This window comes from Carassius auratus, chromosome 29, assembly GCF_003368295.1.
Source record: "Carassius auratus strain Wakin chromosome 29, ASM336829v1, whole genome shotgun sequence".
In the NCBI taxonomy this organism is placed as follows: domain Eukaryota; kingdom Metazoa; phylum Chordata; class Actinopteri; order Cypriniformes; family Cyprinidae; genus Carassius; species Carassius auratus.
The window spans coordinates 7772000-7884283 of NC_039271.1; the positions used below are offsets into that span (position 1 = coordinate 7772000).

Genomic DNA, 112284 nt, shown 5'->3' on the forward strand with positions numbered 1-112284 from the left:
GACTAATAAATTCAGGTTTAGTGATTTGGATCAGCTGAACAACTTATACTATTCGAATTGTCTGTTTTTTATTTTCTTTATTAACTGTTTGCATTTTGAACATACTAGCACTAGCACATACATTTTTGGTTCACTCTAAGTTTCACTTTTATTTCTGTGCTGATAATTGCCTTTTTAACCATTCTTGTGTTATGTTGTGCAATTTCAGAAACACGGCATCTGGTTCATCGATGATGAACGGGGACATCAGTGACCCACGCGGGACCGACCCAGGGAATCTGGGCAGTTTAGAAGAGACCCTCCAGCAAATGAACACCCTGATCAAAGAGAACCGAGAACTGAAGGGTGAGATTTCATTTCACAGTCACAATCCACAAAAACTCACTCCATCATTCACAACAACCCAATGTCCTCATGTGTATCCCACAGAAGCCCTGAAACAAACCAACTTGTCAATGAAGGAGAGATTTGAGGGCCTGTCAGCATGGAAGGAGAAGCAGAAGGAGGAGAGAGACTTCCTGGAGCAACGATTAGACGAGGCCAAAACCAGACTGAACGCTATGGAGGTGGAGAACGAGGCGCTGAAGAAACGAGTGGAAGAGCGTGAAAAAAGTGGAGCTGAGGTGAGACGAGATAGAAAACGTGGAAATCGTGCCACACAGAAAAATATAATCAATTTAGAAAGACTAATGATATTTGCCATAGTGTTTACACACCGAACTGGAGGCGCTGAGGGGTCAGATTGCTCGTCTTCAGGCTGAGAAGAATGACCTGGTAGCGTTGAACTCTGAACTCCAGCTTAAAATAGGTCAAGGTTCACCTAGAGACTCCTTCATTGAGATTAGAATAGCTGTAAGTATGCACATGCACACACAATCACAATGAAGCAACACTATGTGGCTCAATTTGTCACTCTCTGTGCTTCCTTCCACAGGAAGATGAGTTAAAAGTGACCAGAGATTTGCCCAATATGCAAAAGGACCCATGTGCTTTCAGCATGTAAGCACTGCAGAATTATGCATACATTTGCAATGAATTGCAAATAAATTCTAAAATGCATATTTTCATTTTTTTTGTGTAGTTATAGTTTGTGAGCTAGAAATGGAGCTAGATCAGACAAAAACACTGTATTTGGGTGTCTTAAATTGGAAAACAGATTCAAATTGCTTCTTGAAGATGCACAACTTTCCATTATGGGTTAAAGATAGGATGTGGGCGATGGTCAATCTATAGTAATTGTATGAACACAATAGAATAGGTCCTTAATTTGATAACTAAGCAAATACGTGTACACAGGCCAAAAGCTGAGTCGGAGGAACAGACGGTGAGGCAGCTGCTTCAATCCCTCAGAGCAGAGACGGATGAGAAGGAGAAACTGCAGCTAGCGCTTCAGGAGGCACGTAGGAGGTAAGACACAATTTTGCATACCCTCTTAGAGACCCCACTTAAGGTGTTTGAGCTTCTTTTATTGTATGCGTATATTGTGTTATTTGCAGAATTGCCGAGTTGGAGAACAGACTGGAACACGCTGACAGCAGCGCACAGACATCTCTGCCCTGTACAACTGAAATCAATGTAGGATAATCAGACTTTTATAGCTATCCGTGTAGTGTTTTTGAACAGCCATGTGACTGTGGTCTTCGAGGACAGGCTTGTCTGAAAGAAAGCGAAACAACTTTGAATTTACATGGTCAATGAGGAAGCAACCTTCTTTTCAATGTTTGTTTTCACCAGTCGAGCGCTGAGGTAAAGAATCTGGAGGAGCAGTTGTTGAAGCTCTCTGATGAACTGAAACAGGCTCAGGTCAAACTGGACGAGGCTGAGGACATCAAAAGAAGCTTGCAGGACAGGTCAGAAACACCAGTCACCAAAAACCAAATCAAATAAGAATAAACAGTGTAAATAATAAAAACATATTTGTTATATGTATGATTATTATAGTCTTACATTATATTTCTTTCTCTGCAGGTGTAAAGATCTGGAGCAGGATCTAGGTACTGTGAAAACTCAGCTCGGAGAGAAACAGACGGTTCTGGCTGAGAACGACTCTTTAAGGGTTCAGATGGAAAGCCTTCAGGCTGCTGTTAAACTGGAACAGAAGAAAACTCAGGATGAGAAGTGGGTGCAACTTGTTACTTCCCCCATCTGATGCCTAAAAAACACACGTTTGAACAGTTACATGGGGGAAGTACAGACTCAATTCGGTTGCACATTGTGTTTATGATGTTTTGATAATAATCCTGTTATCTTTCTTTGCCAGGCACAACCTGAACCAGCTGAAAGATGCCTATACCAAGCTGTTTGAAGACTACAATGAGCTCCAAGAGGAAAAAAGGAAGAGAGAGGTTCAAATTCCTTCCAAATTTACTTCCAAAAACTTTTTTTTTGTATTCGGCCAGGCACTATTATATAGGTACATTCGTGAACTACAACTGTTGTCTTAATTTTTGAAGGAGTATTAAGCTTGCAGAAAAAAGTTTTTATATTTAAAAACAGTTTGATATGAGGCATTTAATTTACTATTAGGAGTATGTTGGTTGTTCATCCTCTGCATCCTTAGGTGTGTGTATCACGGGAAGAGTATGATGACCTCCAAACCAGGTTTGCTACGGCTGAAAAGGCGCTGGCAGACAAACAGCAGAAGATCGACGAGATGAAGATGGAAATCTTTCAGAAGGAAAGGAACTAGAAACAATCTCTGTTTTCGGGCTCAGGTACGAACGATTGTATAGTTGCATGACTGAATAGGCATCCTCCCACTTTTTAAAGGTCTTTGCGTTCTGTATCATTTATTATTATCTGGGTTTTTGTGTGTGTGTGTGTGTGTGTGTGTGTGTGTGTGTGTGTGCACATACAGGCAGAGATATATTCCTCGGATTTCTACGCAGAACGAGCAGCTCGGGAGAAGATTCACGAAGAGAAAGAGCGTTTGGCCACTCAGCTGGAGTATGTGAAGAAACAGAACACCCAACTTCAGGAGGAGATGGAGTCACTTGGCAAGTATGTCATTCACTTCAAACACTTACCTGCTCCCATCTGACCTCTGTGATATTGAAAATTGATTTTTTTTTAATGCTACAGGCATTCCATGAGTGAGATGCAAAGGAGACACGTGTCACGTGGAGCCAATCCACAAGGACCACCATCTCCACATCACCTGCAAGGAGGTATCGGTAGTACCTTACCTTAAAGAGTCCATGCTGTACACTTTCTGTGCAACTACACTTGTAACTGCATATCGGGATAACAATTAATATATACTTCTTTATTCCACAGGTGATTGGCAGCAACAGAATATTCCAGAACACGCTTGTCCTAAATGTGGGGAAGTCCTACCTGATCTGGACTCCTTGCAGATCCACATCATGGATTGCATCATCTGAGCCTGTTTTCCAGTAACCATACCCCCCCCCATATGTGAACTAGTAGTTCCATAGCTTTACCTTCAAGCAGCCTGAAACACAATGCCTCAATAACACAGGTCTATAAACCCTGTACATTGTCAGTGTGGTTGGATACAGTTTAATGGATGCTATTGGTCGAGGCTGAGAATAAGGATTTAATGTGTAGCTTTGGTTCCGTTTGGTAGTTTTTACTCTAAATACACCCTATATGACAGCAGCATTAATTTAAGCTGCTTTAAGACAATTTATCACAGTCAAATATTAAGAAAAAAAAATAGAATCAGTGTGGCATACATAATTATTCTGTTGTGGGTTAATTATATTATTGGTATCAAAAATATTTGTTTAAAATTCATGTTTCTGAAAGAATCATTTATTTTAAAGACTTAAAGAAATCTTAGTTATATTTTCATTATATTCTCAATGCCCCACATGACACAGATAGATAATGTTTTACTTGCTTTTCCTCTGATCTGTTAAAGACGCACTTTATTCTCTTCGATAAGCAAGCTTAGTAAGTTAGATTTTTTTGGCAGGTTTTTCTAAATAAATATGTATGTTAAACCTGCCTTAATCCAGTAAATACTTTTCTGAAGTTCATATTGTTTTGAAACAGGCTCTATTATTGTCCTCCCTATACTCACAATAAACACGATACATCACTTTGTCTTGTCACTAAATTTGTGCATTTATAGGCTAACTTGTATATCATTTGAAGCACATTGCATGTTTTATTAGCAGTGAAATAAGCATGTATTTGACCAAGATTCCAGAATTGTTATCAAACAGCATGTGTAGCGCTGTGAAAGGTTTATATTAAATTCAATTTCAATGTATGCATTTAGCAGACACTTTTATCCAAAGCGACTTACAGTGCATTCAGGCTATCAATTTGTACCTATCATGTGTTATAATGTGTTTTTCAACCAATGGGATGCTATGCTACATTTTATTATTTCCGACAACAAAGCACTTGAGACTGTATAAAAAACAGTTGAATACGACAAGCTTGATTCTGTGAACTGAAAGGATTTGACTCAAATAAATCATCCGTTCATTACATCGACAAGGTCTCATGAATGCAGCAAATTTCGGTCTTTCCCCACAAATAACAACCATATAACTGATAACTAGGATTTCATAAGACTTCACATAATAAACTTAAACTTTTTTTTTAGCTTTATAGTACCACCCTGTTAAAAAAAACTGCTTAAACAAGCATGAACTGTTTGGCTGGTTTTAGCATTTTTTTTTTCCAGTTGGTCTCCCAGACTGACTAGCTAAAGAAGTGGCCAAAACCCAGCTTAGGCTGATTTTAGTTATTCGTTTATTATCAGCAGGCCTTTTCCATTTTACCTTCATTTAAGAGAGTTCACCTTTTCAAAGACATCTGATTTCCCCCTCTACTCTTCTCAGTTCACACTGAATATGGGTAAATACTTGACTTTGGCAGTGGGAGCTCAAAAGAAGAGGACTGATGAGAAACCAGTGAGAATTAGTCTTCAACAGTGCTGTTTTGGCAGAGAGTGGCATTCTTGTGTCTGTAACTGTCTTTTCCCACCTTCCTGGTCCTTTTCTGACTCATTGAAGTCACACTTTCAAAAAACTTTTAAAACCAGGCTAAAACCAGGCAACCAGCTTAGGCTGGTTTTAGCAGGGTTTTTTGTTTTTGTTTGTTTGTTTGTTTTTTGTTGTTGTTTTTTGTATTGAAATTGATTTTTTTTTTTTTATCTGAAGCTGAGGTGTGATGTAGTGTTAAAGATGCTTACCTTGTTTGTATTTAGGTGTGTGTGCATGTTTTTTGATCCAACTCCCTTTATAATTCTTTGATAGGCACTCAACAGGTGGTAAAATCCCATGCAGTTAGCAGATTTGCTGAACTTTTTACACATACAACAAAATGTTGGCACATTTTCATTTGTCACGTCAGCAAGAACACTTCACAATCCCGAGCCACGTACAAAAGCAGGTTTTTCATAAGCCAAAAACTTTTTAATTCATCCAGTTTTTGATTCTGAAACAGATTAATGTCTTTAAGCAAACCCCAGTACTTCAGATTTGTTTTGATTTTTCTTACTGCATTCATTTATTTCTGCTTTATTTAGGATATTATTTACTGAGTTGGACCATCATAATATAATTAGTACTTTGTGCAGTCACCATACTAACTAGTGTCCTCAACTGAGCCTTATCCAGGAAGTACAGTCATGGCCAAAAGTTTTGGCAGTGACATAAATTTGGACCAACCGACTGACTTTTTTAGGCCTTAAAACATATTAAAATGCACATACTGTACTGTATGGAGTACACAGATTTACATAGATTTATTTCAGTTCTTCACTCTGAAAAGCCAATGCATCCACAACTTTTATTTGACATTTATTAGTATTATATTGTGATTACAAGCTTTTTGTTAGCATAGAACCATTTTGTATAAGATGATATCATATGCAAAAGTACATCAGCAGTGGATAGATTTTGTTAAACATATCATCAATCACCATTGAGCATCTTATAATGGAGGTATGTTTCAATGCAGTTTAACCCTTATGTGTTGTTGGGGACGTTTTCGTCCACTGGGGGGTAAAGTTGAGTCTTATTTTGGCCACAACTTTCTCTATGTTTGAGCTAATGGAATGATTTTTGGTGACAAATCTTATTTTGACCCATATTTTGGGAAAATGCTTTGAAATTTTTCAAAAACTCAACGGTACACTGTGGGCAAATTCACTAGCCTTTCGGTATGTTTGTGGATGAAAACATCCACTGAATTTAACTGCTGTAAAAATGTATCAGATAAATTTTTTTTTGCATAAATCTATTAATCAACCTCAGTCCTGATCAAAACTACCAAATGTTTAAAAAAAATCACAAAGGTCTCTCTCACACTCTCACACACTCTCTCTCTCTCTCTCTCTCTCTCTCTCACACACACACACACACATACTTACACACACAATATAATATGCTGTTATACTCCATATAGCTTCATATACATGTCAGAAACTAAGTTTTTTTTGCACAGGCCTATCTAAAGGGTTAATGGTCCCACCTAGTGATCAACTGTAAAAATAACAAATGTTACCTCTTCCCAACAGGGAAAACCACCAACAATCAAGAATCTCACACACACACAAACACTATAATTTGCTGTTATACTCCATATAACTCCATATACAAGACAGAAACTAAGCCTTTTTATGCACAGGCCTATCTAAAGGGTTAATGGTCCCACCTAGTGATCAACTGTAAAAATAACAAATTTTACCTCTTCCCAAAAGGGAAAACCACAAACAATCAAGAATGCATGATTATATGGTGTCATGGCTTTGCAATCAAAAATTTCATTATAATGGAAGTCAATGGGGCAAAAACAGCCACCAACAACAAATTAGGGAGAAATTTTTTAAATCTAATGCTGCACAAAAACTAAAAATGCATCAAAGCCAATGTTGCTACTAATCTTTGACATGACATGTTATAAAAAGTAAAAAAAAAAAAAAAATCCAGCCACAATTACTTTTATATTGAAAATAAGTCATTTTGTGTGTTTTTTTCTCCCCAAATCAGTGACATAATTTATGAACTTGGCAATTAAAGAGCTAAAATGTTGGATTTAAAAAAAAAAGCATTTGGTAGTTTTGATCAGGACTGAAGTTGATTAACAGATTCATGCAAAAAAAAAAATAAAAATAAAAAAAAATATATGAATCTGATACATTTTTACAGGAGTTTAATTGAGTTGATGTTTTCATCCCGAACATACCAAAAGGGTAGCGAATTTGAACAATCCACAAGGGTTAACAAAGTGCTGAGAGATTAATTGATGATAATAGCGAAATTACAGAGTTCCTTCATTAAAGTTAACACAAACTCTTTTCTCTGTCTGTCAGTCAGCCTTTCAGCCTTTAAACCCTTGTCACGTTGGGTTACAACAGTCAGCTCAGTAAAGCTCTGTCCAAGATTGTTCTGTGTTCCCATTATTATACTTAATTTATAAATTAATCTATGAATTAAAAAAAAAAAAAGTTTGATCTTCTTGCATCAAAATGGTCTCTGACAATCACTGACACCCTTCACAAGGAGTCACAAAAATGCTTTGCCAATAAGCTGGCTGTTCACAGAGTGCTGTATCCAAGCATATTAACAGAAAGTTGAGTGGAACTAAAAATTGTGGAAGAAAAAGATGCACAACCAACCAAGAGAACCGCAGCCTTAAGGCTGAACTGAACTGATATGATGTAATTTCGAACAACATCGGGCCAAAACGAAGTTCGTTTTGAGTTTGTTTTGGCAGTTTGAAACAGCTGACCAAAGCGAACTTTCTGGGGGAGTTAATTTTGTCTAATTTGTCTAAACAACTTTGAGTTACTATTGGTCCGTGAAGGTTACACTGGTTTCAGTGGGTGTGTTCTGAAACACCACCATTTTGTTAAATGAGAGCCAAACTCATAAAAATTTAAAGAACCAAAGACTTAAACTACTTCAGTCTGTGTGCATTATTTTTTTTTATAATATACAAGTTTCACAATTTGAGTTCAGACAGGACCACTTTGGCAAGTTACTTGAGTTTATTGAACACAATTTATCCTGGTATGGTTCCATATGGGGGTTCTTGCTCCAAATTAATTAAAAAATACAAGAGCTTAAACCTTAACCCCCCGAAACCATCAGCTTGGAAATAGATGACAATTAAGACATTTATACTATATGTCCCGTGTCTAATTGAAGAATGGTAGTGATTGGAGCTATTTGACAGCTGACCGCATCAACTGGTCACATCCCATGGCTCCGTGGCCTCGATTTGAATTACTAAATTACTGAAAATAAATTAACTTTTCCATGATATTCTAATTTACTGAGATGCACCTGTATATACAATATAAACCTATACGTGGACTGCGTTGGGCTTACTGAGGCTTGTCATGCATTCTATTTGTTTCAATTGTCCTCATTTGCAAGTTGCTTTGGATAAAAGCATCTAATAAATGAGAAAATGTTAAATGTATTTAATAATTAATGACCTACTTAAAATTTCCATCATACAAAAACAAGTGGTTAGTAGTATTTCAAAGGACATTTAAACCATCCGATTTTTCTTATATTGTGTTATATTGTTATTGTACATAATTATGCATGTGATCCCTAAAAAAATTGTGTTCTTTAGCCCCATAATGTGAAGTGACTGCATATTGGATAGCCTACAGTATTCTAATGTTGCAAATATAATTGTTTGCACTTTACTTTAACACTGGGCTGTGTTATAGGCTTAACCATAAGTATTTGACTGAAACTTGTCTATTAATGTTTATCTATATAGGTTGCTTGAACTTTAACTTTGAAATGTTTTAACTGTAGCCCCACTTTCTACTCCTCAAACCTCATAGTTTCTATGGCATAGTGCTGGGAAAACACGAAGGATCACTGTGCTTTGCAAAATAGCATTCACTTGTTGGTAGTGGTGTGTGCCACAGTTTGCTTTGCCGATTGCAAAACATGATTGGTAAACAGTTGGCCAGAATATACCCTGACCCCCATGTTAATGAATAATTCATGCTGCTGCTCGGTTCCTTTTTTCAGATAACAAGTAAAGGTGAAACAACCATATGATGCAATTTAAAATTTTCCTTTCTCATTGGAGTGCTACAAGCTCTTGGTGCATAAGGAAGATTGCAAAGACTAAAGTCCCAAATGCAGAGAGAGAAAAAAGGAATGGAATAATTAGCAAATCTCATAAACTTATATTTTATTCACAACAGAATATAGATAACATATCACATGTTAAAAAAGTGAGACATTTTGAAATATTGGCTCATTTTGGATTTCATGAGAGCTACACAATCCAAAAAAGTTGGGACAGGTAGCAATAAGAGGCTGGAAAAGTTAAATGTAAGGAACAGCTGGAGGACCAATTTGCAACTTATTAGGTCAATTGGCAACATGATTGGGTATAAAAAGAACCTCTCAGAGTGGCAGTGTCTCTCAGAAGTCAAGATGGGCAGAGGATCACCAATTCCCCCAATGCTGTGGCGAAAAATAGTGGAGCAATATCAGAAAGAAAAAAAATTGCAAAGAGTTTGAAGTTATTATCATCTACAGTCATCTACTTCCAGAAAACATTGTCGGTGAACACAATCCATTGTGCCATTCGCCATTGCAGGCTAAAACTCTATAGGTCAAAAAAGAAGCCATATGTGTTGAGATGTGTGAGATGTGTTGATGCCATAAAATTTAAAATCAACTTACTTCAGTTTAATCATTTGTTATGTCATCTATGTTGTATTTTGAATAAAATATTGAAATTTGAAACTTCCACATAATTGCATTCTGTTTTTATTCATAATTTGTACAGTGTCACAACTTTTTGGAATTGGGTTTGTATATGATATATTATTATGTAAAGCTTAATATAATATAATATAATATAATATAATATAATATAATATAATATAATATAATATAATATAATATAATATAATATTATAGCCTAGTTATTATCCAAGCTGTCTGTCTGGCAGTATTAGGTTAACATTTCAATAAACTATAGTGTACTACAATTACGAGCCATTCTATAAGATGACATTTCAGCACTTGACAAATGGACAGCTACTTTAAGTAGCACAGATCTTAAGTGCATTTTTGGGAAACGTGAAACAATAATGAACGATCATAAAATGACTCACGGAAAATGCTCTTAAGCGCTAAGGTCAATTATTATCGGGAAACCCGGCCCAGGTCTAGGCCTATGTTTGACTGAATGTTTCTCCCATGGCATACAGTGATGGGCAAAAGGTAACCCCAAACTCCCCCCATATGTAATGCATAAAAAGACAGTATAGTCATTATAAACAGTCTTTATAAAAAGCTAGTATAGTCATATAATCAGTAATTTTGTCCCCACTGGATGCAGCAAATGCCTCGTTTGTAATGGGTTTTAATGTTTTTTGTCTGGCCGTGCTGGGGATGGCATCACAGTATAAGGGGCATAACATATCCTTCACACGCTTGAGGTATTCGGCCAGTCTGGATAGCTGGCCAATCAGAGCACACCTCACTTTTTCAGAATGATGAGCTTTGTAAAAATGAATACATTTAAAAAAGGCAGGGCATAGAAGAAACATTTATGTTCATTATGTGGAAAATAATGCTTTTCGAATCTTAAACCACATAAACGTTTCATTACACCAAATGCTTTTTTTTTTTTTTTTTTTAGCAAAATCATATGAAATTATTCAGTGTTAATTACAGTCATGGCCAAAAATATTGACACCCTTGGTAAATATGATCAAAGGAGGCTGTGAAAATGTATCTGCATTGTTGATCCTTTTGATCTTTTATTTAAAAAAAATCACAAAAATCTAAGCTTCCATTGGATATTAAGAATTTAAAATGGGGGGAAATATCATTATGAAATGAATGTTTTTTTCTCAAATATACGTGGGACACAATTATTGGCACCCCTAAAAATTATTTTGCGTAAAATATTTCTGAATTATATTCCCATTCATATTCACAATTTTGAGCACTGCAGTGTGATTATGTACATGAAATTATCCAGCCATTGCTTCCTGTTTCACAGAAATATAAAGAGGAGGGAAAACAAAGCCCAAATTCCCTTAATCATCCATCACAATGAGAAAAACCAAAGAATATATTTATGATGTGCAGCAAAAGATAATTGAGCTTCACAAATTAGTGAAGTGGCTTTAAGAAAAGAGCTAGAGCAGTGAAAATTTCCATAATCAGAGCAATAATTAAGAATTTCCATTCAACAGAAAATGTTACGAAACTGCCTGGAAGAGGACGTGTGTCTATATCGTCCTAAAGCACGGTGAGAAGGAGAGTTTGAGTGGCTCTCAAGGATCACAGCTGGAGAATTTCAGAAAATAGTTGAGTCTCGGGTTCAGAAAACCTTTAAAAATAATTGTCAAACAGAACCTACATCACCACATGTTGTTTGGGAGGATTTCAAGAAAAAACCTCCTAGCTTGTCCAAAAACAATGTACATTCAGTTATCAGACATGACTGGAATTTAAATGGGACTGGCTTCTATGGTGAGTTGAAACTAAAAAAGAGCTTTTTAGCAGCAAACACTCACACTTTGGTGAACACAGAGATAAAAAGTAGGCTACCTCGTGTGTACAATTAAATATACTGCTGTATTTTTGATGTTGTGGGCCTATATTTCTGCTGGAGGTCCTGGACGTCTTGTTCAGACAAATAGCATCATGGGGAAAACAAATCTAAAAGTGACTGATTCTGTTAGAAATCTTATAATAGTCCAGGTGTAGAGCGTCCAACTGTACAATAATTCAGACACAAACCTCAAAAACAACACAGAAATGAGTCACCGAACACAAAACTAAGCTTCTGCTATGGCCATTCCAGTCCTCTGACCTGAACCCTACAGAAAATGAGAGGAGTGAACTGAAGACAAGAAGCACCAACATGGAGATGGGAATCTAAAGGGTCTGTCAGTTAAATATTATGAAACATGGTTGCCTATATACATTTGTCAAGTTGCCAATAGTGTCAAACTACATCCTAAACTCGTAAGAAATCATAGAATGCATTAAAAGCATTTCATTAATTTACTGTCCTGAGCAGCAACAACAGCCTCACTTTATTGGTTGCTGGTCTGTTGAAGAATCCAGTGACACCCATATAGAGAAGAAGGTCTTGCTCAATAACAAGACACGTAGTTCACACAAGTGTAAAAAAAAATAAATAATAATATTTGGACTGACTGCCTGTCAGTTAAATAATTAATTAATTATTCACTTAAGTATCAAAAGCTGTTAATCAGCTGTGTAAAAAAAAAAAAAAAAAAGTATGAATTGTGAGATCTAAACGTAATTGTGAGTTATAAAATCTGAATTGTGAGATAACACAAATGGAGAGAAAAGACAAAATGACCTTTTTAAATTTTTTTATTGTTTATTCAGAAACAAGCTTCCATATTTCTTTACTCTGAACAGCCTGATAAACTTTATTTCCTCAATGTAATGAAAAACAGAGGGAACTATGATTTAAGACACTTATTTGTATATTATGTTAGCAATAATTAAAGCATTTCCCTTAAGAAGAAAAGTATGTCAGCAGATTTCGATGAACAAATATCAATGCAAAACATATTTTATTAATATCAGGCTTGTTGCAGTGTAGGTTTATTTCATAGCAGCTTTACAAGATGCTGGTCTGGAATAGATTTATTTTGCTTCAAAGCTATAAAACAGGATTCCATTATCCAGATGACAATTACCGGTGAAAGTCCCCTTTTGCACCTGTCTTACACATGTGCCCAAGTGGTCATCATAAATCAAGTCTTTGTCCCACACCTCAAATTTCAGGTCCTGATTTGCCTTGCAATTTAGAAAGTTGAACTCGGCAGACCATGAAGGATTAGCAACATCCCTTTGAAATTCTGACATCCCTCCAAAATGAGAGCCACACCAGACCTTAACATATGGATCAGGATCGTTTCCAGCAGGATCACCATAGAGGCTGCTGGCATGTAAGCCAAACACCCGAACAGCAGCACTAGTGAAGTCCAGCTGAGACACCAGCATCAGCATGGCCAGAGACACCAGCCCAAGATGATTAAATAATGCCATGGCTGTCAGAAAGAATAAGTGTTCAGTTATGAAGACATAAAACACAAATATTGCAATGTAAAAATAATATATTGCCTCAAAAGTGTCAAGAAGCCGAGTTTTAAAGATGCTTTACCTCGCTTGTATTGGATTCCGTATGAGTGGTTCATGATTTTCACCCCCTTTATAAAGCCAGTACCATCTTCCAGTACGTGATCAGGTGATGATGAAATATCATGGGTATCAGTGTTAAGTTTGTGTTGGCCTGTTTACAAGCCAAGCTGCCAAGGGTGTATAAAATGTTATCTCCAGAAATCATAGAAGCAGTGCATTAAAATAATGTAATTATATCCTGAGAGACAACAAAAGCAGAAAACACTGGGACATATACAGTCCCAGTGTTTGAAAATATTGATTTAAAAACACATACTAAATTCTTAGAAATGTACTATTTATATGTTCATGCTGGATTCCAATTTTTTAAAAACTTTATACCATTTTCAAGAAAAGTGTAAGATACTGACCCTAAAGAATCATGTGGGGCAACCATCTAAAAAACATTATCCTCAAAAATTATTTATACAATTTAAGTTAAACCTTTTATAATGCATTTTCAAAAAAAGTTTAAATGGCAAATTTAGGATGACATATTGCATGTTGGTTGGACCACGTAAGCCTTTTGAATATTACTAAGCAGTGAAGAATTTTGTTAAAACAAGTAATCATATCGTAAAAATAGGAAATGTTTGGTTTTTTGTTATTGTGTAGAAGCATGAAAATTAAGAATTTAAAGGATATGGAACTGCAATGTTCTCAATTGACTGATTGCTTTTCTGACTCGGAATCCAAAATGTCACCAATATGAAGACACCAACACGTAATGCACGTACACATTTAGGAGGACAGGGCAGAGTTCGTGTGTACAGGTAGATGGATAAAGTGCAGGTCATTCACCTTCAAACAGAATCACCACCCACTCAATGATACTTTCAACCAAAACAACTCCTCATTCTCTTTCTACATTAAATGCAGTTTGGCTAGTATGAATTTAAATAATTACTGGACATACAGTATATGACATTTAATGGTGGATACAAATAAGAGTGCAGTAGTAAAGACATCATAGAGTAACTGATATAAAATGCCCTTAAAGGGATAGTTCACCCAAATAGCAAAATTATGTCATTAATAACTTACCCTCATGTTGTCCCAAACCCGTGAGACTTCCGTTTATCTTTGGAACACAGTTTAAGATATTTTAGATTAAGTCCGAGAGCTCTCAGTACCTCCATTGAAACTGTGTGTACGTCTACTGTCCATGTGCAGAAAGGTAAGAAAAACATCATCAAAGTAGTCCATTGTGACATCAGAGGGCCGGTTAGAATTTTTTGAAGCATCGAAAATACATTTTGGTCCAAAAATAGCAAAAACTATGACTTTATTCAGCATTGTCTTCTCTTCCCTGTCTGTTGTGAGAGAGTTCAAAACAAAGCAGTTTGTGATATCCAGTTCGCAAACGAATCATTCGCAAATGAATCATTCGATGCAATCTGATCTTTATGAACCAGTTCACTGAATCGTTTTAAACAGTTCGCGTCTCCAATACGCATTAATCCACAAATGACTTAAGCTGTTAACTTTATTGATGTGTCACTCCCTCTGAGTTCAATCAAACCAATATCCCGGAGTAATGCATGCACTCAAACAGTACACTGACTGTACTGTTGTGAAGAGAGAACTGAAGATGGACACCGAGTCGAGCCAGATAACGAACAATAGACTGACTCGTTCACGAGTCAAGAAAAGGTTGCATCGGTTTTCGGATCACCAGTAGTTCTTTCGGACAGTTAGATTCAATAAACCGGTTGAAGAAAACGGTTCACTGGTTCTTTTGCGCTCAACGTAATAGCGTCATTGGCGATGATTGCCCTTGATTCAAGGCTTCGGTTTACCCACGCTCATAACACTAGCACAGAATCAATTCAGAATCAATCACCAAAAGAATCAGTTCAGTTCAGACGCCCTGTGTGTCGGTCTGCTTCGTGCTGAATCACACATGCGCAGTATCATCAGCTCCTCGGTTCTCGAATCGGACACGTCTGACAGAAACGGTTCTTGACTCATGAACGAATCAGTCTGTTGTTCGTTATCTGGCTCGGCTCGGTGTTCATCTTCAGTTCTCTCTTCACAGCAGTTCAGTCATTGTACTGTTGGAGTACATGAATTACTCCGGGATATTGGTTAGTTTGAACTCAGAGGGAGTGTCAGACACATTAAAAAAGTTAACAGCTTAAGTCATTTGTGGATTAATGCGTATTGGAGATGAGAACAATTTCAAACGATTCAGTTCGATTTGGTGAACTGAATGATTCGTTCACGAACCGGATATCACAAACTGCTTTGTTTTGAACTCTCTCTCACAACAGACACGGAAGAGAAGACAATGCTGAATAAAGTCGTCATTTTTGCTATTTTTGGACCAAAATGTATTTTCGATGCCCTCTGATGTCACATGGACTACTTTGATGATGTTTTTCTTACCTTTCTGGACATGGACAGTATACTATACACACAGTTTCAATGGAGGGACTGAGAGCTCTCGGACTAAATCTAAAATATCTTAAACTGTGTTCCGAGGATAAACGGAGGTGTTACTGGTTTAGAACAACATGAGGGTAAGTTATTGACGACATAATTTTGCTATTTTGGTGAACTTTCCCTTTAAATATAATTAAATTTCATCGACTGATCCGAACTCGATGATAACTAATCCAGCATCCATTGTGAATTGAGAAGCAGAGGCAAGTTGAATTTATTTAAATTACTTTTATTAAGTTTACAAATAGGGTAACAAATGCTGTTTTATTGGAGCGCAAAGCGCAGTTTTATATGAAGCTTGAACATCCTATACTTAGTGCAAAACATACAGTTAAACATTGCCGATGATTCCCTACATGTTTTTGTTTGGTTTTCATTTTAAGTAACTCTTTTAACATTTTGTACAATGTTAAATATCATACGGAAAAAAAAAAACACTGAATGAAAGTCGCCAGAGGAAATCTAGAAACTTAAAAGACAGCAAACAAGCGGATCAGATCGCAGTCAAAACAAAATAACTTAATGACAGTTCAGTAGCATTAAGTAAACATTGCTCTGTTGTATTTCTTTCCACAGGACAGTGACTAGAAAGCAGGGTTTCATTCAATATGATACTTTTTGAGTGAGTGTGTGTGCATTTTATTCTCTGTAACTAGTCTCATGCAAAAAAAAAAAGAAATTTAATTTTTCATCAAACTGAATGTCTATCGATACTGATTGGCTCATTTGCACATCAGTTCGCTACAAACGCATGTTTTAAAAAAAGCAAAGTGAATGATAAAGATTTTTTTTTTTTTTTTTTTAGTTTCGAAGGTGCTGTATCATTTACATCAGAGGTCAGAGGTAAATCTCATTTTGTTGTATATCCTGCACTGCAGTTACATTAGCGCCCTCTACAGTCAAACAGGGGGACCTGTTCTTACAAGCGAGAGCAAATTTAAACTTGCATCATATCTGGAACAGGGACATGGCATTCAGAAGGTAGCATTACACAGATTTATTAGTCTGAACACTGAGCAGGTTGGACCTCTTTGTTAAAGACCTTCTGATGTGTTCACAGTTTGTACAAACCAAACGACGTAAAGTGGATAAAAACGAGCTGTCTACAAATAAAGCATTGTGTACAAAGCAAGAGATAAAGGTAAAATGATCACATTTTAAGAGTCCATGAGAATCTAAACTGTACAGTTGACCTAAAGTGAAGCTCCTGTACCAGACGTTTCAAGCAGACGGCACACTAAGCAGTATGTAACGAGTTGTAATCTATGTCCTTTCAGTAGTTAATTTGAGAGCATCTCCACTACGTTTTTGTACCCCAAATAAAATGCTCTAAGGATCTGTACATTTGTTTCTGGTGGATCAGCACTGTCATTAAAGTCAGTTTGACACTGCAGGTCTAGTATTTTTAATAAACCAAAGCATTTACAGTTTTACAGAGTTGAGATCCTCTAAAATGAAGCTACTGATCTGCCATAAAACCAAAGGCCAGTACAGTGACTTGAGAACTTACATGGGCAGTGGGAGCTCAAAAGAAGTGGATTGATGAGAAACCAGTGAGAGTTAGTCTACAACAGTGCTGTTTTGGCAGAGAGTGGCATTCTTGTGTCTGTAACTGTTTTTTCCCACCTTCCTGGTCCTTTTCTGACTCATTGAAGTCACACTTTCCATCACATCTGTTGCTAAAATGTGTCTCTCCACGCACACCGGAGAGGGTTTGACACTGGATGGTGTCAAAACCGAGTACGCAGTGCTGGAAAACCATCTAAGCTATTGGTGGTTTTTGAAATATTTACAACATACTATATCCCCTGCGTACTAACTTTCCATGTCCTGCGTTTCTATATCTGAGCCAATCCTTCACCTTCACAAGAACCATTCACACCTTTTGAGAATCCATCTGGAAAACAAAGACTGGTTGCCGATAGCATTTTAAATGACTCGTCTACTCTAGAAAGGGTGCACTGATGACAGACACACTTAGACTTGCACACTAACGTAGACTGATGAAGTATCTAAAATGGTTTAATCTAAAACAGCACTTCATTTTTGCAATATGCTAATGTTCACCCTCGGTGAAGTCCAAGTCCAGCACTCCAACCAAGTGCAACGCTTGAGAATCTCCGCTGCCTTACATATCAAACTCCAACCCCAAAAAACAAAAACACAAAAATAACGCAAGGCACTAGAATCTTCAGACAGCTCACTGGGTGCAGGGAAAGATTTGTTTCTTCAAGTACATTAATTGAATCCATTTTACATTCACATTTATCTAATGATATAAAGAAAGTACAAACGGGGAAAAAGGGTTAAAGTGTCTCCAATACGATGTGAATAATGAAATAGCTAGCCTTACATCTCATGAAACGCTAATATCCAAACCCCTCAAAAATGTCATGTTTTTTTTTTTGTTGTTGTTTTTTTGTCTACTTTTCTTATCTAATGTTGTCCAACAACATTTGTAATAATCACAGTGTTTCAACATCAATAACTGATGAGTAAATACAGGTCCATACAGAACATACTTTTTTGAATGTCTTGATCAAACTATCGTAAGAGGCCCCTAATGCTGCCATGATCAAAAAAAGCTGATAATTAACCATAGATTTAAAGCTTCGCGGGTCTCCAAGGACACAAATCCTGTGACCCCCACAGTTTCGTATCCAAACCCCAATCTAACTGATTTTTACACGGCACCTTGTGATGTGGCCTGATGACAAAAACCGGAAGAGGACGGTAAGAATGTGAACGAGCTTGATGGGATGCTTGTAGAAGCTTTGTAGTACAAACCTCAGGGGGCAGCTGAAAGGCCTCTGAACGTGACAAAAAAAAAAAAAGTTCCTACCATTCTGCTACACAGGGCCGACTTGAAGGGCATAGGGAAGAAAAACCAACTAACCAACCAACCAACCAAATGAATGAAATCAAAACCCTCATAACCCAATTTAAAAACAAAGGAAATCTTTACATGGATTCTGTCAGTATCTAATAAAGGCCACGTCCTGTGTTTTAAAATGGGCTTTTTTTCTACCATTGTAATTATTGCATTATTCCATGGCATTGCAGCAGAGGGTTTAGGGCAAGAGGGGAACAAGGACACTAGGTTTGACTCTTCGCTGCTCACCGTCACCCACCCGACCTCTGTTTGTTGACATGCTTGATGTATGAATTTATCAGGAGGACATACAGATGGACGCCAGTGGCATCGATTCCATTTTAAGCTCAGCAAATCTCGAACCCCTTGACAAATGTTCGGGTCTGGGTGGTGAAGGATGCCATCACTACACATCTTAATAAAAATGGTCACACCTTCTTTGGCCATGTAACATTGCACACATCTTCTCTTATCCTTTGCATCATCCCTGTGGCGTATCTGTGAGCATTCATGGCATCTTCTTCCTCATCCATCCCAAAGGAAACTCTTGTGACAGAATCTCTGCAATGCAATCAAACACTTGCCCAGTCCGTCCCCCTTCCTTCCCCCAATTTGAGAGTTTTTAGGCCTGGCATGGCTAGGCCCTGCCCTATGTGGTCTTCAGGTTGGGTCCACCCGGGTGGCTGACTGACTTTTGCAAAGTGCTGATGTGGAACGTCTGTAAAGGGGTGGGGACCTGGGGGTACTGTCCCAGGGGTTGCGAGGTGGCCAGCAGACCGGCCTGGGTGTGCGTGGCCAAACCAGCCCACTGGGCACTGTAAGGTGCAGAGGGGTAACCGTACTGCGGCGTGGGACACAAGGAGCCCTTCAGGGCCCCCAGAGAGGTAGCGGGAGTGTTGGGCATGGGCGGGTGGTTGCTCAGAGTTGAAGCGATGCTTGGGCACAGCTGGCCTGGAGCGGAGTACTTACGACCCATATTGGGAGGAGGAACCATCTGAGAAGAGTAAAAAAGGAAAAACGTTTATTTAGAGCAAGGATTCTCAAGGATCTCCTGCCTTGTAACCTTCTAGTAGACCTTGATTAGCTTGTTCAGATGTGTTTGATTAGGATCAAGAGCTAAACTCTGCAGGAAAGTGGACCTTGTTTAAAAGTTGTGATTTTCTCCAGAACAAAGTCTTACTTCGTAGCTGTGGCCCTGAGGAGCCACTTGTTGTTGGTGTTTGGAGCCTCTCTTGCTCTGCGACAGGGTCATAGCGTCCCTGGCCCAGTTGTCCACCAATTTGTGCAGCTCGTCTGTGAACATGCCCTTGCAGCTCTGGGACTGAGAGATGGGCGGCTGGTTTTGATTCTGACCATTTCCTGCCACCGTGTTGGTGCTGCTCGTCCCTGAGTGAAGAGAAAGAGAGGAAGAGAGAAAATGATCGTAAAAGGGAAGTCAATCCAAAACAAGTCACACTGAAACAGCGGATACAATCTGAAGCCACACAGACTATATTAATGTGTCTATATTTTCATACACAGTTTCTCACCTTAGATTACATACACCTTATATGATCTGCAAAATGTTTGATTTACATTTGTTTTCCTTTTTAGTTCTGCCAGGTTTGACTTGATTCTGATTTTTTTTATATTTAAAAAAGATTTTACATGACACGTGAGAATCAAAAGTATGATATTTAAATTCAAAATAAAAATTTAACCTGGAAATAAATAGTTAAATCATCAAAAGCTAAATAAATAGAGCTTCTGTCAGTAAAAGCAAGTTTTTTAAAATACTCAGAGCAATATATTGAGAACTAAACTGTTTGAAAATGAACAATTATTCCAATTTAGCTGTTATTTTCTGATTTGTGATTATATTAAAATATCTGTTATGCGGGATCTTCAGGACAATACTAAAAAAAAAAAAAATGCCTTTTTTATCTCCATTTGAATAAATGCAAAACATATCACAGATAACATAAAGGGTATGTAAACTTTAGAGCACAACTGTATAATATAATGATATGGGTATAACACAAAAAAAGTCATGGCAGTGAGGCGCTATCGAGCACCTGGGCATCTGCTCTGATGCTAAAGTGAGGCTTTTATCACTCTGGCTCCAGTCTGCAAAACAGGTCATGAAGACAGTATTAAAACACCATGTCTGGTGCTCTAGTGCTTCACATCTGCCTGGGCTTCATTATCATGCCTGGTTTTATTGCAACAAAAGAGGGAGCAAAAGGGTGGTGAATTGGAAATGGATTTACCATGAGCTCCAGTATTAGATTAAATAGAACTGCAATGTCTCAAAATTCATGGAGGCTAACAATATGAAACCTTTTTACTATTTAGAAGTGTAATTAGATAGTTGATTAGTACCTTTAGCTAAAAATCTTGATAGCACATTAATATCAGCAGGAAGTATGAGAAAATATTCTTTTTAACGGAGCAGTTAATGTGAAGCAAGACGAAAAATTAGCAAAATTAGTGGAAATGCCTCAGCTCCTCCATAAGACGCATCACTGTCATGACTAAGAGATAATTTTCTTTAAACATGCACCGACATAAGCTGATCGGTCATTTATTTATTAACATATATGTGTCGAGGAACAAAGAGCTGATGCACTTGAAAAATATACTGTAAATCAAAAATAAAGCTGATGGAGGAAAACAGTTACACAGTTAAAAACAAATGGCACAAATATCATCCGGCGACACAGATAAGACCTGTTAGGATAGTAAACAAAGCCCCTCCAGAAAGCAGCAACATAAAAACGACACACTGCGCCAAGACTGAAGCACCAAAAGGAAATCTGGCCAATGTAGTCCAGAGCAAGCCATGCTTTGAAAGAAAACTACTCCTTTTCCACCATGCTGGCCTGGTTTTATACGTTTCCATTGGTTTAACATGTAGTGGTTTACAGATAGATAAAATTGATCAAAAGTGACAATTTCAATTTTTATGTTACAAAAGACTTCTAATTTAAATTCTGTTCTATTTTTTTGTGCTTTATTTGAATAAAAATTAAGCCAACACCTTCTCAATTTTGAGGACTGTAATGTAAAAAGTCTTATTGTCAATATTATAATGTGTAAAAAAACATCAACTATATTTTGAATTAGACTAATTTAAGTATTTATGCATTACAGTAGAATTTGTACTGAACTAAATGTTAATTTAAATTTAATTCTAATTACATTTTATCATAAATCTAAAAGTAATGTGTCCAGAAACTATTATTTATTTAGTTTTTTAGAGAAATATATATATATATATATATATATGTTACATTAAACTGATCAAAATAGTTTAAGATTTTTACAAGTAAATGCTGTTCTTTTGAACTTTCTATTAATCAAATAATCTGAAACTATTTTCAGTGTTTCACAAAAATATTAAGCAGAACAACTATTTTCAATATTGTAAGAAGAAATTATTATTCTGCAGCAAATCAGCATATTAGACTTGGAGTAATGATGCTGACATTTCAGCTTTGATCACAGGAATAAAATAGATTCAAATAGAAAAAGTTGTAATAATGTTTCACAATAATACTGTACTTCTAATCAAATATATGCAGCCTGGATGAGCATAAGATACTTCTTTAAATCATTACATATTGTTTATGTTGCAATATTCATAAAATCTGAATATAGATTTGGCAAAAAATAAATAAAAATGTTTCACCAGCCAAGCACTAGCACCACCTGGTGGATAAAGGGTAAGGGAGAGGTGGAGATTCCACACAGCTTGACTTCAGCATTAACTTTCATTGACTTCCATTCACTGTCCTGTCTGTGAAAACCTACCGTTCTGTGTGCTAAATGTGAGCTGTATTCTCTCAGTATGGTGATTTGTGCATTGGATAGTGATTACGCCTTGTGCACAGCGAAGGGGAAATCAGCCAGGTCTCATTAGAGCCTTGTAATTGGTGAGAAACTCCATCCAAACAGGATGAGGTCGATGTGCAGTTAAGCAGGATGAGTCTTAAGGGGATAAAAGAAGAGTGCAGAAGGGAGTCTGGGGCTTCAAATTGGCTTGTGCATAATGGGATGAGTCCATTTAGAGTGCATTAGTCAGTGTCGCATCGTTGCATGGCGAGGCGTTTATCTAGAGTGATTTCTGGTTCGGATTCAAATTTAGGACAGTGTTTATGTGTGAGTTTAATTTGAGAGTGAAAACATACGTGACGTGCCACACTTATAAACACATGAATGGGTCATCACAGGAAAGAATGCTCAAGTCAGCCTGAGAGCTTAGCGAGAAAACCAGTTTCAACAGGCCACAGGACATGAAGCGAGAGGAGACGACAGGAAAGAGAGGGAAGGATGTTAAAAAAAGAGAGATAATTACTACAAAGTTGGTTGCAGGGGCACACTTTTTTCATCATCTTCCCTGAAGCATGGAGAGAACGGTGGGATTGGAGAGAATCAGTGTTACAGTAACTCCACGTCCAACACAGTGCATTATGGGAGTGTATCAGAAAATGCTTGTCGAAAACCTGAAGTCAAGCCCTGATGGCTGCTGATACTCAGTGAAGTCTGTGGCCAAAGCCAGGGATCATTTGTATGAACATTGTGAGGGCAGCTAAAAAAATGTGAGATGATGTGTGAAAGTACTGTATCTGCACTGAGGGACGTGAAATCTTGTTTTTATTATTATAAAACAAAGAAGGACTAAGGAAAAACACATCAGATTTAAGATCGATGCAGTGACTTGCCTAGTTCGGAGAAATATTAGTCACTGTGTCAGGTGTTTTCAGTTCACTCCTTTCAAGAGATTCATTTTATAAAAATGTGTAGAAATGACTACGTAAATAATATGAGGAAATCAGAACAATAAATTGCAGGTTCACACTGCATGTATAAGAGAAGGAACAGCCAATCAATACTGCAAAAACATTATATGATAATACTATATTTACAATAAAGTCATTTATTTTTGCATTATCATGAACGAACAAACTAAAAATCTTAAACTAAAACTATTAAAAATCGTCAATTTTTGATAATTGAAAAAAGTTACAAAATAATACATAAAACTTAAATATTAAATTGATATAACAATATTAAGCTTAAAAACAAACACTAAAAAAAGAGATCACAATATACATCACAATATAACTATAAATTAAATATTAAATAATTACAAATAATAAAAAAGACCACATACAATTATTAAAAATAATTAAAATGAAAACTAAGAAAATACACTATTAAACAATTTATTAATCTAGGCTCATGTTAATTAGTAATTAGTAATATATATAATACTCTGCTACTCTTCACTGTAAATTCTAATACTGATTCATACAACTTGAAATTATTATTTTAGCATATGCTGTAATTATATTTACCTATATTAATAATGTTTATTATTAATATACATGATACATTTTTATTAAGTAATGATTTACAAGCTTAAATTGCAGTGTTACCAGAATATGGACCACTAATAATTACAATAATTTAACAAACTAATTTATGGCATTCAGCCATAAAAAGATCTCATTGTGAAAGTGATGTACATTTTCCTGCTTTCCTAAATGCAAGCCATATTGCTTGGGACGCTGTAAAATGCAGCATGTTATTCATCTTTTTAATTACCGGTATTAGTAATAATCTTTAGCAATTTTGACATTCTGTTAATATTTTAAACCAAGCTGAAGCAAATATGAGGGAAAATATTAAAACTAATAAAATGAATTACAAATGACATGACAAGTGTCAATTGTGAACACAGCTGAATTAAAATAATTAATGGACCTCATAGGCTACACTAGTGCATTATGGGATAGGAACGATATCCATTAAGCAATGGGCACAAGTTGTTTTTAAAATTCATGACACAATGTCTGAGATGATCAGCCAATCAGAAGGCTTGGCAGATTCAAGAACTAATCACATGACATTATATGAAAGAGAAAAAAAAAAGCGTTACACACAAAGAGCCAAGCAGGGCGTACTCAGAAAACGCGTCCTCCTGCCACCTGGTTTGAAGGTCACTCTCTCCGACCCACAGCTGAACTTTACACAGCCTGTGGTACAAAAAGAGGGAAAGAGAAAGAGAGAGATGGAACAGAGGAAGAGAAAGTGAGAGAGAGAGAGATGGAGCAGATAGCAGAGAGAGAGAAAGGAAACATACAAATACACAGTGAGAATGGTAACAGAGGTCATTAAGCCATGAATTCCTGACAGATAGAGAGAGTGAAGGAGGTGAAGGAGGGGAGGAGTGGCCCTGGGTGGGTGAGCGTCGAGCTGTACAGAAAAGAAGAGGAGGAAAAGGGCCCTGGAAGCACAAGCATCAGCTCTGCAGCTTCATCCAAACCAAAGCGTGCAAAGCAAATATTCCTATGTTCAGAGTCGATTCACCTGCACTACCACAAACAGGGCCGATACGAACCACCTCAAAAACCATAAGAACATCAGAGCGGAAAATAACATTTGAATGACTGCTGGACTAAAGTTTCTTCCCACTATGTCATCCTGAAGTTGTCTCCCCAAATGTGCAAGACTCACAAGACATCAGCCACAGCTGGTTTATGTGACTAAAACATCCAAAAATTAGGAGAAAAAAAAACAAAACTATTTTTGGGATTAACAACCACTTGAATACTGTGTCTGTATAAACGTGCAACAGCAGTCAAGCCCGTATTCATTATCAGTATTTAGCCAGTGACCAAAGTCATATCCAAGATCATGGCGACGTCTATTAAACTGAAAAGTCCTATCAGTTTTTGACATTGCAAGAGTCCAATTGACAGATGACCTAGAGCTCAAATCTTCATTAACCGACAGCTGCTTTTATATTTATATTAAATGTGCGCAGAACACAGAACTTGACGGGAGCAGAGACAGGATCTAAAACCTGACACACAGCTCTTATTCTCCATCACTGTTAGTTACCCAAACCACACATGAAAACATGCAACACACGATAGATACACTGCGGTTGAGACTCCTGAAAATGCACAGGTGTGAACGTAACCGTATTAACGACTCAAATACAGGATTGACAACCGCACTCTGCTGCTGTGTGAACATGATTCAGTATGTTATTAAGGAGTGGGCAATATACAGATTGAAATTAGTCACAAATGCATAAATTTGCAAAGAAGGTGAAGCATCAACAGTTGTCCTTAATTTCAAAATAAGCAAATGCTTACCATTTTAAACTAAAGAGAAATAAATAAATAAAAAAACTTATAAATTATAATTTTGTCGATAAAGTTTGGATTTATTTTATACAAATTATTACATTCAAGTTAAAGCTGCTGTCGGTAACTTTTGACGCTCTAGCGGTTAATAAACAGAACTGCTTGCGTCTTGCAGAAGAACATTGTAGCCGGAACTACTTCTCTCGATTTATGTCCATGAAGAATCACAAAGGTACTGGGTTACTCCGCCGCGGTACCCCCGAAGCAATCTAAAATAGTCCGAATATAAACACTTATTATAGGTGCACCCTAGTGATTCTGGACAAGCTAAAAACACGGTTTGGAAAATGGATTCATGGTGTACTCACTTATTATATACATTTTTCTACATTTTGAACACAAACAAAGTTACGGACCACAGCTCTGATTGGTTGAGTTTTTACCGGGAGCGGTCCGTAACTGCAAATGGCAATAGGACCACTGGGAGGAGCCAGAGGAGCTTGATTTTTTTTCACAGATTATCTGTCTCATATTCTACTATCAGGACATAATGACAGGTTTAATAAATATGTAAAAAATATATATTTACAAAAGTTACCTACTGCAGCTTTAAGATCCAGTTTAAGATTTTATTTCAGTGGTTAAAATATGGTTAAAAGTTTTACTTTGCAATTAACATTAAATTATGGACACCGTGATCTTGTTATAGACCAAATTGTGAGAATGTTTTGTTTTCTGCTTATTGCCCACCCCTAATCTCCATTTATCGTTGTTACTTTGTGTTTCAAAAAACAAAACAAGACACAGGGTCAAGCTTCAGGCTGTGATGTGTTAGGTTTCTTTATTTTTACCTTGCGAGGTGACACACAAACTGGGCGCAGAGAGCGTGGCGTCACTGGTGTAAGCGGAGCAGAGGTTCTCACTAGAAGGGGAGGGTTTGAAGGACTGAAGCAGAGGGCTGCTCCCCCCATCTATCATCCCCCCAGGGGCCAGGAAGGCCTGCGGAGGCGGATACATGGAGGGAGCACTCTGCGTGGATAAAGTGCTGGTTGCTGTAAGACCACAGACAAAAACACATACATACAGAAGCGCTGATCAGAGCCGGGACACAGACAAAGATTTGAAGTTGCAGGGACTGAAGGCACAAAATCTTCTTAAAAGTGAAGTTAAGAAATTTCATAAATGCAGTTCTTGAAAAATTCTTGAAGGAATAGTACACTTCAAGAAACTTGGAGAAAACAAAATTATTTTACTGATTTTTTTTCCTTTTTTTTAAGTTTTATCCATTGAAGATTTTTAAGAAATATTCTGTAATCCCAAAAACTTTTCTTAACTTCACTCTTAAAATAGAAAATAAGAAGAAAACACCAGTTAAGAGGAATATCATTTTTAAGAACGTTTTTTAAAACCAACCCCTGATTTGCACAAAAAGACAAAGCAGAACAAGTGAATACCTGGCAGTACAGGACTCTTGCTGCCCTGTGAGCTACTGCGGCTAGATTTGCTGCTTTTACTCTTAGTGGGACGTCGTCTGCGGCCGGCTGGGTTTACAACAGGAGGGTTGACCATAGCGGGAGGTGCTTTGCCCAAACGAGTGAACAGTGCTTCAATCTCTGCCTTCTGCCTGGTGTACAGAGCCTGACTCTCCATCATGTGCCTAGGAGGACAGTAAGGAAGTTATGATTACTCCACATATCTTTAACATGTTACTCTGTCCCAACACCTGTTACAATATCTTAATCAAAAACAAACATACTTCTCCCTCAACCTGCTGACTTCTTTCTTAAAGTCTTCATCTTCCAACTCTGAGTCATTGTCGCTGCTGAAGTAGGAGCTGACCGAGTTGTTGAGGGTCCCGGGACTTGGACCGTTTCCAACAGCTGGATGGGCTGGAGGTGTTGGCTGGAGTTCTGGGGTTTGGAAGCTAGCCACAAGAGCCTCGTCCTGTGATCTGCTCACTGAGAAACGCCCCACCTTTGTGTCCGTCTTGGTGGTTACCTGGAAACGGCCAATGGTGGTGGGCTGGGGATGGGTTGTCGTCTGATTGGGGAGAGCAGGGAGGCCATCAACCTCATCTACTTTCATTTCTCTAAGTGGAGAGGAGGTTCGGTGTAGGGTGTTCTCAGGGCTAGAGAGACTAGAGGAGGATGATGAACAGGAGGAGGTGGTGGAGGAAGAAGATGTGGAGGATGAGTCATGGGAGGTGGTAGGAGCCTGCAAGGCGTTCTCATCAGGAGCCGCTGACACCTGAACAAAAGAGAGATCAAGATTGCCACCTGGAGTCATACTGAAACACTGAACATCCTATTCCTGTCTTTGCAATGCGAATGCAAGCTACCTGGAATCGTCCCAGGATGTATCCTCTGGCTGCAGGTGCAGCTGCGGACTCATCATCCACAGAAAACGAACCTGTGAGAGAATTATGATTAATAAGCAGAGCTGATAATGAGTTCATGTAATATGAGAACAGGCTCAAGTTTTTAGCAACCCATCGTTTAAAGTAAAATTGGCAGCACATACCTGGCTGTCCTCCAGATGGGATCCCAGTGAGAGACGACTACAGGGACGAAAAAGGATGAAAATAAGATTACAGACATATACCTGTAGATAATGTGCAAATAAAAAAAGGAAATAATTTAAATAAAAAATGTAAAATAATACAAAAATAATCATTTGTATATATATATATATATATATATATATATATATATATATATATATATATATATATATATATATATAAAATTTGTAATAAAAATATTATAAATATTATATATTATCGTAAATCGGACAATTATAATGCATACAGATTTTAAAAAGTGATGTATAGCTCGATAATTCAGAGAAGCTAGTTTGATTCGAGAACCATTTCTTTTATCTGCTCTTTGTTTATGGAAAGTTCCAGTAGATTGTGTTGAATCGTTAACTGCGATAAATCAAATCAGACAGTTCCAGCACTTCCACATGTGCTGGTGTTTTTTTTGCCCAGACTCCTGTCAGTGTGCGTGTACCTGGTTCATGACACTGCTGACTGGGACGGTCTCTGGACTCAGCGCCCGTCTCAGCTGGGCATCCAGATCCTCCAGGGGCTGCTGGGACTAAATAATCAATTTCGGCAATGAGTCGAGTTCACTTAGCCCCAAGAAACAAACACATGCAGAGTCGTACACTTATTACTCATGGCAAGTGCACACAAATACAGCAGGGGAACCATGTATCTAATTAATTTCTGCATGAGATGATCTCTTACAGTAAGTAAAGGGTCAGATGACCACTGCCTGGAAGAACTAAATGCTTTTAATTCAAGCCGAGGCTTCCTTTCATGTTCCACTACATATTTGTGAGATGGAGAGCAAATCCTTTTATTGGTCCATGCACTGCGGTTCTTGAAATGTTTGGTACAGGTTGGCTGAGTGATATCACAGTAAATTTTCTATTCACAAGAGATTGATGAAAAATATCACATTAAATCTATGGGATCAGAGAAAGTCTCTTGCATTTAGTACGAATCGCCTTAAGCAGAAGGAAGGATTTTCTCTTGAGTATGAATTCAAGCCGAGTTCAATTTGGAGAATACATCTAACATCTTAATTACATAATTACAATTATCACCATTACATAACATCTAAATGACTTTGATTAGCTGAGAATTGACCCACAACATGCTTAAAGATGATGACAAACCACTGATGTTTTAGGGGAGAAAAACTACACTCAAAAAGGGGAAGTCAAAGAGTCAGAATTGAAATCTCAAAAAAAAAGGCAAATATTATATATAATCTATCTAAACTAGTATGACTGAATTTATAAACCAGCTCTTTAAAATCTCACAAGGGAACAGAAAAGCTGTTTAATCATTCCTTGGTTTTAAAGCTGCAGTAGGCAACTTTTGTAAAAATGTAAAAACTATCATATTATTAACAAATGAGTTTTATTACAGTCCTGATACCAGAACATAAGACAAAACACTGAAAATGGTTCATGTGTGATGTTGTTTTCTGAAATCACATCTTTTCTGTTCTCCACTCACCAAAGGCAGAGAAAAAGAGAAAGAGCAGCGAGTCAGAGTTAATGAGTGTCACAGGTCATGCTCCTAACTGGCCTCAAAGGAAAGCTACGACATGCAGAGGTTTGATTCTTATGTGATTCCAAATCTTTACTCATGCTCTAATGTTTTACAAGAATGTAACTATATAAAAACAGAGAGAGAGAGAGAGAGAGAGAGAGAGAGAAAAGGGCACCTGAGTTAAACAAGGTCCTGGGAAGGGTGGTAGGTGCTCTGTGGGCGGTGTGCCAGCCTGATCTGGGCTGACAGGCAACACCTAGTGAATGAAGATGGAGGAGAAACTAAAGCATTGTAAAGAACGAGAGCTGACAGAGGCTACATGCAGCATAAGACTGAGAGTTATGGTCAAAGCTAAACTCAAAATGTGACAAGAACTTTATTATAATATTGTAGAAAAGTGTAAGTTTGGTATTCATGTACCATTACTAATATCATGCATTTCGTCATGAAACTTAAGAGCCAAGCAGAAATTAGCAAAAAAAAAAAGAAATTCACACAGGTTTTTATATTGTTAGAGGTTTGAGAGAGGGAGGTTAAAATGTGATGTTAAAGACGAGAAAAATGTTTGCTTAAACTGGCACAATGATGTCAAACTTATTTGCATCCTGACATTATTTTCATGACAATCATGCCTCAGATTTACACTATTGCATTGCAATATACACACATTACACTGTATACTTACTACCTTTTTTTTTTTTTTTTTTATAAAATAAAAATATTCTTTGATTTTGTGACATGACCTATACATGATCAACCAGTCACTCACCGGTAATCTTGATAACGGCGCTTTGGATGGAGTTGTCTGATTGTAGCCGACCGGGGTGGAGGCATTACCCATGGAGGTCATGGGAGAGCCTGTGGGCTGACCAGGGGAGTTCAGGGGTAAACTAGAGGGAGGGAGAGGGGTGCTGCTAGGGGTGGCACAGGCAGTTGGAGAGGAGGAGCCAGGGATGCTTGAAGCTGCCAAGGGGTCAGATGTGACATCAGACTGGGCAGAGGGTAGACCAGAGCCTAGGTCCATGAAAAGCGAGCGCAGTTTTTTATCCAGAGCCTGAATGTCATCAACGCCCTTTCCCTGTGGATCGCTGTCACAATCTACACAATGTGCGTGGCTCTGATTGGGCACGGTAGAGGTTTGAGGTTGGCTGTGCATAGGTGTGGGCTGCACGACTGGTGTATTGGTGGTAACCGGTTGGAGGGTGGGCACTTGTGACTGAGCAGGTGAGGTGGGAATAACCGCGGTGGTGGATGGTGTGAGCTGTGGCGTCTGGATGGGTGTGGTGGGGATGACTGGTGGTGTGAGCTGAGCTGAAGCAGAGGGGATGGGCGGCTGTTCACTACTGCCACCAGAAACAGATCCCATAGGAGTCGCGGTGTGAGCTGGCAGGGCAGCAGTACAGGCAGGTACAGGAATGGGGACTGAGGTTTGGGGGAAGGATGTGGCGGCAGGCACAGCTGGCATTGGCAGAGAGGAAGTGGTGGAAATAACACTGAAGACAGTAGGTACAGCCTGATTTTGAGTTGGAGGGAGTTGCGAATGGGCTGGGGGGGAGGGCATGGCAGAGGCAGGAAGGGTAGGAGGAGGTGACGAAGACCCTGAAGGGTTTATGGAGACAGAGGTCACTTCAGAAGACACTGGGGGAGGGACCACCGGGGCGGCGCTAGAGGGCAAGGGTGCTGCGGCGGGAAGCAGAGGGGGCATGGAGACATGGAGCATAGGTGGCGCAGTGCTGGGGCCTGGGTCAAACCGGCCTTGATGCAATTCAGAGAACGCCTGCTGTAGACTGACTGCAGACGCCGACATAGAAAGCCCCAAGGCAGGCAGTGGAACTGACACAGCTGATAAAGAAGCAAAATTCCAGACAGAAATGATTATGCGGTTGCAAAAGTCCTCTCTGCATTTCTGCAAGCCCTTCTCAAGCTTACTTCCAAATTTAGGTGTTCAATAGTGTCTGCTAAATGCAAAAATGTATTGTCTAACCTATCTAAAACATTATTTCACATAGTACACTCACAGGGTGAAGGCTCTTTATTTGTGGGTTGGGGTGAGATAAAGAACTGTTCCCTCAGTCTGGATTCAGGCACTGGACTCACGATAAACCTGCGGCCTGCCGAGTGGACCACCAGGGTAGCTGAACTAGGAGGCACACCTGGGAGGAGGAGAAAAGACTTCAATCCTAATGCATCATTTAAAGGGAATGCTAATTTGTTTTACATGCTGAGATTGTAAGCTCTACCTTGCTCAAGAGGCGCAGATGTGGTGGGCACATGCTGCTCGTGATCACTGGCTGACTGGATTCATTGGTGAGACATTGTTAACTGTGTTGTTCCCAAGAATCAATTCAATATAAAACTGAGAACATAGAAGGTACATACCTGGGTGCGCTCTCTCTCCACACCTTTCTCATCTGCTGTTTCTATGACCTCTCGAATCTGCTCGATGAAGGACTCGCGCTCGCTCTCTAGAATGAATTCACTTTGTACCTAAGACATGACATGAAGGAAACGATACCTCGTCTTAATGAGTTTTGGCACTTCAAAGTGTATTCGGGACACAGAATGTTATTTTATGCAACATCAGCTTTTTGTCACATAGACAAAGATCAAAAGAAATCACAGGTTAATTGAGCTTATCTGATAAGCATTAAAAAACACGGGTGGTGTTTCAAGTTACCATTATCTGTGCAATTTCCTCTGGGTTATCGCCATCGAGATCAAACTTGAAAGTAACCATTTTTCTGTTGTGTGTTTCTAATTGACACTCCGCAACTCTATCGCCCATGCTGGAGATCTGAAACAACAGAGATGTTTTGTTGCATGTCTTGTTTTTCCACCACCATCAAAAATGACAAAAAAAAAAAAAAACAATAGAGGAAAAGGCCAATGAGTTGGACGTACATTAAGCACATTGAGCTTGGCCTTAGAGGTTTTTTCATTGCGTGAACGGCTGCGCACTGATCTGCGCTGGTGCCGTTTGGCAGAACGACCCTCATGCCTGCCACCCGTTGCACCCTCATTACCATCGCTGAGCCCAGATGCCACATCAGAATGACAGCTAATGGAAAAAAAAAAAAGACATGAAAACACATTACGGCTTTAGCACAGCATTCTGCATCCACGGTGTCTGTTATTTTTCACCTACTAATAAACTGCCATGCATTGTGGATCTGCTAAAATGGTGATTCTTACCTCTCCACAGCAGGAGTTTGGAGTTGTGACAGCTCTGTCATCAAATTCTGAGAGACGCTATGAGATGTCTAGAAAACCAAACGACAAAAACAAAAGAATTAATAATAGAAAGAGATGCTAACGATCAGATCAAAGACGACAAAATAACAAAATGCACATCTAAATAAAAGTACAACTGCTTCAGGCAAAGCCTGAGTGTAAAAAAATTTAAATACAATTCTAATTTCACAGCAAAGAACAGAAAATACACTGTGTAAGGACAGCTAAGCAGTTATGCTTCCCAAACAAACAGAGATAAAAATGACCATGACATGAGTTTTGCCCTATAAAGCAAACAAAAACTGCACCGCACTGATGTCTTTGGGGCCCGTTCGGTCCGTTCCAGGTACCTGCGCTGGGCTGTCTGCTGGCAAACATGGCTGTTCGGTTGGGGAGGGGACTGTGACCACATGGATGGTTGGCACAGGTGTCACTAGAGGCGGTACCAATTGTGGTAGATGAGGCGGCAGCGCTGACGGGGATGTGGCTGGCACAGGCACGGCTGCCGGGTACATCAGCGTTTCAGGCACAGGTTGCTGCAGAAACGGGGCAACTGCTATAGTTGGCACGCAGAGTAACTATGGGGAAGTACGAGAGTGGTAGCTGGATCAGATCAGTGGTTGGAAAGATGAAGGGAAGGAGGGAAATACGTCTGCAAGCACCGACTGAGGGAGATGGAGATGGCAAGGCCAGTTTATGTGCAAAAGGACTGATGTCTTCAAAAACCGAAGGAAAACAATCACATGACGGAGATAGCATGCCGCGGGGAGAAAGGAGGATCACAACAACCACAAGCAAAACACGCATGGAAAATAACCTCCAATTTAAGTGCCAAACGCTTAGATTAATTTAGGAGGGGCATCTTTCCAAGTGCCTATAAATGTTGTCACTGTCAACAACACACAAAATAAAATCCAAATCCAACACCGCATCAAACACATATCCTACACTTAATTTATTTATCTCTGACAGATCCCACATGTGATAAATCACATTTTTGTGCCAGTGTACCTGCACTTTCAGCTAAAGGGGGAACAACTGCTCTGCACTAAACATTGGGAACCGAACAGAGAGACTGATCTCATTACCACACAACTGTCAACCATGCAACATACAGGCAGAAACATGCCAGAATACATCAATCAAGCACAGTCGAGGCAAACGAACTACATTTTTCAGTTGTAACACAATGTGTATAATAAATTCTGAAAATATCTTTAACATTAATACTTAAATTATTATTTTATTGTATACATATATTATATATTATATACATATACATGCATATATATCCATATACACACACACACACACATATATGTATACACACACACACACACACACTTTTGGCTTGCAGCTTGATTTGCTTGTCACATTTATTTGTACCTGTGTGGGCTGGGAGCCGGGCTGGACCTGTGTCTGGGAGCTGCTCTGAACCATAGTGCTGGGTGGCTGTTGGGGAACTTGTTGGTGGGATAACGAGACACCTGGTTGGAATGTCTGCCCCAGGGAAACCTGTTGTGGAACAGCAGCCTAAAAAGAGAATACGCATTTTCACACAAAATGTTAACTCACCTCTTAAGATATGCTCATAGTCTCTATGTAAACTGAGAACATTTTGGGATCCCATGCAGTCTGTACCCAACCAAATCATATTATTAGGCCAATGTGCCGTTAATAATTTTGGCTCATCCACAAAACATTTACATGTTCATTTACAGTAATGTCCTTAACATGCAAGTTTATGGGACAAGACATTGTAAAAGAGCATAATACCATAATACAAAGTTAAAACTAGAAAATAATTCTTACTAGTGGTGGGCGGTGTGACCAAAAATTTATATCACAGTATTTTTCAAAATTATACCAGTTTACACCACAAAAAAATAAGCACTTAAAAAATACAAGCTTCACATTTCTGCTTTGAAACCTCCAGAAAGTCTTGACCCATGTAACATCACTGTAATTGCATTGCTGAAATTTAGATTTCTGCTTTTACAAACTCAAGAACAAATATGGTGTGTGGCAATCACCACTAGCGCGTCACAGATCATAGTTCTCAACCTGGAACAATCCTTTAGTAACACTTTTAAATAACTTACCTTCAACGAACAACTCAACTATATCAACCTAACTAGATATAGACATATTAATCTTGATCTGGGACTTTAAGACATTGACAAGCTTCCTTTCCAAGCCTCATTTAAACAAAACAGCATTTTACATCACATAGCTCATTATGCAATAATGAAATAACAAAACGTAAGATGGCAAGGCAAAAGAGCTTCAAAGTAAAGTGCATGGAAATGTGGAATAGAGGGAGAGAGAAAAAGAGAAAGATAGAATGAGAGGATTGTTTTTTCTTTCTCTACCTGCGAAGGGAGTGCTTGGACGTAGTAACCTCCATACTATAAGAAACAAATACAAAACAGTGTAAGATAAAGCCACTTCTGATGTCCACAGCTTTCACACGCAGGAGAGAATCCAGAGATTTAAACAAACAAAAACACAACTCAAAAAGGCCTTGGAGTGGAAGTGAGTGGTTTATTTGCCTTGGCCTATACTGGATATGCATTCATGCTAATGAATGGGGGAAAAGATGATTCTGATTGGTCATACCCATTGATCTTACCTGTTGAGAAGCAGAGGTGGCTGATGGGGTGCTGCCGGAAACCAGAGACATGGCACTTGTAGATTGAGGGATCGGGACCTGCACCTGTTATAAATATGAAGAGGAATATGGGGGCAGGAGAGAACGTGAGCGAGAAACAGAGAGAGAGAGAGAGAAAGAGAGAGAGAAAGAGATATGGCAGTGATGGAGAGATGAAAAGAAAAAAAGACAAGTCAAAACATGATGGTGGCTACAGCGAAAACAACAATGACTTTCAAATACTGACCATTCATACACAAAGTGTGAACACTCCTGAGTGAGCAATGCACTCAGATCACCATTCACTTTTTGTGTATGCCTCTGACATCTCAAGATTAAACAACAAACATCAGGTGTTAGCCAGGGAGTGAGTAGGCTTCATGCATATGAATCTACATGATACTGTAGCATGGGTGAATGTTATATATATAAAAAATATAAATTAAAAAAAGCTCAGGGAAGCATGTGGAGTTGTCTCCTAAAATAAACCCACCCACTCACATTTCTCAATTTGACCACTCTCCCCCAACATGGAGGGTTTCGACAGAAGCAACCCTTAGAAAGCTACAATTATACTTGTCCTTCAATTTCTCTCTCTTTCTCTACAGACAAGTATAGTTGCTCCAAACGCAGATCACCTTACCTTATCATTAAACTGAAGAATTTATTCAATATTAGTGAGAGGTTTAAGGAGCAGCAGGAAATAAAGAAGACTTGGCAGATAAGAGGAGGAAAAAAACAGCAATATTAAAAGATAAAGAGGCAGAAAAGGTGTATGAAACAGGGGCGGAGAATGAGACTGCAGGATGACACTGATAATGCCAACCTTCTAAGGGTTAAATGGTGACCTTTCAGCGTATGAAGGTAACATCCTAAAAGTAGTCAACAAATCTTGAGTTCTTGTGCTGGTAGTTCTTTACTGAGGCTTTTTCTCGACTGGTGTCCTCGACGAAGACAAAATTGAGAGAAATGAAAGAACCGTTTTAACCATTTCCAGCCAACTATGATGTAGCAGCAGATCTAAAAAGCAGCTGTTAAGGTAGAATACGACAAAGAACATTTTTTTTTTTTTGTAAGGAACCTTGGGACACAAGCAAACCTGTCTAAACCCCCTCTTTGTGCTGTATGTGTCTGTATTTGGTCATACAAATCCTGCATTCAAGCCTCTTTTTACATATCTTCAAAACAAATCCTTTTATTTCCACTATTGGATGGTGTTCTTTATCGTTAGAATAACTTGAAAGAGGATTTGTATATCATCTACAGATATGCAGTGTTACAAAATATCTGTGCAAACACACAAGTATCATATAAAACAATTTTATATGAACATACACACAAAATAATACTTACAAAGTGCATCTGAAATGAAAATAAAACAAATCACACCGTCCAATGGAAGATACTGAAATGTCTTTCCACAAAGGGGATTTAAAAAGCAGATTTATGCATTTTTAGCTTAATGCCCTAAATTATGGCTGGAGAGGGTTAAAACCACAACCACGGGACAAAAAAATTCAGGTAACAGAGAGAGACTGGGAGTGCTGGGGAAAGGTGGACGAGAACAAGTATTTCTAGGTACCAAGGTAGTGCCCTGATGAGACAAGGCAGACTCGTGGTATTTGAGGTCCGGTGGATGGGATGGTTGACGGGCCCAGGTGCTGTGCAGAGCACTGATGTGTGAGGATGGAATGGTAGATGATTCAGAAGGTGGAATGAACAGAAACGTCGTCTGACTGGGTGGGTGTCCTTCACTGACGTTGCTCCCTCCATCTGTTTTGTAGTACAACGTTTGTGGGATGGATTGAGCTGCGGAACAGTCTTGAGGTTGGAACAATGAATGAGGCGGAGGCGAGTGGAACTCCCCAGCATCGGAGGAGGTCATGGAATCACTTGAAGGTTCGGGACTTAGTTCTTTAGGTCCATGGAGAAGCAGGCTGCCCGGGGGAAGAGGCAGCTCCGGGCTCACGTAGCTATACAGTTCTTCGGTAACGGGCTGCAGTCGACCACACAAACCCTGGCTGCCAGACGCTTCCTCCAGGTTAAGGTCCATGGAGCCCCGGCGGGCTCTGTACAGTCTAGACGCCAGCATGGCTGGGTCCGCTTGGAGGTTGTGCATGTGGAAATCAAAGGTGGTGCTCGGTTCAGATGTGTGAGCCAACACGGGTGGTGCGGAATGGGGAAACGAGTGGGGCTGATGGCCTGGATCTGCAGCTGCGGTTTGCTGCGGTGCAGAGGCAGAGCTAGACACATTCATGGAAGGCAGCAGTGGGATCGGGCTGTGGGTTAAGTGCATATGGCTCTGGATATGAGGGTGTAGGTAAGCTGGCCCAGGCTGTGATTGAGTCTCATAGGCCAAGCTCGCTGCACCAGCCACCTTCATTTGCTGATGGAAGCTGATGTGGCTTAGCTGATGTGTAGTCATAGGGTAGCCACTGTAAGCCATGGCTTCCAGTTGGTCCATTAATGCAGCCTGGTTGAGGCTGAGTCTGCGCACAGTTTCCTCTTGCTCTGCCCTCATGTCTTTATATCCGTATGGCGGTTCTGCTGGGGGCTGTAGGTGCAGTGGCTCGGCCAATCTTTGAGTTGCCATCCTGGGCATCATGAACAGGGAGGGTTCGCAGCCAGGGCCCAGAGCTTCCATGCCAGAAAGCGGGTGCAGGCTGCTGCCACAGCTATGATGGTAGGTGGGCTGGAAGTGACGCGTGTGGGCCTCCAGGATGGAGGTGCTCTTGCGGCGCTGCACGTTGAAAGCTTTAGGCGAGCAAGATGGCGGTGGGGAGAATGAGACAGGCCGTTCCAGGATGGTGGGGAAAAAGAGAGGGGGCTCGACCAGACCTGAGCCTCCTCCACCGTATGGCTGACTCACTGATTGCGGCTGCAGTGACAATAACATACAGCATCTTTGTGAGGAAGTAGAAAAAGCAACATCACAAAATTCACAAAGCAAGAAAAGAGAGAGGAAAAATAAAAAGACAAGTGAAAACAGCAGATAATATTCATCCTACCAGGCAAAGATGTCTTGATGACAAAACAATAAAGTTAAGAGAATGTTTAATTGCTAAATGAGATGTAGAAACATGACAGCGACAGATTTACAATTAAATACAGATGCTTCACAGGATGTGGGGACTAGGAACCATTTTAAATGATTGCAGTTCCTGCCAATCTGCATTTAATGTGAGCACAGGGTTCCAGCAGAGTGGGCCGGGGTAACATGGGTGTCTGAAAAGGATTTTAATGTCATCATATTCTCAAAACTTACTTGTGGTCAACCCTTAATATTCTCAAGATTAATAACCCACCAGAGCAATGATATAATCAGTTTTTTTGGCTCAAGTGAAGAGGGGGGAAAAAAGCAACTCTGAACTTCTGACATACAAGAAAAAAAAACATAAGCTATTTATACTTGATACATTACATAAGAGCTAATTTGTGAAACTGCATCATTCATAACACACCATTTTCGCTAGTTTAATGCTAACATTCCTAAGGGACTAACATCAGCTTGAGCCTTATCACACTGAAAACGAGCTGCAGTTTGTATTTTTAATTCCAATAATGGTTTTAAAGTTAACACTAAACAATTAGAGATTGTTAGGCTTAAAATCTACGTTTTTAGATCCTGAACAGCTTACTTTGACTTAATATTGTAGAGCCGGGGTCCTGAACTCTGGACCTTGAGATCCACTTTCCTCCAGAGATCAGATCCAACCTGGATTAAACAACACCTACCTGAAACTTTGTAGTAATCCTGAAGACCTCGATTGACTTGTTCAGGTAGGTTTGATTAGGGTTGGAGCTAAACTCTGCAGCAAAGTTTTTTTTTGTTTTAGGGATGTAAATATCTTTCCTGAAAACTATTTTATTGTATTAACTTGTAATATATTTGCCCTCTACAAGCTAGTTTTGTCTTCTTATTTTCATAAGTGTTTTTCAAAGATACCCATGTTGTACCCAAGTCCAACACAGAGGGAGAATCCTGGTTCACTGGGAGACCAAAACATACAGGACTGGCAAAGATTGCTGGGAGACTGGCACGACGACGGGGCGGTGCTGAGTGAAGGGGCAGGACACTTTCCAGTGCTTTGGAAAGTCGACCCGCAAACGTCTCCTCATCTGGCCTCCCCAACAGGGGTGAGAGTGGGGCTGATGCGACTGGAAGAGGAGTTGAAGGTGGGTCGGGAGGGCATGACAGAGCAGAGGTGGAAAAAAAGCAGGGCACGCAAACAGACATGCTACGACCACGACGACGGGGAAGAGGTGGAGGAGGCTGGAGGTGAAGGAGGGGCAACTGACTATTAACCACAATGGAACACAAATGGAACACAAAAAGCCAAATAACCAAACGAAAACAACATGGGAACATTTGATACAAGATTAAATATCAACATTGTATTCGAAGAAGCTACACAGAAAGAAAAAAGACATCAATATACAATAAACCTTGACCTACAAAGGTTACATATTGATTATATCTAACATCTGCTGTCTAGTCAGACCAAAGGAATGAGCCTGGTTCAACGGATGATTCATGATGTTTCAAAAACTAAAATAGTTTTACAATGACTTATCGTGTTATCAGTAACAGATATGTTTATGACTGCATGTGGCAATATCAATACCGGATGAATCATGAATTGCGAGCTAATTTTGAGATTCAAGTAACACTTGTCTGATCTGAGATCAGGTTGCATGTTGTTACACAGAAACTTGGCGCGTTAATGACAGGAAATTATATGCGGCTAAGAAAAATCACTAAAGAAATGGCATTATGTCACGGTTTAAGTTGTATTCAGGCTCCAAGAAATGTACAGCACAGACTGTCTACCACGTAGACAACGGATACAAACTGGGGTTAGCAAGTCCATGAAAACATCACAGAAAGTCAGCCCTCTGAGATGTTTTATGATTAAGAACAGCATAAACAGAAAAACACACAGAATATGTACAGCACATTGGGTATAAAAACAGAAGAACAAAAATAAATGTACAATAACAAATCACAATGTACAAATGTCATCAGTGCTGTGCAGACTTCAGATATCACTTCGAGTTGGAACTAAGCAACCATTTCAAGTCAGGTGAGAAGGAAATGATTAATAAACCATTATTATAAAAGTAAATCATTAGAAGTCACCCCTACAGACAATTAGAGTAATAAAAAAGAGTCTTTGACATCAAGGTGTTTGCTTATGACTAAAGTGTTTCAGGCTCTATGGAAAATAATGCAAACTAATTCAAAACTAATGAGTGAGAAGAGATGAGATGAGAAAATCCCTGAGAAAGAACCAGAAAGTGTTGTGACTCTGATGTGCTGAAATGGTCATGGTTTAAGTGCCCAGGATGGAAAAACAACCAACCAGGAAGTGATGAATGCTGCCAGTCTGCACAGCATGATGCACTGCTACACGGCACAGCCTTTTTGGGAGGAACCAAAAATACTTGCATGAAACAAAAAGAAGGTAAAGGAACCCAAAGAATGTATTAAAATGCAAAAAGGATGAAGAGGGAGTGGCAGCTCAAGTACAAGTGGGAAGTGGTAATATACTTGGCAGTCAGAAAATAAAAAGAGAGATAGAGAGAGAGAGAGAGAGAGAGAGAACTGAGAGCTAGGGTTGGGTATCGTTTGAATTTTATCGATTCCAATTTCAATAAGATAAAAAAATCCGAAAAAATATAACACAGGAATCAGTAAGCGGAGTGTACGTGTCTTACGTGTCCATATTTGGAACCAGTTCTAAAATGGAACAGGTTCTCGATACCCAACCCTACTGAGAACAGGCAATATGAAAAGAATCAAATCCATTTAGAGTGTAGATGTTATGGCTTTGCTTTCCTTCCTCATGCATCATTCATTTAGCGTATTATAATAACAAACCATCATCAAACTCCAAAGATAAATACATGCAACCACAAAGAGATCCTATTCAAAAGTCAAACAACTGAACATTGACTCATGATTCAGTAGTTACTCATTTCTGGCTATACAAATTCTATGTAAAGATCACATCTGAATTCCTTCATTGGGTTCTTACCTTTGCACAACATGAAATATTATGGGAACAGATGGAGACATTTGAACTAAATAGATTCTAACTGTAGATGAATTAATGATTTGCTGAATTAACCTTTCAATAATAATGGACACTACAATATGGAAACTACAATACAATATGGAAACATGTTATCGTGAGCTTATGGTACTCAGTTTCTTGTTTTCAGAAGTTTGGTGTGGTGCACTGATCATCATTTTGGCTAGAAAATGCTGTAACATAATACGTGTGGAATTTGTCAATATTAAGGATGCAACTATGTGACCTGCAATTAGGTGCCCAAGCCCAAGTTCTTCTTCTGTGACTTACCATGGGCTGCTGGGGGTATGCAGTGTGCTGTTGGGGAGCTTGAGAGCTGGGAGGGTAGGCAGCCTGTCCAGGCAACTGTTGGGGTTGCGATGATGCAGGAGAACTATATGACATGCTGAGTTGAGGTTCTGTGAACACGGATGAACCCTGACCACTGTCAAGCACCCCGTCAGCCACTGGGAGAAGATACGACATTCATAATTAAATAGGAAGTGACAGGTAGGTTGATAGTGTGTTTGTTTGTGTTTAATGCCAAGATAGCTTCTGTGGCTATTTTCATGGCAAGAAAATTGATGGCTAAATTATATCTTACAATTTATTTGAACTAATACTCTAAACTGTATTTGGCTATTTTTATCTTGTCAAAAGAAATAACTAATTAAAAATGTTTTCAGGTAGGTTGATGGACTGATGGGTTGCGTCCAACACTTACAGGTCATTCCACCATGCATGTACTGAAGCTGCGGGTCTGCATCAGTCTCCTCACACTCAGGTTTGACGAGGCCAGGGGTCGGAGGCTGGGAACCGCACTGACTCTGTGCAGAACCTTGAGAGCCGGGCACGTTCTTCAAAGACTCGCTGGACAACTGCATTTGCTCCTCCTCCTGCTTGCGTTTCTCTTGCTCGGCTCGCACCTGCTGTCTTTGCTCTCGTTTGCGACAGATCAGGGACACGCGGTCCCTGATGGCCTTGGCCATGGTTTTGTGGTCACCCTCGCATACATAGCCCGACTCAACCTGTATTTAAAAAAAGCATATGTTACTATCTACATGTGCTATATCAGATTTGTAGAATCGTTGATAAACCCACCATTTCCTGAGCCACATCTTCTGGCACATCTCGTTGGAGGTCAAAGGAAAACTCGATGGCTTCATTGTCTTTGTATTTGCCTTTCAGTTTCTTGACGTCTTCAATGCGTAACCAGAGTTTGATGCCAATCATCTCCCCATCGTCCTCCTCAGCCAGCTCCACCCGCACCCCGGTCTCCTCTTGGAAAAAGGCATGGTTCAGAAGGTCCTTGATGGTGTATCTGTTAAGGAAGAGGTAAAATGACAATCAAACAAGGATAGCTGATCAATCATATAAATACATTTAAACTCGCTCTCCATTCACAACCCAAAAACTCAAGTGGGCTCTTGATTAGCTGTATATGGTAGACATGAGCTTCATGACTTCCCATCATTTATTGGAAAATTACTTCAGCTGGTGATCAAGGGCATAAAAAATATGATGCATGCAAATAATTGTTCTTTTTTTTGGCTTGGACATTTAGGTAGACAGACTTGAACAGGAGGCAGTCTGTTCAGGGCTTATGATTCTCTTCGCTGGCTTGACGTAATCACAGATCCATTACACTAAGTGGCTTGCTGCTGGAATTATTCCAAAACAGTGTGTGGCACTTATCTACTGCTACTATTCACATTCTACTTGGAGGACCATACGCCTTGAGAGTGTGATTTACGCTCACATCAGCATGAGTTCAGTGCATCTGCGGGCAGACTCATGGCACACGTCGCTGAGAGCTGAGGTATGTCTAGATGAAGGAGTTCTGTGAACGCAGCGTGGGTGTGTGTGGTAGACACAGCCTTACCTTTCATCTTTGTTTTGGCGAATACATCCCTCGATGATCTCTTTCACCTCTGGAATGGCTACCTTGTCGAAACTCCCAGGTTTAACTCCCTGCAGGGTTGAAACACAAAAGAAGATAAAATCAACATGTCTTTTGTGCTGTGAAAGAAATCCCTTAAGAGCTCCACTGGGACTTAACAAAACTACATATGGTGCAAGCTTTACACGCTTTAGTGCCTGCGAGGAAGCCAGGAGTTTTCAGAGGAAAAAAAGCAAAAAGGCCTAAAGGGCTTTATTTTTTTATTAATAATATGATTTCCAAAAAAACATTTTAAAGATTCATTTTGGCCTTAGGACAATGAAGAAATTTATCCAAATATTTACAGTATCTAATTATTAATTTATTATTAATAAAAAAAAAAAAAAATCCCTTTATAGATTATAATTCAATTTAAAATCTAATGGAAGTGACGTGATATACAGCCAAGTATGGTGACCCATACTCAGAATTTGTGCTCTGTATTTAACCCATCCAAAGTGCACACACACAGCAGTGAACACACAAACCGTGAACACACACCCGGAGCAGTGGGCAGCCATTTATGCTGCGGCACCCGGGGAGCAGCTGGTGGTTCAGTGCCTTGCTTACGGGCACCTAAGTCGTGGTATTGTCAGCCCGAGACTCGAACCCACAACCCTAGGGTTAGAAGTCAAACTTTCTAACCACTAGGCCACAACTTCCCCAGAAGATGAGGTTACACAAAGTACTATTAAGAATTTTACTATCAAATATTGTTAAAATGTATCATTCACAAATACAGGCAAAACCTTAGGGGTAAATTATTAGTTTAGTACATTTCACTTCATCTCTACAAATCTGAATGATTTTCTAGCAACATCTAATCTCATTCCCAGCCATTAGATTTAGCATTGGAAACAACGAACTCCACCATGTGATAAAACCAACATACAACTAATCAATGGTACAAAAACTATATTCTGCTATTTTCCAACTATATGTTTACAATCCTGAAATGACCCTTTTAAAAACACTTAACATCACAAAATGGCTAAATAGAGCTAGACTGTCAAAACCACCCAAGACAAAAAGAGTAACTTACAAGTGAAATCCTGTAACATTGTGCTGCTTAACAGATGGGTCTGCCTGAAATATTATTCTCCTTGTCTTTCTTTCTTTCTTTTCTTTTAAACGCCATACCAGCTTCTAAGGCTATATTCATGGCGAGAATAAGATACAACCAATCAAAGGAAGGCTATAAAAGATGTTTTACATTTATTTCCTCTAGAAATCTTAGGACCATGTTCGGATTCACTTGATTAAAAATTTTTCCAAAAGTATCAACGGAATAAAAAAGGTTTCTCACAGGGGCAGATGTAATACAATCTAGAAGGATATGTTTAATGGACAATGAATTCTGACAAAATGAACATTTTGGAGGATTTTCTCCTAAGAGTAAAAATTTATGTGTAATTTTTGAATGTCCTATTCTACATTGTGTATAGATGACTTGATTCCAACGATTCTCAAAACAGAGGTTAAGTTTTTTCTTCACATCAGGATTTATTTCATGCAACTTATTATTTAGACATTGATCCCATTCTGATTGCCATTTATTTCTGATGTATTCATTTATCGTTTGTTTTAAGTCTGTAAAAGGTATAAAACTATTTACTAATTCTGCGGATAGTGCTTCTTTTGCTGCACTGTCTGCTTTCTCATTTCCAGCAATTCCTGAGTGTCCAGGTACCCAGCAAAAGTAGATGCTAAAAGCCTTTGATTTGAGCATTGATAATTTAACGAAGATCTTGACTACTGTTGGATGATCAGTTTTCAAACTTTCCAGTGAATCCAGGCATGATTTTGAGTCAGTCATTATTAAGAATCTCTTTTTTGATCTGGAATACGTATACCTTGATGTACTTCATTCGTTGCAAAAGCTGCCGCTACCTGGTTTCCAGATTTGGATCCATCTGTGTATATTAGAGTATACTGAGGATACATATCTCTTATTTCTAAAAATTGTAGCTGATAATCATTTGGATGTGTTTCCGATTTTTGATTCTTTGATAAATCCAACAAAATAAAGGGTTTTTTGATATCCCAAGGGGGAATTTTGCAAAAGTGGGTTTGTTCCAAGATGTTTAAATCTACTTTGAGATTTTCCAGATGAGGTTTTATACGTAGACCAAATGGACGAATATGATTTGGTTTTCTTTCATACATTATTGAATACTGGACTGTAAAAACTGCCGGATGTGCTGGATTTCCTTTATTTGTTTTTAATTTGATTGCATATTGTAAGGCCAACTTTAATCGTCTGTTTTCCAAGGAAGGTTCATTGGCTTCTACATATAAACTTTGAATTGGTGATGTTCTATATGCTCCCAAAGCTAATCGTATGCCTTGATGATGTATAGTATCCAATGCTTGTATATATGATTTCCTGGCAGATCCATAAACAATACTCCCATAGTCCAGCTTCGATCGGATCAAAGTTCTATATAAGTTCATAAGTGATGTCATATCTGCTCCCCATTTAGTTTTGGACAAAACCTTTAAGATGTTCAGGTCTTTAGAACACTTCTTTTTAAGCATTTTATTCTCCTTGTCTCAGCATTACCTCCTTATATAAGTCAGTAACCCCCCTCAAATTCCAGTCACAAACAAAGTTAAGAATGACAGAGTATCTAACAGGATTCAGAAAGAACGGCAAAGAATTCCGAAAACAAGGTGATTTAAAAAGCTGTGAATGGGTCCCTGAAGCCAGTCACATGCTGTTCCCCAGCTCTCCTAATGGTTAACAAAGGTGAAAATTAGAAGCAACCGTCTTGTATTTAACAAAGCAGAAAGAGCGGAAGGCTCCTGGAACAGCTGGGGGTAGAGTAAAGGAACACAAATCTTCAACTTCTACTCTGTCCAACTTCACCAATGTCAAAGTGTTATAATGCAGAAGCAAACTGAAGAATACTATTTTCTGGTTGAACTCCATCGATGCCACATCTTAAAATTACATTCAAGGGTTGGAAGATATGGCCAAATGACTGGGACATTATATCTATTAAAAAAAAAAAAAAAAAAAAAAAACTTTCATGCTTAATCCAAGTGAGGATCAATTGCTTTCTTTGGAGTGCCTTATTTATCTGGCAAGTGTCTCCTCAACAAGCTACACAATTTTAGGATATCATTAATGTCTGCAGCACAATTTGTGCATGTTAATTTACATTCTGAAGTGTAATACTCGACAACAGCACATTCACAGATAATAGTCACAAATCTGATGTCATTGTTACCAACAGACCAATTTTCCAGTGAAAAAATGGAAACACACAGTCCAGCTATTTTGGCTCCACCTCTAAAGCCTTTTCTATGGTTTAATCACGACAAAAATAAAAGGGAAGATCTGCAATGCAATCAGACCTGTGTTGCTCCAATTCCATGAAAACTTCAGTGAAACGGTCAGGCTGAACCCACTCCGTGCTCACTGCTTTGAGATTACAGGCAGCATTTGCAGATGTTTCGATGGAAAGTACAAATCTGAACCATTTCAATGTAATGAAAGCATTTACTCTGGAGCCTCTGTTTGTGAGGGCAACCCCGGGTCTACGGAGCTTAACATGCTTCCTGATTGCGTAAATCTTAAATTGCTTCTCTCAGTGAAATGTTGTGCCTGTGAGATTGGACTTTATGAGATTAAAAAGCCTTAAGGCAGGGTGGATGCCAGTTTTCCAGACAGGCAGATAGAGCTGGTGAAATCTACGATGTGCTCTGTACTTTCCAAAGCTAACTGGTGGAAAGGGAAACACCTCTAAACCTGATTCAAGAATGCTGATGAAAAGAAACAGACAAACTTAGCTGTATGTACCACTAATAAAAGCACTCTAGAACCCTCTACATTAACTTTTACAATGCTCTAAACATGTTATGCAGTAAGAATGTGAACTTTTGGTAATCAAAACAGCAAAAAAATAAAAACATTCAGGCATTCTCTGAAAAACTTTCTCTGCTGGTGAGCCCCTCCCCATCCTATGCCAGTTGTTTTCTGGCTCTGCTGATCATATTTTCAACCTCCAGCATCATATGATCAGCCTATTGACCTGAACGAGAATAAAGAAGCTCATGACTGCCTTATACTCCCCTTCCCCTTCTCTACCAATGATATCAAAGGACATCAATGAAGGGAAAGACTGATTCAATTTATAAACAACATGACTGGCCTTTTCCAGCCTTCTAACAATGGTCTTGGATTCATATATAGCTGTACTCTCAGGGAAATTCACCTCGATTGTTCTGACAACATTGTATGTCCATAAATAGATGGACAATTTTAATTACCTTCAAGCATGATTACATCACAATGGTTTAAAAGAGGTCTGAAATAAATGTATATTGTGGAATATTTTGAGTTTTAATGAGACCACGTCAGTCAAACACAAATCTACATTAAAGCTGGGGAGAGCAATTGTTCAAACCAGAGACTGACTTCATGGAAAGTCAACACATGACACACCACAAGCTGATATCAGTGATGGCTGTAAAACAGATTTAATCAAAGCAAATTTTTATTGCGACTGGCAGCAAAATAGACCTTATACATCCAGATATCCATCTGTTTTAATTTTGGACAATTACTTCTTACTAGGTGGGTCTGGTACAGAGTTGGACTGTATGACTACCAGTAAACTGTTCAAAATGAGGTACCTTAAAGGGTTAAAAGCCAATAGATTACTCACTCTTCATGCTAGTCGTCCTAGGTGTATGTGACTTTCTTCTTTCAGATGAATCCAGACAGTTGTATAAAAAAAAAATTCTTTGATCTTTTAAGCTGTTTCATGGCACTCAGTGGGTGTTGCATGCATCCAAAAGAAGTTAAATAAAAATCATGATCCATAAAAAAAATAAAATAAATAAAAATAAAAAAAGTGTCTCACACGGCTCCGGGGGTTGAACAAAGGCCTTCTGTAGTGAATTGATAAATCTTTGTAAAAAAAAAAAAAAAAAAAAAATCCATATTCAAAACGTAATAATCACTCACTGTTCTACATGGAAGCAGTTCCGGGCGGATGACGTTTGGAGTGAAAAAGTGACAAGTGAAAGTGACGTGACATACAGCCAAGTATGGTGACCCATACTCAGAATTCATGCTCTGCATTTAAACCATCCAAAGTGCACACACACAGCAGTTAACACACACACACACACACCGTGAAAACACACCCGGAGCAGTGGGCAGCCATTTATGCTACGGCGCCCAGGGAGCAGTTGGGGATTCAGTGCCTTGCTCAAAGGCACCTCAGTCGTGGTATTGCCGGCCCGAGACTCGAACTCACAACCTTAGGGTTAGTCAAACTCTCTAACCACTAGGCCATGACTTCGGCGCTGTGTATGCATCGCTCAGGAGTGATGCACGCGGAAGTGCAGGGGATAGATCAAAACAAATCATAAGGTCACGAATAAGAAGTACAAAATGAGGATTTGTAAAGAAGAATATCGGAGGATTTTGTTATAAGCCAAGAGGAGATTAGTTTTCCTTTGCTAAGTAAGGAAACTTTGCTTCCTTTGCTCCCGTTAACAAACGTTAGTTTTGTACAAACGTTAGACTTCATACATTATGCTCCCGGAACTGCTTCAGTGTGCAACTGTTGGCGCAAGCTACATTAAAGTGATTATTAAGTTTTAAATATGGATATTTTTCTTTAAAAAAACTGCATCGATTCACTACAGAAGGCCTTTGTTCATCCCTGACCCGTGTGAGACAATTTTTATTTTTTTTATGGATGGGCGATTTTCATTTAACGTCTTTTGGACTGATGCTTGCAACACCCGCTGAGTGCCATTAAACAGCTTAAAAGATCAAAGACACATTTTAATATAACTCGGACTGGATTCGTCCGAAAGAAGAAAGTCATATACACACAGGATTCCTTGAGAGTGAGTAATTTATGGGCTAATTTCCATTTTTGGGTGAACCTACCCTTTAAGGTGTTTTTTACAATAGCTTTGAAAGTGGCTCATTGATTGTTATTATGACATAAAAGTAAGAGTTTGGTCATACCATCTACTCCTAATCATTTGAATGACACAGTTGAATGTTGCTTACATAATCTCATATACAGTGTGTCGCCTCCAGCTATGGGCAGGTTTCAGTGAGCACATAACAGAAAAAGCTTCTGTTATTAAATTATTTCATAAGCAGAAGCCTGGGTGTAATGACAGATCTGGCAAAGATTATAGCAGAAAGAGAGAGAAAGGAGGCACCCAAAGTGAATGAAGGACCGAGAGCGAGCAGGGGTGTGCGAGGTTACTCACGCTGGTGACTCTGCGATAGATTTGAGCGGGGTTCTGACACTCGGAGTAAGGGTACTCAGAGGTAGCCATCTCCAGCATGCACATTCCGAAGGCGTACACATCCACCGACTCGTCGTATTTTTCCTCGTACATCTCAGGCGCCATGAACTCAGGGGTACCTTAAATCAAAAGAACCATTCAGAACTCTCAGTGCCTGAGATCTCTACTCACCCCAGCAGGAAGGGACAGAGGAGAAGGAGGATTGAGGAGGAGAACTGCATTGCTGCTTCACAGGGGCCTGAGAGGAGACAAAGAGGGGGAGCAAAAGATGTGGATACAAAATAAAAATAAAAGAAAGAAGAAGGGGGAAAACCGGACTCAGTTATTTAGAAGTGAAAGAAACCAGTTTTCTCTGCAAGGCCTTTAGATGATCTATTTCAGTACTTCAGACTTGTGCACAAAGTAACATCTCGCAAACAGTAAGTTGATTTAAGCCAGACGCACATGCGTTGGTGAAGGCTACTTTTAGAGCTGACTGATGGACTTCGAAACTGTGTTTATCTTTTCAACACGGCCGTGCCGCCAACACGTTAAATGAGATACCGGACAGCGGTGGGCGACTAGCTATGGAACTTGATCTATGTCAACAACACAGTTATGGAAAACACATGACTGACTCACCTTTCTACTAGCCTGTAATGAGAGAAGGTTAAGCAGGTTAATGCACAGAGCAAGTCCATAGCTAGTGAGCGCAGACGCTCGTGCACTAGCACGCATTAAAAGGCCTGGCACAGAAAAACGATATATAAATATAGATTCATTTTTTAAATATTTCCGTTTTTGGATTAGGTTGCTTTTATTGACTTACCACTTGCTCGCCATTTTTTTTACATACTTACTTCTCCGAATTGCAGGACATTAAATAACCCATACAGAGGAGTGAGACCAGCTGAGATTATAGCCCTACAGTTTAAAGGAAAAATTCCTCAAAACCAGAAAAAAAAAAAAACTAAAAAAAAGAAAATGGAAACAAGTAAATTTCAGCGGAAACAGAAGGGATTCAAAAAGAAATGTATCACAATATCTAAACCATCTGAACAGGAAAAGGGGAAAAACTGGTGAAGCAATCAGGAAAACCTTTGGAAAAAGATGTCAGACATTACTGGCGGCAGAAGAATTTCTAGGATTTCAATAATTATAGACCACAGGTTCCAGGCCAAAGTGTTTAATCTGTTAATATTCATGCAAAAAGTTCCCGTAGCACACTTACTAACAAAGCATGATCCACTATGTGGCTTTGTTGGTATTCTCAAGGCATATATTACCCAAAATACCCCGAAGTTTATGGAAACTTAAGAGTGTTTTCACCTGTTGCATTTACAGGCCAATTAGTTTCAGATGGGAAACAGCAGGATCTAAAGGTGTTCCCCCAGTTCGTAAGAAGTTCTCCTCTGGGTTTCCCCCGTCTCTACCCCAAATTAAAACTTGTGTCCTTGGCTGACTGGAAAAACTGTGGTCTAACTTGAACAGTGTAGCTCAGAGCTACAGCATGCCTTAAATATCTGAGCGTAACTGACAGCAAATGCCCCATCTTCCCAATTTCACCTCATCATTGAAAAGACAAGCAGTGACATGATACATATTTTATATTGTATATGCCATGGTGAACTGACTTGGGAGGTGGGGAAAGCAAGAATGTTTTAGCTCTGGGTCGTACCTATGACACTCTTAGCGAATGAAGAGCGCTTGAGGGTGGCCAAGCCCAGATCACCGATCTTAACGGAGCCGGTGGGACCAGTGATAAAGATGTTGTCACACTTAAGGTCCCGGTGAATGATGGGAGGAGCCCTGGTGTGGAGGAAATGCAGGCCCTTCAGGATTTGCCGGCACCAGCTCCGCAACACCTTTATCTTCATAACCTTGAAGCGCTTCAGATACCTAAGGAACAAAGACATTAGAGTTGAGAATTATCGCCATGTTCTTCTTCACTGGACCTTGCTGGAGTAAAAACAAGCAACAGATGTATCAACAGAAGATAATAGATGTCTACAGGTCTCTGGTTTGGCGTTCCCATTTTGGATAGACCGTTTCAACCAATGAAGCCATGAGGAGAATGAAATATAATTAGAAAACTCTCTACTCAACAAGATCTCATTTCAGTCCAGGGGTCCAAGGATCAGGGAGAATTAAATGATTACACAATGATGGGTCTGGGTGTTGGAAGCATCCTTATGGACAGTTGAATTCTCTTTTATGAGTCCCAGTTAGAAGAGAGGACAACCCCATATGAAGAAGGCGGAACAGCACTTTCGTTAGATTAGATTAGCTTGGCCTAATCAATTCTTGGAGCCAAGCCATAGCCAGGATTTGGCCTTGCAATCCTCATTACAACAATCTACTCAGTTCAAGCACCAATACACGGGGAGCTGGGTACCCTTTGCCCCATAATGCCCTAGGCGAAGATGAGCACAAGCTCACAAGCAAAACAAAACCTATACAGTAGCACAATTGACTCATTCGTTACGGGACGGGACTTTATTTTAATCTGAAACAGCGTTTGCTCTCCTACCTGTTTGAATCAGATAACTGAACAAATAAATATCGGTTTATGGATAACTGTAATTGTGCTTAATCCTTTCCTCTTCCTTTTCCTCTTCTCATTGTAAAAGAAAAATGGTTGAATAAATTGGATCAGATAAAACTGGTTTTGCAGGCAGCACGAGAAGTGATATTAGAAGAGCGTTTTTGTGTAAAGAGATTATCTCTGTAGTTTGCTTAGTAAGACTGAAGCAAGCAATAGTGCTTCGCCCAATGGCAGGAGGTGGGTGGTGGTACAGGGCAGCTTTGATGGAGTGTAGCGGCTGACTGACAGGTGGGAATGGAGCCAAGGGTAAGTCCCGAGGCGATACGGGGGAGAGCAACAAAGCCTGATTCAAACCTGTCTTATCACTCAACACACCCAGTGGCTCCCAGAGGGCCCCAACAGGCTGTTCTCCAGCTACACCCACAACTCTCTCCGCACTTCTTGAAATATTACAGTAATTTAAAACACTGTCAATAAGTTAAAGGCCTGAAACATTCAAGAAAATATTATACATTTTGATTGTCAGATTTCCCTTTCAGATCGACTACGGTCACTGAGCAGCAGTTTGAATAATGTGAACAGTATGTTTATTTTCAAAATGTCGGACTAGAAGGCTTTAAAAGGTATTTTATGTGAGGACACAGGGGCAGGGTGAGGGACACAACCCATGTGGGCAGTTATGTCTATGGTGACCCAGACAAATACGAGAGCGAAGAGTAGTTTAGGCATAGCTGTGTCAGTAGGATGCTCCGTTTGATGCTCGGTTTGATCATTGTTTATCTTTGCGGTCGAGGAGCAGCCATGCAGAACACCACACACTGCTGGGATGCCAGGGCTGGTGAACACAAATCAAGCCTGACATTGTTTCTCATTTTTCCTTTTTCGCTCATCTCCCCATGTCTCCTCCACTGTCTTTCTCTCCTGGCAGTAATGGTGGTGTTCCTGTTGTTGTGAGCCCTGTGAGAGATAACTAACTGTGTGTGACTGAGGCTCTGTGGATGATGGATCTTTGTGGGACTCCTTTTTATGTGTTCTGGAAACTAACGACAAATGATGCTTCATTTATTGGTTTCTTGGTGACGTCTTCATGTGCATGAATCAGCAGTTATTTATTTATTTATTTTCATGAAAATCTAATACGTCTGTATGCTACATTTCTATGAACTGCTTTGGGAGGTGGTAAAAGCAAGAATGGTACCATAGTCATGTACTAGTATTTAAGTGGGTTTATATATATATGGCTGTGTGTGTGGAGGGGGGTGGTGGATGTCAGAGCCCACACATCCACAGGAGGGGGCTGCTTGTCCAGTTTGTGGTCTGTCTCACTATAGCTCCTGCATCTGTTCAGTACCCACAATGTGTGTCTCACCCCTGCGATTATTCTGATAACAGTTTTCATTCAATCGCTCTATTGTGAGTGTGTTTTGTCATAGATAATCACAGCCTCTGTGGATGGTCTGCTGATGGTGATGGACATGAGCCTGGTGAAAAGCATGTTTGAAAGGCCATCTTGTTACATTTGAATGCAGTATTACAATACAAAATTAACTACAGCGGATGCTGTGAACTGGAAAAAATGTGACAACGAAAAACCTGGAAAACACTTCATGCAAGTGTTAACAATCATTTATGTAATACCATAATGCTATCAAACACACACTTTTGCTGAATTCTGCATTTAACCATTCATTAAGCAGTATTATGATGGACAGACAATATAATGTGAAAGTGGACCAGATGATCTTTACTCACGTTTTTAGGGTTCCTGACGTCATGAGCTCTGTGACCAGCACAATGCACTTGCGGCCTTTGGAGGGCGACTCCCATGAGTCGTAAAAACGCACAATGTTTGGGTGCTGCAGACCTTTCAACATGCCGGCCTCTTCCTTGAAGCGCGTGCGCTCTGATTTCGACAGCTTTCGATCCTGCAAGGATAAGAACAGAAGAAATATATACCTTTTAGCCACCCATTTTACTTAAATGTGATGGAAACCATACTTAGCAACTGTTTATTGCAGGTTAATAATTTCTGAACCGATACACTTAGGGGTAAGTATTACAGATGTGCTTTAAATCAAATGCCATGGCTTTATGTTAAACCACTATGGCCCATGAGGGAACTAGAGGGGATCCATTCAAACTTAAATAACGTAACCCGACCCCAGGTTCCTGCCAGCCCTCCAAAAGAGCTTCCATAGACAAAACATAAAGCACAGGAGGAGACCAGGCTCGTCCAGTTTAAACACTCTTATCTTGTGCTTAATCCCTGTACGGACCACACACAAAATGCACCTATGAGATAAAGAAACGGCAAAAGCTAGGTGCAAGTTGCAACTGGTTCAACATGACCGGTCACGGAAAACAACACTACATCATCTCCCCTGACTCCCTGACCCACCCCAAAAAACTCTCATATTCTATCCAGGGGAGCCTGACCTGCCCAATCACAACAGTGTCTGGGTTTTTGGATGGAACGCACCTCCCTGCGCATGTGGGTATCCAAGCGTTGATGTCAAAGTTCCTTTTTCCGGTCAAGCTGAGCTGTTATCAGCAGTTTAAACAATGCGCGCAAGCCTGATCATTAATCATTATTATAATTGCTCCAGCAATTACCAGTGATGAATTAATACAGTGGCACTTTGTGGAAAAAAGGCCACTTTTCTGTGGCCTACTTTCACATAAACCAAGCTCTTAAATCACATATATTACGTGAGGGCTTATTCTATTCTGCAAAAGACTTGGCGGAAAAATTGCTACATGCATCTTATAAAAGCTAAAAAAAGTAAGAGTTCAGTGAAGACACCTATAGATTCACTGGCTTTCTGCAACCAGTGTATTCGGCGTCATTCTAGAATGCTGACGGTGGCATTCTTTCTCCACATTAATGCAGACAGTCATTCATTTCCCAAATGCACTAACAACTGTACTAGCAGCAGGCATCTGCAACCCATTAAGTACAACTAATCCCAAACGACAATGGAGATAGAGAGAGAGAAAGAGAAAGACAAAAGGGATTCAGCCTTAGATTAGGGAATGAAATGTAAACACTATTGACTGGGGTGCCGTGCAATGAGAGCAGAAAAGAACCATGATGGAGAGGCCAATCAGAGTGAGAAAATGCTGAAAACACATAGTCGTACGCAAATGCTTGGCCTATGCACTCCTGTTTACTTGCATACTGTGGTGACATTCAGTTAGTTAGGTATGAACATGTTGACAGTTTAACTGACATTAACTAACTTGCTCAGCAAGGTTCTCTTAAACCTCTTGCTCCAACCACAGTTGACCTGAAAAAAAAGTGACTATAGGAGGCGGCAGTTCATGCTAATGCCCACTTCAGCGCCACTTTGGGTGCAAAATTGAGCATGGAAGCATTCATGTACTTGTGTACAATATGATTTTGGGCACCCAGACCACATTTTAAAGCCAAACTTTAAGGTGACAGTGCTCGGAGTCTCCTCTCTGCAAACAGAGGTCATCTTATTTTAGGGGTGGGCGATATCTCGATATTTAAAATATATCGAGATATTTTTTAAACACGATATGGATTTTGACATATCGTATATATCGATATATTGTTTATATTCTGATTCCGCCACTTTGCTTGTTTGCCTTCCCTGTGCTGTGCTCGCCCCCGCTCGCTCGCCCCCCGCCTCCTTGCTTTTGTCCCCTCTCACCTCGCGTGTAGAGAACTAGTCAAAAAAAAAAAAAAGACAACTGGCTCCATTATATGGAGATACTTCAGTTTTAAGGCGTAGGGCGAACGGCAGGCAGATGTTTACTGTAGGGCCCAATGAAACGCGGACGGAATCGCGGAATCCAGTCATAAAAATGGAATTTACAGTTTAACGCGGAATGTCACGGAATTGGTCAAATTTTGAATGAATTAATCAAAAGTCGGTAATGCACTTACATCAAATCGCGAAATGGACTAATATCTGCAAATATTAACCCGGAAAAGTCTATTTAAATATGAATCCTGCATGTTCTGCGTGTCTGTGTCAACGAATGGAGCAGAAGCGCGTCTTCATTCATTAAACACGGAAGCTCGCATAACGCTCGCGCTGATTTCATTGTCTTTCCTCTCTCTAAATAAAGACGTGAACACATGAGGAACATCTCCAGAACTGCACTGAGAGTCACTTCATGAGCATCTGACCGTTTGATTTGAGTAAGACTAGCTCATATCACATCATAGACTGTGGTATCACATACACAGAACTGTAAAGGTAAACCCGTCAAAATAAAAGTATTTGACAGAAATCTATTACTATTGTACAGCAGAATGTACATAGCCCACTACTACTACTATTAAAATGAAACGAACATAATTTTATAAGGAATAATCACACAACATTTCTCCCATGTTTTATTTTTAATAGTAAATCCCCTTTGTTTACCAAAAAATAAAGTTTGCTTAATTTTAAATAATTAAAAGATAAATTAAATGAATGTTTTATGCCTTCATTTGATAATCAGAAAAATGTAAATACACAGAATTTCTGAAGGGAAAAAAAACATTTCACATAAGGCTATTTTAAGAATTGTTTTTAACTAATTAAGTTGTTTTTATGCATTTAAATAATTGCACATGCTAAAACACAGAATTAAGTAACAATAAAACATATGGTGAAGAAAAAATAAAATGTTTCATAGGCCCCTTAACATGTAATATTTGCCATATTTGTTTTTGCAGTAGTTTTTGGGGGGTTATTTTTCCTGTAAAGATATCGAGATATATATCGTATATCGAGATATAGCAAAATATATCGAGATATATTTTTTGCTCCATATCGCCCAGCCCTATCTTATTTCCCATCTCACTGAGTCTGTAGATAATCTAATAAATGGCTGATAACACAGGACAAAAGGAAGAGGGTTGCAGCTCTGCTATTCGGTCTTCTGGTCTGAGGCAAAAAGAAAATGGAGATGGAGATCAAAATCTCTAAATCTTCAATGGAGATTTTGCATTCACTCAGACTGATAAGACACAGGAAGGATAAACAAGTGTGAGTGAGTGGGCGAGCATGAGCGTGTGAGAGAGTAAGGGAAGTGATGCGTTTAACTTTGGCACCTCATGCATGCTTGTCTTGGCAAACTGCAAGCATCATTTTTAGCACCCGCTTCCCAAAATAAAAACACAGGTGCTTGTGCTCTTCTCAATCATGTGATGAAAATAACTGAAGGTTTGATTACAGGAGTAAACACAGCTTTAACAGATATCACTCTGTAGGTTTAACTACATAAAACAGACAAATTAGACAGGGATACCCTTGCAAGTGGAGGCTACGAACAAAATCATAATTGTTGATTATTCCCTTGAAAATGTAACTGTGATTATTAATTAGGAATAGCACAATTTACATTGAATACTGTTTATACCGCTCTTTGAAGCAACCACATGCCATATTTTGGGACAAAAATAAGCTGAAAACACTAACTGAAAAAACCTATTGCTTTTTTATAGTATTAAATGTGAAGTATACATTGAATTGGTTTCTTCTTTAAATACAAAAAGTAAATAAATAAATATACCTGGTATTATAATGTTATACTAAAGCTAAAATCATCCTTAAGATAACTTGTCCAAAGAAAGAAACATCTTAAGCAAGCAAAATAACACAAATGAACTTTGAACGACTAATTGCCGCTCTGAACATCATATCAATTATCAATTAATTATAATCACGATTAGAAATTCAATTAATTGTGCAGCCCTACTGCATATATAAAAAGAGAGAGAATTAGGGCTGCACAATAAATCACATGCGATATTTAATGCGCATCTTGTCAGTAAAGCCGCTTCTGTAATCAGCTGTAAATCTCCATCACCTGCGCGCTTTCACAGGAAGCAGCATTAACTACACAGAGTCTTTGTTCACTAACAAGCTACGCAAAATATGATTGTGGTTTTGCATAGCTTGTCAGATTTACCACTGATTACAGAACCGGCTTTACTTAGATGCACATTAAATATTGCATACGACTTATTGTGCAGCCCTAGAGAGAATTAAAGATTTTTAGAAAACCTGAGATACCCATGTTTACAGTTATCACTTCATTAAAGAGGAGAGATAGAATGTCAGAATATTTTCTTAGAGGGTGAAATGGAATTCTTGGCAGCTGAAAATGGGTCTTCAAAAGTTAAAAGACTGTATTATAAAACAGTCAATTCAATAATTAGTAATGTTTCTGACATTTTTTATTGAAGAAATGCTGCCTTTATGAAAATAAGCCTAAATTTCTGTAAAAAACAACCCTTTTTCAAACTTTTGAATGTAGGGTATGTAGGCGTGAAAGAGACAGCATAGGTGCCCGTCTTATCTATTAACTAACTCACAGGCAAACAGATCAGCTTTTATTTCTAGTACTGCTTAGCCAGTCACGTGAGCTTGTGCACAGACAGTTCAGTGAACAATCAGCTGTTTACTCGAATGACGCACATGAAAAAAAATCTCTGACCTGGCATGGAGATATAAGCGCAGCTGTGGTGCCCTTCTATCTGTAAACAAGCCAAAAAGCACAGCAGTAACCAGATACAGCAGCGAGCCTTTCTAGAAAACTCACCCCTGCTCTTCTCTGAGAAAATAAGCCAAATGCTAATACAATAATGATAATGGATACGATGCCAACTCCTGAAATTGAATTAACACAGAGCTGCTCTGTTTTTCTGAAAAGGTCTTTTCTACTGCAGTGCTATTTCCACAGAGTAATGGGACAGATAGTGATTGGCCCGCTGAGCTGCATCAATGCAGACGAGACTCTCTCACCTGAAGTTGTGTGGGTGCACAATAAAATGCAATAAGACACTTGTGGATGTGAGGGGAACTGGATCAAAGCAGCTTCGACAACGTCACAGAACTGGACTAAATATGCAGTAAGAGCAAACCAAACATAATTTTAATCTGTGAATCAAACCTGCAGAGCAAGCTGAGAAAGAGGCAGCTGTGGTAGCCTCTGAATAACGGCACACTTGAATACCCCCTGAGATTTGCATTTGTAAAAAGGCAAATAAAATGGATTGGCATGACTCATGCTAGCGGGCTGCATAGCATTCTCGTAGGCAGTGGGGAATAGAGCAAAAGGTAGATCAAAGCTCTGAGAGATAAGAGCTGGCTTCAGTAAAAAGTGAACCTCATGAGTTTATAGATAAAACTAGAGGCTCCTGAACTCTGGAAGGGTTACTATGTGTGCCACGAGTCAGGTGACGCTCGAGTCCAAAAAGAGGTTGCATGAACCAAACAAATTCTGTTGTTTACCAAATTTCAAAACATTTCCAGATAATTCAAATACTTTGTCATTTTGACATAAATATAAATGATCTGACAAGACTGTATACATCAGTTGTCATTTTCATATAGCGAGCACGGAATAAAAAAAAGTGCTCAGCACTGTTATTACAAAAGTTCTTGTGATATCAAAATGCATGTATTTATAAATGTATTTAATTAGTTAAATAAAACTTTTAGGAAAAAATATAAATACAGAGAGAAAATAATATATATTAATAGAGCGAGATAACTAAAAAAATAATATAAAATAAATTTCAAATGTTTAAATTATTCAAAGAACAAAAATGTAAAAAAATAAATGTTAATAAAATGTTAATAAAACATTTTTAATTTGATGCATTTAATAAATTAAGAAAAGACTATAAATATTGTAGACAACACTATGAATGTTTTTTTTCCCTTTAAGTTGTATACAGTGAAGATTACTGGAGTATAATTTACAAGAAAAAAAATACTTCCTACTTCAAAATTCCACATTTAATGTTATTTGCCATGTCTTTGTTATATAAATTTACTAGCAATGAAAACGGTTTTCACCATTTCATTTTAAGAGCATGAAAAAAACTCAAGTCTGTCAAAGGGACATGGCCAACTCGCTTAAAACTCACTTAAAAATCTGCTTTTTGGAAGTGAGAGCAAGAACAACATTTTGGTGGAATCCTTCATATCTATGCAGAATGAGTTTTCAGTCCAGCTGGAACAAACTACTTGAGTTTAGAAAACTTTATCGTATTATCATTAAGGAATTTCTTCACTGAAGGGGTGTGTTGTAACCAGCTGCAGGGCTCTGCCCTTCATAAGCTCATTTTCTCTGCCATAGGAGGAAGTGTTAGTCCTCTGAGTGTAGACAGCTGTTGAGCTCTCCAGGTCTGCCAGGCTACAGATCTAATGATTCGCATCAGGCCGCGAACGCATCTTTTAAAAAACGGCCTGGTGGTCCACGCTAAAGTAAAGTTAACTTCAGCAGGGGAACTTTCCAAACAGTTTAAAGAAAAAAACAGCTGCTTTTCATATGCAGTTCATCAACTACTTTTTTTCACGTTCATAAAAAAAAGAGTTTTTCCTTATTCAGAGTGTGCTTACACCATTGTGGAATGACGACCACATCCTAAGTACGCTTGCGCTATGTCACATCTGTCCTATCTCATGCCAAAAAAAGAACGAAGGGGGGGGAAACTGGCTCCGGGCCCTGGCTTCTAAGAACACACACCATATCTGTGACAGTACTTTTCCACAATAATGGGATCCAAACTGCAGAACCTTGTTTTGGGCCTCTTGTTTTACAGTCAGGCCAGATGCATTGCAAAGTGAACAAGGTGTGTGCTTTTACATCGATGTGTAACAGTTTAAGCTGTTAAAAAAGTGGTACTGTGAACATTGAAGGCAAAAACTTACTCTAAGGAAGTACATTAAAGCTTAGTGTCATGCACTTTTGCACTTCATAGAACAATACAATATTAAGTTAACTTTAAGTCAATATGGAATGAACCATCTGTTCATCAATAATGCCTTTTTTCCCGGCTTTGATGGTGTACATTTGTTATTAGGAGCCCTTTTATAAAATTTGTAACAAGATCCAAGCTCTGTTTCTCCAACCAAGGGGTCAGTGGTCTGAAAAAGGTTGAAGACCCCTAGTTTAACAAACTTCTTGGTAAGCAAGTTATTTAAACAGTCAGCATTTAATTGCACAACACTTGAAATCTAACACTCCACTTTGGCTTTTCTTACCACCGCAGTAATGCAAGAATTCATGTTAAGTATGTATGTGTATGCATGTGTTGGCCAACCATCTGTATACTTGCATATGATATCTGTGTGGCATTACTCTAGCAATAACAGAGGAGTCGAGCTTCATTATTCACTGGTGTACTTTCTGAAGTGATTGTGGGCATGCAGAGCACTTAGTCGGAGTTAATGGAAAGACAAAGATTCTGTCCTTCGGGATGGGCGGTGCTCATTCCCTCTGATCTTCTCCAGGATTCATATTTCACAAACACAGGCGCCAGTCAAACAGTGATTCTAAAAATACCATAACCACCCCTCCCCTGCTCGACTGTAGTGTGCTGGGCATCTATTAGATATAAAATACCAAAACAAATCCACTCCCAAAATACAGTACACCAAGAAAGTCAGATGAGAGGTTCACACCTCAAAGAGGGTAAAAATCCAGGTCCATTAATTGTGCATGGACTGAGTGAAGGAATAATCAGCTTAGCTGCTGTGATGTGCTTGATAATTGTATGAGCAGCCAGGCTGATGGATGGACTCAATCACATGACTGCTTGAAAGCCTGTGCTCCATTTCCTAGCAGCACTTAGTAATGGTTTTGAGTTTAAGACATCAAAACAAGTATGAACCACATCCACTAGGCACATATGCACTGCTTTGTTTTGCATGTTGCATTGATAAAGTGGGAAAAGGACAGCGGTTCAACGTGGAGCCTTCTGGGTGTTTCGAAGTCAAATGGACAATGGATCATAAGTTAAAAAATCCCCCCAGTTACACAGTCTCAGCCGATGGCTCCTCTCATGACTGCTGGACTCTTGCGGGTTCAAGCAATTGTAAACATCATAAGACTTTCATTTGACATCTGAACAGTCTTAACCAGTGCATGCCCTGATTTCTGTCTGCAGGTTGAAAGACACTTAAAATCCATTAAAGCAGAGATTTCAGTTCTGTGATGCAGCTAAGGAAATTATGTAATAAAAGAAGAAATGTTTCTGAAGGTGACAGTCTTACAAAGTATTGTTTGTGTTGCAAATTTTAAATCAAGTTTTTGCCCTCCATGCTTCAAATAAATACAAAATTGAATAAAAAAGGGTGACCTAGCTGGTAAGATGTTGGCAATGTGTTTACAAGATGTTTACTGGATTTCTCACTCTGGTCACATGAAGTCCGGGTCATCGGCTCATGCTTTCTCATTAACCAAAGATAAGCATTTAGCACAGCTATGTGCCTTCCCTACTTTTAATTTAAAATTGTCTTTCGCTTTATACATCAAATTATGTTGCAAAAAATGTTCTTGCTCTTGGCCAACATTCTGAGAAACACTGTTACTTAAAACTGTGCTTTATGCTGGACAGTATTTATTTATCGCGAGTTGTTCAGATCGCGGTAATCTAATATGGTTTTAACGATAATTAAAAGAAAAAAACATGACGTAAATTTTATCTTGATTTATCGGCAAACCGGTAATCGTTACAAAAGATTGAACAATGAGCATGCAAAAGTAAATCGCAACCTTGACTAACATTAAAAGTCGATTTTGGGGTGGTGGGGGGGGTGAAATGTTAGAAAAGGAGAATACAGTTCCTTTAAGCAAAAAAATCCTGTTGATTGGGTGAAAGAAACGCATGCAGTGCAGCATGTGCTCAGCGGTGATTGCTTTGTCCTGCGAGCAGCGTTTCTGATAACCTCCTATGGAGTCTCAGTGCCGATCGAGTCGTCGCAGAGGTCCTGAGGGGTTTACAAAGAAGAAAAATGACAGAGGAAATGAAAAGGAAAACTGTAACAGTCAGGCATCTGCATTGAATAAGAGTGAACAGTTGTTCCTTCAAATATCAATGAACTAGCTGCAAAAAATCAGGACAGCTTCATCTAGACCTAAAATAGACAGAAAATGCTGGACTCCAATTAGGCAAGGAAAACTAAAACTTGATTTTCTTTGTCTCAAAACCAAAGGCTTGTCATCAATCAGCACTTTACAAACTGCTCAGAATGAGGGCCATGTGTTCAGTGAGGCCTAACTTTTGGGAACTGCAGTTCACCCCTCAAGGTGATTTGGTGGAGAGCACAAGGTTTAGAAATCTATCATCTTCTAATGAACATTTTAGTTGTCTTTGTAAACTAAGGTCAAGGTGAAGGTCTGGTGGTTTCTCAGGACTAGAAAGACCTTATGAGACTGAGACATTTTGAGTCAAATGTGTTTCTTAATGATGTACAGCTACTAAAATGCAACAATTTTTTAAGCTAACTGCCAAAAAAAGCAATCAGCTCTAACCATAAAACAAAGTACTCAAAAAAGTGAATAATGTATTATAACATGGGAATAGTGTTGTTTAAAAGACCCTGCACTTCGGTACCAAGTCGGTACTAAAAAAATGTACCGACTTTTTTTGTGGTTTTTGTTGACTAACTCTAGCAAAGAAGTCCTACAAACATTCAAAGAATCATTGTCCCTATGAATCATTTATTAGGCTTTGGTTCCATGATGCCATTCCCCTTTTAAGCACTTCTTTTATCTAATTTAATTTGCATCAGGAACTGTCCAAGTCAATAAAGGCTTTCCTCCACACAAGACAAATTGTCATCTGCATTACAGAAAGCATCTTTATGGACAGCTTTACATTCCGACACCAAAGGTGAAAACCAATACGATGCATGATGGATTCCCACATTCAATATAACCTTGGCTTCATACAACACACCAAAAAGCAAGACTAAACTAGCTCAGTACATAACTGGAGCTATAAATAAACTGAGAACAATACAGGAATGCTACAGAGGAAAAAAAGAGCGAGACAGATCAAGATGAGAAGAGCAGCAGTGTAAGCTAAAATAAGGCTTATTTGTATACTAAACTCTAGCCTCTCTAAACCATGATAAAGCTCCTTTTAATCAATATAATGGCTTATTTTTTTATGACACAAATCGAGCTGAGGCAAATAAATACCTTCATGAGACAATGGTCCACTTGTCGTACTAATGAAACAAATCAACAGTTTTTGTACAAAACAATGAAAACCAATGTTGTTTTAGACCCTACTAACTTGCATTGTATGGACAAAAATGGTTCAAAGTTTAAACTATGTATATAATAAAAGGAAATACAGGAAAAGGAACAACCTAAAAGTGGCAAATGCAACTGGTTATTAAGTATCAGATATCACTACCTAAAATGCTCTAACTGCCAAAAACTCCCTCTTCACCAACATTCCAACTCCAGATAAATCAAGGCCCACTCACATCCTAAATGGTCCACAGAGCCAGTCATAATCCCCACCAACACTGAGGGAGATATAAAAGGATAACGTAGGTCCTGGCTTTGTATTTGACTCTCTGTACACCTCCACACTCTCAAAGCCTCTCTACAGCACAACACATGAGCCCCCTCAATTATACAGGGATTAGATCCACTGCAAGATGGGGGGGGGGGGTCTTCAGTCCATAGCATCCTCTTCACTTTAAATGCTGCAGCCCATATGAGTACACACATTTAACACAGATCAAGCAAATGAGGTCTTGAGTCACAAAGACAGGGTGTATAGTAATATGCAACTTGGAGCAGTAATGACTTTCTCTGGCTTTTCTTTTAAGTCTACATATTGTACAGTTAAATGATAAACACCAAATTAAGGAGTAAAGCTAATTTGACATTTAATGAAGCAAACTAATACCCATACATTTGTACTGGACCATACTGTAATGCATAACGTCATCGGACGATATCTAATAAGGCCCAGCAGGCCCAAATTTGAAGATCTTTTGCAGAAAACTTGGTTTGGACGACAATAAAATACTTCTGTTACATTCAGGCTATGGCTAAACTATTCCATATGAGTGTTCCTCACTGCCAAATGACTGTTCATGCAGCACACTAACCCAGTTTCCACACTGGCCCCTGATCCTAGAGTGGAAGGTTACATCCAACAACAAAAATAAATTTAACAGTCTCATGGCAAACATTAGAGCTGAGCAAATACACTTGAACTCATAGCACAAGATGGACATGTTTGCCTCACTTGATGACAGCAAGCCCTTGAGCAAGAGCTTGTGTACATAGGAGCTTGAAAACTCCCCTGCAATAACTCATCTCTCACCCTAATTCTTTCTACCTAATATACCATTGTCAAAGGCAGGGCAGGTATTTTGTCAAGGGCACACCATGGTGTAATTATTTAAAAGGCCCTTAGCGAGCTTAGCATGCACCAACCACTCTGTAAAACATGGGACATAGAAATCATATCCCGTATAGGGACAGGTGTTAGTGTGTGCCAATTTGCCAACACCCTGAAAGCTTTGGAACACCATGCCACACTGTTGTTGGAAACTCAGAATCAGTATTCTTGTTTATATAGTTAGTTTACATATGGTTATGTTTAGAAAATCTTGTTGACCCAATGGGACTCAACTTGAGTGACCACATCACACAAATTAAGGCACACAACGTAAAATCCATCTAAAAAAATTATGCTGTGTCTTAAAATAGCTTGAACAATGGATAATGGTTGGACAAGCTAAAACATGCATAACAGAACATTGTCCATACTATCATGCTAGGAAAATGTGAAAATTCATGTGAGAAATGTCAAACACAAAGCAGGTTTGTATATGGGGTCTAAAGTGGATTCATCTTCTGCCACAGCGGTAACATTAGGGTGAGGATGCCTATGGGACCGTCACTCACTCACATTCATTCACATGCTGACTCTCCAGTCATATGAAAATGTAGGACAAAGTGGAATAAAGCCTAATCACAGTGAGTAATATGCTCAGTCAGAGATTTTAAACAGATTTGTTATCTGGCTGGCCAGTTAGTAAAATGAGTTTATAATGACTGTGATTCAGAATTATTACTAGTTCGGAGACCAAATTCTACACACACACACACACCCAAACTAACAAAACTTTAATAAAAAATACTGATACAGCTTCAGCAACCCTCTACAAACACCTTGGCAACTGAATTTCCATTGGCAAGAAAATATTTTAATTTACTCGCCAGACTGATATATATATGTGTGTGTGTGCTTGTAAAATGCTGCAGTTTTTTAAATATCTGTAGATGAGATTTGCCTAGAAGAGGCCAGACTTTCAAACCAATCACACCACAGTCACCACAGAGGAAATGACACGTCAGTCACTGACAAATGGGAAGGTCTGAATTCAGCCATCTGAAGAGTATAAAAAAAACCTTTTAGTATTAAAGGGTAATAGGAATGCTAAAACTTACTGGCTAATTTTGCACTACATAAAAATTTGACCTACATTGAGCATGACTGATGCTTTTGAATAATCCCTTATGGCATTGCAGGAATCTTTTAAATTCTCCAAGAAAGAAAGGTCTACAATACACAGCCATTTTATGACAGCGACATTTATGACTAGCACAGTACAGCCATAAAATAGGGTGTGAATTCCCAGGGCTAAGGAGGAGGAATGCATAAGATCTCGGGGCCATACTACAGGAGACCCACACATACGTCTACATCAATAACAGATGTTACTTTTCTAATTGTCTCCAAGTTAGTATTGTGGCATGACACGGTTCACGAGAATGTGACAAGAATGTAGCTTTTTGCCAGGAGTAACCTAACAGTCAGGTTGTGATGACTCTCATGAGCTAAATCAAATCCTTTGGAAAATTGTGCAATAGTCATCTACATGGGCCATGTCAACACCATGCTGCATTTAACATGATCTCACAACCTTTCCCAACATGAAACGGGCTCAATATCACAAATCTTTGCAATTACCTTAGAGTGAACTCCAAGAACATACAATGGGTTTTAAATTAGCTACCTTAGATATGAAAAGATGAGGAAGGGAGTGTTCAAAAAACGTGGGTTTTTAGCTGCGAGAGGTGGCAGACAAAGTTAATAGGATGTGTGGCGAGGAACTTTTATGAGGAGTGGGCTATTTGTAGATGAAAGGGGGAAAGAACGAGTACAGGCACAAGTCTCTTGTCTGCCTGTGGCTTTGACGGTAATAAACACCTTTGCGGTCTATAACAGTGTCCCTGAACAAGGTTGGCTCACCTGTACCTTTCCATTAACAGCACTAAATTCGCAATTTCAATGATGCAAATGGCATCAGCCATTAGAGACAAGTAAAACAAAGATTATTTTGTTAGCTCCAACTGTGGTTAATTCTGTAGCTCTATTAGAGGAAACAAAAATATTGAGGGTTCGTAAGACAAATAGTTTAAAGATACTTTCAATAGTGGTGGCTTGTGGTATAGGGCACGACGGGCTGTCAGTGGCCACACTCAAAAAAGCAGTTTCCAATTACTTTCTGGTCCCAAAGAGTGAAGCTTGGTTTATTATTTTATCGTGTAATGCATTGGCATCATTTTTAAATGTAGCTATGTTTCCAAATACACCTTGAGGACATCGAAGAATGTGAACATGAAGTACGTGGAGGACCAGTAGTTGTCAGGTCACGCTTTAAATAAATCCAGGTGGTTTGTGCAGTGCTATGAATGATAGTTTGCATAGCTGAATTCAGAAGTGTTTGACGTGTGTTGCCTTCTAGAAGCATGAACAAACAATGTGCACGTAAGAAGGTGCACGGAAAGATGTGTTCTGTGATATTCTTTTGAAGCGCACATAGTGAAGCATTCTTTGGAATGTGTGTACCTAGTGGAATATTCAATGGAACTAACAGTTGACATGGATAGAGGTTTGATTGGAGGATTCACCTGCAGCAGGAAATAAGCAATTTCCAAATAATGAAAACGCCACTCCTCCAGGCTTCCACAACACAATGATTACATCAGTGGCAAGAGTTTACGAGGGGTCACGAAAACAAGAGACCTGAAAAACAAGTGAAAACAGGAGAAGTTCACAAATATTTTGCTGAGGCCTCTGGATCAGTGCAAAAATCACATGATTACGATATTTTGAGTAGAACTAAGCCAGGCGAAAACAAATCATATTTATAGCCGTTCATCACAAGACAAATGAGCCAAATTTATCATGTAGACAATTTGAGGTCAAATGTACTGACAGTTCCTACAAGAAGCAAGGCTGTTTCTTGAGGGTGTTTCCTTCTAAAGCTGCTGATAAACTATTGCTGCATCTCATGACCTTGCTGAGCCATATATGTGTTTGAACATCCTTGAATAAGGAATGGTATGATGATGAGATCATTCAGAAGTATGAGATAGCATGATAAGCCTGTTAAAACATTTCCACCAAACTTGTGACTCATGAAAAAGACCTTAATGTTTGTGCCAATGTATATTACAATGAGCTTCAAAGTTGCTATCAAAATCGATTGAAACAATGATAAAGAAATTGTATGCCATGTTACAGTTTATCAATTTAAATATTACATCAGTTTTACTGCCCAAGTCGTATGAGTCAACTGATAAGTGATCTGAGCCAGTCCCACATTTTTGTCAGGCTTGTTGCCACACGATTACCAACGTGACATTAGCATGTTGTTTTTGCAAACCCTCATGACTCATAATAAACTTCCGAATGGATTTTACAAAAAGGCTGATTTGAATGTCATCAGTGCATTTAAAGTATGTGACGAGGCCATTGGTTGGTGCTGAAGTGTTTTTACAGCTTTCATAAGATAAACACAATTCTCCATGCATCTGGAGTGTGCCCGATTACACCTGCTGTTTGGATAGTGAGCTTTACCTCAACAGGAAGCCCTTAAGAGATCCGCTGCCATGGAAACAAAGTCATCAGGTGATTAACAGCAATGATGATCATTCATCAGCGCTACTGCAGTTACCATAGTTCATTACCAGCTGTTAACTGGAATGATAAAGCAGAATATTTTCCTCAGTGTAGCATTCACAGTGCAGCGCTCCCAAATTTAAATGAGTCAAACCCGATTTGACCTTACCAATTGGCAACAAAACCTGAAGATTTGCAATTAGACAAACATTCTCTGTCTTTGTGCGGTACACTAGCTGAAATGATTTGTGGAAATGGTGGAAATGGCCAGCTGTTTGAGTTTGAGGCTCATAACATGGTTAATCAGATAGCAGCAAACTTCATTCAGAGCTTACTTCCTACAGGATGTGACTCGTGATTGTGAGAATGTTTGAGGTGTAGTTACAGATTCACATCCACCAGTTTGAGCAAACAACCCTTTCACACAAAAATGCAAAAAATGTGCAAATATTCCAAAAATCTCTCAAGGCCAGCAGGTTTGGTTTAATTAGCAGACAATCAAACTCAGTTTGCATCCAAATCAATAAAGTGAAATACCACTGACTATGAGTGTTTCTGGGACAGGATGCAACAGGAAATGCTCACGGTCTCTTTCAAACGTGGCCACTCCCCCTTCCTTCTGATCCCATGAGAAACTAACTGCATCTGAAATGACTCCCTATTTCCTAAATAGTGCATTATATGGGGTGTCGCACATTTTTCTATTCTTTTTTAATAGTTGCAAACAACATGACAGAGAAAGATTGCTTATATAATCCACAAAGTTGCAATACTGGTAAAGTATGCATCTAATGTAAAAAAAAGTCTAATAATTTTTACTATTAATTCCATCATTAATTTCCTTAGCTAAAAACACAAGCACAAATATTATTCAACTTCTTCATTTCTACTCAGAATCCACTTGTTCACTTTCACCCCATATAGTGCACTATAAGGCATTCCCTATACATGAAAGTGAATGATGCAACATTTGGATCCTGTAGTGGGACTGATTAGGATTAAAATTTCACCTGAGAATGAAAGCAGCTGTGACTGCAGGAAATAGCTACTGGAATCCATCAGATTGCCAATGAAACAATCCCTTACAAAGAAACAAAGCTTGCATTGATTATGTATTACATTAATTACAGTTTTAAAGACTATAAAGATGTTGGGTTATGAAAGACATCAGAGTTCTGATTACAGTTGCAGAAGTCATCAAAAAATGCAAACACTGCTATCTATCAGCAACAGTCAGTTTATCAGCTCACAAAAAAATTCCATATGAAGAAGTAAACTTTTGGGATACCATATGGGCTGAAAAGAGCAAAGGGCATTTGGCTGAAGTAGGGGTTGAAAGCCCATGGGGTTCCCTGACCTGACCTTTTGTTGTCCTTTGCCTATCCATAGACCATAGACATTTAGGCCTGACTCAGGGCTGACACCATGAGGAACCTGATAGGCCCCTAAGCCTCCTTCTTTCTGCCCCTCACCCATACGTTCAATTAGTCAATGCAATATGCTATACATCTACACATGGTGCTGGTTAGGGCAACAGCCACCATCGGGGACAGGGCCAACTAGAGGTATCAGGCTCCTGACTAGTCACCCCCGACTACAGTGTTGACAGCTATAGCCTTCAAGCACATTACAAGCAGATAGAGTCCTCTGTGATCACTCGAGAAAGGGTATTGAGAAGAAAACATGTGGAAAAGTTACTAGTGTGTGATAGCTTTTCTTAACAACAAGAGAGAGGGGTTTACGTAGTCAAAGCATGCATATTGAGTGGTTTTAGTTAACATTCATCTTTATGTAGAAGGTAGAGACTGTGTTTTCTGAAGGGTCTCACTTTTACTGGAGAAAGAATAATGACTGCAGTGATCTGACCAGCTCTCCTACTGTGCCTTTTATTGGGAGATTCGGTTATAGGAGCCAGAGAGTTTGAGAAGCCCATTTTTCTTGGAGGGATTTGAAGATTACAGCCTTTGTGTTTAGGGTTGAACTCAAAGAAAAGCGTTTCTGAGATGATGCTGTGCATTTGTAATTGCACTCTGTGTGGTGTGATTGGTTCCAGTGGTCCAGTTCTGCTCCGGCCTGTAGTTTAGCTGTCAGGACTGACCCTCAAAACCGCAACTTATAACTCCATTACATACAAAGATAAACAAAGGGAAATCAAAATGCACAAAAATTTAACTCATAACTTATTACTGCAAACCTGCATGAAACCTGCATTCTTTCCAAATAAAATTATTTAAATTAACACTTTTCAGCCTCGCAAGAGCTGGGACAGTGCAAGAGTTGTATGGAGCACTTTGTAAAATAATAATAGTAATAATGATAAAATAATTAAAATAAAACAAAGCAAGGAACAGAAAACAGTCTTGTTTATCACTGTTGGCAAAGAAGGTTGTGATACATTTATAATAAGCATGCAGCTGCAGTGAATGTTCACCATGTGTATCACAGAGCACATTGTTAACATGCAGTGTTAACAAAAGATTTGAAAGTCTTTAAGTCATTCGCAGGGAGGTTTGGCCAGAGGTTTCCCAGCAGTAAAAACATTTCACATTTAGGGCACCTTCCATAATAGTTACTACCCGGCATATGATCCATTATATCTTTGCAGGAGAGTTTGGTCTCTCCACTCTGAACAATGGGACTCTTGTGAGGCCCTCAACACTGACATGCTCACGAGATGGAGAACTTCACCTCTCGAGAACACAAGGGCAGCACATTTCCATCAACGGTGGAGTCATTTACACAGAAGAGGACGACCTCCGCAGTGATCTGACACGTGAGATACACACATGCAAATATCTTGGCTCCGGACATAATTTTGAAAACTACACTTCCTCAGTTAGAGAAGGGCAAATTAAACTTTTTTAAAAAGACATAACTGGTGGCGCGGTAACAACTGTAGAGAAAGGACAAGTGGGGAGGGTTGGAGTGAGGTGGACAGGTTGGAGAGGGCTCAAGTTTCTGTCTCTCTGAGTAGATGGACAGGCATCCAAATGGCCAAAAAGGAACGGGACAGGTGAGACCCCTCAGCTGGGGCGAGGTGTGTGTTGATGCATGCAGCTAGTCCTCATGGCCACACTAGATACGTATCACTCAATAGTGGACCCAGATGAATTAAGTTCAGGCATCTGCCTGGCAGCTATGTTGTGGATTGCTTCATCTCTTGGGCACTGGATCTAAACTGATGACTAGTGTGTGACCGCATGAAAGTCAATATGCACTGCTGATTTCTTTGATGAGAAAACCAAGTCATGGGAGAGAAAAGCAAGTTTATAAACCATGAACAAAGACACTAATAAAATATTTTACATAAATGATTCCTGATGATTATATAAACAATTACTAACAGTGATGATTATAGTTGATGTCTGTTGCATCACTGGAAACCCAGTGTCAATAATTACGACAATTTAATCCATGAAAAAAAAAAATAACTTTCTGATAGTGACTGAAATGTATTCATAATCCCTAGGATCACACAAAGGAATTGACGAAAATCTGCTGCCCTTTGACAAGCCATAGTAATCTCCTTATATCCTTTTCATGTAACAACAGCTTTCCTACACAGCTGGGACGAGTCAATGGCAAGGTAGAAGCCTAACATTTTCAGTTAAACTGTATTGTTGTTGTTGATCCATTTGAATTTCACTATAAAAACAAAACAGACATAAACAAAGTTTTAAAAATATAATTGATTATTACAGGAAAAAAATAAAGAATAATAATAATAATCGCCATTTCTGCCAAGAAACCTCCACACTCAAGTGGGTGATAAATTTGTCTGGGCCCGGCAACCAGATTTGTTATTACTCAGGCAGGTCACTAAAATGTTTTCACTTTAAATCATTCTTCAAACTGTTTCTTTGTTATGATAGTAATTTATCTGGCAGAGAAATAAAAAAGGTTTGCGCTAATGCACTATAGCACCCTTCGCTGGACCGAAGAGAATGTAGAAGAAAGGGTAAGAGTGGAAAGAAAGGAGAGTTTTTTGGATTTCTGCCCAGAGTTAGTGCCCATTGCCCGGGGGTGTTTATTAGGACCCTTTAAAGGGAAAACACCACTAAGCGCTCAGCAGAGTGAAGCATGGCTCAGCGGAGGTAAATAAGTGGCGCTCAAAATGTAAATCACACGCTGCTGACACCTTTGTCCCACATGAGAGTTATTTATAGGAACGGCAAGAGAGAGGTAGCAAGCAGAGATACAGTAAGGGATTGAAATGCTTTTTCTCGATTTCCCAGAAATATCTGAATAAATGCAAAGCAGCAGTAAGAAAGGGACAGAAATCCTACAGGGTGCATGATAAAGCAATGGGTAGACATCAGTTCCTCTTTTATCCTTGAATGGGAACACTTATAACAAATGACTGCTCCAAAGAACTTAAGATAAGCAAGCTGTTCGGATGCTTGCTCTGGATGGGCTGAACCTGCAACTTCCAACCAAAATGCTAAGCTTCGATAAATGTCTTTATCTGCCTCTCAGATAAAGTTCATGAGTGTGAACAAAGTAAAAAGGGTTAGTGACTAATATTGCTTAGATTAATCTTGATGAGCAAAAAAACACCAGCAGACGGGAACAAGCCACACCACATTCATGTGCACTCAAAGGCGACACACTCTCCTGTGATGAAGTGCAAGCCAAGGCACAGCAGGTATAAATGAGTCACTGCATTAAGCGGCTCTCATGAAAACCTGTCTGGATGAATCAGGTCTTGTATTGGTCTAACTTTCTCAAGAGGCTCCAAAGCACAACTCAACCACATCCTCCTCCATATAGAACTATCAAACTGACTCACCACTTGATCAACAGAAACCAGCAGAACAGAGAGCTAAAACTCATTATATGTTTGCCATCCTGCCCTTCGGCATCACCTGAAGAACCCTCCATGATTAAAGACCCAAGAGTTTGAGGCTTATCTATGGCTGATTGTTCTCCTTGTTTACACAAAGACACACCATTTGCTCAACTCTGCAGGTAGACCAAAGAAAAGGACAGCTTATAGTAATGTTGAACCCCGGTGGTAGCATGTTAGAAGGCCATTGTTTGAATAGGGGGTAGGTCAGGTGTTATAAATGGCTCTTCTTTTTTTTTTTTTTTTTTTTTTAAGAAAACTTGTTAAAACTTAGCAAGTAATTGTTACACAAGAAAGTAGGTCTTTGGCACCATCAACTTGACCACAACCAGTCTGCAGTGAGTCTGCAACTCAGCAAGGAGGAAGTTGTGCGGAGTCAGGCGTGAACCACTTTTATACCTGGAGTACAGTAAGCAGGTTTGAGGAGCTGGCTCCTTTGGCAGTGAACTTAGAAAAGTAACATACAAAGATAAATTCTATACCATCTAGTGTGGTGTGTTCATACTTCATACACTGCACACAACAAGCACCCTGATGTGCAACGGTGAAAACAATGTGTTGAATGATGAACATTTTGTGCCCTTCATGGGCACAGCTTTCCTATAGCTGAAGGAGAGGGACTAGTGGCAACATCACTTGCATTTGAATTTATACATTTGAGACAATTCTTGTCCAACCGTGCTAGTCAAAAGACCTTTTGGTGATGTGTAAACCAGAGAGAGTTGCAGATGTGTCAAGCAGATTTTAACTTTATGCAAATGCATAATGTGATTCGGGCAACTACCAATAAAGAGTGGAGCTCACACGATACACCTCCTAACACAGTTAGATATTATAAACTATTATATAGAGAAAGAATACCTAGTAACAACCATGTGCAACTTGGTTGCCTCCAACAATTAAATCTTTGTCAGTCCTTTTCTCCAAGAAGTGGGATGAATCTATGCACTTGAAATGAAATTTAATTCATAGGAAAAACATCAAGTTTGAAACTAAAGCGAAACAAGGAAGCAAGCAATGGCGGCCTATCTAGGGCAAAAGCCAAAGTGTTTGTAAGCATTAACAACACCGAGTGAGCTTCCTCATCAGATGTGTTACACACAGGAAGCTGACGGCTTCCTTTTCCTTCTTCATGATACAAATGCAAAGACGGAATAAACAGCAGCAAAACAAGAACATCAGACAGAGCAAAAGAGCTGCAGAGAAAATTAAGATGATCTGTCAACTGAGGTCCAAATTCCTAGATGTTGCTCAAAGTAGCACAGTTGGTCTATTAAAAGGCATGCCGTTGACCATGCAGAACTCTGCTAAAGTAAACCTTGCAGGATACCATATTGTACAGTTAATAATGAAAGCTTGGGAACAAGGCCTCAGTCACTGACGTAACAAGATTTATGGTGCTCAGGGTGTTGACTGATCATCTTTCTTGCTGTATCAGGGCTGCCTCAAATCCATTAAGCCTGAAAGTGGAGTGAATATGTTTGCTCTTGCAATCACAAGCCTCAGAGCAAAGCATACCAGATTAGGGCATCAGGCCTGCATTCCTTCGGCTTGAGAGAATCACATGTGAAGCATCACGGCACTGCCATTCTGACTGGCTCTGCCTGGAATCAGAAGAACTCGAAAAGATGAGGATGGCCCTACAAGAACAAGAGTGCATGGATTCCGCTTTATTCTTTCCAGTGGTACTATCTTGGATTCTTTCTGTTTTTTTGGCGTTCGTTCCAATGGCATACAGTGGACAATGAGAGCAGAGAGGACGTCACATGGACAAGAAGATTATTTTAGACAACAGATTTAAGATAACACTGGAGCTTTTTTTTTTTTTTACACAATCCGAAACCGCTTTTTGTGCAGAGTGAGCATTTGAGCACTACACTCCAATATTTATGAGGATGTGTGAGGACTAAATGTGCACTGAATTTTTTAGACTGCCTATCCGCTTCTCATTTATACACATAATGAAACCAAGAGCAGAATTATCTACATATGTGGTTTGGTGTGGAATATAATTTTGGTCAGACAGACGGCCACGGGTGCTCATCTCTCCTTTAACCCCACTAACCTACGCAGGGTCACAGACAGGTCATCATTACGTGGGAACGTCCAGCAAGGCAGGAACCAGCCACCTGACTGTCACATTCCACATGGGAGAGGCAGAAGGAATCTTGCTGCGAGGGAAGGAATGCTGAAGGGTCAGTGGGGACTGAGTAGAACTTAGTTTTATAAGGAAATGGATTGAAATATTTCACAATTTCAGGTGAAATACACAAGAATAGTGTTCATCGGACAACAATCACTATCAAGTGGAAGTGTGTAACAGTCAACCGGAATGGATTTCAATCAAATTTCCTGGGTATACCTAGATTTCTCAATTTTATGTGGTAATCATATATAAATGCAAAAACAACGTTTAATACAGTTCTGCTTGTGGATATCTAGAAAACTAACTTCTAAGCATTACGAATAAATATTGTTTACTGAAGCTTGAATACCACCAACCAGGCAAATTTACAATTATTTCTTAAAATTCCTCATTATATCAACCTGGTACTTCACAACCCAACTTGCTTTCTGAAGGTGCATAACTCAACCAATCAGATTAGAGCTTGCCAGACAGTCAAAGTCTGTGTGCAATATTCACAAATCGTGGCTGTGCCATTTGAGATTTGGTATACAATTACATGGGAGGGTCACTGTGACCGACAGAGCATTAATGTACAGTTAGGTACAACAGCTTAGCTGAGATTGTGCCACACTTCTGGGTTTTTCCATTCCTAAAGCTCATGTGAGAGCTAGAACATTCCTTCAGGCCAACACTGCCCCACGTCATTCCAGTTCTGACCATAGAATGGAACGACAGCGGAAGATGAAGTGTTGCTATTTTTAGCTTGTGAATGGAAGAAGAAAATCTAAATTCTGGAATGAATGAATACTCTTTATTTTTTTGCATTTTGCAAGTATTTCTGCTTTAGGGTCATTGAGAGGTGTCCAGAATGATGTGTACTACTGCAGAGGATGAGCTAAATTTTGCCTGAACATCCTAAATTAAGTTAACCTCCGACAGGTTTAACACAGCCCTGGAATGACGTAACAGACCCTGACAACCCAATAAACATCAGCTCTTGTTGATACAGCTCAGGCTACACCTCTAGCACTGCATTTATACAGGTGTGACAGTGCTAACATATCCCTGACATTAAGCAGAAACAGCCTGCCGCAGCTCTAATTAAACAAGACGCATTCCTACAGACTGAGTGGAACACTATCACATACCTGTAATGAGAGTTGAAAAAAAGCAGGGGTGGGGGTGGGTGCAGGAGTTTCAGTAAATTCCAGACTTTCTTGGGAAAGCTAGCATGTTATGCACGCACATTGGTCTGATGAAAGAAGAAACTGAGATATAGCCAGGTCTGCCACATATCCGGACTTGCTTTATTTTTACAAACAAATTGCACAGTGATCTCCACATGAAATTGATCTAAACACTTCCTAAATCTGAGCTCTCAATTAATGAGAGAGAAATAGATTCGCCCAAAACGTACTCTACAGAAATATGTGAATGCAAATGCTTTAAGCTATGCCAGTTCAGTTTCACACGTCTATTTTACACTGTACTAAAAGATCACCAGGACTTTTTGTTAACCATTTCAGCCAAGCACTTCTGAAAAAGCCACCTCCTTCTTATATTTATCAAACTCTCCTACTCATCCAAATCCAAAATATCTTGCATCTGGACTGCTATTCTGAGCTTTCAGCTTGGCTTGTGGTTAAGTGAGGTAGACAATACTAGAGAGAGACTCATTCAATCGAATGACCCCCTCCTTAAAGTTTTTGTCCTCTTTTAACGCTGACGTCCTGCCACAAGAATCCAGAGAATGCAAACGCGAAACAGCCACTGAAATCTGGGAGGAGTTGCGGGTCCAACCAGCCCACTCTGCAAAAAGCCACTTCAAAAGAGCCTCTAAGATGCTCATCATACAGGATACAAGGTTTACATGCTTACATAGGGTACGCTACTTCATTGGGTCCTTTTAAAAAGAATGAAATCATAGAATGACAAACTGAACCCAGAGCCTTTGGAACAGTCAGAATCAATCACAGAATCAATGATAATAACTGCAATGAATTTGATTAGACTATTATGCACATAACTGGACTAAACTTTTTTTACTGATTAGCAGCCCTATTAGAAATATGTCCATTTAATGATGATGAAGCACAACTCATAACAAACAAGAACAAATGGGGTCAGTAGGGTGAAGGCAATCAAGGGCGAGACTGAATGGTAAAAGCACTCTTTATGTATGTGTGTGTGTAAACAGCATCTTAAGCATCTTACTGAATAAAATGAGGGGCAGTTAGGGCTGAGGTGAGCAGTGAAATGTGAGGAATTTACTGCCCTCCCATTGTGACCTTTAACACACTTATACTACCATACAGAGAGACAATGGTGAGAAAGAAAGAAAGACTGCAAGAGATCAAATCAGATTTCCCTCACAAGTCTTGATACTTGAATTACACTGTTCCATATCACATGCTATAGATCAGGATTTCAAAGAGGAGATGAGCACAATGTTGCGGAAGAGAGCTCCAACAAGCTTCAGCAGGCAAAGAAAAAACCCCTCCATGTCAGAGACAGACAAGCAGCAGCATGAGATTACGCATTCTTCTAGAAGGAGTACAACCTGCTTTATGTTACCTATTTAGAGTGAATCTGGTCCTTTAAAGTGTTAATATGCAGGCAAAAAGCTGCAAAAACAGGTAATTCAACAAATGTCATGATACTGACATCACAGCCATTAACATATAATGAGTATGCATTCAAAAGTGTAAAGAATGCAAGTTTTCATGTACTTACACTAAAAGTTAAAATTTATGAAAAGTAAAACTGCAACAGCCTCCAAACATGAGCAGAAAGCAAGAAAGACAAGAGTACCTACCTCTTTAAGGAAAGACCTATCAAGAGTATGCACATATTTTCAGCTTTGAAAAAACTTTTCTGTCATTGTGCAACTGTACAGATTTAAAAAATAAAATAAAAGATCATCTTGGAAAAAAACAAGTGAGATAGAACAGTGCAAGTGAAACTTAATGCCAATCGGATAGCATCTCACAATGGCAAAGCCCTCTGTATATTTCCATTTACGATGACATCTTTTTTTCCTTCCAGCCTGTGTAAGACACAATGGATAAATACACATACACACGGGTCAGTACTGTAAATGAGAAAGGAGATCAGTGTTTGCAAGTGAAGGAAGCATTGCTCATGGCTTTGTCTTTCTCACTCCTTTTGAAAAAAAAAAAAAAAGAAAAGGATTTCAACAATGAAAAGGGAAACGGTTATGGCTGGGATCCATGGGATTGGATTTCTTCCTCAACTGTTCCTCTAACCTCCTCTGCATTATTCACAGATGATGACATTCTCTCTGGGGCACGTCTCTTTTAAACTGACCCAGAGTTAAGGCACCTCCTGCACAAATTCCTGCACTGTGCTATCTCACGGCTAGCATGTGGTGATAAGGCTGATGGCGTGAAAGCCGCAAGGCTTTAAATAGTTTAGGGTCAAAACCTCAGTCAGCAACTTGCATCTGGATTAGAGTATACATTTGTGAAGCGAGTCAATGTATGGAGCCTGTGTGTGTGTGTGTGTGTGTGTGTGTGTGTGTGCTCGCATGTGTTTAGACAACTGATTGCAAGTGGTTTCTATTCCTCTCATTTTCTGGAAAAGCTCATGAAGAAAAGAGAGTGTGATGTGTGGAGAAGTGAAACAGCTTACACACCATTAGGGCAATAAAATCACTTTGGAATTACACACAACTTCAACATTTAAAAAAAAAAAACAAAAAAAAAGTTAATAATAATAAAATTAAGGGAAAATGATCAAAAACAAGAAAGAAGAAATTATGAGTGATATTTGCCGTATTACCCTCACTGGGATGTTGGGCAGTTGCTTTTAACCAGTTTTATCCTCTGAAATTCATACGCCAAAACACTTAAAGAAATACCACATCTCTCTTCAGCTGGACACACAATTTAAGTATCATCAATGTTTGAAGTGTAAACTGTGCTGCACATATACGACACCAGTGTTAAAAATACTGAGGTTTGTTTAATATCAGGGGTTTGTTAATCTGTGCGGTGCTTGCTAAGTGAAGACTAACATCAAATCCAAAATGTTATGTCTGCACCCTGCTTTGTTTCAGCTCTGTAACCATTTGGCATTTTAGGAAAAACATTTGGCAGAGCGATAGATGGGAACGAAGTGAAAAAGAAATAGAGGGGGGACTGAAATCTTCACAGTGCATTTAGCCCTTGCTCCCCCTTTCGTGTCTTTACTATTATAATTTGGCTGAATAGAAAAACAAAAGCGTAAAGGGATGCCTCGGCTCCCATTAGGAGAGCCCTTGCTTGCTTCTCCCTGAATCCATGAGGAATGAATTGGGGGGAATGCTGGCCTTTGTCATCCTACTAGCTCATCTGTGATTCAACACATACCGAGGCTATGAGGACAAGAGAGACCCATTTTTAATCCAATAAACATATTCAGAGTGATAAGGATTTACTGGTGCATGCTGGGTAACAAAAACCATTATTCAAACAACCAATGGCACAATAGTTACAACTAATTTGCTACTAAATAGGTAATAATTGCATCCTAATGGAAGAATTGGAGAACATTAGAATTTCAGACAAATAGGAAGAAACGTTTGAGTCAATCCAAAGAATTGATTCCCAAGTGACCTCAAATGCGCGAAGAAAAAACAAGTTTTGCAGGTGAATCAGCTCTGGGAAATAAAGCAGTTTAGATGTCTCATTAACAAATTTGACTAGATAATCTTCTTTCCTTTTCTGCATCCAAGAAAAGTCTATTTTGCTGATGTCCTTTAAGACTTCAAATACTTTGCAACTACAAAAGCATCCTGAAAATGAAAGAGAGAGAGAGTGAAAGAGAGAGAGAGAGAGAGAGAGAAAGAGAGAGAGAGTGGGGGCCGACACAAAGCAACCCTTCCTGATGTCCTAGCATTGCTCACCCCTTATTCTCTTTCTGCGCCCTCCCTTGGTCAAAGAAATAAGGGGGTTTCCATTGGACAGATCTCTGCTTTCGCTTGCCCTCTGACCCTTAATCCATCTTGAAATGTAGGGCAAATCCCCCTTTTAGCAAGTGTCCACACTTCATAATGCTACTTTGCTTTCACCAATGCACATCAGTTCAATCCCCTCATCCTGGCAGCATCAACATGACATCACTGACTTCCACCCCACCCGCACTGCATATTTTTAACACTTTCATCAGTATGTGCTCTGACATGTTTATGTAATGGTTTAAATCTATGAGCTCTTGGGAGGAACTACTAATAGTCTGATATCAGTCTGACCTGTGTGTATAACGGTTCAGTTTGTGCACATGGACCTTCACCAGACAACTAAAAACAATCCATGTTTATCTGTGTGCAGTTATACTTGCTCCACGAAAGGCCCATTCTGAGTAGAAACCAGATCCAAGGACAAACACAAGAGTGTCTTGTGATATTAAGAGAAAACACTTGAGAGTGTACAGTATGTAATGAGATCCAACTGAGTTTAATTTGCCAAGACCCAAAAAAAAAGACAATTCTGGCCAAATGTAACTCTGCTTATGAAATGAAACTAAAATAGATCATGTTGAACTTATAGTAAAATCTTGCAATGGTCTGGAAGTAACAAGCCTCAGTCTTCAAGGTGTCTGTGCCAATAAATCAGATATGTAATTACTTAGGTAAGTTATTGTTAACATATTGACGTTAACTAACATGCTCCGCCATGACAGTCAAAAGCAAAAACTTGCAGTTCCCAACAAGGAGGCTGATTATTGATAATATACTTTGTAAAATAATTTATTGAAGAACATGCAGTTCTTGAAACTTCTGGAATCACAAAAAAATTAAAATAAATAATAATAAACAATTCAGGGGGTTTTGGTTCAAAAAGATTGAAAACCACTGGGCTAACACTATAATGCCCCTTGTGGCAGTGCTGAAAATTTAACAATTTCACGTTTTAAATTTGAAGTCTGACACATTTTTGAATGCAACAATGAACAACATAAATCAAGCGAACATACGCGTTCAAGAAAAATATGAATGTAAACCCTTCCAGATATGCAAATTTGACTTTATCAGGAATTCTTATGACAATACACTTGTGCTTTGCATTCTCAGCATTGCTGCAAGCGGATGCTATAGGATGTATAAGTTTAAAAATATCTTCAATTTGTCTTTCAAGTCAACCACTTTAAAGAGCAACAGTTTAAAGAGAACTTTGCTGACTCAGCTGATTAACATGTCGTTATATTTACATCTAACTGTCTGAATAAGCATGTACAACAAGACCATCCATGACAGGATCAGCTATATATAGTAGGCCTATGTTTAGGGCCTAAACTGAAACTTCACCAAAGCTGTTCTTCACCCACATCCTGTAGGGGCACCATAAGAGCCATGACCACAAAGCTGCATAAACAAGTTACACCAACATAACTTCCTGTTGTAAGTCTGGCACTCTTTTTTTTTAATCAAACTTACTGTTGTGTTTCACAGGAGCATTTTCAAGCCTTTGGTCAACCACCCAACAACAAAGACATCCATCATTTATGTAGGCTGAACATTGTTGCAGAGGTTAAGAACATGGTTGCTTCTTACCTGAAGTTCACACCACGCTACTTCCACCGTTGTCTCCGTGTCCAAACCCTTGTAGACGGTTTTGAACGAGCCGCGTCCAATCTCGATGTCAAATTTGAGGAAACGCCCATCAGGCGAGGTGCCCACAGCTTTGGTCTCCACTTCTTCGTCCTCCTGAACCTTTTTCTCAGCCTCCCTCTGCTCAGCTTCAGCACGGGCCTTCGCCACCCCTTTCTCCTCCTCTTCACGTTTGTCTGCTACTCCACTCTCCTCCTCCTTGTCAGCAACATCGCTGGTCTCCGTTTCCACCGTCCCAAGGGTCTCGTTCTGCCTCACACCCACATCCTGCACAGATGGGCTCTGTACCTCCACAATCCCATCAACCCCAGCAACTCGTCCATCCTCTGCATGTTCTTCCAATAGGACACCCGAAACACCTTCTTGGGTGTCAATGGTAATGTCAGGGACCAAACCCAGCACTACAGGCACAACAAACTGCTCACAGTCCGGAGGCGAGGTGAGGATGCATGCTTTGCTGGGCAAGTCGAGGGCTGTGACATTGGAGTCACAGATGACGCTACGCCTAAAAAATCTGTGCTCAGCTGTCTTCAGATCTTTATCCATGGTATGGCGTCGTTTTCTGACCGGCGTCGTGTCTAGCTTCTCACCCACCAGAGAGTCCGAACCGGAGCCATTCACATTGTTTGAAGGTGGAGGGGCCAAGAAGGTCACCACCTTGTCGGGATTTTCTGACGACATCTCTCCAGGAAAAAAATATATATTTATAAATAAATTATTATAAAAAAAAAATAAAAAAAAACTCAAATGTAAACCTTGACTTTTTGAGGAAATTTCCTCTTTCTGCTTTTTACTGTGGCACAAAAAGCCTATGGAGAAAAAAAGTATTAAAAGCTCACGTGAACCACAGAGTTTGCTGGAAGGCCCCCTCCGTGGGGTATTCCTTACTAACAGTTACTCTTACAGTGTAAAGGACCAGGGCCCAAGAGAGGAGGTGTTCTTTTATAAACGTAAAAGAACAAGACACAGTCACTGAGGGGCAAGCACTGATGGTGACAGACAAAAACTGTCAAATCCACTTCATCCATCCTGCAGTGACCCAGAGACAGCCGTCATTGGGCATAAGGGACCGCAAGAGGGAAAAGGGCAAGAGCCTTGATATTCTTCAGACCTTCAGAGTACAGGAGACCTGGCTCCGAAACCCAAAAACCAGCTCCAGATTTACTACAAGAGACATATAAAGAACATATTAATTGCACACTCAAGTTTATTGGTTCAAAAGCATTAAAAGCAGTTCTCCATTTGAATAAGCAATTAAAAAAATATTATAACAGCATCACTTAACTTAGAAATAATGAATATAAACCTACTTTTCAACTAAAGACACTTTAAATTTACAGTATTACGTTCAAAGGAGCGAAAGGTAAACTAACGTTACTTCAACTTCGAAACCTTTTTGCTAACTTCGGTTTCCGTGCGTGTGACTGCTGGGATTTCTCCAGGTGTTCAGTTTCAATTGTATACATATAATAATAATAAGAAGAAGAAGAACAACAATAATAAAATGTTGTGCCTCAAAATGTCAACAAAACCAAACCATGTAATGGAGACGGGTCGCCCTGGTTACGTGGGGTGGCCTGCTGAGATTTGGGGAGATGTTTTTTTTTTTTTTGTGCAATTCTCCAGCAAAGAAAAGCACAAAACCCAATCAATTTCTGACGTATTTTGCATTCATTACGGATTTAAATTATTAAAAGTAATCAGCGATGCTTTTAAAAAGTTGTCAAGTAACGGCGAACGTTGGTTCTTCGGGTCTCGAGCTCGTTCTTAAAATACCCCCCGCGCGCGTTGAATCGCGTTTTTTGAACAGGAAGCGCGTACGGACAGAGAAGCAAAATACGATATACCAGCCTATACTATGCAATTGGTCATTTAATATCATATTCCTGTCAACCCATAATGAACAATCTGAGGTTTATAACCAGGTATACAATGAAAAAAATGAGGCTGGCCAGCGATTACCTTTCGTATCGTCATCACTCCTCTCTGATGTACACAAAGCGACAGCTGCAGTTGCTTGAGTTAACCTAGCGAATAATTTAACGGAGGGAATCGCCAAATAGTTGTAAACACCAAAAGAATCACGGCTAGAGAACCGAATGGTGAGAAAATATAAATCCCATGAATTTAGCCCAGCTTCGCGTTCATCGCGCTGTTTGCTCTAACGTCACAGGCCAAGTTTACCACGGGGCTGCTGAATCCAGCGTGATGCAATGACTCTAATACATTCGGTATCCAGCGTAACGATGTATCCTGTGATAAAACATTATGACAAATCAACAACCGAGTCCGGTTCCGGTCGACTGCACGCGGATCCGCTGCAAACCAGCGATTTTCTTCCTTTCACGTGAACAATGCAACAAACAACATCTACTGCGGTTCGCGTTCGCTGCTGTCGAGACGGCTGAATTGTTATCCTTACGCAACAGTCGACAAATGACAACTGGTGGTCTCCATATGCAGTGTTAAGGTTTCTCTGGAACTGCTGCTGTCGGTTCGGGTGGTGTTATTGAGACTCCCGTCTGTCACGTTGGTTTTAGCTCCGAGGCTGCTGCTGTCTTAACGTACCCTCCCACTGAATACTGACAGCAGAGACGCCAGTCTGCAGGGTCTTAGAACGGCCTGAAGATGTCGCTGTTTCCGCCCTGGGTTTATTTCCGAAATGTGCAGTGCAATGCAAAAGTTGATTCCCTTCCTCGTGAATGCAGTTTTCCTCACTTCTACTTTGGTTGCGATGCAAATTTTTGTATTTTATTTTAAAAGCTGACATTCTTAGTGTCAGTGTATCCTGATCTTTTTTTTTTTTTTTTGATAGGCGATGTTGTGTAATGTATGCCAGCGGCACACTCTTTTATGCTTCAAGTTGGACCACAGCAGAGATGCCAATATATCTTGTTTTCCCTGGCATGGAATTCTGGCTCTTCTTCCATGTGGCTAATTAACAGTAAATCTGCAAGCAATCAGGCCGTTAAACTTCAACTTCTGGCACATGTACTTTTACTGTATAAATAAAGAGAGCTTTTCAAATTCCAGCACGTTCAATGCAACAAAAATCTTTTTTTTTTCTTTGAATTTTATTACAGATGATGGGCATTAAATAATGAAGTATGAAACAGTTAACAGTCCTTCAGAAAAAGTGCATGCAGATCTCGAAGGATATTTGAAATGAATAAGCGTTATGAATCATGAAGTAAATTGAAAATGTTAAAGATGTCAAACGATGAAAGCGAAAACTAAAATAGCTTATTTGCTGTAAGTGCTCGGTGCTTTATTAAAAAGGAAGAATGAGGAAGCGTATATGGTAAGCAAAATTTAAATGGTAATTTCGCTATAAAACATTTATTTTTAAAATGTATTTTTAAACTGCAGTTTGCATTCATATATTAAGCATATCTCCTCAGTTTGTTATGCATCTCACTTTATTCTTTTGCAAAACATTACACATTCAGTTTTATATATAAATAAAATATTATTACCAATGTATGAAATTGCAAATACAAACTATGTTGAATGTTCATTTTGCTAAAATTGTTATCACCATAGGAATTGTGAATTCAAATAAAGGAAAGTTTATTGTTTTTTTTGCTATTTTTTCTCTTTTTTTCTCTCTTTTATTTTCTGTGGCCAGATTGTTTTCTCAGAGACCCTTATAACACTAGACATTTGTTTTCTTCAGTTCTCTTCCTCTCCAGATGGCACACACTAGAATAATCTTTCTTAACATCATTTTCTATGGAGGCCCCACTGCTACATAAAACCACCTTTGGATGCATTGACTGTGGGATGGGTACACATTGTTCCCCTGCCCAAATGAAGGCAGTGATTGAGTTCTGTTGACACACAGGTCAATTGAGAGCATGTGTAAATTTCACACTGGTAAGAATAACACTGGTAAGAAGACTGCATTAACATGCATTTACAAACCTCTCACTGTTTGACTAATTAATTCGTGCAAACAGAATGTGTCAAGTAAGTGTGAAAATTCGATTAGGGAAATAACAAAATAAAGACTGACAAAGAGGATGTATATTTTGTCTTATGTACGGTAGATTAAAAAAAAATCCTTCAAGTTATAAGTAGATCAGTACATTAGTTTAACCACTAGGCGGTGGTAATGAGTGATTGAGAAAACTGTTTTGTTTTTTTTTTGCACCCAACATACACATAATTTGGTTATTCATTATGACAAATATTATTTGTATATTTTGAAACATTTGTGAGTCCCCTTACTGTGCATCGTTGGGATATTGCATTTAGGCTGGTCTTTAAGATAACTGCAACACTCCGGAAGGTAAATATTTGCTCTGAGATTGAAACAATGCACAAGCTAATCTAAATGAGTGTAAGGAGGGTTATCTTAAAGTCACCATGTCAAATGCCTGCTGGAAAGTTTAACATTCCATTGTAAAGAGCCACTGGATGTCCACGCATGCTAAACTTTCAGCCCACTTGTATGCAAAGTCAGGTGACATACAGTATATAATTTTAAGAATATGCAGATCCACTTCATTCAAATTCAAGCTCTTGTACCAGGAAACACTTCAGCTCATGCAAACAAAAAAAAATTGCCCTACTGTTTTTTCACATATGAGTGTGCAAAAAAATATACAAATAAAAAGAAGAAGAAAAAAATCTAAATGTGACCTGATTTTGGTGTTTCAGATAACTTATTCAATACATAACTTGGTCAGAAGACAAATGAACTTGGGAATCTAACACAAAACAGTAAAGCTTAGTATTTTGGCAACATTCCAGTTCAGAACAGGTTTCAGAGTGAGGTGATCTGTCACATTTCTGTTTTTATTCAAACTTCAAAAACAAGTCCTGTTTGATGGTATAGAGAAGAGGGTACACAATGTACAGGACCAATCCAGAGTTCAGGGGCTGGGTGGAGCCTAATGTCTTTACATATAGGAAAACAAACCCACTAAAATCAATGTTCTTCATTAACTATAGGGCAATGTCTTGAATCTGCTTTTTTATCAAATAAATGCAGCCTTGGTGAACATGAGAGGCTTCTTTCAAAAACATTAATGCATCTTACCAACTCCAAACCTTTGAATGGTTCTAGGCTATGCACAGCACATTAGCTCACACACAGACAGAGTAAGGCCACTTGGACTAGATTCCAACATGGATAGAAGTTCATTTTAATTCAGTCTATTTTTAAGCCTCAAAGTGTTCATCTGCTGTGACTCAGTGTTTGAGGTTACATGCAGAGATGTTTTGGGCACTCAGAGCACAAAGAACCACAAATGCCACGTGTCCACCACTATTGCAGCCGCTATGGCAAATGTGCTACTGTTGGGTTCTTCAAAGCTAAAAGGAAAAGTTTGCTCAAAACTGAAAATTTGCTGAAAATGTTCTCACCCTCAGGCCGTTCAGTTAGATGTTGATGAGGTTGATCCTTCATCAGAACTGATTTGGAGCATAACATCACTTGCTCAACGATGCATTCTTTGTAGTGAATGGGTGCCATCAGAATGAGAGCCCAAACAGCTGAAAAAAAAAAAACCCATCACAATAATCCACACCACTCTAGTCCATCAATTTTCATCTTGTGAAGTTAAAAGCTGTGTGTTTGAAAGTCCTCTATAGTCTTGCTTTCTTCAGTGAAAAAAAGTTGTTTAGTCTGAATCAGAAGAAAAATATGCACAGATCAAGCACCATTTCTACAAGCCAAAACAGTCTAGAACAATTCTAAACAAATTTGTTGGTGGATGTTGATGTGAGAAGAACAACAGGGGATGGACCTGGATCTTTTTCACTAGAGGAAGCATTGTTATTTAAAAAAAAAAGCATAAATTCACATTTTTACATCAATCTATCATCTTTTCACAAGACGTTCTCTTTTTTTGGCCCCTTAGTGAGGCCCAGCACTTCAGCAAACACAGGCTTGTTTAACAGTGCAACCGAAAGAACCCTCTGTCAACTCCCATCCTTAATGCAGGCTGTTCTTCAGCTCAAGGCCTTTACCTTTCAGATGTATCTGATTCACTGGATGCTTTTCATTAGCCAGTCCTCTCTGTGTCTGTGATTACAGCAATTATTATTCTCCATTGTGTCTTTGTGCCTCAAATCATTATTGTGACTGCATAATGGGACGTTATGTGCCTCGCTTGGATAATTGCTAAGAAGAAAACAAGCAGGTCACTGCCGTCTTGAATGAAAATATCCATTTCATGGTACGGGACATGCTTTATCCAAATGTTCTGTCTTATCTAAAATGTGGGAGCATCCCATGGCCACATTGTCAGAAGAAAGTGTCTCATAACACTTGCTGGATTGTATATGATGGCTAGAAATACAATATGCATAGTGTTTTAATCACACAATATGTGGTCACACCTAAAAGTCTGCAGCATTACAACACTGGTTTTCATAGTGGATTCGGAAAAGCCAGAAGTTTAGGTTTACTGAGTCAGACTTTGTCTTTGTGGAGAGCCAGTCCCACCATCCTATGCTAGAAAAAATATTCTAAACTCTCTGATATAGCTAAAAGTAGCTATCAAGGTCCTAGGTAAGATTTCAGCTTATGTTTTTGTATGACGTAAGATATTTACTGTTACCAGGAGATATTGGTTTAAAAAAAAAATCGAGTCTTCAGGTTACAAGTCTGAGTCTCTAAACATTAGGCCACAACTGCCGCATAATGCCATTGGTTGGGCCAGAAGTTTTCATGTTGGACCGCTCAAACAAATAGAGCCATACTGAAATAGTCCGTGTTTGCACTTTTTGGGAAAATCAGCCTACGGTACAGCTGACTTACTTAAAGTAGTCTCTGCAGAGTCATCAATGTTTACCTGTGTTCCCAATTCAGTCTTTTTGTGTGCGTTATATTAACCAAAGTACCACATATTGGCCACACCTTCTTAAAAATATCAAAATGTTACATTTTAAGTGTAAGGTGGGTGAATGAGCTATGAATGAAGCCTTTTACTAGATGGGGGGATTAATTATACCTCCTTGGCACTTGAACAACAAACAGATCAAATCTAGTCTTTCTTCTTCTATTTGCAGACTGTGATTGGATATATACCATATTTGACTGGTTTACTGTTTACAAAGGAGTGCTCAGTTTTGTTATGACCCAGTCTAGTGAGTTGGAGTGAGCTGAAAAAAAAAAGAATGAATAAAATACTTGTTTGTCTGGATGGCTGTCCTCACTGTGTGCAATGAATTTCTTCAAAAGCTTTACCAACTTAGCAAAGGCTGACTGAACCTTTAATGTACCTGCAGATCAACACAACATGCACTCACCAGACTATATGTCACAAACCTCTGACAGCCGTGGCTTCTCAAGGAGAGAATTACAACACTGGGAAAGCTGGAAATAAAAATGCGTCTCTTGTAGCACGGTTCTACAAAAATGTTTCTATTCCCGGCATCGTGATATTTTTAGATGGCTCATAATCTAAGGTGACTGAAATAAGCTATTCCTGGATCTTTTCTTTTAGGATTTTTAAGAGGTTTTAATTTAGGAATAAAATACAGTTTAAAGTTCACAGTTCAAACAAGACAGTTCAAACAAAAATGAAAAATCTGTCATCTGCCATTTACTCACCCATAAATCTTTCCAAACCTGTATGACTTTCTTTCTTCTGTAGAGCACAAAATAAGATATTTTGAAAAATGTTTTAGTGTTTTTCTTCATACAGTACAATGAATGTCAACCAATATGTGTTTTGGTAAAAAAAAAAAAAAAAAAAAAAATACACTACCAGTCAAGAGTTTGGGGTCAGAAAGTTTTTTTCAATGTTTTTAAAAAGATGTCTCTTACTGTATGCTCACCAAGGCTGCATTTATTGATTAGTTAAAACTGTAACATGTGAAATATTTTGATATAGTTTATGTAATGTAAAGTATTTTTTCTTGTTATGGCAAAGCTGAATATGATCCATCAGAAATCATTCAAATATGCTGATTTGGTGCTTAAAAACATTATTATACAGTTGTGCTTCTTGATAATTTGGTAAAAACCATGATTTTTTCAGAACTCGGATGAATAGAAATGAACAGCATCTGTTTAATAACAGAAACAGAAATCTTTTGTAACATCATAAATGTCTTAAATGTCACTTTTGATCAATTGAATGCGTCTTTGCTGAATAAAAGCATTCATTTCTTACTGAAAGAAAAAAAAAAGATTTAACTTTCCCTTTAAGGTTTTATTCAATTATCTCTTCAGACTTGTTTTTAAATGTCATTTCAGCAGCTTTGGTGATTTTGGAGCTTAAAATGAGGGCAGAGAAGGGTGATGAGGTTTACACTGAAGGCCAAACATGTTATGTAAGTGCATTAAACAAGGTTATTGGTAATTATGTTTGTTTGCTAGCCTATAATAATAACACAGTGTTTAATGTTTAACTCTCCTCTTCTGGTTACAGTTGTCTTTCGGCTGGATGTTTGGTCAGTGTGGTGACAGGTGGATGCCGATGTCTTCATAGTTTCTGTGTAGATGAACACAAAATCCCCATCTAGCAGGAGAAATCATGGGTTTTCCCCTTTCAATTTCAAGGTTTCCATAAAAAAAGGCTCATTGAATAATATCTTTAAATGATGCTTTACTGTATTTTATGGTAATCAATCAATCTTGTATTAAAATAAGAACTATTTTGTGAATTATCTGACTTACAGTCATAAAATTGAATGGAAAAAGCCACATATGCAAGTGTTCGTTTGTCATTTGTGTCTGAACATTGTTGAACCCATCCTTACTAGGACACTTACTCACAAAAGCGTTTTGTTGTTGTTGTTGTTGTTGTTTTGTGGTTGTTGGTGTATAATAATAATAATAAGGATGTTAATACTTCACTAGGTTGTGATTTTAACATTATATCAGATAATGATTGTTTTTTTTTTTGCTGTAAATTTAAGTTAAATCCATAAAACCTAAAAATGTTGCTACCATATTTGTTACTTTTTTTTCAGTAGCTTAATGATCAGATGCACATTTTTCTTTTTTTTATTTGTTTGTTTTTGTAAATCCTGGTGGCAGTTTTGTGTATCTCGCTCTCGTACTGACAGTCTAGTGTCAGATAATGCAACCAAGGAGTTTTCTTTTCTCAAAAGCACCCCTCTTTCAAAAGAGCCGACTCTCCATACCACTGGAATCCAACCAGAACCTCACTGGCTGACATGTTTAAGAAGTGTTTAATTTTTCATCATTAAAACATTCGGTGTATGTCAGTGTGGTGAAGCCTCAACAGGTCGCGATGTGCTTTGGATTCAAGGCTGATGGGGTCTTCAGGGGTCAGAGCTATCAGAATGAGATATGTGTATATCCCGTCACCTGTGGGATGGGGGAATGGGGCCGCTCTCAAAGGGGCCCCTCGGGGAAAGATCTCACAGAGGACATCAACACATCCGTGAGCACTCCACAGACGCGATAAGCTCTTTGATAGAATGGTTAAAAAGTAACAACTGAGAGAAAATTGAAACTGGCAGGGTTCCGCTGTTACCATCATGAATGAATAATGCTGAACCGGAGGTTGCGATAGTCTCACGTCTGTGATAAAACACCTTGATCTTTTTGATTTAGTGTCCCAGTGACAACATGATTATTGCTTTGTGGGTTTGACCTGATACACAATTCAGCAGATTATTCACGTTATTTTATTGAGCAAGGACAAAATAAATTGATCAAACATGACTTTTACACTTAAACATTATTCTAAAAAGTGTATTTAAAATAAAATAATATAAAATAAAATAAATGCTGCTCTTTTGAACTGTCAATTTGAAAATGAAATGAAATTAAATTAAAAATAACAAATAAGCACCCAACTTGCATATTAGAATGATTTCTGACAGATCATGTGACACTGAATACTGATGCTGAAAATTCAGCTTTGCATCACAGAAATAAATGTGATTTTTAAATATATTTATATTGACAACTCAAATAATATTGCTGATCTTTACTAACTTTTTTAACACACAAACGCACACACACACACACACACACACACACACACACACACACACACTCACACACACACACACACACATAAAGTTCAAAATGAACATATGTATTTTGATACTTTATGGGTGTGAAACGTTAATAGGAAACACGTCTATAGTTGATGATGATGAACATCTGGATGGAATTTTCAGATGCCATTTGTTATGCAACTCAGGCATCACATTTGTAAATGTAGCTGAGTGTCCAGATAGTTTTGAGGCCACTAGATCTCATGACATCAAGAGTCACACTTAGTAGCAGTTGTTTTCGTACAGCTGCCGCGTGTAGCTGTTGTCTTTCAGGCTTCACTGGTGTAAGACACACACATGGCACTGCTGGCTGAGAGTTTGAACATGGCTTGTCCCTGACAGCACGACTGGACGATCATGGGTCAACTTTCAGTTTAAGTTACTTTATCCAGTCACATCTGTCTGCTTTTCTTCTTTGACAGAGCTTCTCAGAAATACAGCGTTATATAGCGGAGCCGAACCAGGGAAAAATCTCATGCTGAAATGTCACACGTGAAAGCAAACCATGGGGGGTTTTCTGAGGTCATGCCTTCTGCTCCCAATTTTGATTCTTTGGGAATCGTGTGTGCCCCTCACCCGACGACATGAGGAATTTTCCATAGAGTACATCATGTTGCCTTCTAAGATCCCTCATTTCTAAGTAAGCATTGCATGTGTCCTTCACAGAGAAGGCAATCTCAGAATGCAGTCAATGAAACACAAGATGGCAGACAATTCGAGAGAAATATATATATATGTGGTAGATTATATATCCATTTCCTGTTATATAACATTTCCCTCTAGAACGGTTTTCCTACAGACTCTTGGGCAATGTGTTTTCACTTTAAAACATTCTAGGAAATGCATTAAACAGCATCCTTTAGCCACAAATAGAGTAAGTCACACTCTGTTCCACACTGTTATGGGTGTGTATTTATTATTATCCATTGGTTAGTCTTGTATGATATCAACAGCATCCCAGCAGCCTGTTTGATCCTAAAGAGAGCTGCTTTAATGGTGTTCTGACTGACAGCAGCTTAATGTGCGCGTGTAAGGCACAGTGAGTTGTTTGTGGGTTTTTAAGCAGTGAGGAAGGTGTGAAATATTTTCATTGAGGATGTGTTGTGGTCAACAGGCAGCACTTGGATAATTTGAGACTCTGCAGCACAAAGCGATGCACAAACCAATTCAAGTGTGTCTTCATGATGCAACCTTGCATGTTACATCACCTTTCTTTTGTGGTATTAAGAAAGTATATTCTGATCTTTTTCTTTCATGTGTCTAGGATGAATTTTCCAGACGAATACATAAACAGACATGAAACCTGGATGCTAATGGAATGAGAGCGGCCCACTGGAGGCTGTTCGGCATAGTCACATGAGTTTGTCACTGTTCGGCATCTGTCCATCCTGCTGTCAGTAGAAATGTCAAACTCAGGAGAGATGTTTGATGTATTCTGAGATTATTTTTGTAGGCTGTTCATCTCGCACAGAGACTTTCCTGTCCCTTTGATTGATGTGCGCAAACAACTGCACAAAATAATTTCTATTCTTCTTCTTGTCTTTGAACTGTTTGTTTGCCACTCAGATTTTCTGTTTTTGGCCTTCACTAGGGAATCGCTTCATTGTTGTATTTTCATAAATAGAATGTACTTTCCACGTCTGCTAAAAATTATGCTTTTGATATTTAAAAACAAGTGTACTCACAAATTGTATCTTACATTTTCACACTACCACATGCCATGCACTTAAACAATAATTCAGTTATACCAATATTAATAGTGTGAGTGCAACTTAATTTTTTTTGTTTATTTAACATTTTTGAGAAACTAATTTCTCAATCAATTTCTCATCAAAACATGTTTTTTTTGTATATCAGGTTTATTATAATTAAGTAAAACTAAAACATTTTCATTATTTGTTATAAAATTAATATAAAAAATAATATAATACTATAAAATATAATATATAATATAATAATAATAATAATAATAATAATAATAATATATAATAAATAAATTATATATATATATATATATATATATATATATATATATATATATATATATATATATATATATAGCTAGTTAGTTACCAAGGCAACATTTCTCATCTTAATTTAGTTTAAATTGCTAAAATAACTTAAAATAAATAAAAATATATGGGACACAGACATATTTAAAAATATATATGGTAGACATAAAAAAAATGAAAATAAAGAGAGAATGAATCATATAAAAGTAAATTCTCATTTTAAAATATTAACACAAAATAAAAAAGTAACTCTTGCTGAGTAATATATATAGATGTGCATATAACACACACACACGCACACACACACACACACACACACACACACACACACACACACACACACACACACACACACACACATATATATATATATATATATATATATATATATATATATATATAAAATATGAGAGTAAAATAACAATTACAAATGCAATTTCTCATATATGCAGAGAGAGAGAGAGAAAGACAGAGAAAGAAAGATAGATTTTTTATTTTATTTTATTTTTAGAGCAAGCTCTGAAGCTAAAATGTGACTTTAGGAACATGTATGAAAGGCTAATGTCTGAACAATGCTCTGAGTGGTTTCTCCCTCTCTGAGCTGTTTTATTGAGCTGCTTGTTCCCCTGCAGGACAAGCTTGATACTGCATGAGACCAGAAACACCCCGGTGGAAGTATCTCAGACACTACATGGCCTTCAGAGCAGGATGAGTCATGACACAGCCACATAAATCTGAAGTCAGCCTGCCTGAGAGATTCTTCTCAGCACACACACACACACACACAGATAATAAAACCGAATGCCTTTTTCAGCCGCTCCAGCAGTCATTTGATAAACTGGACATTCCACTGTAATATGACACCAGTGCTTTGTTCCAGGGGCCATAACTCCCATGATGCTTCTTCACACACACACACACATAGAGAGAGAGAGAGAGAGAGAGACAAAGGCCTGTCTCCATCTAGCTGTTTGTTAGCTCACTGACCAGCAGAGCAGGAATTTGCACTCATGTTTCTAGCAGATTGAACTGTATTCAGTATGAAAGACATTCCAGCTCATGTGACTACAGCAGCCGTTTCGGTGCTTTCCAGAGCTGCAGCTGCCCAATCCAGGCCATTTCAGCGCCCTGCCCTGCTCATACCAACACACATATTCACACGTCCTCTAACTTTAGAGTGTGATAACCAAAAGACACAATTAAAGAGCACTGGTATAATCATACAGTATAAATCTGAGTGACTTCAAGGTCAGTCTGACAGGGCAGAATGCCTGCAGTATAATCATCTAGCATTTTGAATGTGCTATAAAGTCCCTTGAAAATATCTGGTGCCCTCTTTTATGATTACAGGCCAGTGATGGCAATGAGAGAATCATGGAAATTGTTCAAAAGTGGGGAAAATGGGTTGGTCTCATAGCAAATGTGCACTTTTATCTTGTTGCTAGGAAGGGAGTACATTAAATATACATCATTGGATACATTTAAAATCAAGCATGGAAGATTTGGCACAGGGTAATTGAGGAATCTGAGTTTGTCAGAGAAATGTCAAATGTGTGGGCATGTGTTTGGACTACATCCAGTTACTGAGCTTGCTAAAGCATAAAAAAAGTGGCTGAAAAAAGGTAAAAAAAAAAAAAAAAAAAAAGACAATATATTTATATATTTAAATATATTTAATTAAGTTCAACATTTGAATAAAAGTTATAGTACAAAATATAACATTTACAAAATAAAATATATAATTTAAAACCAAAATATTTTTTTAAATGACACTAGTTAACACCTCTTTCTAACATTTATTTTATGTTCCATGCCATTGGTACAGCCAAGGAAAAGAAAAGAAAAGAAAAAACAATTTAATAGATATTTAAATGTCATGAATACATTTAGGAGTATACTGTAAGGAATGAATAAATAAATGTAATGAATATATATATTTTTAATGATACTGTACATTACATTTACATTTTAATTGATATTATTGTGAATGAAAAATGTAAATTATAAATTAAATTAAATTAAATATAATTAAGTATATAAAAATATATTAAATAATTAAACTTTTGCATTAAATACACAAAATACCTTCTAATATCTTTTTCACTTTCTTAGCTACAACATATATAGCTCAATTTTAGTTTTGTATGCATTACTACCAAATCAGCGGAGCAAAATCCCCAAATAAAACATTATTTATTTTCATGAATATTTAAATGTAATGAATATATTTAATAAAGTGAAATAAAATTAATTAAAACGAAAGAGTAATCACAAATGTTACATAAAACTTCAAATGAACTTACTGTAAATGAAATACACAAAAAACAACTCTAAAATGAAAATCAAATAGGATGAAAAAGGATAACAAAATATATGTAATTATATATTTAAGTTTAATGAAACAACATAAAATGTTACATTTAAAAAGATTGAATCAAATGCTACTCGTCTTTCATCTACCCTCCACGCCACGACATACGGCCAAGCTTTGAGAGATGTTTCTGTGGGCACACTGAGTTTACATCATGCCAAAGCCTCGATCTGCTGGAGTCCTGTTTGTCTGAGGTCATGTTTTCACAGGGAGGGACAACAGAGAGAGCGTTCAGGGGAGAATAAACGAGAGAGGAATAGAGAGAACGAGAGAGTGAAACAGGGTGATAAGATGGTGCTGGAAAACTGAACTAACAAACACAGACCTCCAGCCTGAGCTCAGGAACCTGCTCTTCCATTTACAGTTCTGTCTCCCCTTTTCTCTCTTTATTATTGTTTCGAGGACAGATATGGAGAAAGAGCCCTGAGCCCAGCTCTGCAGATAAACTCTTTATCAAAGGACAGAGGAGGACATTGTGTGTGTGTGTGTGTGTGTATGTGTGTGTGTGTGAGTGGCTAATATGTATTCTGCATGTCATATCTAGAGCAATTTTTGGACACTATGAGTGTGTGTGTCATTGCTGGACTTAACGCTGAACATCATGACCCACTTTATAGAAGTGACACCCCAGTTGTCCAACTCTGTGTATCCAAATAAAACCCTGCAGAACACACTCACATTCGAACACACTCATAAATGAGGACAAACTGGCTTTATTATTTACATATTTTTTTAATTTGCTGTGATTATGATGGCAAAAAAATCTTCATTATTTATAGTTAGAAAAATAAATGATTATTTTAAGCTCAGTGTTTAAGAGTTTTAATTAAGGATGTCCCTGTATGACAATTTTGGTCTAAAACTATAGTTATATGCAAAAATGTAATAAAAAAAAGAGTCAAGCATTATATGTTTTTATATAAAGCTGCTGCTATAAAAACAACATCAACCCCAAAATCCTGTTTACTTTCAATTGAGGACATTGAGGACACAATTGAGGACCCCAAAGGGAGGTTTGGTCAGATTTAGCTCACTTTTGGGGACAATTTTGGCCTAAAACTATAGTTAATTCCACACAAACATTCTAAGTGTTAGAAAAGAATTCATAAATGGAAAAACTCACTGTTTATAAGTGAGTTTTCAATTGAGGACATTCAGGGACGTCCCTTAAATGAAATGCATTTATTCTTTTTTTCTAACATTACAAAATAGTTAATTGTCATAATTACATCAGCATTACATAAACACATTACTGTGTGTTTATATATATATATATATTATATATATATATATATATATATATATATATATATATATATATATATACCATATATAAACAGTGTTTTTATGTAAAGCTGCTCTATGACAATTAATAGCTTTTTGCATTTTTTAATGTTAAAAAAAAAAAAAAGAATGAATGAGTTTCAATTAATGGACGTCCCCGAATGTCCCCAAAGGGAGTTTTGGTCAGATTTAGCTCTTTTGGGGAGAGTTTTGCTGCCGAGCTAAAGTTAAATCCACACACACACACACGCACACACACACATTCTCAAACGTCTCTCATCGTGTGGTTACTCCAATGACAGCCCACCATGGCACTGGGTCTGATCATTTACTCGTCCTTGTGTCGCTACAGGAAATATAAAGAATGTTTGGTGGGTTCATGGGAAAGCAAAGGCAGGGATTTTATCCTGAAGCTTAAAGTGTCAAAGAAACATTTCCTGTTCTCTAACTCCTCGCACATTGGTATGACAGGGTCAGGGATGATATTAGTTTGAATTCTTTAAGAGTAGAGTCTCCCTTGGGCTCCATTATGACTTTGCACAGTCTTGTACATTGCCAAACAGGGTGTGTCTGTCTGTCTCTCTCTCTTTCTCTCTCTCTCTCTCTCTGTGTGTGTGTGTGTGTGTGTGTGTGTGAGTGTGTGTGTTTTATGTTACCCAGAAGACAAGTTTATTACTCAGAGTTAGCTTTTCCATCTTATGGAGGTCTCATTTGTGTCTTTGCCACAAATGTGTCTCCTAAAAGAAGAGTTGTGATCTATATAACAGAGATGCATTCCTGATTTTACTTAAAAAGTCTAAATTTCCACTCAATTTAATGTTTAATTGTTTTGTGGTTTTATGTCTGTTAAGCTTTATTGTCATTTCTTCTAATATATGTTTGTAAAAGTTAATGTAACTAACTATTAGCTGATATACACTTTTAAAATGTAGTTTTTCTCTTCTTGTTAAAAAAGGGTCAATTTTAATGTTCCATCCAATCAAATGCTTCCTAAAATGAGAATTGTCGCTCCCCCTGAAACCAACTACATTACCTCTGACTACCAACATTAAATAGCAAATCCTGTTGACGTCTGTGATGTGTTGGCATTGTTCTTCTTTATATCCCTACACAATTTCCTGTTTCAATACAGGAAAGCTCTTTTCTCCCATGGGTATATTAAATCTATAACGCTATACTTTTTTCATGGTGGCAAGAAGCAGGATGTCACTGAAGGTTATGAGTGAAAACAAAGAGTCACAGTCTAACAGAAAACACATCTGGCTTCATGCGAGTGTGTATATATAGAATGAGAGAAGAGAAACTGGGATTAACTTTGTCAAATGTCTCACGTGGTGTCTAACATGAGTGTATTTGGTGAGCCACAAATTTTTTTTTTCAATTCACTATTTCTGTTTCTAAATCATTTTTTTTCTCAGAATCTATTTAGCCACATCCGCATGACAAATACAAATTAAGTCAACTACACAGTTAATATACAAACAACACCCATCCTCCATATGAACACTATAGCAGCAGCAGTGACACACTGGAGAGTCACTGTGCCAGGAAATGAGTGCAGGTGACAGTCTGTTTGGAGGAACAGTACTCAGTGAGTTTTTTTTTCATCATTTATTACAGTTTCACAGTGTTTTTTTAGAAACCTATGTTCTAAAAAGTATGAATCTGATTTGTTTTGATCAAATATTTTAATCGAAATCCATATCATGATGATGATGATGATGATCAAATAAATTAATGACAAGTAAATGCATACATGAATAAATGATGATGATATAGTTGTTGTTACAATTTATTTATTTTTATATAACAGCAATATTAAAATGTACATAATTAAATTAAACATTAAAATGAATAAAATAAACAGATAAAATGAATAAATTATTATCTAATAATAATTATTATAGTTGTTAAAAATATTAATAACAACAATAATAAAATAGGTAATCATAAATAAACTAATAAATAAATGAAAAATAAATTCATACATAAATGGAGATAATGAAGATGATACTACTACTAATAATAATAGTTGTTGTTACAGTTAAGTATTTATTTTATTTTCTCAATTATTTACTATAACAATAATAATTATAATTAAAACAAGAAATTATAAATAAATAGTGATGAGGATTGTTTTATTATTTGTTTGTTTTATATATGCATTATTTGTTCATTTATTTCATTTAATAGTCATCATCATCATTATTTATTTTATACTCATTACAAACGTCAAATATATATATAATGTTTTTGTTATTATCATTATTAACACTATTTATGTATTATAATTATTTCTTTTAATTTTTGTGATCAAGTGAAAGTTGTGGCATGAGTATCTGTGTGTGTGAGGTCACAGGGTTCATGAGGTGTGACAGCTGCCACAGGCTCTGTGGGCGGGGAAGGGGCGTGTCCTATCACATCCCCTCTCATTCCACTCTGCCCCGTGTTTGATATGAAGTGAAGACGTTCCAGTGTTTATAGCAACTGTATTCATAAACATAGCGTGACCCTCTTCAAATCCAAACAGCCTACAATATGCCCAACGGATAACTTCACTTAGACAAAAATCTGATATTTCACAAATGGAGACATGTTGTCAGTGATAAAAGGCCCAGTTTTATTTGTTTAAACAGACTGAAAGCGTCCATGTGTAGTCTGTCAAACACGCTCTTAAAAGCACTTATTTTCTCAATGGGGGAATAAACAACAGCTTGAGGGTCAGGCATAGATTTATACTTTAGTATACTTAAGTTATAAACTACAAGGCTTCAGTGTTTTTTTTTGTAAAACAATTACTACATAACGAAGAAGCTATGCTTAAGGCTTCTAGTGTACACTATAAACAAGAAGTTCATATATTCAATTAACTTCCATTTTAGACAATATTGTCAGTTTGTTTATTTTTACTCTGCCTTAAAAAAACAGTTCTAAACGAAGACAAAGCAGGATGAATCATTAAGCATCTCCAAAAAAACAAGTAGTGGTGTTTCGTTCCTGAATGAAATTGGTTGAGCGAATAATTCAATGACTCACTCATAAATGAGTCATTTCAATGTCTACCTTTTAAGGCTGTGTCCTCTGGATGTCATGTTTTTGTACATCATCGAGGCTGTCCCACTTCAGAGGTGTTAATTACTGTAATTTCTTTCTTATTTTGGAGTATAAAAGTTTATTTCTAAAATTAAACATACAGTATGACATCTGCGTCCGACAAATGCAAAGTTTAAAGTCTTCAAATTGATCAGAAAGATAGTTTAGTTTCTGAATGAATCAATGTGTTTTAAGAATTGGGTGATGATTCAAGAACAAAAAATGAATTATTCAAATTTTCTCTCATAAAATCAAGTCACATGTCGCCACCTACTGGTAACAAAGTAGGTTGTAGCAAGAATTAATGGTTAAATTATCTGCACTGCATTTGTTTTTTTAAACATGATTGTACTTTTTCTTAAGACATCTTAAGTCTTACATTTATTTTTCCAATTAAATAATATTAGGCAAATACTTCAAAAGCTGCCTAAACAAACTTGAATGGCGCAATATAAATGGTAGAAATGTACTCTCTATGATTTTTATGAGACATCTTAAAATGTTTGGAATTCTTTAAGCAAATATATTGTAAAATACTCCATGTGTTTTTTGTCCCCTACAGTTACTGGGGTACTGAGGTTTACTGTATCTAACATTCCCAGAATTCCCTGGGCCCCCACTGACCTGTCAACACATTCCTAAAGCTCCGTCCACTCTCTAATTGGCTGGGACATCAATGCCTCCTGGTGCTGATTGGCTCTCCTCTGAAAACGCTGAGGCAACATAGAACTTTACCAGCTCTGTTTACACGCATCCCCCCATTGCCGTGACAACACTGAATGTTGCAATGCAGGGAGTGCCTTGAAGCTCTGTCATATTTTTATGTAAGTGTGCATGTGTTGATTGATTTTGACATTTCTTTATAATAATCATTCAGAGCCTCATATGTATATTAATAAATAAGTGGTCAGAGGTCACGTTATTCATATGAACTGTGTGTCCAACAGGAAGGACGTTTGTGTTTTATAGATGTTTAAAGGCCAAATGGTAAAAGTCAGCACTTTAAATTTCACTCATTTTGCACTGTTGCCGCAGGTCAGTGAGAGCAGTAGCTTTCATATCAGCTGAAATGTATAAACCGGTTTTAACATTATCCCAGCATGTCAGAGCACAGAAAAAAAAAAGCCTTGTATCCATAAAATCGCACAATACTATCATCGTAACATGAATCCTGTAGAGACAGAAAGCCCTTTGTTATACAGCACACCACATTATGCTGTCAAAAGGAAAGGGCTTTTATGAAAATCTTTCAGAACTAATAATGGCTTTGGGGGAATTATCGATCCAATGCTTCTTCTGTTTTAACATTTCTAAATGAAAAGTATAATGTCATTGTAAGTAAACAGAACTTATTCTCAGTTCATGGGATTGTGCTTCATGGTTTAAAAGTTGAGTGGCTGATCATTTGAAAATGAATGTACGAAAGACAGGAAATAGTGGGAGAGATGGATCTGACCCAGTGGGCCGGAAATGTGACCATTTCCTGACTTCAAAATAATTCTTAATTCACAGACTAAACTAAGAATGATGAGAGTAGGTCAGTTTCACACAAGATAAATCTGCTGGGTCAGTTTTGGTGCTTTCAGTATTTTATTTAATTAGAAAGTTTAATTAATATTTTTTTTTCTTTTTTTTTCTGTGTGTTTGTTTGGCTATTCTGGGTGGTTGCTAATAAACTAATAAAAAAATACAACAAAATTACTAGAATTTTAATTAAATTAAATTGAAAATAATAAAATATGTACAAATAAAATCTTATCTAATTGGTTTTGCTATTAGATTTCAGCTGTTTTCTTTTGTTATGTGAAGGTCATATTAACCCACTTATTTGTCCTATTTTTCTAATTGTATTATCTTTATAATTTTTAACTCACTGGAAATCTGTCATAAAATATAAAATATTAGATGTTTAAAACTAGGCTCATCTAATCAAATAATTTAAATATTTATTTAGTAAAGTATTACTGTACATTTTCATTAGAATTTTTACAGCAGTTTAAAAGTGTCAGTGAAAAGCTTGATATGAAATTTTTATTATGTGTCATTTATGGGAAAATTTTATTGTGTTTTTCAAAATGTGTATATATACACACATAAACAGAGTATATATATATATATATGTATGTATATATAATCACCTTGTTCACAACAGAAATGAGAGAAACGTATATATACACAGTATACATATATGTATATAAAGTATGTATTTGCAGTAAATAATGTGTACTGTATGTGTTTCTCTCATTTCTGTGGTGAACGAGGTGTTTTCAGACCTCCTCTGTATCTGCACGTGATGTGGGATGTGGTTGCCCAGAAAAGAGGAGTAAAAAGAAGACGTAGCAATGAAAGTTATTTGTTTGAGTAAACCCTCCTCATTCAGTCCTATTTGCTATTGGACGTGAGAGCAGCCAATGAGTGGGTGGGGAGGTGGACTTCCTGTGGGCCAGCGACACGGGCCCCACATATAAAATATTCCTGACCTCTCCCAGGGTGTTTATTTTAGAAAGAAAAAATGGGAAACATTCCCCATCATTAGGGAAAACAGTGAGCCTGTGCGTGTGGTATTTGGATGCTTGCCTGGTCTTCTTTTACTGCATTGTGATTGGTGGAGATTATTTATTTATTTTTTTTCTACAAAACAGGCTCTTCTTATTTCACATCACATGAAACATAAATGTTTGGAAGGAGTGTTGGGACACATTCTTGAACTCCATTGATCTTATGTTTATAGAGTCACATACATGTAGATGCAATCTTTCTCAACCTACTGTACATGTCTTTAACAGATCCTGTAGACAGTGATAAGGGCATGATTCGAGAACCAAGATCAAAAAGAAGAATCATGAAACGCATGAAGTGAAGCAAAAATGTTGGATTGATTTTGAAATTTGGTAGAAAGGTTTCAAGGGCTCTTGATAGATAAGAAAAAAAGCTATGAGCAAAGGATTTGGATGATGACTTTTTCAAATTATACATATACATTTTATATGACTTATTTTTTTATAAATTTGGAACAAAAGGCTAAATACTAGTCTTATTCCTGTAATGTACAAATTTTCAGGAGACTTATTGAAATATATATAATTTTTTAAGATATTGTATCATAATATTTTCGTTATTAATATAATAATAGTTAATAAAACTGTACTGTAAAAAGATTATTTAAATAAGGATATCTAGCGCCCCCATGTTGTCAAAAAGAACACTGCAGATTGAAAAATCTATAGTGAAATGCTGCCATGTATTGGTAGAAATTGGTAACTAAAATGTCAATTTCATATATATATTATGTATATTAGAATTTTCATTACACTTGTATAATATTATAGCTTATGTTTACAATTATGTTCTGTTGGAAGATTTTTATGTATAAATGATATAAATAGGTAATATATACTTATATGTTTTGTATATGAAATTGAAATTGCTATTTGTGTGCAAAAAGCAGAGGAAACTATAATTATTCTCAAATATTCTCATTAGTCTTGCCATTTAAATTTATTCATTTAGCTTTTTACCATTTGCACTGAGAACTTCTCTGGCTTTGAAGGGTCTTATTTCACAGAGCACAGATGTTACTGGAAACCACTGATGATGGTAGACGACCACTTGTTTTCATCCACTGAAAATATTCCAGCACATTGTAGGTGAATTAATGCATCTGAAATGAGTATGCATGAGTCTGAAAATGTTCCTTAATACAATAAACCCAGTAGATGCATGCCAGAACTTTATCCAACAGAAGCTGCATATATGTATACCATAAAAGGTGGAATCAATGCTAATTACAGTAGCAGAAAAAAAATATTTAATTTGATTTAATCATTTTATTTGATTTTTATTATTGATTTCTCTCTCTCAGCCTGCAGAACCTCTCAACATAAATCATCATTTCACTAAGAAGAGTGTAGCAGAGAGCATGCTGGATGTAGCGCTGCTGATGGCTAACGTCTCTCAGCTGAAAGCTGTCCTGGAGCAGGGCCCCGACTCACTGTCATCCTCCTCATCGCCGTGTCACTCTTCTTCCAAGTGCTCGTTGGGGCTCTCTTTGTCCACATGGGTGAGAGTGAAATACATCATGTATTATACACAAAACGTGTAAGGTATTCAGAGGGTTAATTTTGGTTAAGACAAATCCAAATCAGATGTTTTATATTTAGAGATTCCTTTTCATACAATCTTCCCTTTTCAACACTCAAAAACCTGAATGACGTGGCCAATCAGAGGAAGCTGGACATAATAAACAATGAGGCAACTGTGCTGGTGTTTCTCACCGTCATCATCAACATCTTCATCACTGCTTTTGGGGTGCAGAAGACAGGTCTCTATCCTAAACAGTAAAATGTTTGTGGGATCATACAGGTGATACAGAATAAATCCCAATGATGAATATGTATGCCAACATATGATTAGCAAATTGACTGAAAAATGTTTTTTACTTATTTCTATGGAGGGCATTATATTAAATGGTTTATAAAACAACATACATTTTTCAAAGACTGTCTAGTGATTTATATTACCCAAAGGCAAAACTATAATCATATAATGCAAATTCATCATCTGTGTTCTATACTTCATACTGTAACAACTATTAATAAACATTTATTATGAAATACTCAAATGTTTACCATCCAGTTTAATTTATTTCTGGTCCTTTTCTGTAAAAAATGTCTATGGAATGACCCCATAAAACATGAAAACCCAACAAATGTGTGTGTGTGTGTGTTTGTGTGTGTGTGTGTGGGTGTGTTTTTGCTACCTCTTGGGGACATGGATGTGTTTTTTTACCTTCCATGTGGGGACACGATGACCAACTGGGGACAAAATCTGTGTCCCCATAAGGATGCCCATTGGAACTGATAGGAAATAGCATGCTAATATAGCCTGTGCAAATTTCTTAGCTCCTTACTTGTGACCCCAGAAGGTGGTTTTACCAGTGTTGGAGTGTGAGGGTGTGTGTTCGGATTTGCCCCCTGAGCCGGGTCTTGGTACTGCAGTGTGCATATTTAATAAATCTCCGCCTCATATTTACATGAATGGCGGGAAACTAAGAAGACGTGTTTCCCCCTATGGCTCGGTCCTGGTACAGCATTGTGCATAATAAATAATTGCCAGATATTACATATCAATAAATGCTACATATCTTGGACACAAGGAAGTTATCTCAAGTTAACTGCTCAGCTTTTGATGGATATCAACCATGTATTCTAGTAAATTAATAAAGTATGATGAATATAGACTATCGTACGCTTCGACTATAAAAATTAATATAATTTTCAGACACTTTGTATGTTATAGCCTAGTAGGATGTTTAGATCTTGTTCTACAAGGAGCCATAAAATATCAAATTGTTTTACCAAAACGTTGAAAAACAAACACCTGCTAAACATAGTCAATTACTAGTACTGAAATCAGAAACCCATGTTGTAATTCATGTTATGTTAGTATCATGTTAGTAGATCGCGTTGCTGATAGTTTTAGGCTAGCTAACAAGATAGCACACGTGATTACAGTAGGTACAGCCTGTCCACGCAACGCAGTAACCCCAACCATTTGTATAGTGCCCAATACAAAGTAATGATAAAGCTATGAAACAACGTATATTATGTAATTATTGTTATCCTACCTTAGACATGTTGTCGGCGAAGATAATGTCCAAACTATCGTTTGATGTCAACAGGGACGGACTGACAATCTGTGCGTTCTGGAAAAGTCCAGAACGGCCGTCCGTTTAAACTTACGGAAAAAAGGCACAGTATAAACATATAAACTACCGGTATTTATTTACTTCAGATCACCGTTCGCGGGGCCGGTATACGTCACCATGGTAACCGCGGCGCGACTCAAGTTATTTTTGCTTAGAATTATGGGTAGTGTAGTATTTCTCCAGAAGATCGCAAATAACAAGGTTGATTTTTATACTTTGTGGCTTTTATGGGAGCAGAAACTTTCGTTTCTCAGCCTCGTAGCTCATGGTCAATCTAACTTGGATGGTTTAGGGGTCTCCAAACTTTTTTAGCTACTTTTTAAAAATGAAAGTGGCCGAGAGCTATATGCAAAAATTAAATCTATAAAAAAAAAAAAAACTAACATAAATAATGTCTCATAACTCTCATATTAACAAATATGCCAACTGTTTTAGACCTAAACGAGTTATTGTAAGCCTATATGTCACCTTTAATTGACATATAAAAAAATTATTATACTGTAAAAACACATAATTATTGTTGATTTTATAGTACATCATAACTGTATTTTCATGATTATAGTGACCAAAATGAGCATTGTTATCACATAATCCTGTTCAAAAAGTACTAATACTACACAATAAAATCAATTCACCAAGTTTTATATCGAAAACCAGCAAATAACAAATAAACTTACCATCAATATGCACTTTTTGTTTGCATAAACATTAAAATAGTATCATTAAAATGATGGCCAAATTTGAATGAAGTGTCTTACAACATGTTATCTACTAACATGTACAAGTTCAAATAAAGTTTTGACAAAAACGTTTTTATAAAAAGATAAACCTCGCATATTTCAGTCTTTAAATCATTCTTATAAAAAGAATGATTCAAAAAAGACAAAATACTGACATTTACAATACACAATAGCTTATCTTTTATTATTAATAGTACAGTTTTTTTTTCATTCGCTTTGGTACTATTTTCACAAATAAGGTGTACATTTTCAAAACTCTTAGTACAAAAATCCAAACTGATCACATTTGTAACACAGCTAGTCATTCTTTCAAAACCGGATCTCATTCTTTCATTCAGTTGCACGTTTTCATTCCATATAATCATTGTTTCAAACACAAGATTATTGTAATATGTAATGAGAACATTTGGTTTAATCACTGAAACACAACAGTATGATCTTCTTTCAGTTTAGTACTTTTAACATTCAGTTCATCCAACAGCAAACAATGCAAGATACTGGTTTCAAATCGGCCTTAGAAGTGCTGAAATTAATATGCTACAGTACTATAAAAGACAGATTACACAGTTTTCACATTAGGCAATACACTTTTATATGCCAATATATTTAGTACATTACCCAACATTTACATAATCTATCATTTCCAAAATATCCATCCAATGTGTAATCAAGTGAAGGATCAATGAAGACATCCTCTACAATAATTTGGGCAAATTAGTTTTTATTTTTCTGATATAATTGTAACATAGGTATATTTTCTATAATGAAATTTAACTAAAGGAGAAGAAAACATAACATTTAGTGCACACATTACATTAATTTGGATCACGCCTGTCTTGAGCATTTGGCCATAGATTCTCATCCACATCACAATGAATGTTATCATTGTTCAAGCACCTTGGAAAAAGCCTTTTGGCGAGCATGCTTGACATTGGTCTACACTGATGTCATCACATGCATCATCCATGGCCTGAATGAGGCTAGCACGCTCAAGGGGTTGGCGATCATAGACCTTCCACCTCCATGCTGAAAAACATTCCTCAATAGGGTTGAGGAAGGGAGAGTATGGAGGCAGGTAGAGGGTCATGAATCGGGGATGGGCCTGAAACCATGCTTGAACTACCTCTGCGTGGTGGAACCTGACATTGTCCAACACAGTTACATAGGTGACCCCTTTATACCTTGACAGGCTGGTTCAATTTCATTGAGGAACTCAATAAGATGTGCAGCATTATAGGAGCCAAGTAATGGCCTACGTCCTACAACACCATCTTCAGAGATAGCTGCGCACATGGAGATGTTTCCTCCAGGTTGTCCAGGCACTTGGACATAATTTATATGTTCATACAAACACGCATTTTTATTTCTGTAGTTCTCAAAATCCATATACTGTATATTCCTGACAAACCAATTTAAAATCTATAGGTTTACCAAATGGTTCAGTGATTAACCATTAAGATCAGTAAGAGATTTATGAAAGGTGGTTACTGTGAATGAAACATTTATTAAGATGAAACACTTATTTTGTGTAGTGAAAAGGATACTTTGTGGTTTTGTGTATTGTACTAAAACAATCGAAAATATGCTGACATGTTTGAAAAAAGTGCACTTTTGATGATCTGTCGTGATATTAGTAATATGAGTTGTGAAAATGTACACCTTGCTTGTGAAAATAAAAAGTGAATAAAAAACCAAAGTGAATAAAAAAAAAACTGTAAAATTCGGTCCGATTTTCCCGTGGCGTCTGTCGTTGCTATGTTGCTACGTTGCTAGAAGTTTTAATAGCCTAGCTAATGGATTTCCACTACCGATAAACGTTTGCTGTAGCTCTGCTAGAAGATTTATTTACGGAGAAGAAAAAAACACCTGTGGTTTGGGTGCACCCCCATCCTTCATATTGACTCATTGCACCTGGAAAAAATGAGTGGGTCGCTTAAATATTTTGAACTTGAGCGCAAAAGACGCCATATGTGAATGGCCCTTGGCGAGCTACCTCCAATCAGGCCACGAGCAACGTGTTGGAGACCACTTTAGACATTATGTCTGAAAATAAATATCCTAGGGAGAAAATGAATGGGATTTTCCTGTTCTGTTGGGGGCCCCCTTGGAGGATCCACTGAGAAGCAGCTCAATTTAGCGCAGAATTCTCTATTTCTCTTAAAAACCCACAGATGACTATGTGATTCAAGTTTGATATTCTCAACATATTGACGTAAAAAAACAGGCGAAACATTGTTCCAAGAACAAACCAGTCAGAAGACATTCACTCCACAACTTATGAATTAACTGTAGTAAAACAAACATTTTTTGGCAGAAATGTACCTGTATAAGTTCATATTGAAAATGCTGTTATATTTAATATAGTCATGTAGGCCTATATTACATTTACATTACATTTATTCATTTAGCAGACGCTTTTATCCAAAGCGACTTACAGATGAAGACAGTGGAAGCAATCAAAAACAACAAAAAGAGCAATGATATATAAGTGCTATAACAAGTCTCAGTTAGGTTAATACAGTACACGTAGGATGGGTTTTTAACTAATATAATAAATAAAAAGAAAACAGATAGAATAAAAAAATGAAAGAATAGAGCAAGCTAGTTAGAGGTCTTTACACATACACATACACATACCATATACCAATTGCATAATAAATTAAAAGAAAATAGAATACAAAAAGATCAGAAAGGTAGTTAGATTTTTTAAAGAATAGAATTAGAATAGTGAGTGTTAAAGTTAGAGGGTGAAATAAAGATGGAAGAGATGTGTTTTTAAGCCGATTCTTGAAGATGGCTAAGGACTCAGCTGTCCGGATTGAGCTGGGCAGGTCATTCCACAGGAGGAACATTTAATTTAAAAGTCTGTAAAGTGACTTTTGTGCTTCTTTGGGATGAACAATCAAGCGACATTCACTTGCAGAACACAAGCTTCTAGAGGCACATAAGTCTGAAGTAACAAATTTAGGTAAATGGGTGCAGAGCCAGTGGTTGTATGCAAACATCAATGCCTTGAATTTTATGCGAGCAGCTATTGGAAGCCAGTGCAAATTGATAAACAGAGATGTGACGTGTATTCTTTTTGGCTCATTAAAAATTAATCTTGCTGCCGCGTTCTGAATTAATTGTAAAGGTTTGATAGAATTGGCTGGAAGACCTGCCAAGAGAGCATTGCAATAGTCCAGCCTGGACAGAACAAGAGCTTGAACAAGGAGTTGTGCAGCATGTTCCCAAGAAAGGGCTTGATCTTCTTGATGTTGAATAAAGCAAATCTGCAGGATCGGACAGTTTTAGCAATGTGGTCTGAGAAAGTCAGCTGATCATCAATCATAACTCCAAGCTTCTAGCTGTTTTTGAAGGAGTAATGGTTGATGTGCCTAACTTGATGGTGAAATTGTGATGAAACGATGGGTTTGCTGGAATCACAAGCAGTTCTGTCTTGGTAAGGTTGAGTTGAAGGTGATGATCCATCATCCAGGAAGAAATGTCAGTTAGACAAGCTGAGATGCGAATAGCTACCGTCGGATCATCAGGATGGAATGAGAGGAAGAGTTGAGTGTCATCAGCAGTGGTATTGTCAAGCACGAGTCAAGACCAAGTCCACAAACATCAAGTCTGAGTCCGAGTCCGAGTCCAAAAGGGGCCAAGCTGGACTCAAGTCCGAGCTCCCAAAGGCCGAGTCCGAGTCCAGAAAGTAATAAAAAAAAAAGGCTATATAGGCTATGTATTAAATGTAATGCAGTATGCTAATGTTTTTTAAGAAGTTATGACAGTTTATTTATTTATTTTTGCATTTATATTTATACTAAATGTTTGGGCTACTGTTTTTGATAACGCATACATAATAGGTTTGTAGAAAATCAACAACAACAAAAAAAATCTATAAATATTTTCATAATTTTTCAGGAATTGTTGATTCTTTTTCAACACTTGTAAGTCTGAACCAGAATATCAAGATATTTTATTATTTTTTGTAAAAAGCACCACCATGTTATATGTATAAAAATTTGAGTATGACAAACACAAATCCCTTCTATTATTTTATCCCTTGAGGTAGCCCTCGCACACAAAAGGTTGGTTGGAGGATGGAGACCCCTGGTATATAACTATGTTTTATAATTATATGTTTGTGTAATTTGGGGTTTCTGCCTGCAGTGACACTTTTGTGTGTGAGGCCCCATCCATCCTCCCCTCAATACGGTGCAGTCGTCCTGTCCCTCTTGCAGAAAAGCATCCATAAAGAATGATGTTTCCACCTCCATGCTTCACAGTTTGGATGGTGTTCTTGAGGTTGCACTCATCCTTAGTCTTCCTCCAAACACAACAAGTAGAGTTTAGAAAAAAGCTCTATTTCATCTCATCAGACCACATGACCTTCTCCATGAATGAGTATGTGGACAAGTGTCTTTTATACAG

The 112284-nt window shown here is 38.2% G+C and overlaps 2 protein-coding genes, 2 long non-coding RNA genes and 1 pseudogene across 13 annotated transcripts; 2 read left to right on the top strand and 3 right to left on the bottom strand.

Moving 5' to 3' along the window:
- The first annotated feature begins 209 nt into the window (after positions 1–209).
- LOC113047955 (optineurin-like) lies at positions 210–4071 on the top strand (annotated as a pseudogene).
- Positions 4072–12317: 8246 nt separating this feature from the next.
- LOC113047956 (perforin-1-like) lies at positions 12318–13276 on the bottom strand. The gene is made up of 2 exons (XM_026209398.1): positions 13135–13276; positions 12318–13021 (listed from the first exon to the last, which is right to left on the bottom strand). The coding sequence occupies exons 1-2, from the start codon at positions 13166–13168 to the stop codon at positions 12615–12617; spliced, it is 441 nt and encodes a 146-aa protein (XP_026065183.1). The 5' UTR covers positions 13169–13276; the 3' UTR covers positions 12318–12614.
- A 2528-nt stretch (positions 13277–15804) lies between these two features.
- On the bottom strand, positions 15805–85329 carry LOC113047957 (serine/threonine-protein kinase WNK1-like). 10 transcript variants are annotated; one of them, XM_026209400.1, is made up of 32 exons: positions 84631–85327; positions 82612–83832; positions 54132–54304; positions 51513–51733; positions 49817–49974; positions 43511–43599; positions 42730–42949; positions 42353–42656; positions 41920–42095; positions 37137–38432; positions 35537–35620; positions 35277–35312; positions 34291–34437; positions 33255–33482; positions 32866–32933; positions 32575–32731; positions 32351–32467; positions 32053–32160; positions 31914–31968; positions 31692–31826; positions 30443–31515; positions 29849–29929; positions 28619–28705; positions 28128–28164; positions 27946–28016; positions 27364–27854; positions 27062–27264; positions 26459–26659; positions 24417–24488; positions 22805–22846; positions 19649–19854; positions 15805–19462 (listed from the first exon to the last, which is right to left on the bottom strand). In XM_026209400.1, exons 2-32 carry the CDS (start codon positions 83347–83349, stop codon positions 19118–19120), a joined length of 7419 nt encoding a protein of 2472 aa, XP_026065185.1. In that variant the 5' UTR covers positions 83350–83832; positions 84631–85327; the 3' UTR covers positions 15805–19117. The 10 variants fall into 10 exon arrangements, with proteins under 10 accessions (XP_026065185.1, XP_026065184.1, XP_026065186.1 ...); XM_026209399.1 differs by having other exon boundaries at positions 24396–24488; XM_026209401.1 differs by lacking the exon at positions 35277–35312 and having other exon boundaries at positions 24396–24488; positions 84631–85329.
- Positions 85330–99857: 14528 nt separating this feature from the next.
- On the top strand, positions 99858–105401 carry LOC113047959 (uncharacterized). Its single transcript, XR_003276377.1, has 3 exons — positions 99858–99919; positions 101984–102245; positions 105284–105401. It is a non-coding gene; the product is annotated as an uncharacterized LOC113047959 (long non-coding RNA).
- On the bottom strand, positions 105284–106134 carry LOC113047960 (uncharacterized). Its single transcript, XR_003276378.1, has 2 exons — positions 105696–106134; positions 105284–105467 (listed from the first exon to the last, which is right to left on the bottom strand). It is a non-coding gene; the product is annotated as an uncharacterized LOC113047960 (long non-coding RNA).
- Positions 106135–112284: the final 6150 nt, after the last annotated feature.

Excerpts from the sequence above, each read along its gene's own strand:
- LOC113047956 (XM_026209398.1), bottom strand. The coding sequence starts at position 13,168 with ATGAACCACTCATACGGAATCCAATACAAGCGAG. Across the intron at positions 13,022-13,134 it reads CGGAATCCAATACAAGCGAG|CCATGGCATTATTTAATCAT; the intron begins GTAAAGCATCTT and ends TCTTTCTGACAG.
- LOC113047957 (XM_026209399.1), bottom strand. The coding sequence starts at position 83,349 with ATGTCGTCAGAAAATCCCGACAAGGTGGTGACCTTCTTGGCCCCTCCA. Across the intron at positions 31,827-31,913 it reads ATCTGCGCCTCTTGAGCAAG|GTGTGCCTCCTAGTTCAGCT; the intron begins GTAGAGCTTACA and ends TCCTCCTCCCAG. Across the intron at positions 19,855-22,804 it reads CCCCTGCAACCAACTTTGTA|GGACGAGCAGCACCAACACG; the intron begins GTAATTATCTCT and ends CTCTTCACTCAG.